This window comes from Mytilus trossulus, chromosome 13, assembly GCF_036588685.1.
Source record: "Mytilus trossulus isolate FHL-02 chromosome 13, PNRI_Mtr1.1.1.hap1, whole genome shotgun sequence".
Lineage (NCBI taxonomy): Eukaryota > Metazoa > Mollusca > Bivalvia > Mytilida > Mytilidae > Mytilus > Mytilus trossulus.
The window spans coordinates 28,689,327-28,833,505 of record NC_086385.1 but is presented as its reverse complement, the minus strand read 5'-3'; the positions used below and the strand labels follow the sequence as shown (position 1 = coordinate 28,833,505).

The window sequence follows — 144,179 nt, the reverse complement described above, 5'->3', positions numbered from 1 at the left end:
AACTTACTAGATATCTGTAATTATGTAAATTGCATAAGCTACTTAAATCTCTGATATCAAAACCATGAAAATGTTTCAGTAAACTATTCCGTAATCGTAAAACCGAAAACAGATACTAGTAAAAATTGTGGATAAAACACGAAACAAGAAATACCATCAAATATAGCACAGGGCAAAACACCAATTTGACATCATGCATGCTAAAGATTGCCTTATTTAGGATAGGACATAATATATGCTGGATTTAGTCAGTATAATCACTGTGTCACTGTCAACAAAAAAATCAATAAAAGTGGACTATGATATTAAACTATAAAAGGAAAGAAATTCGATTCCGGAATGGAATAATTACAAAAATATATATATGGCTCATAAACGGAAAATTTATTAATATGTGTATGAAAGGTATATGCTGGTGGTTTGTTCCACAGGATTGTGCATGCGTCTTGTATGGTAAGAGCCATAGGTTCTATATCAGCGCTAGCTGGTCTGTTTTGGCAGGTGGAGAGAAAGCCAAGTGTGTAAGTGTTTTTGCCAGCAACGTGAATATATATGTAATTGTAAATGAATATAATAACTGGTTCATACGCAAACAGTGTCTATACGTATTTTGTTTCATATTTGACGAAATCGTCGCCCTGGAATGTATCAATCTCCGTTAATAATTTTGTGAAAAAAGTGCTTTCTTTCACGTCCGCATTTCTATCAAGTATGGCATGCCAAGTTAACAATTTAGGCAATCATCTATACTATTAAACGAGAAGACCTCATTTTGTGTGTCGCTTCTCTTCTTCCACAATAAATTAATCATCCTGCCTCTGCATCCTACAGTTACAGTTTCAGGGCATAGTCACATTTGTCTTTTAAAGATTATTCAGATTGAGCTTTTTTGGGAGAAAAGGAAGAAAAAAGGCATCCGGATTTTGTTCCGTCATTGGACGAAGTTTAAAGTCAGACTATAATTCCGGTTTGCATTATTCCTGTGTTATTAAAACTAACAGAAAACCTCCCCAAAAAAATGGGAACATTGGCAAAAAAATAGGAGCCGGGCTAGAAAAACAATTGTCCTGTCCCAATATACACGTTCGCGCTCAATTTTCATTGGTTTTGTGTTTAATAACTTTGTAATCAAGTTTTGTCAAGTGTATTCCTATATGTATATTCTGGGACTATTATACTAATATATTAGTCCATGGTATAGTTGTTTTCATTGTCTCTAAATAGTGAGACAACGGTTGTTTTTTTGCTGAAAAAATCTTAATCATGTTTTGGATAGTGTATTGTTAAAATAAATAATCAGTGTTTCTAAATAAAGTGAGATTCTGACGTTTTAATCAGTCATGTTTTGCCTTTTGGATTGTGAATCGCTATAATTTTTTGTTTCATTGTTTCAGATTAAATTGGCCAATGCAAGTTGTTAAAACAATTATCTTTTGTGTTTTAAAACTGAATACATGCAGTATTTACACCAATTGAATGATTTTCCTAATTATTCAACTGGAATTTGAATTAAAATTGGATGCGAACGTGTAGGGTGCGGTTATACCTTGGATGTGAACAGTCGAGTGCGAACGCGTAGGGTGCGAAAGTATATTGTGCTCGAAAGGACCTGATACCAAATTCTCCAGTCATTAAATCTTTTAAAAAAAATCAATAATACTAGTTGCATACATTGTAATTCGTATGACATAAGAAAAGAGGGACCAAAGATACCAAAGGGACAGCCAAACTCGTAAATCTAAAACAAACTGACAACGCCATGGCTAAAAATGAAAAAGACAAACAGAAAAACAATAGTACACATGACACAACATAGAAAACTAAAGAATAAACAACACTAACCCCACCAAAAACTAGGGGTGATCTCAGGTGCTCCGGAAGGGTAAGCAGATCCTGCTCCACATGCGGCACCCGTCGTGTTGCTTATGTGCATAAAGAAGATACTATGTGACAATTTAAATGATTAAATTGAGTAATTGTAACAATAATGCAGATCAAACAAAACTATCCTACATTTTTATGATCTAAACTCATTTAAACTATGCATCTGGAGTAATTTTTTGGTCATGTTGTTGAGTTTTGTAATTAGACTTATGATTTGTGGACTCTCAGAAAACAACATTCATTCAATAATATCTCCTCTAAAAAACAGTACTATAATGACTTTAAACATATTTAAAAGATTCGTTTATTCTTTTAATCTGATATTCACACGTCAAAGAAAATAAAATGAATATTGAATATTAAAGGGGAAAACGCATCATAGTCAAAGGTATCTTACTTGTTAGTTTGTACACTAAACGTGTGTTTCGTACAGCAAGCTATCAAGGACACAAACAATGACTAATGTAGCAAATTCAAACAGGAACACCAACGGTCCTATCTATATATAAATGAACAGCTGCGCCATGAGCGCATGATACAACCGTCGTCTCGTGTGTGAATTTCTCGTGGTACCTTTGATAACTATTTACACCACTGGGTCGAGGCCACTTCTGGTGGACGTTTCTCGTGAACAGGCACTATAATAAAGATCAACCATTGCTATAAATTGTGTGGACTTCGAAAAAGCATTCGATAGCGTCCATAGAGAGTCACTTTGGTACGTTATGGGTATGTATGGAATTCCTAAGAATAATAATGATCATCATTATGGAAATGTATGATTGTTTCAAATGTGCAGTCAGACATGAAGGGAAACTATCAGACTGGTTTTAATAACATCTGGAGTAAGACACGGATGGATAATATCTCCTTTTCTCTTTATATTGGTGGTTGACTGGGTAGTGAAGAAGACAACAACTGAAAATCATGGTTTACAGTGGGTACTTACAACATTTTCTCATATATGGACTTTGCTGATGATATCAGCCTCTTTTCTAATACATATGAACACATGCAGAAAAAGACAGTTTGATCAAAGGCAGCGAAAGTAGGACTGAAGATAAATGCAAAGAAAATTAAAGGGATGAGGATAGCTACAAAGAACAAAACCGCAATAACAGTGAACAGGCAACTATCTTGCAATTGGTAGTAGAGTAATTGCGGAAGAAAATATTGAAAAGGAAGTCAACATCCGTATTGGCAAAGCAGCTGCTGCATTCAAAAAGTTTCAACCTAAATAACATATGGAAAAACAACAAAATTTTAAAGAGACAAAGATTAGTTTGTATGTGAGCAATGTTAAATCAGTTCTGCTGTACGGTTCAGAAACATGAAACACAACTTAAAAAGTAGAAAGTCGAATTAGAGGATTCAAAGGACGCTGTTTTAGACGAATTATTAACATCAGATGGCCAAATGTAATCTCAAACAGTGAATTATCAGAAAGAACAGGCGTGATGAGTCTAGTGAATTAGATTATGAGAATGCGGTGGAAATATATTGGACATATATTGCGAATGAATAAGAATCGGCATGTGACAAATGTGTTCACATTGACACCACAAAGGACAAGAAAGCCTGGAAGACATGAAGGCACATGGAGAAGAGATATAGCAGCAAATATAAAAAGACGTGGTCACACCTGGAATCAGATAGACAAGGTCGCGAAAGATAGAACGAGCTGGAAGTCCCTTTTTGATGTCTTATGTGTTCAAGAACATGTAGAGGATGAAGTAAGTAATGAATATGATATATATATATATATATATATTCCAAAAAAGTTTCTTTTCAAGCGGGGTACATAATTATATATTAAAGATTAAATACACAAAAACAGTTTTTCACCTACACCTACTCCAAAAACAACACAGGTTATACAATAGATTAAATTTTCTGATTTTTTAAATTTACACCTACACCTACTCCAAACACAACTTTCTTAAAATCGGATATTCAACAATTCTCACGACGACTCCGCCTACGGGAATATTTCGGAAACGGCAAATTCGACGATGGATCACTTGTAAGGAACAAATCTACTTTCACTCCTAACACAGGAAGAGACGAGTATCTAGATTTCTTCATAGACACTATCTCGAAACTTCCGATCAGTTATCATAATACAAAACAGAATCTCAGACGGGAGAACAAAGCACTAGAAGAATTAAAGAATAATCCGTCAATTATTTTAAAAGAAGCCGATAAAGGAGGAGGAATAGTTATAATGGACACAACTTTTTATAGGGAGAAAGTTTTAGAACAGCTAAATGACAACGAATATTACACCAAGCTTCGTAAAAACAATGATAAAAGTACAATCAGAAAAATTAAAAGATTGGTGAAAGAATACTCAGAATCATTCACGGCTAATGAAATTGCTTATTTGTGTGACTTTACTCCGAAAGAAGCTAACTTCTATGTGTTACAAAAAAAACATAAAAGTAATACAATCCAAACAGCTGTAGAACATCAGAATAAAAAGTACATTGAAACTTCCAACCCTAACGATCTTAAACTGAGACCAATAGTTGCTGGCCCTGAATCAACAACTCAAAGAATGAGTCACTTTTTGGATCTAATATTAAAAAAGTTATGTCCGCTAATACCAAGTTACGTCAGAGATGATATAGACTTTTTGAGGTATATACCTGAAACAGTTCCGTAAAATACACTCCTTACAACATTTAATGTTACCAGCTTGTATACAAATATACCGCACGATCTAGGAACAACGGCAAAAAAATATTGGGTTGAAATAAACCGAGAAATTGTCGACGGCAGATTCGATACAGAATTCATTGTAAAAGCTTTGAAAATCATCCTTGAGGGAATGTCTACAAATCAACTAAGGACACCGAAGGAACAGACAACCGATGATGATATCCTCCCGTTTGTGACTACTCATGATCCGTCATTACCAAATGCCTTCAAGTTTATAAAATCGAATTTTCCGATTTTACATCAAAGTGAAGCAATGAAAAATTTGTTACAGAAGAATCGAATATTTATAGTAGAAGACAACCGAAAAATTTGAAACGCCGACTTACAAAAGAGCGATTTGATATAGTTAAATAGATATCATCCGTACAAATTTGTGGCAATTCACGCTGTGGAGTATGTACCAGAGACAATTATATTTACTTAGAAATCGGCAGTGCGAAATATTTGGTGTCACGATATCACAGTAGCATGGGTTCGAATCCCGACGAGGGTAGAACCAAAAATTTGCAAAAGCAAATTTACAGATCTAACATTGTTGGGTTGATGTTTAGACGAGTTGTATATACATTATGTACACAGCTATGTATCACCATCACTGATGGCGATCCGATGGATAAATCTGTTGTAGAGTTGTCACTGACTCAGACATTCTTATGAATATAATTATTTTCTGTGACTGTATCTTACATGAATTTGTAGGATCCTTTACTATAGATAATTGAGCTGATCTGTAACAATAACATCTCTGTGCCTTATATATCAAGTACTGTAGTACGCCGCTAGATTAAAACTGACGTGGAAAGGTAACACATGCCCACTTAAAGCTTTACTTTTGTGAAGCCCAGGTTGTCGTGTGGTCTAGCGGGACGGCTGCAGTGCATGCGATTTGGTGTCACGATATCACAGTAGTATGGGTTCGAATCCCTGCGAGGGAAGAACCAAAAATTTGCGAAAGCAAATTTACAGATCTAACATGGTTGGGTTGATGTTTAGACGAGTTGTTTATACATAATGTACACAGCCATGTATCACCATCATTGATGGCGATCCGATGGATAAATCTGTTGTAGAGTTGTCACTGACTCAGACGTACTTATGTATATATATATATACGAGTCTAAATTGAATACTACTTTCAAATCTATGATTGCATTTGACTAACAGGTCGAACAACTGATGTTCTTTAACCCTGCTGACTGCCATTGGCGATTGCCAAATAAAATTGATCACAAATGTAACAAAATGGATCTTAATATAAATATAATACGTCACAGAAAAAAAAAAGTGTTACCTTGTGGCCACGAAGTTGTGTCACAAACTTTCAGTGTCAATATTTCTTAAGTACACCAGATCTAGATTTCGACAATATATGTCTCTTCAGTGATGTTAGGGATCGAAACGGTACTTGGAAGACCATATAATTTACTCTCATTTTAAGATTGACTCTTGAATTTAAGAGTCAATATAGGATAAACGGATCATATAAACCGGAGGGAAAATATGAAACATGCCCAAACAAAAAAAATGAACGAGTCTAAATTGAAAACTACGTTCAAACCTATGATTGCGTTGGATTTCAATGCACTTACATTTTACTGAGTCATAAACATGTATGTTGGGTGTCTGAAAGCATCATTCCTTTTTGATTTGATGGTCTTATAAAATATATTTTGGAAAGTTAAGGTTACATAGTTACCAAAGCAGGTAACCAGTAAATAACAGTGTAAAAACTAGGTTGTTTACTTCCGGTGATGGTTATTTTCTTATATGCAATGAAGTGGGACATTTTCACTGTAGCACTGGAAAGGATTTAACTTTATATTTGCGAAGTATTTCTTTGGTTGAAATAAAGGTAAATACTGTACATTTTTTTTAAAAGTGCCAATTTAAAAAAGACTAATGGGGGAAAATTAATGGTGGCATTACACATATAAAGAAAAAAACCCACCACCGATGAAATATTTATAAACACAATAGACCACACTTATAAACTTATAACCCTAAAACAAATCATGAAACAATAACATAACAAACTTTTAATCGACTAAATCAGTACATAGATATCGTTTATAGTGTTCTGAAAAAAGGTTAAGACATGATATGTACATGTATGTTAATGTCACAAAAATACTGACATAAAAAGAGTTGAAAATAAAAATGGAAACAAATTCCTCGAAGTGCAAACAGTTTTTTTGTGAATGTTAAACTTCAAAATCATCATTGTTTTCAAATATTCAGCTTTATTTCAATACTGTTTTCAAATAGAATGGAGATCGACTTATTAATTGAAACAGCAAATTTGAAATGATTTAAATCATAAATGTAATTAAAAGTCTTATATAAGATTATTCAATATATAGTTTGTATATTTCTATTATTTTAATAAGTTGAATAAATCATTCATATACTAGTAATCTGATTTCATTGGAAACGCTGTTATTCTCACTTGTTTGAAAATCTGTAATTGTTAAATACAAAGTAACATGTGTTGGTAATATTTATTCGATGATGAAGTTCAAATATTTTTAATAGTCATTGCATTTTGTTGGATAAGGTTACTTTACCTCATTATCCATTTCATCTGGTTTAAATCCATTTTCGAGTAGAATTGTAATGATGTGTTGAGTTGAACTATTTTCATAACAAGCTGCTACGTGTAAAGCTGTTCTTCTCTGAAATGGCAATGAAAAGACAAATTGCCATGTGTGACATGTAGTTCTTTTTAACCATTTAAAGAAATAAACTGTTGGAGATAATAAAATATAATCATAAATTACGACAAATAACACATGTGTTTAAGTGTACATTGAGCCCGACAATTAACATATTGATAGATATTATTTAGGGAATTCAATTGACTTTCGATCAAATTTAAAACTCATATGTGTGCATGTAGGTAAACGCTAAAAAGTAGTATTTGAATAATTAAAAAACATAATTTAAGAAGGAGTGTGCTAAAGTGAAAACGTGATATCAATTCAATGATGTGATTGCCGAAGATATGTTTTCACTTGTTTTTTAAACAATGATGTTCAATTCTAATCTATAAAATATATATAGAAAAGTATTAATTTTGGCACCTTATGTTTGTGGTATACCATCTTGTCGCGAGTTTATTGTTTTCTGTTTGGTATTACATTTTTAAATATAAACATCCATTTAGTTACATCTTGTGATCAATTTTTTTGGCAATCGTCAATGGCAGTCAGCAGGGTATGCGAACATCAGTTTTTCGACCTGTTAGTCAAATGCGTTTTGTTAAATTATATTTTTTCAGTCTTTGGTCCTTTGTAAAATGTTGTTTGTGCTGTTTTTATACCCTTCTTCAACGAAATTTGTTACATGAACATGACTAAAAATTGAGGTTTTTATCCAACGCAATCATATGTTTGAACGTTGTTTTCAATTTGGACTTGTTTATTTACATACATGTCGTCTATCCCTTCAAAAAGGTACATATTCAAGTAAATTTAAAAAAAAAGCCTTTATAGAGGATATTATGGACTCTAAGTGTGCTTGACAATCATACCACATCTGTTTAAGCATTGACACAGAGTATACATTGAATCTGGGACATAGTTAGAAAAATAGTCCAAAATTGAATGTGTTTGAGTAGGAGTGATTATTTATTACGGTTTATCACTTTACTAAAGGGTGTCAAAATCATGTTCACTGAATTCATTCAAATTGTCATGTCTGATTTATAACATACTAAAACTGATATGAAGTTGCAACCAGTCTGAAATAAATAGTTACCAAAGCATGTTTCCGATAAAATATACCAGAATTTCGTGTGTATTTATTCTAGACGCCATCTAATTAACTATCGGGATGACCTCTTAATAATGAAAATAACGAGAATATCAAACAATATATTTCCAATTGCTCTACTCTGAGGCTAAAATACGTGTTATAACTTGCTTTAGTAATTTCAGCCTTACTGTACACAATAAGTAATCGGTATGAGATCACCATTTATGTATTTTTAAATTTTTTAAACATGTTTAATGTCATAATTGAATTTAGAAAGAAATATCTAATCACCTGTTCATGAGACTGTGCCGTATCACTAACCTCGTGGTTGAGTTAGTTTTGTCTTTTTATTTTATCATTTAGAAAAAGGTTTGTTAATATAGTTCATTATAAAACTATGGCCATGCCGTATGAATGACAATGAGAGTTATTCATCAAAGTTAAAATTATGTTTGTGTTAGCCATTATGGACAACTATTTGGCCTTCAACATATTGTTTGCTATGAAAAGCTCCAGACGACGTAAACAAACATTTAAAATGATTTTATTGAGAAACAAAAGGACTTATTTACAACAAAAAAAAACATGGACCAATCATAAAAATGGTGAAAGGTATTAAGACCTATTCTTAATATAAGAAAATAAATAGCTAAATCACTTTTTATGTTTTGCATATTCATGATATTTGTGTCGCTTGGTAGATGACTCAATAATGTTTATTTACAGCTTAGAGATTCATGCAGTTTTTTGTGTAGTTGTTTGACTTCTATAAACGGTTTAAATAGGTTGTTAAAAAGAAATTCGTTACGCAATATTGATACTATTTGATCTAGAAAACATAATTTTGTCATTAACATTTCCAAGTTATTTAAAACAAGCATAATATGGTATGTGCCCGAAAAAATATGCTTTTCATTGCCAGATTTAAGAATTGGCATTGAGGTACAATGAAAGGAGATAATAACAAATAATCTTTTAAATGCAAGCAAAACATATCAGTTATAAGCAATACGAACAGAAGCACTACAATCAACGTGTTAGTAAACAATTAATATATTCATTGCAAATCCCCAGCATAAATGAACAATAGGGAATTTAAGCGTTTAAAAAGTCCGAGGTTGTGGATGCATTATCGTTTCTTTATGATAAGTATGTTGCTGATGTCGCAGATAAAACTCTTATGAAATTATTCCTTTATGCTAAACCCATTTCTCTGACCCCAGTCTATTGTTCTAGCTGTGGATTATTTTTCAAGAATCCACTGACCACCAGGTTTACTTAAGATAACTTATATCATAACTTTAAACTTTTAACTTAGGATATGTTATCCTCTCAAAAACGAGTGACTGTTGCAAAGCTCGACCTCGCGCGTATTTTCGTCAGTAACGTCTGTAGTCTATGGGTGATACCACAAGACTACGAGTACTGATAAATATTATTATCTAAACATCACTCGTATAGCGTATATATGTCAATATATGCCAATAAACTGTACTGTAAACCGGGAAATTTGAGCGGTAGTTTTATTTTCGCTATTTTAGCGGTAGTAGTTGGTACGCGAAAATAAAACTACTGCGAATGTTTAACTGGAAAAGATGTGTTCCCTACCAATATCGAAGTATAGTCGTGAACAAAATCTACTCAAAGCACATGATCAGGAAAAAGTATATGTCGACGACAAATGTATACCAACAACTTTTTAAAGGACACTACTTTACCTTTGATTCTAAAATGTATATACAAAGACATTTGGTAATAAAATATCTATTTATAATAATGACAAATGGATTTAAAATTGTCTCAAGTCTAATTCTGACACTGATACAATTGTTATAAAATCAACACACATTCCAGATATGTAAAGTACCGATAAACATTTGTAACTGTCACATAGATTAAACGATTTATTGATCAACTTTTATACCTGCGGCTTCGAAAGCGCTATAAATAAAGGCATTCTCTGTTTCTAATTGTTTTTGTGTTTTCACTAGCCAGCGGGCGTGCAGTGGTTTAATAACGCTTAATCTCATGTCAATTTCAAATTTATATTTTTTTTTCATTTTTTTGAGAAATTTTGCCACTTCGTCTGCATACCAATCTTGGAAATTTGCCCTTAAAATATCTTTTTACACTTTTTGACAGGTAAATCAAGGGGCTGTAACTGGTCTGTACATCCAGCTGGAACATACACTACTTTAAAGTTGGCTCTGTGTAGAGCATCTAAAACGGATGCATGTCTATGAGCACTAAACACATCAAATATCGCTAAAGTAGGCAGTTTTAAAGGTAAATCAAGTTCATCACGTTTATCCGTTATATACGACACAAGCAAATGTTCTATGTAACGCAGTAGTGTCAGTATTGCTCCAATGATTTTCCAATGGTAAATATTCCATGACTTAGGAAATCCATATTTTGGATGACATTGTTCAGTTGTCCCGACATAAATAATCTGTGGAGGAAGAAGAACACCAGACTTAGATATTGTTAACAACGCAGTGAATTGACGTTTATCGTTTTGCCAACAATATTAACCTGCTTACATTTTTTGTACTTCCTTTAGCATCCATTGTCCAGTCACCACCGGGAATGAGTTTTATACCAGTTTGGTCCCAATTGAAAATTATATCATCTGGAATATTATTTTCCTCAAAACATTTTTCAATTCTATCAATGTAATCCTGTTTTTTTTTATTTTGAAGTTTTCTGGTGTAGACCTTGCTGCCTTAGTTCCCTTACCTTATGTATATCTCAAACGATGTTACACAGATTCAGCCCAAGTCTTCGTTAAATCTAAGGTTTCCAAAAGATCAGAATCATGATATTTGAGTATTCCTTTAGCAGACGAAATAACTATTTGATTATTAAATTCTAGTATTCCACCAAATTCTCGTATGCTTTTTATGTAATCCAACAATTCTGCATCGTACTTCCCAAGAAGAAGGGGTCTACCACGCTCTTTTTAAGGAAAATCGGCTGCATTTCGAAATTGTATATGTAATCCACGTCTCATATATGAAGACTTTATGCTCCGAATAGTTGATTAATTCACAGGACTTCCAAGATCAGTTGTAAATTTTCCTTGCAGTATTTTGAACACCATTTTCATTAGCATATTTTGCCATTTTAGCCCGAACCTATGGTGAATGATTATTGTAATTTCCCCGTTTACGTTTTGTACCATCTTTACCAACAGGTGAATTGTCTACCAAGATATTTTCAACTTCTGTATTTGCACTTTGAAATGCCGGATTGTCCGTTTTCGGAAGTAAGGGCTCGATGATGAAGTTTTAATCAGAAATGTATACAATTTTCCACTACGATAGCTTAAGAAACATCTAATGAATTTAGATTTTATTTTTATTTACAAATGAAAACTATTCACTCGTCCAAACAATTTATTGATTGATATCAGATTAAGTTACTACCGACATACAAGTATAATATAGTTCACTAATTACCGGTACATAATCAAATGTGCAGTTTTAAACTTTAAAGATATTTTTTCGGGTCATCGGAAAAACGCGAATTTAAAACGACGCGAATCTAGATTGACTTGGCAAATCGTGAAATAAAGACGGCGCAAAAATTTCCCAGTTTACAGTATTTCTTCCTCATTGTTATTGAATAAAATATATAAACAGTATATAATCAAAGAATTGTAACTATTACTTATTAGTACAATTCCATGTACTTCAAAAAAAAATCCATGTACACATTACACTTATCACTTTTAACATACAACGCCTTTCCCTTTTCATCCTAACAAATGCTTACTTTTGGTTTCAGTATTCTAAGAACATCATATCATGATCACTTAGTTTTTCTTTGTTTGATTATAAATAATCCAAAATACACATCAACATTTACCTGACTCTAATGTGAATAGAGTGTGATATGCTACGACTGTAAAACTACTTCTTTGACGGTCAAACCAGAAACCAAATCGTCAAATTTATATGAAAAATGAAATATAGATACCTCGAGGATTAAAATAATTTTCATCAAATTCCGTTGATTTATTAGAACTGGGTTAAGCTAGAGAATTGACAAGAAGTAGTGGATTCGAAAACGATAATCAACTCGCGACTAAAGTCAGTGGATTCGAAAACGATAAACAACTCGCGACTAAAGTCGCTCATTGATTATCGTTTGCGAATCCATTACTTCTTATCAATTCTCTACTACAGAACCATCAATTGAAATTTCTAACAAGTGAACTTTAACCTTCTTGTTTTATTTCAGGCATTCTACATAATTACTGAAGAACATCTCATGTGTATCCAGTGTCTTGAATTAACTTGTTTGATCCCATTTATGCTTCTCTTAATTTTGTAGATATTATATGATTAGATAATTCACGGAAACTTCATATAGTCTATGCTTCTATCGATATTTAAAATAAGACTATTTTGCCTCAAAAACAAAATTACGAGAAATAACTGGTTTGAATATTGCCCATTCACTGGGGTAAAGCTGATGACCGTAACTGCATTCACGGTCATCCCAAGATGTCGGATGAAAAATTAGGTCAGTTTTTTTATTGTCTGTTAAGGTGTTTCTACATCATTTTCTTTACAAAGCATACTTTGAAACGATGTAAATTTATAAAAGATTCACACGGAAGTTACAAATCTCTACCGAAGAACGTGTATAAAACGGGAATTTGGATTTGAACAATTCGCTAGGATGACCGTAAATCGTAATCGAGATGACCGTAACAGGATTAGCGAATCATAACAAGGCTGACCGTAATTGGTTAAAAGATGACCATAAATTGTTAAGGATGACCGTAACTTTTAAAGGATGACCGTCAATTCTAAGAAATATTCATATTTGTATTCATAACTGTTTGTCGAGTTTGTCTCAATAGAGGTTTGTTTAGCGGTTATAAATATGTTTTATCAATTTCTTTTCAACTATTTGCTGTATGTAGAGTTTATGACAATAGTAGTAAATTTCATATTTCTCGTAAATAATTAAATATTTAAGGAAGAAATAACATAAAAAATTTGGTGCACACTGTATAACGCGCGTAGCGGGTTATTTAACAGTGTGCATCACATTTTTTTAATGTTATTTCGAATAGACAGAAAAAATATTACAGTCATTTCTTTTAATTCAATTCTAAATTCCATTTTAGACCATAGAAAACCATGAAAAAACGTTGATGACGTCACGGTCACATGACTAAATTATGTCTATGGGCTCATAACAAAATAACGTCAGCCAATCAGAAGACGCGTTACATCCAAAATTAAATTATTTATTGATAATAACGTTAAAATTTGAATACAAATCAAATATTTTATTTTTCTTATCAGGGTCCCAAAGCGGGCATTTATACAATAAACCACTAATGAAAGTATATGCAACAAACATTGAAAATTATATAACGTGACAGATATTATAAAAGACAAATGACAATAAATTTGTTCATCTGTATAGGAGACACCAATTCAATGGACGGTGCTGTAGGGTATACTGTTGATTGCGATAGGCAATAACAGCAATCCTCCTCGTGTCAGAAGCAGATGAACAAAAATAAATAGAGAAACTGAATCAGGCCTGTCACTTAAAAAATATCTTTTTTAAATAACAACAATAACTTATTTTGCGAAACATGGAATATAAATCTGCTATTTGCAGTGTTTAACCAAGAATATACACAACTCTTTTCATACAGTTGAGTTCTCACAGGACAGCAGCCGTAGCAATTTCTCTTGGGAATTTAAGTTAATGAATTTGGAACATGATTCAGATGTGATATAAATAGTGTCTGTCTTCGTTATATTTTGTGCAATAAAAAAGAAAATGAACTTCATTTTCAATATTACCAGAATTACATTGCTGACATACGGTCTAAGGTTTGGAGGAGTACCCTGGTATTGTTCTATTTTAATCTGCAAATGGTGAGATGACACCCTCAATTTTGTTAATGATCTCCTACGCTAAAATTTTGTTATGATATTTATATAGATACTTTTCGAAACCATAATTATCCTTAACTGTCACATAAGTGCGGAGCCCTCCTTATGATTTCTTGGTCAGCTGATCCTTCCAAAATTTTATGCACGTCTCTTTCAATATTTTCCTGATGGTATTATTTGAAATATTTTCCCCATCATTTAGATTTGCAAAACCAGGAAGAGTTTTAAAATGTGTTGGAGAAAGCTATACCATGACGATTTATACTGAGAATATAGAGATTATAGCTGGTATGCATCTTGTAATAAAGAAAATTATTCTTATTTTTTAGTCTAAGCCAATAATTCAAAACAGACCTCACTAATTAAAAGTACAGTGGAAACCGACCAAGTTAAAATAAGGCTGCACAATTTGTGTTTTTTTTTGTGCCGACCAGAATGAATTTACAAAATTTACTGTGTAGCTTTTCACAAGTTAAATTTGAATACATTTTATCCATGCAAATTAGTTGGTTTCCATATCTAAATTTTGCTATCAAGGGATTGAATGAGCTCCAAATTTCACTTCCATATAGAGGAATAAGCTTAATAGCATACTCAAAAACATGCATACAGTACTAGTTTTTAAGGATTTAGAGATAATATGCCTATTGATATATACATGGTCTAGATATTTTTCCAAATAGTTGGAAAGGTCATTGATGAAAATCTTAAACAGGTTAGGACTTATGTTATCTCCTTGTATAACTCCAAACTGTGTAGGGAAGAATATAATACAAATCGACAGCGATGCGACGAAAAGTTGAAGAAAAAAAACATTGATTAAGCATAAGATTATCCAGCGGAATCAGATTAAAATCTTAACATCTGCCTTGAAATATACAAACAGTCTATTGACAACACCGGATCCGATGGAACTGCAAAATTTATTCGGCATTCAGTTGGTTTGACTGAGATTAAACCTTCCGTAACAAATGAAAAGCAATATGTTCAGTAAATATTCCATTAGATAAGGATTTCAATACGGAAATGAAGTCTTCGTATCGCCCTATCTCTTTTAGTTTTGCTTCAATATTTGGCAATAGTTCATAAATATAAAAAGATGTGGTATAATTGCTAATTAGACAACTCTCCAAAAGACAATTCTCCACTGGAGACCAAAATGACACAAAACTCAACAACTATAGGTCAGCGGACGGTCTTCAACAATGAGCAAAGTACATACCGCATAGTCAGTATAAAAGGCCCCCTAAATAACAATGTAAAAGAAATTCAAACGAGAAAACTAACGACCTAATAAAGTTCATTTTTAATTCCGTTGGACACCCTTCTTGGACATAATCACCACTGACTTTAAAATTGAAGGAACATCTTTTGAATGCTATAGTTAGTTCTTCTAAATTTATAATTTGGTTTTCACTTGTATAATTTAGATTTTTTACAGGTGCCCTCCAATAATATATATGCAACACTATCGTGCAAAGCAGGTGCAAAATATATACACCTGTTTCCTTGGGTTATAAGTTACAGGCAGGTTAAAATGTTTACATAGTAAGCACATTGTCTACAAGATAGCTCATGTTCAAAGCTAGCAAGATTCCTCTTTCATTCAGATACAATTTAATACAGTTGGTGAACTATGTATTTGAAGCAAGTCTTATTTTCTTCTACCTATAGGATAATGCAGTCTTATAAATACGTTTTATACCAACACAATTAATTTTGATACAAAAAAGGTAATACAAATACGGATATCTGTTAGAATCGATGGTCATCCTTTATAAATTACGGTCATCCTTTACAAATTACGGTCATCTTTTTACCAATCACGGTCATCCTTGTTTTATGTTACGGTCATCTTGAAAATATTTTACTTACGATTTACGGTCATCTTAGCGAATTTTTCAAATCCAATTTCCTGTTTCATACACATTTCTCGGTAGTAAAATGTGATTTCCGTGTGATTCTTTTATACATTTACATTGTACCAATGTATGCTTTGTAAAGAAAATGCTTTAGAAACACTTAAACAGACAATACAAATACTGACCTAATTTTTCATCCGATATTTTGGGATGACCGTGAATGCAGTTACGGTCATCAGCTTTACCCCAGTGCCATTGCTTACTATACGCAGTTTTTGTTGTTGTATTTGCTAACAAATAACATTGATTCATCATTTCATTTCTTAATGCAATGGTTTTGTGATACAGTTAGTATAAATTATATTTAAGTTATGAGAGCTGACAATTGCAAAAGTTTCAAAAACAAGATGCGTTAAAAGGGTTTGGTAAGTGACCTAAGCTCTGACCCCTTTTTGCAGTGATTAGTAAACTTTCAATACGTGGGCAAAGATTTTATATTTTTTTTAACATAAGTCATATTTGTCACTTACCAAGCTGTCCTTGTAAGTAACATCAGCGCCCAAATGAAGATAACACTTTACTGCCTGTTCATCATTGCGTTCACAAGCAAGCATTAATTTCTGTAAGTATGATATACATTGTGTGTTTGAGGAATGAAAACTTTCTGATATCAGTGATGTCGTTGGTGTATACTGCCTTTTATTATGGCATTGCACACGACATGTCTTCTTTCCAATTTCATGGTATAAAACACTAAATCCCTCCCTGGGATTTCTTTTAATAAATATAAGTCTCTGATGCATGGTTAATAAATAATTGTTTTTGGCTTTCAACTAGCTTTAAGTAACTTCGAGTACTCTCAAATCGTACTTTCGTGTTAATTGTACAACCGTTAATAAATATTTAGTTTTATCATTAAATTTCACTTCTGTACTCTTACTATGAACAACAAATTTATTTTGTAAAAAATGTTTCGGTACTCTTACTATGAACAACAAATTTATTTTGAAAAAAATGTTTCTGTACTCTTAACCACACAAGTTATTATATATATATTTACCTCTGTACGCTACTTTAAAATCATTTTGTCCTAGGTTAAAGTTGTCTATTTGACATTGAAACATTTTTTTATGTAAATCATGACATAGATCAAACTTATTCGTTCAGTGTATTTTTACTTGTTGTTGAGAATATGTCTTTTATTATATCTAATTAAACAAACTATTTCAACTGATATTTTATTGTGTGTCTTTTTATGTTGTAATGTAACATCACTGTTTAAGCTTAGAATGAAAGCTTGCGCTGTTTAACACATTTTTACCCGCTGAAGTTTTATGCACCTGTCTTAAGTCAAAAGCCTGTTGTTTAGTGGTTGTAATTTGTTTCTGTGGTTCAAGAGTGTTTCTCGTTTTAAGAAAGAAGTTTGAATTGTTCTACATTAGTCATTTCGGGGAGCTTGCTGGTTGGTGAATGCCAAGGCGCCGTGTTGAAGATCGTACTTTGACTTATAACTGTTTACTTTTTTATACATTGTTACTTGAATGGATAGTTGTCTCATAGGCACTAATAACACATCTTTTTTGTTTATATCTTGATGAAACTGATATTCTCTAAATAACAAGCAAGATAAAGGATGTGAATAATGAGCTAATATAAAACTGTATACTTACTTTAAATAGGATTCCAAATGAACCGGAAGTTTGATTTAAACCCAATCAATCAATTAAAACCCATCAATCAATCATATAAAAATGCTACAGAGAACAACTAACGCCAAACCTTTTTATTTTGTCCTGCATTTAGACACACACATACAAGATACAGCGAGTTAAAAAGGATTTTTGACCACTGAAAAATCTCAATATAGTCGGTAAGTTGTTTACTATGTACAAACGTTGTGAAAAAAGTACTTATTTACACCTGAACTTCACATATCAACATAAAGGCAAACGATAAACATGAAACAAAGTATAGTAAGATATATATATTTCAGAACGCTTGTTCTTTTCATATGCTGACATGTCTCATCAAAGTTTGTCGTTATTTTTTGCCAACGAAAAAGTACTAGCCATAGTAAAAACGACGGTGATATAAGCAATAATTGGACGCCGTATGAACTTCTTCTTTTTTCTTCTTGCAAGGAAGTCCGTGCATTTATAATATGTTTGAGAATGTATAAATACCCTGCCATGTCCGTTCTGTGCTTTTATTGGATATTCTTCCGCTTGAATTTACTTGATGATCATAAGTTACTAATTTATCCTTTTCAATAGATTGCCAGTTTGTAATTATGTTACGAACCCAACCAAATACCAGGAGTGATCTAAGCACCCGGAAGGGTTAGCAGATCATGCTCCGTACGTGATTTACGATAATTGGAACACATCCTTTGTCATCTTTGAAACAAATATTACAAATAGGTCAATCAACTCTTGATGAAGTCGGTAAAATCTTTGGAGGGATGAATGCAACTTCACCAAGTTTTAAACTCTTGGTTTAATATCTTCCTTATTATCATTATTCCCCAATCAAGAAAATCATGATATGAAATTAAAGCTCTGATATATCTTGTATCTATTTTGGAATATATAATCAAAATGCAGGTCCAACTGTCATGAACACAATTTGTTCTCTTTTCCCTAAATGTGACCTACTGAATTAGAATTATCACCGGATGTGTATGAACTCAATATTTGAGGCAGTTTCCGCTTACATTTCGTGAGCACTTGAAATCAAACCCCGGTTGTTGGTGATTTTCGTTTAAAGAATACTTATATTATATTTGCTTTTCTTTTGTCGTTTTTTTTGCCATTGCGTTGGCAGTTTATTGTCAATCATCAATTTGAAGGTTACTTTGTTTCTTCGTCTATCTTTAATGTTTAATTAGTCCTGTTTCAACAATTTCAATTTTTAAATCATCATACTATAACATGTTTAACGTAAATACATTATATTATAATAGTATAAAATGATGGACAGCATTTGATTTGAATCGAGTGCTCAGAGTTGATATGTTATAAGAACAAATATGTCTACGTAAGAAAAATATATATTCAAAAGCCTTATCATGTAAATGTAGGTGAATCTAAACAGATGACTGCGTTATCATTTCACATCGTTCTATAATACAACAAAGCAAAAAGATAATTTAAAGAAATATTGGAACTATATCAAATACATGGACGCTTTAAATACAAAGTGACTCCCCTTTTCTCAGATAAAATAATAAGGCAAAAAATATAACCAATAACATTTACAAGATGCATTACTAAGTTGCTATTTAAACTACTTTTCTATGTTGGTTGACAGTTGTATAATCGCGTCTCGTTGATTCGTGGATCGAGTCTATATGCAGACCTGCTAAATAAAGGCAAACTAGTAGTTATGGTTAATTTGAAGTTCGTCATTTTTAAGAAATACTAGTAGAGAAATTTTAAGTTACTTTGCTATAAAGGAGAATATTTTTAATTCAACGTTGAACGATAATGCATTACCTTGTTTATACCTGCCATCAATTCAATGTTCTAAAGAAGAAAAAAACAGGCAAATGTATTGAGTACGTTTAAAATAATTATATATTATTGTATAACTTATTTATTTAGGGGGGCTTTCCACATATTATTCTAGTTATAATTCTGAATGTTTCTAGAGTGATCGGTTTTAACTTTTGTTTTAAGAAATATCAGATATAAAATTACAGTATTTATGTTGTTTTATTGATAAAAATCTATAGTACCTAAAGACAAATATACAACTCACATTAGTATTGACAAGGAATTATATTCGAGGACAGCGGGAGTTTAAGACAACTTAACACGATTTTGATTCAGTCGCAGAGTCTTTCCATTACAACAAAAAACACATTTTTATTCTAAAACCAGTTTTTAAACTGAGCTTTACTGTACATTTGCTGTGTATTTATTTAATCTCTAATGGCCAGAGATAAGGAGCTATGATTGAGATATATCAAAACATAGTTATCTCTCCTGTATTGTTGCGCCTGTCCAAATTCAGAATAGTCTTGTTTTTTTAATTTTAATTCTTTTTATCTATATATTTCGGAGTTAAGTGTGACTTCCATTTTCCATCAAACAGTACAAAGTTTTTACAGAGGTGCCAGCTGATGCTCGCCTCTGTGTACGGAATTATCTCGCTGTGTTGAAATCCCAAATGAGAGCTTGGGCTGTTGTCTACTCTTTGGTCGGGTTTGACTAATTTCTAGTTTCTATTCTCAATTGGTCTTTAAATGATGTGCTTCACATACATTAAGTTATTGTAGTTTTAAAATAATGAATATTTTTTTACCTGTTCCATCTTTTCATCTGCCTTACAACCATTTTGAAGAAAAATGTTAATTATGTTTGTGTTTAAATGACTTTGTCCAACAGCTATGTGAAATGCTGATCTTCCCTAGAATAATATAACACATATGTGATTCTAACTAAAATGTAAGCATTTCATTTTATCTATTTTGAATTAATTTACTCTGACTTGTTACTGTATCGGATAAATCTCTAGCAAATTACTACGCATGCTTTTACCTGTAGAGCACAATCAGCAGTTCACATATATTATGTAAACCTGGTATATATTGCATTCAATAAAAACGTACACACATTGGTTGACTTCAATTAAGATAAATTGGCCTACTCGGGAACACAATCATGACAATGTTCTACTGAACTTGGTATGCGCGCTCGAAAGAAAGTTAAATCGTAAAATTTACATTTCGAAATAGAGAACTACATTCATGATTTACATTTGACAATAGTAGAAAATCTTTTTTCCCTTTCAATATTTTTTTAAGAAAAATGACCAAAAGTCGTTTTCATGAACCCGATCGCTAATATAATTAGAGTCCATGTATTAACTTCATATTTGGCAGTAATGTTTTTTAACTCAAAAGAAATGAACTATTTTCAAAACTTGACTAGTTTACAGAGTTAACGTTTGCCATTTGATTGTCAATGTGTTAAATAGTCGAATATAGCATGGTATATTTTGGTTTTTTCAGTTTTTGTACAGAATTTAATTTGAGTAATCGGCATTTGATAAACATAAGTGTCTTTTCCATCGAACTACTTATTAAAAATGAATCTTCCGTTTTTATTCTACTCTTTTAAAGTACAAGTTTCATTCTGTATCTCAAAAGATATAAGAAGATGTGGTATGAGACAACTCTCACTTCAAGTCACAATTTGTAAAAGTAAACCCTTATAGGTCAAATCACGGTCTTCAAAACGGGGTAATGGCTCACACCGAACAGCAAGCTATAAAGGGACCTAATATTGATTAGTGTAAAACCATTCAAACGGGAAAACCAACGTTATAATCTATATAAAAAACGAGAAATACTTATGACCTACTTCAACAAACGCTGACTACTGAACATCAAATTACTTACTAAGGACACGTGAAAACAAATGCAGCGGGTTTAAACGTTTAAAAAGTAAAAACTGCATTTTAAATTTTAGTTTCTTGTGTACATTTATAATTCGGAGTTTAGTATGACGTCCATTACCACTGAACTAATATACATATTTGTTTAGGGATAGTTGAAGAAGGCCTCCGGGTTCGGGAGTTTCTCGCTGCATTGAAGACCCATTGGTGGCCTTGGGCTGTTGTCTGCTCTATGGTTGACACACACTTTCAATATACACGGTTACCTGTTACCATAAACCTTCGACATCAGGAACGAATATTAAGTAAACACTGATATAATTGCATTATAGCAATACAGAAAAAAAGTAAAATAGCAAGAAAACCAAGCTCCAAGGACCATTCAAATCTGAAAATTAATATCAAATGTCAAAATCAAAATATCAAACAAATCAAACGAACGGAAAACAACAGTCATATTTCTTACTTGGTACACGCATTTGCCGTGTAGAAAAGTGACCGTTTAATAATTTACTTGTCATACATTACTGACTATATAAAGTGTATGAAGAGAGGCGAAAGATAACAGAGGGAAAACAAAACTCATAGATAAATGAACTGACCACGTCTAGGCTAAAAATGAAAAAGACAAATAATAATACACCAGACACAACATGGAAAACTTAATACTAAGCAACACGAACCCCATCAGAAACTGGAATGATCTTATTTTGTAGGTCACATTCATGAAAAAACGTTCTAGGAAGACGAAAGCAGCTTTTGTTTTACCTTTGCATCCTTTTCCATTGGATTACAGCCATGTTCGAGTAAAATTGTGATAATGTTTGAATCGTCATGATCATGATCAACTGCTATGAGTAATACTGTTCTTCCCTGTAATGACATATCAGAACGATTTTATATAAATAAAAGCTTATGTTTATACATTTTATAGCAAACTACTGTAGGAGGAAACCAAGATAAATCATATCGTTCTAAAATTACAACATGCATTAAACCGTTCAGAAAAGTACCATACCAAGACTGCAATAAGAAGGTCAGAAATCTTATTTATATTTCATTGCTGATATTTGCCTTTTACTTTTTCAGAGGATCCATTTTAAAATTTTCAATAGATGTTCGATCTTGCATGTTGGTTTTGCATGCAGAGCCCTTCCATGTAAGTTTATATAATATGTCACTTTGTCTTTTATGGATTTGACTGAATCATTTAAAAGGGTTTGGATCTTACACAATGATATTCCTATTGCAAATATGACTGTTGAATATAACAAAGTAGCTAAACGTTTAACTTTATAACTTTAATTAATTATTGAACAGTCTGAACATAGTCTTAACAATTCCTTATTGAAAGAAAGTAAATTATCAAACCAGCACTGATCTTACTACAATGAATGCAGATACAAATTGAATGACAAGATGCAATTGAATTATCATTAACTGTTAAGTCTTATACGAGCTGTTCAGATCAAAAGTACTATTTCAGACAAAAATTAGTTTATAAGTGTTTTGTGTACATAGCTCCGAACGTATTTTCGTTTAATAGGTCTTCGGCTATCAAATGATTGATTTTGGACTTTCCTCGTCAAATGATAAATAAAAAATTATTGTAGATGTACTTTTTGCGTGTACTTATTTTTGCGCAATCGGTATAACCGATGAACGAATTCGCGTGTACTTAATTTCGCAGATGTGCCATAAATATCAAAACATCAATAACGGATTTTCTTTATTCAGCCAATATAGTGAACAAGAGTTTCGATTTAACAAGGTAAACAGCCTTGAGGCATTAAAGTTAAAAGTGACTAGATTGTATTTAATACCTTCGGTAATAGTTCGTTTATAATTTGTCCATCAAAGTGTGAAAACGTTGGATAACTCAGACAATGGATCAGCCTCCTGTACAGACCTTTTTAAAGGGTCAGCAAATTGCTGCTACACCAGAAAAAGCGGAAACGAGTGTTTCAGCTAATGAAAGCGTTGACAAGGAAATTACTGCTTCCTCATCCCGAAAATGTAAACGTGGAGAATATAATCAATATGACACTGATTCGAAAGTAGAGATGACAAAGTACGCTTGTGAACATGGTGTAACTAAAGCTGCTAAACAGTTTAGTGCAATTCAAGGAAAGCACATTTCGGTAAATGAAAGTGTTGACAAGGAATCAATGAATCCACCCTTAGAACGATGAGAAAAAGGATTGTTTGCTACAACAGAAGTGTCAGTCATCTGATTCCGATTCTGAGCCGTTGCTTAAATGTGGGAAAAAAGGAAAGCCTACTCTCGGAAACTACGATGCCGAAGTCCAAGACTATAAGGAACTAACGACTTGCTGGTGGATAATGAACCGTCCTGTTATGTTTGCTGCTGCAAGAGGGATAATAATAGTTAAGGATCGTCAGTTATTAAGTGAAGTTGGAGGCTACATTAAACTTTCTAGTTCTTGGGCTTGGGTCATTATTTGTCACCGGTTAATTGATTCATTTTCTGTATGGGTCACTGGTGTTGTTTTAAACATTTTCACAATGTAAATGAGGTCATGTTAAGGGAAATCAGGTGAGCATTGTAAATTCCCGAGAAGATTATAGGATTGAAAGGTGTTTCATTTATTTAAGCTGTATTTGTATTCGCGTGTTTTTATTTTCGCGGAAATACACCTACCGCAAAAAAATAGGGAACATAGGTACACCACGAAAAAAAGTACATTATATAGTATATGTTTACGTAAATGAATCCGTTACTTTTCAAAAATAAATATCATTCTCATTTGTTAATAACCTAAATTATTATATTATTATTTCGAATTGTAAATGATAATGAATATGTGCTGTGTTCTGCTAGTGATAAGTTTATTGAGGAGAACGTTCTTGAAAGATGAAAGCAGCTTTTTTTTTACCTTTGCATCTTTCTCCATTGGATTACAGCCATTTTCGAGTAAAATTCTAATAATGTTTGAATCTCCATGATCATGATCAACAGCTACGTGTAATGCTGTTCTACCCTGTAATGACAGATCAGAAAGATTATATATAAATGAAGGCTTATGTTTATACATCGTATAGAAAACTACTGTCGGAGGAAATCCAGATAAATCATACCGTTCTAAAATTACAACATGCATTTACCTATTTAGCAAAATACCATACCACATCTTTTCATATTTCATTGCTTATTTCTGCCTTTTCCATTTTCAAAGGATTATATTTAAAGTTTCCAAAAGGTGATCGATCCTGCATGTTGGTTTGACATGAAGAACCCTTCCATGTTATATAATGTATGTCACTTTGTCTTTTATTGATTTGACTGAATCATTTAAAAGGGTTTGGATCTTACACAATGATATTCCTATTCCAAATATGACTGTTGAATATAACAAAGTAGCTAAACGTTTGCTGACCTATAACTTTAATTAATTATTGAACAGTCTGAACATAGTCTTAACAATTCCTTATTGAAAGAAAGTAAATTATCAAACCAGCACTGATCTTACTACAATGAATACGGATACTAAATGACAAAATAAAAAAAGACTTTATCAAAAACTGTTTAGGCTTATAAGAGCTGTTCAGATTAAATTTACCATTTCAGAAAAAAAAAAAATGATTTATTAGTGTTTTGTTTACATAGCTCCGAACGTATCTATGCTTTAAGGGGTCCTTAAGTTTTCTAAGGTTTCAAAGGATCGTGTATGAACGTTCTTGATGGACCTTTATCAATCGAAGTCCTTTGGTAGGAGGTAGTCGATAAAGTACTATTGTCATTTTTAATCAGTTATGCTAATGATCTCGTTCCTATTCGAAAAACAAATATATCATTCTATTTCTATCAATATCGAAACTTGACCTTTTTAATTAAGGAATGGCTGTAATATTTTGTTGTCTGTATATATAGAAATAACTTTTTTTTCAAATAGAAAGAAAAAAATATCACAGTCATTCCTAACGATTTAATAATAAATTCCATTCTAAACCGGCGTAAATCATGAAAAAACGTTGATAAAGTCACTGTCACATATCAAAAGTATGTCTATGAGCTGATTAACAAAACATTGTAAGCCAATCAGAAGTCACGTTACATCCAAAAATAAATTATTTAGAAATTCAAGTGATGCAAAAGTAAATGGAGGGCTTTGTTGCTTAATGTTCTTGAAGAAGAACAACAGCTTTTGTTTGAATTTTATATACTTTTTAGATCCATTTTATAAGAACATGTAAGCGTGAAATTTATTACAGGTATGAACATACTTGTACTGTAGAAAATAATTGTTGTACTATGTTTGACACTTAATATATTTGTTTCAATTATCAAGTTATATTATTTAAATATTTGGAGCGTCATGGAAGCCCCATATTTCACAACCATAACATAAAATACTTTTATAAGTATCAACGAAATTCAAATATGTGAATGGTCCGGACCATATGAGTATTTGGACCATGTGCCTATGGTCGGACTGTATGAGTATGAGACATGTACTCGTTTGGTTATTAACGGGCTGGGCCATATGAGTATTTGGACCATATAGGTATTTTTTTTCCTAAATAAGATGCATTAGAAAACTTTATAAAAAACAATGATTTCTACATGCAATTGTACTATTTACAATTCAAATAGCATTAAATAACTATGCCAAAGCTACTTTTCATCGCTAATCATAGTCTTGCTTGTATGCGTAGGGTGACATTTACTTCCATACGGTACCATAGCTTTTCTTGGGTCCTGGGTCAATCCGATGTGTCTACGATGTTTTTAAAAAGCTCTAGATATCCAATATCGTAACAAGACTAAAGTGCATATATCACCAGACAACTACGAAAATTAAACTAGAGTCCTTGCCAGTTACTTCATTCATTTTTTAACAAAAACACGTATTAGTATAAAAATTCTGAATATTGTACTGCTAAATAAATGCTAATTATATAAAGTTTCAAAAGTAAGCAAATTATTAGACTCTTTATCCTGTCGACTTTTACTTCAGTTTATAGTAAAACAATTGACTTCTTGTCTTACAGTTCATTAAGATATTTTTGGAAGTTATCTTCCCAGGTCGACCTTTTGCCATTCACTCGTGATAACATATCGAAAAATGGGAAAAAAAATGTGTTTACTGTTGTTTTGACTAGTGATGAAATTTACTGTGTGAAACTGTTTATTCTATTTTGTTGATCTTGTCATTATTATTTTTTTTTTTATAGATCTATAATAAAATTACCTTTGGTTGTGTCTTTTTAATGACTTGACAACTAGAAGTAAACCTGTTAATTACCCCGACCATACGCGTTTAATAGGACCATATGAGTATATTCGCATATGGTACTCATAAGGTCCGGAACATAAACACATTTAAATACAATGAAGAAACATTCGACTTTACACCAAAAACAGATGTTTTACCTTGCCCAGCTATATGTTTTTTTAGCTTAAGCAAATTTACCGTTAATCAGTACAGCAAGGTTACAAAATTCATCCACTATATCTATAGAATTGCCATCATAATACCAGATATCTTCGTTTTGACCAAATTTCTGTTTTTAGAATTCCATTTTTGTTTTGTTTTGGAAGTATTTACAGTAAAACAACATTTACAAGTCCATATGATAAAAGTGTGGTTAACATATCTTGCCAGCCAATAACTGAATGTACATCAGCGTTCATAAGATACAATCATGGTAAGTCTGGTTCTTCCTATGATCTATTATACGATAACGTAGGAATTCCATTTCAAAGTCATTAACATACATTGAAAAAAGTAAAGCAGAAAGATCCTCCCCTTACATAAGACCACTTGAACTTCTTAACTGCTGAGAATAAAAAAAACACTCAATTTTCACAATGCCACACACGTGTGCCACATGTGGAGTAGGATCTGCCTAATTACCCTTTCGGAGCACCTGAGACCACCCCCAGTTTTTGGTTAGGTTCGTGTTGCTTATTCTTTAGTTTTCTATGTTGTGTCATGTGTACTTTTGTTTGTCTGTTTGTCTTTTTTTTATTTTTAGCAATGGCGTTGTCAGTTTATTTCCGATTTATGAGTTTGACTGTCCTTCTGGTATCTTTCACACATACTTTTACTGTAAAAAACATTGATTTTAAAACTGTCAGCAATTAGCCTGTTATAACAATTTTTGGCAGATTCAACCATAACTTAAGTCTTAATACGGAGTCAAATGCCTATTGGTAGTCGAAAAGAAGGACTATAAACGTGTTTTTTTTCTTCTAGAAAAGTGCCTTCTCACCAAATGTCTACAAACAATGAATTACATTAACAGAGCTGCTACCAGGCTGAAATCCAAATTTTGCATCGGTGATTATATTACTATTCTCAGACTATTTCAATAGATGTAAACACATTCGCTTAATTACTGACTAAACTGATTCAATGATAGTTCGCTAGATCGGACGAGTTCTCCTGTTTAAAAACAGGAATTAACACAGTTACTGTGAGTGCCCAATATTTCGAACAATGTCTTGATTCAAATATCCTATTTGACATTTAACGTAGGTACGGTGCCAGAATATCATTGAATTCAACGAAAAACTCGTTAAGTGAACAATAATTTTGATTCTTGATTGTTCAATTACTATGATCTTCATAAAAACCTTTATTTGCTCGATTTTGCTTAAAAAACAATATAAAAATTGGAAAGATGCTACCAAAATATTTTGGTGTTAAGCAAAGACCTTTAAACTGCTTAGTAACTTGCAATATGTTTTGTATTGATATAGAAAAGAAATACTGCTACATGTATTATATTTTAAAAGTATCGCAGTCATATTAGAATTTATAGAAATTCTTTATTGATATACTTAGTACCAAAAATTTTACACGGACATTAACTGTTGCTTCTAGCTTACTATTAAATGTATTTTTGGACTAATTAATGTATGTATTTGAAGAATATGTTTAAAGGATGGTATTTTCTTACATTTTCGTTGACGAAAACTAGTCCCCCCATGTACATGTAATGTCTGTATAATTGAGATTATAAAAATTTTATATTTTAAATTATCTGGTTTAATTCAATCAAATATTCGTGTGGGTGCGTGGGTGTTGCAGCCTGTAGTTCAATGCCATATTTGGCATGGCCATAGCGGCGCTCGCAGCATGAATCAGAATTTTGGAATTCCTAAATAAGCTAATAAATTAGTCTTGTATTATTTTTATATTAGTTTCTTGTGTACAATTTGGAAATTAGTATGGCGTTCATTATCACTGAACTAGTATATATTTTTTTAGGGGCCAGCTGAAGGACGCCTCCGGGTGCGGGAATTTCTCGCTACATTGAAGACCTGTTGGTGACCTTCTGCTGTTGTTTTTTATTTGGTCGGGTTGTTGTCTCTTTGACACATTCCCCATTTCCATTCTCAATTTTATTGAATAGAATTTTGGGAATCCCGTATCTGCCACTGTCGACAAGAAAGCAGGTGTTACGAAAATAAGTTAAACTCTCCAAATATCCAAAAAGAAGATGCCTAACAAGAGAAATGCCGTAGGATCACCACCAAGGGCCATGGGGAAGAAAAAAAGAACGAGCAGCAGGACAGGAGAAAAGAAGGTGCAGCGTGAAGAAATTGCCCAAAAGAAAGACGGAGCTGGACGGAGAAGTCCTGCCAAGAAAACAAAAGAGGTCGGACATGTAGTGGCAGAAGTACTGAGGAAACTACTGATATCTCATCAGGTAATGAGTCGGAGGAGGATGCACGGGCATTCACCTCGTTAAGGCACGAAATTTCAAATAATTCCATTGATTTCACTCCGTCCCAAGAATCTAGCGTTCATGACACAGTGGGGGAACACTTGTCTTTTAAAATTAAAGAAAAGATTTGAGAGGGAAAGTTCATAGAGCTTCATTTTCTTTTGAGAACGCAAAAAGAAATGGATGAAGTTGACGAGGGCGATTTGGAATTAAAAAGGGGGAAAATTTGCATTTAAAAGGAACGTCGGGGGTTTATTTGTCAATAAATGAATGGACTTCAGCATTCATGATTTTTATGAGTGTTTACATTGAAAAATACAGCACACGCGCACAGGAATTGTTAAAATACATGCGCGATATAAGATTAGCGGCAATAAGGTAAGAAAACTGGGCCACCTATGACAAGCAATTTAGGCTAAAAATAGAAAACAATCCAAATTTATCTTGGGGAAATATAAACGGTGAATATAGGCTATTACACATCACATCTCCCACAGTACATAACAGTGTGTCAGTGCAATCACAGGGTTAAAGAACAAATACACAAAATCGTGGTAATTATAACTCAAATACAGCTACACTTTCAAACAGTAGAACACACCAACAATCACAGGTAACGAGCGGGAGTGAAAATATGTCATGTAAATACTATAATAATGGTTAAGACTGTCCCTACTTCTTTCGTTGTAGGTTTAAATACAAATGTGAAATATGCAGTGGGAAACACAGCAAGGCCCAATGTAAAAACCGGGCCCAAGGAAGAAGTAACAAAAGTATTAATTTTTATTCATTAGGAAATACTCCTATAAAATTATCAGTCTTGGAAAATTATTTAGAATTCTACTCACTTAACAATGTAGCACAGGAAATTATATATGGTTTCAAATACGGTTTTTCATTAAAATATTTCGGCTCTAGGGAACCAAGGGAGAGTTCCAATTGAAAAAGTGCATTACAGCTACCCAAAATTTTTAAAGAAAAATTAATGAAGGAAGTTAAACTTGGTCGCATTGCTGATCCTTTCAGATACCCACCTTTTCCTTCACTTCAGGTATCACCTATGGGTCTAGTGCCTAAAAGGATGGGGATTTCAGACTTATTCAGCATTTATCCTATCCGGAGAATAATTCAATAAACGATTTTATTGATAAAGATCATTGTTCAGTGCAGTACAGTTCAGGGGACGAAGCAGCATGTTTGATTAATAGACACAAAACATTTGCCCAATTAAGTCAGTGTGACGTAAAAGCGGCTTTTCGTTTGTTGCCAATTGCTCCGCACGATTTTGACTTGTTGGGGATAAAATTTCAGGGTGAATATTAACTTAATAAAATGCTCCCTATAGGGGCCTCAATAAGTGGTGCCCTGTGGGAGAAATTTGAAAAAGCTTTGCATTGGATAATACAGCTAAAAAGCGGAAATGATGATATCCTCTATTATTTAGATGATTTTCTTTTTGTCGAGTCGAGCCAAACATCCAAAGTTGACATTACTTTGAAGTTATTCCAGGAGGTATGCAACAAAATAGGTATTCCTCCTGCTAGTGACAAGACCATTTGCCGACTACATAACTTATGTTTTTGGGTATAGAATTTGATACACAGAATTTAATCATGCGACTTCCAAATGAAAAACTTGTCAAACTCTCACAAAAGATCAGAGATACCTTCGGCAGTTCTAAAATAACTCTTAAAGATATGCAATCCCTTCTTGGGCTCCTGAACTGTGCTTGTAAGGTAGTTGCTACAGGCAACACCTTCTGTCGCAGACTCATAAATTCAATAATCGGGGTAAGAAAATCGTATTACAAAATTCGAGTAAACAAGCAGATGAAAGCAGATTTAGAAGTTTGGTTAGACTTTTTAAAACATTACAATAGTGTCACTGTAATAACAGACAATGTATGGGTTTCAAATGAAAAATTAGAGTTGTTCCCTGATAGTGCAGGGGGGTCCGAAGGCGGGTATGAGATCTATTTTGCAGGTCAGTGGGCCCAAGGCATATGGCCAAAACATTGGGTTGAGACTGGAATCACCAGAGATATGACATTATTAGAGTTGTTTCCAGTTGTAGCTGCTCTTATGTCGTGGGAATCCTATTTTGTTAACAAAAAAGTTATTTTTCATGTTGATAATCAGGCTGTAGTTCAAATCATTAATATGAAAACTAGTAAATAAAGTAGAGTTATGACTTTAGTAAGACAGATGGTTTTAATGAACTTAAAAAATAATACATTAGTTAAGGCAATTTATATCCCTTCAAAACAAAACCAAATTGCGGATTGTCTTTCTCGTTCTCAGTGGGGGAAATAAAGAAATGATTTGTTAAATTTTATAGCTTTTTTGTGAGTCAGGGTCTTTCCGGGGGAACCATATCATCATAAATATCAGGAGTTTCATACCATCATAAAATTCAAGGGATACAGGATACTACACAATTCTTTATAATTGGAAAGGCATAAGAAGGAATGAAAAGAACTCAAGGGGGAAAACTTAATGAAATTAGAGCACCAATTACAGTGCAATTGTTATCAGATATGATAATTTGTTAAGATAAAGTATGTAAGAATAAATATGAAGCTGCTTTATTTTCAGCAGTTTTTTTCTGTTGCCTTCTTTGGTTTGCTAAGAGTAGGGGAAATCACTACTTCAAAATTCAAGTCTGTTATAAATGGCTCCAACTTAACAATTTCGAATATTTTAGTTCGAGGAAAAGTCCTGGAGCTAAGAGAAAGGTGGTAAAAAACTGACCAAAAGGGAAAGTCTGTTACTTTGTTAATACCTGAGAACGGGAAAAACTACTGTCCGATACGACTTTTTAGCGAATATTTAAAGGAACGACCTACCTGTAACAATACAGATTTGGTTATCCATTATACTGGTATGCCTTTAACTAGATACCAATTCAGTAGTATACTGGAAAAAACTTTACATTTTCTTCATATTAGTAAAGGTCATTTTAGGTAACATAGTTTTAGAATTGGGGGAGCCACGGAACTAGCCAGACAGGGGGTCTCAGAGAAGGTATTATGAGATTAGGCAGATGGAAATCGCATGCTTATTCTCGCTATATTAGGTTACAATTTTTCTAGTCAAAAGGCTAACGAGCTACAGGTTTTCACAGGTCCAAAGATTTTATGGATTGTTGGAAGTTCGTTTGTTCATTGGGCCAACGTAGAGGCGAAGAAATATGGTAGGAACAACCTGGGACTAGGGTCAAAAGGCACAACATACTGGATTGGGCAACCTGGTTTACAGATTAAAGATTTGGACTCCCTACTGGACGCAAAAAGAAATGTTTTACCTTCTCCTCATTTTATTATTATTTACTGTGGCGCTAATGATTTGACAGACTTAGAATTGACAGGGAAGGGTTTAATGGAAAATGGGAAATGTTCTATCCTACGTTAAAAGGCTTTATTTAAAAATGTTATTATAATATGGTCTTCAATGCTACAGCGCAGATACTAGCATTTTGCCCCCTTGAATGCGGGTGCAATAATCGAACAGAAGAGAAAAAGAGTGAATTCAGCGGTCCAAAACTTTGTAATAGAAAACGGGGGGAAAGGTATACTACATGAGAACATTAGGGCAAGTGAAGTGTCTTTATACAGAACAGATGGAACTCATTTGTCACAAACTGGAAATCAGGTTTCATTAAATAATATACAAGGGGAGGGGGGGGGGTTGAGTCTTTCCTACAAATTCAACTTTTCCAATGATTCAATAGTGAAAATTTTGTGGAGGTGAGAACCCCAGTCAGATTTGGTAGCTGACTGGGGCTCTCATGTGGCGGTCTAGGGAGACTGGTAGTGATTGGGGGAATATTTCACTCGGCCCTTGCTCTGGGCCTGACAAGTTCTACAATTTGCAGGTTTGGAAAATGTGGTTAGTGGTAACGGTGGGGTCTACAGATGGGTAACTCTGGGACCTCCTCCACCTCATCTTATAGAGGGGAGGCCTTCACCTGGGACAACATCCCTAATGCGCCTCGAAATGAGGAACTCAAAAGTCACGTGTAAAGAAAAAATCTCTGTGTAGTGATATCACTAGTAACCCGAATTTAACTTGATCGGACAAAAACGTGTTAACGCTATTTAAATGAGATTGATCGTTATTTGATAAAGATTGACAAAAATTAAAAATTATATTTAATTCATTTCAATTCATATCAATTCATTTTAACGCCAGTCAAATAGATTTCTATGCAGTCGATCAATTGAAATCAAGTTAGTGGTTAGTTGCGTCAAACTAATAGGCCACGCCCCTGTTAAGCTATTTCAAACATGCATTAATTCGTTTTAAACATGGATGAGACCCGGGCTTTTTACAGGTAAATCAATCAAGCAAAACGACCTCGATGTATCTATCGTTTGGGCAGAATCAATTTGCGCCAATTGCAGTTTTTTGTTTCAAACTTTAAATGCGTACAGTCTTAGTAAAGTCACATGTTTCACAATTTAAACCAGCGAATGAATAATAGGGCGCCCGAATAATACACGTGACATGTTCATATATAAGGAATTAAAATAAAAATATTAAAATATATATGCACACGCGGTTTAAAAATGCAAAACTATAAATAAAATAGTTAGATATATAACATGATTTTAATTTGCTCAAATGCACTAGATCTTTATCGCATATATTCATGCGTTTCAAAAATTGCCAAGTTCTATGAAAACTCGTGGCATGTAAGTTATGTGTGGTCCTTTGCAACTATTTACAAAACTTTATGTATTCCTGTATATTTACCGTTTCTCTTTTTTCTGTTTTACTATAATAATTCTTTATTCCGTAAGAAAATATACAGCTCATAGGATCAAATACATACACAAATTATACAGTTTACTATATTGTACTCGTATGTAAATGTAGACACGGAAAACTACATAGAAATTATTTATTGTGTACATGATTTAAATCGATGTATTTCATATTTTCGGTATTGACTGTAAAAAGTGCTTAAGTGCAGTATGAGTAAAATACAGAATTAACTCTACCTTTTTTATATTTCTTTATTTTAGAGGTAAGCTGCTGGCCAAGTTTCACTTATTCTGTCGCAAATCATTTACTTCAATAACCAATCAATTGTATTCTAAAAGAAGTTGACTTGTTCTCTATTCGAATACATGAAATATTTCTCACTGAACGTTATGTTTGCAATCGATGATCAAATACCAATCTACAGTATTTATATGAAAGAGACTTAATAATATATTTTTTTTATTATTATTCTACATATATTTGAAGGATCGAAATAATCATTTTACTCATGGATGTTATTTAAAGACTTGAAATTTTACAATTATCAAGTGCATCCATGAAATTTTTATCGACGCACCAAACTTTTCCCTTTCATTCTTCTTACTTGTTCATTGCATTCTAAAATTAAAATCCTACACAAATTGCAAAATCTTTTATTCTCCGGCTAGACTGCGTAAAAGATAAATATTGCTTTGTTTGTGTATACACAATGTTTTGAAGGCCGATATCCAGTTTGGCTAAAAAAGAATTAATTTGCGCCACAAGTTGATTACGCGATTTTTTTTTTGTATCACTTTATCATAAAAACTGCAACATTCATTTGCGCCAATAAAACAATCATTTAATTGTGCAAATATTATAGACTTGTTTTCAAATGTTACTTCTTAGAGCACCGAGGAGGTCCTTTTCGGTATTTACATGTAGGTTCAGAATTCGCAAACTGAAAGGGCCTCCTTGGTGCACTAAGACTGACAAAAAAATTGCACAATGGACCTGATGGAAAGATAGACATGGCATACGGAAGGAGAAGTACATAATTTCGAATTTTAGTAATTATAAAGTTATTTAACAGTTGAAGTAAATATTCTAATGTTACATGTACGTGTAAATATGTTAATAGTTTGGGCAATAGTTTCGAGGTAAATATGACAAAATTAATAAAATTGAGAATGGAAATGGGGAATGGGGAATGTGTCAAGTTCCAATTATTGGCGCAATTAATATTATAAAACAGAAGAGATGAGCGCTATTCAAACGTTTACAATATGACAAATTACACCTAACCGTTTTCACAAATCAGTAATTTTTTCGCCCGGGGATAAACACCTTCCAGTTATCTACCTTCAGTAACTTTACAATACCCAGCCGTGTCATTTCCGATGTAGATATCACGTGTTATACATGTATGTACACCAGAAATACCGATTCACGTGATTTTTTAATTTCAGAAGAACTCCATATCGGGTACATAAACATAAAATTACAATAATAGGAAAAAAATAAATGTTGTTTTAGTAAATGTACCTAGGTATGTATTTGTAAACTTATGTTAATTCGTTATTTCATGTATCTTTTTTTTTGCTTCAATTACTTTTTTGTATCTTATTGACTTATTCGTAAATCGAAAAAAACGCACAAATCTGAAATGAATCGTATGCATGGCATTGAACATGTTGAATGATTTCTCTAACTCAAAACTAGTTATACATGTACATGTAGATGCCTCTGAAATTATATTTTTCTCGTTGGGTTGCTTGTCCATTAATTGACGTTTACGCTATATTCTTATGTTCGGTATTTGTGAAAACCGCTCATCTATCAATTTTACAAGAAATATAATACTTGTAAGTCATGAACATTGAAGTTTAACTTGCTATCATTTTTTCGTATACGCATAAACATAAAATAAAATGAAACACCTTAAAGCGGTTTAAATTATGCAGTGCATTTTGAAAATATAGTTTTGAAAAACCGGTTATTTTTGTTTCATACTTTTTCTATCCCTTTTCTTAAAAATTAGGACACGTGTCACTGGTTAATATTGAATAAAATTAACGGTACCAATTGTCCTGCACCAGATGCGCATTTCGAAAATACATGTCTCTTCAGTGATTAGAATTTGAGCTGTTTTATAAGTATATATGATGGCGCCTCGTTTTTAAGGGATTGGAATTCTTTAAAATAAATTTATCTATTCATCCATAATTTTTTTTTTGTTATTTTTAAAATACACTATAATTTCACTTTTTTTAAATGACAACTTGTAATTACCGGAAGATTTGCAGATATTGACACCTGTGCGTTTGGATTAGCATTAAAATGTTCCTGTATTTTTATAAGAAATACTGTATAACACAATCATGGACTTGTACAAGTATATATATATATGCATCTATAAGTCCAAGCACGTGCATACAATAAAGCATGTATGTATATACGCATGAGTTTCTCGCAACATTGAAGACCCGTAATATAGGCCGTCCTATTTTGTCTGCTCTATAGTCGGGTTTTTGTCTCTTTTTGTAATTTTTGTAATATACGACGGTATATTGGGGAGCGTCTAAACACCACCTAGGCCGCCTTGGTGCACTAAGCTCAAGAAACTTCACTAAGCCCATGATGGGATGGTGCTATGAATGTAAAAAAGATACCATCGGACGCTGTTTTTCATGAAGATAATGTATCTGATTTTTTTAGTCATTAGAAATTGAAGTTAAGTCGTAATTTGATTTTTTCTGTCATCAGAGGTTTTGTCCGACGACACGTGCCAGTAATTTTATAAAACCAGGTAATAAAATCACTGATCCATGCAGAAATAAAGAAACATAACAATTACACGGCTTCCACCTTTTTGTTTGCCGTGTTATATAATTGTTTTTTTTTGTAGGATTTAAAACAAAACTTTGTATTTCTTTCTTTTTTGTGTGTATTTTTTTATAGGTTAATTATTATTAGTCAAATGATTGTTTTAGGTGGTGTTTGTTTCGTTGTATTTGTATAATTGTATGAAAGATTGGTTTGTCCTATAATAGAATATGGAGCAGGTATATGGGGTCAAAAAAACATATTCCTGTATTAACTCTATACATAATAGGGCGTGTAGATTTTTTTCTCGGAGTACGAAAATATGCACCAAATGCAGTTACTAGAGACTTAGGAATACCACCTATTTTTGATAAACAGTGGAAAAGCATTATTCGTTTGTGGTGTAGATTAAATAACATGAGCTCAAATCGGCTAAATGCAAAAGTTCACAAGTGGGCTGATAGTGTGAGTATAAAGCATAAGTGTGTTAAAAACTGGATTTTCTTAGAAAAAAAACCTTCTAGCTAAATTCAAGTCATTTATCGTGTCCTAAAAATATGGACACGTCACACTAACTTTGTTGTAATTTTTTTTTATGTCAAAATTGTTCCTGTAACAAATACCATGTACATGTACATGTACATATATGAGGCTATGCAAGTAAATAAATGGAGTTTACAGAAATAAAGATGATAATGGGATAAGCACTTTTAATTACAGAATAAAGAGATGAAAATGTAAAGAATAGATTAAATGATTCATGGTTGCTTAACGACCAGTTACAAACATTACACTCTACCCCTCCATGTTTTTGTCCATCTGAAGAGTTAAGCCTATTTAGACTGATTCTCATAGTTCGATTTTATGTTGTACATGTACTTTTATACCACTGACCGAGACTAGGGGGAGGATAGGGAGCCCGCTAACAATTTTAACCCCGCCACATTATTTATGTATGTGCCTGTCCCAAGTCATGAGCCTGCAATTCAGTAGTTGTCGTTTGTTTATGTGTTACATATTTATTTTTCGTTCACTTTTTTTTTGTTGTTTAAATAAGGCGGTTAGTTTTCTTGTTTGAATTGTTTTACATTGTCATATCGGGGCCTTTTATAGCTGACCATGCGGATTTGGCATTGTTCATTGTTGAAGGCCGTACGGTGACCTATATTTGTTAATGTCTCTGTCATTTTGGTCTCTTGTGGACTGTTGTCTAATTGGAAATCATACCACATCTTCTTTTTTTATATTCCTGTGCTTTTAAAATGCCCATTATAGACATATCATGATACATTAAGCTTAACATTTTAATTTATAAATATCAAATAGCGAACAATTTATATATTTATTCAATAACGACAATGTTGCTGCAATAGGTGCCAAAAACATCAACAATATTTTATTGAAAAGAAACGGCATTTTATTTCACTTGTTCTTAAAGAAAAAGATGTTTAATTTCATTTAGTATACGGATACTGTAAATTTTGAATGTAAATGAGTAAAAAATTGTTTATATTTATATATTGTGTCTTATACGGATCTCATTTATCTTTTTAAATAATTGTTTAGTTCTGTGATTCTTATTTTATGGTTGTATGTGGTGAGACTTTGAAATAATAATATTGATAAAATATTGAATCTAAAAAATATTCAGAAACTACAAACTTTCCTTAAATTTATACTTGAGTCAGAAAATTAAAACCAGCAGTGTCAAAAATATTTTTTTAAGCTGACAAATATTTTACACTCAGCGGCATTCAATATCATTGACATACTATAAAGCACTACTCGCAATATACATGTACATATATTTTGGACATCTTATCAGTAATCTCTCTATTGAAGATGTTGAAATCTATGAATTATAATTATTCGCTTAGTAGGCAAATTCATATTCTACAAAGATATTTTCAATCATTTTAGTTTTGATAAATACCATTACAAATAACATATTTGTCTCAGTCTCCTGTGTGAAGATATTCGATTGATAAAAAAACAATAAACGATTTAAGGTCGTCAGGTAAATGTGGATTACGGATTAAGATGTTAGATGTCAAACTTTAATTAACAAACTGAGGTGAATTTAATCCGAATATGTAGTTTCTCTTTAACAGTGTTTTAATTCCAAGTTCCTTATTATCATTTAAACTAAGTTAATTATATAGAATGATAGAAAGATTCGGAACTAAAGATAGTCACAATTAAAAATATGTATTTTGAAAAAAAGACAAAAACCGCCAGATCATATCTGATTTAAATCCAGTGTCCGTATATGCATCTTCTGACATCAGACTCAGACATCTCTTGAACTGAATCTTAATGTGCGTTTTGTTATGCATTTACTTTTCTACATTGGCTAGAGGTATAGGGGGGAGGGGGGTTGAGATCTCATAAATATGTTTAACCCCGCCGCATTTTTGCGCCAGTCTCAAGTCAGGAGCCTCTGGCCTTTGTTAGTCTTGTATTATTTTAATTTTGGTTTCTTGTGTACAATTTGGAAATTAGTATGGCGTTTATTATCACATGACTATATATATATATATAGTATATCTTTGTTTAGGGGCCAGCTGAAGGACGCCTCCGGGTGCGGGAATTTCTCGCTACTTTGAAGACCTGTTGGTGACCTTCTGCAAATTAAGATTTTATCCGAAAAGACGGATTTTTCTACATGTACTACAAAATTTTGTACAACTATTGAATATTGTAAATGTTTAATGCATAAATGTCCAGATCTAGATCGAACTTGCTTTGCTTCGTCGAAAGTACGAATAAAGAAAAATCACAGATTTATATTACAACTAAAAGGTCCTAGAACAGTTGCAGAAATCATCAGAATTTGTTTTATTGTTAGTTATTTGTACATGTATAACTATAATGTGAACCCGAAGTTGTGAAATAGCAACTAAGCGTGAATTCTTTGGAAAAGCGACAGTTCTATGAAAACCTATTGTCAATTTCAAGTTCTGTTTCGACATCATTGTTATATTTGTCACTGGACGTTAAAATTTTATCCTTTATTTCGTCTTTGTCTTCGTCAAATAGTGCTGTTGGTTTCTACCGAAAAAATCTTTCAATAAGTTGTAACCTTTGGAACTTTTTCAGATAATTTGACCACATGACAAGAAATTATACAATAAACATTGGTCACGCACGATAGATTCTGATGCAAGACACGTACCGTTACATTAACCAGTTTACACGCATCAGCGCACACAGGTTTGTCGAATAGGCCAGTTGATTGGAGGAAAGTTACCAAAAACCACGCCTACCTTTAACTATTATCCAATCAAACGCCTTTGACATAAACATAAATAATACATGGGTTATATTACAGAGATTTTGAAAAAAGTTAAGACTCTAAATTCTAACTTAAAAGTATAGATTAATGCTCGTAATGCATTTTCACAATTTACATTAAATTTTATACATACTTTCACCAATCTAGTGAGGAAAAAATACAAATTTAAAACAATTGCAAATTACAACTATTTTGAATTATAATGCACAGCTGAGACTACTATAACACATGTGTTATAGAAGTCTCAGTGCACAGCAAGGACGTATATTAGTTATATGTCCTTGTGCACAGTTTGTGATAAATGGGTGTCAAAATATATTAAACAAAAAACCAAAGTCCAGTTCAAGAAGAATTCTTTGTTTTTTATTGCAGAATCGCATAAAACATAATGTTGTCGTATTTTCAAAAAGAATTATAAATTTGAAAACTACTTTTCCTTTTTACCTTTCTAAATTCATATATTACGCAGATATAGATGTGGTAGTTGCCGATTGAGTCGAGAAGGTGTGTCAGGATTTACACAGAGAAGACAGAATATGCCGTCTCTGTGACACAAACAACATTGATGACGAGTACCATTACATAATGAATTGTAAAACATTTTAACTTTAGAAAAAGTAGGAAATGTTTAAGGAACTACTGTTAGTCAAACCCTTATGTCTTTAAAGCTGTTCAACAGTTAAACTCGTCAAATATTGTAATATTAGAAAAACTATGTAAAAGTTATAAATGTGAAAGTCAGTCCTCCAAGTTAATTTAATTGTATCGTTTACACATGCATGTAATAATTTTACCTTATAGTTATGTTTATGTATGTTCTTGATAACTAGCAATTGAAGTTTTATGAGAAATAAAGTATTCGTATTCCTTTAAACCATAAATAACAGTATACACGAAGACAGCCTACGGGTAAAGTACAAGTGAATATATCACAAAGATCATCCGTACGCGTCCTTGTAAATGCAAAACTCTGGATTTTCTTTGATAATTACCCGAGAGGTTATAAAAAATCTAGAAAATACTTCCAAAGGTGTTTGCCAAAAATGAATTGAAATAAAAGATTATTGTGTAGAAGTCTCAGTGCACAGCAAGGACGTATATTAGTTATATGTCCTTGTGCACAGTTTGTGATAAATGGGTGTCAAAATATATTAAACAAAAAACCAAAGACCAGTTCAAGAAGAATTCTTTGTTTTTTATTGCAGAATCGCATAAAACATAATGTTGTCGTATTTTCAAAAAGAATTATAAATTTGAAAACTACTTTTCCTTTTTACCTTTCTAAATTCATATATTACGCAGATATAGATGTGGTAGTTGCCGATTGAGTCGAGAAGGTGTGTCAGGATTTACACAGAGAAGACAGAATATGCCGTCTCTGTGACACAAACAACATTGATGACGAGTACCATTACATAATGAATTGTAAAACATTTTAACTTTAGAAAAAGTAGGAAATGTTTAAGGAACTACTGTTAGTCAAACCCTTATGTCTTTAAAGCTGTTCAACAGTTAAACTCGTCAAATATTGTAATATTAGAAAAACTATGTAAAAGTTATAAATGTGAAAGTCAGTCCTCCAAGTTAATTTAATTGTATCGTTTACACATGCATGTAATAATTTTACCTTATAGTTATGTTTATGTATGTTCTTGATAACTAGCAATTGAAGTTTTATGAGAAATAAAGTATTCGTATTCCTTTAAACCATAAATAACAGTATACACGAAGACAGCCTACGGGTAAAGTACAAGTGAATATATCACAAAGATCATCCGTACGCGTCCTTGTAAATGCAAAACTCTGGATTTTCTTTGATAATTACCCGAGAGGTTATAAAAAATCTAGAAAATACTTCCAAAGGTGTTTGCCAAAAATGAATTGAAATAAAAGATTATTGTGTAGACGAGTTACAACATGCATAAGCATGATAAGAAATTTGAACAAAAAATGTAAGTGCACATCTTTCTAGTGGTGAAAAACACGCATATCGAGTTACGTAGACGAAAAAGAATAAGTACATTCATAATGATTATGATGTAAATTCACGAAATTATATGGTTATAATTAGAAAACAATCTAAAACACGATTTCATTCCCCATGTATATAGATTGAAACAGAATTATAATTTTATTTCTTAAATTAAATTCTGAAATACAAAAGACATGTTTCTGATACTTGACAGTTCAGCGAACACTATTACATGAAATGCACGATGATATTGACCGAAAACAAAGGTGAAAGATTCAAATTGTAAAATCAGCCGCTGAACGGTAGAATTTCTATCAATCATTCAACGATATAAAAAGACTTTTGAGTGTAAAAGTATGATAGAAATACTTTTAATTTATTGAAATGCCTGTAAAATTATTCCAGTCATTGGTTACTAGTGATTGTCAGTCCATTTCGATATTTCATAGCACTTTTACAAATTCTGAAAAAAATAAAAGAAAAAACTAATATTCCCATGGGAAAAATATATCTTCCCATGAGAAGAAATTTGTCCCGCACAGTGTTCAACTCCCCGGCAAAAAGGGAGTCTAACCAACAAAGAAATGCTATATCATCTGTAGATTGATTTTTATATATGAAACGATGTGTATTGATTTTACTTGGTTCAATGTTCAGTGGCAAGTATTTTATATATGCGCAGGTCCTGAGACAGAAAATCAAATTATTCATTCACTTATGGTCTTCAAAAATAACGATTGAGGGATGACGGACAGGAAGACTTTAAACGTAACAGTGCGAACTAGCTGTCAGAAACTTAAGTACTCTCAGATCCTTTCTTGCTAGTGTGGTTTTGTTCTTCTGGTAAACAATTAAGTGATTCTTTCATTGTTGAAGACTCTCTAGCGGCTATAAAGATGAACAGGAATAAAACGCTGACCTAAATGTGTTTTTAACCAATCTAACATGCTATTATTTCCTTCCATGTCTATAGATAGTCTTCATCGGGGAGGCAAGATTTATTTTGTCTATTGGTTGCTTGGCTAACGTAAGCTAATCGATTTACCTCACATTTTGAAGTTGAATGGAGATTGTTTTTAAATAAATCCCGTACCTTTCTACTTTGGTTTCCTGTCGGATTTTTCTCAATTTTAAATTAGGAAGTTTTATCATTTGTTTTGCATAATTATTATTTTTGACTTGCAAATGAACGATTAATAAATCTAGTCCCATTTGTGCTAGCGAAATGTCTTTAGTGTAATCTCGGAGTATAATTTTTATTTGAACTTTTACGTTTGCATCAGGACGACCTAACTACGAAAAACTTTCTTTTTTTAAGAATGACTTTCGTTACTTCAAACAAAATTCGCTTTAATCTTCTCTTTTTTTGCAGAAAAAGACCGGTTTCTTTAAAAAAAAAAAAGCTTTCATACAATCGACTGAATGAAGTATAAGCTTCGGGAAGGTCAAGGATTATAACATATTTTTCGTAATTCTGAAAAATTCAATGGTCGAATTGAAGCTTAATACCTACAAAAAAATCTCAATGAGCGAAAAGACTTTCATTTTAGTAATCTCTGGTGTATTTATGATGGCTTGGTTTGAAGCGAGAACAGACGAACTATGCTTACTAGTGCTGCATAAAAAACATGAGGATATGGTTTGTCCTTTATTACAAATTTGACTCCAATAAGGATAATTTTTGTCTCATAGAAAAATCGGTATTTTTTACGGATAATTTATTTTTCGATTTTTATCGGATATAATAGTTATTTTGAAAAATACAAACCGGATAATTATTTATTAAAGTTTCGTATGTATCATAAATCAAGCTCCGGTAATTTTTGACTTGTTCTAATATAAATAGTAATGATTTTCATCGGAGAAAAAGATAGATATTTTTGTCGTGATTGGAAGAATCGTAAAAGTGTTATTTTTCTAAATTCTGTTTGTTTAATCGGACATCGTAGAGTTTTAATTAGATTTCTGTTTGCCGAACTGGACTTCATATTGTGTATTGATTTGAAGCATGAACGCGGACCTCGATGAGAACATCTGTATTGAAAGTTTGCAAACGTTCCGACCAATGACATTCATTTTAATATGTAACGAGAGAACTTCAACGAGAGCACCTAGATGAAATATTTTATCTATACTACAATCAGTTTTAACTTAGAAATTTCCGCTCAAATATATAGGAAATAAAATTATATGAAAGCAACAATGCAGAATGTTACTTTTCCATTTTTTGTTTTTTTTAACAATGTTTATGTTCATTTCAATTTGGTAAGTAGACTTATATTAAATGCCCAAAACGTAAATGTATGTTTCTTTGAAAACATTAAAAAAACGTAAGAGTATGCCGACAAATAGCCTGTCAAGGTCGTTAAACTTAAATCAACTTACCCATCGTTATCGCAGACTAAAACTTATCTCATATATACAGAATACATGTTCATTTATTACAAGTACGTCAGGGTGCATGACAGCACAATAATCTTTTTACAGAATCGTAAGAACAATATTTTTGTTTGATATTTGTTTCTCTTCCACAATTAACGCCCGATTTGGCCAGTGACCGGTATTACAATTTAACACAGTTTTAAAAGATCAGTGGGCTGCTACTTCATTTAGAATTTTGAGCATGCCTTTCTGTTTATCATATTCTACGTCAACATTATCTTCGTCAATTTTATTATTCAACAATATCCTGTTTTTAATTACAAGCTTTTCCAAATATCAATATACAGCAAGAGAATGAATATATGTTGCTTCCCGTATATATAAGACACATCGATTTAAATTATGTACACAATAAATAATTTCTGTGTAGTTTTCCGTGTCTACATTTGATTTACGAGTACAATATAGTAAACAGAAAAAAAGAGAAACGGTAAATATACAGGAATACATAAAGTTTCGTAGATAGTTGCAAAGGACCACACGTCACTTACGATAGATACATCGAGGTCGTTTTGCTTGAGTGATTTACCTGTAAAAAGCCCGGGTCTCATCCATGTTTAAAACGAATTAATGCATGTTTGAAATAGCTTAACAGGGGCGTGGCCTATTAGTTTGACGCAACTAACCACTAACTTGATTTCAATTGATCGACTGCAGAGAAATCTATTTGGCGTTAAAATGAATTGATATGAATTGAAATGAATTAAAAATAATTTTTAATTTTTGTCAATCTTTATCAAATAACGATCAATCTCATTTAAATAGCGTTAACACGTTTTTGTCCGATCAAGTTAAATTCGGGTTACTAGTGGATATTGGACATGTTTCTATTTTTAACAAATGACTGAACTTAATTATTTGTGGTGATTAGGAAAGTAGAGGAACATAGAATAAATGTGTAAAAACTATGGAGCTATTGAATGTGTTCAAAGTATTAAATTTTCAAAGAACTTATTGGATAAAGGGGATATTTTACCACAAGGAGCCGCATCACAAACGGATGTTCGGGGTTTGCTAATTTACGGAAAATGTAATCTCACTTCGTACCCCGAAAATTTAACCACATATGTGAAAATCAATGAAAATGTCACAGCTTCGAAACGAGCTATCATACATATCCAAGTTTACGACATGGACTGAGATACAGGAAAAAACATTACCATTACGGCCTATGTAAAAACAATTAAAGATATTGAGCCACCTGCCAACAGGTGGGGCACTAATAACTGGAGCATTGGTAAAACGAGTGTTTTCCCCGGTCACTCCCCATGGTAGGTGGTGGTGTAACCGTGTTTAACTACCAGGGGTTTTATGACACTATGTCAACATAGGTCAACTGATAGCCATTGTGTTAGGTAATCGGTAGTCACCCTGGCGCCTCAACAAAATATTATAGACTTCTCTGTAGCCAAAGTAATGCAACAAAGTAAAAGTGTATTTCTTTTCATTCATGAAAAATGTAAATACAAGTTGGTGTAATAAAATGTTTATTTAATTCAATGAATTGTTTTGTGAATAACTGTAAAACAACAGATAAAGAGAGACAACTCTAGATTAATTTTTAATCATTTTGTGATTAAAGGAAGGACTTCAACATAGTTTAAAAATACGTCATCAACTCTTTTTCGTTGTTCTTCATCTCATTGTTATTCGTTCAGTATTGATATAGGGTCTTCTTCTATAACTATTGCAATTAATTGAGATTGTAAAAAAAATATATTTTCACTAATCTGGTTTAATTCAATCAAATATTCGTGTGGGTGCGTGAGAGTTGCAGCCTGTAGTTCAATGCCATATTTGGCATGGCCATAGCGGCGTTCGCAGCATGAATCAGAATTTTGGAATTCCCAAATCAGCTTGAATAGTATTTTGGAAATCCCGTATCGGCCACTTGTTAATTTGCTGTCGACAAGAAAGCAGGTGTTACGAAAATAAGTTAAACTCTCCAAACCCGCCCACCCTCCCTATGAGAATAGTTGCTGCTGTTTTGGTTTTATATTTTCAGGAACTGGTTTGCTGTATTTGATTGCAATATTATGGTTACCAGGATTCATGCCGGACCTTCATAGTATTGGACCTAGCCAGGATTATTAGGAATGAACTTGCGTTTCTATCATTAGGACATTTCCGTTATTAAGCACGTTATTAACATATGGACTATTGTGATTTAAGCATCCAGAATTAATTCTAGTTTTAAGTTATTTACAATTTTAACAATGGGAAAGAAAACAAGACATTTTAAAGAAATTAATTATCTTCTACTATCCTTAGGCGCAGAGTCAATTTTGAATGGGGGGAGGTCCAGGGAGACTGGTAGTGATTGGGGGAATATTTCACTCGGCCCTTGCTCTGGGCTTGACAAGTTCTACAATTTGCAGGTTTGGAAAATGTGGTTAGTGGTAACAGTGGGGTCTACAGATGGGTAACTCTGGGACCTCCTCCACCTCATCTTATAGAGGGGAGGCCTTCACCTGGGACAACATCCCTAATGCGCCTCGAAATGAGGAACTCAAAAGTCACGTGTAAAGAAAAAATCTCTGTGTAGTGATATCACTAGTAACCCGAATTTAACTTGATCGGACAAAAACGTGTTAACGCTATTTAAATGAGATTGATCGTTATTTGATAAAGATTGACAAAAATTAAAAATTATATTTAATTCATTTCAATTCATATCAATTCATTTTAACGCCAGTCAAATAGATTTCTATGCAGTCGATCAATTGAAATCAAGTTAGTGGTTAGTTGCGTCAAACTAATAGGCCACGCCCCTGTTAAGCTATTTCAAACATGCATTAATTCGTTTTAAACATGGATGAGACCCGGGCTTTTTACAGGTAAATCAATCAAGCAAAACGACCTCGATGTATCTATCGTTTGGGCAGAATCAATTTGCGCCAATTGCAGTTTTTTGTTTCAAACTTTAAATGCGTACAGTCTTAGTAAAGTCACATGTTTCACAATTTAAACCAGCGAATGAATAATAGGGCGCCCGAATAATACACGTGACATGTTCATATATAAGGAATTAAAATAAATATTAAAATATATATGCACACGCGGTTTAAAAATGCAAAACTATAAATAAAATAGTTAGATATATAACATGATTTTAATTTGCTCAAATGCACTAGATCTTTATCGCATATATTCATGCGTTTCAAAAATTGCCAAGTTCTATGAAAACTCGTGGCATGTAAGTTATGTGTGGTCCTTTGCAACTATTTACAAAACTTTATGTATTCCTGTATATTTACCGTTTCTCTTTTTTCTGTTTTACTATAATAATTCTTTATTCCGTAAGAAAATATACAGCTCATAGGATCAAATACATACACAAATTATACAGTTTACTATATTGTACTCGTATGTAAATGTAGACACGGAAAACTACATAGAAATTATTTATTGTGTACATGATTTAAATCGATGTATTTCATATTTTCGGTATTGACTGTAAAAAGTGCTTAAGTGCAGTATGAGTAAAATACAGAATTAACTCTACCTTTTTTATATTTCTTTATTTTAGAGGTAAGCTGCTGGCCAAGTTTCACTCATTCTGTCGCAAATCATTTACTTCAATAACCAATCAATTGTATTCTAAAAGAAGTTGACTTGTTCTCTATTCGAATACATGAAATATTTCTCACTGAACGTTATGTTTGCAATCGATGATCAAATACCAATCTACAGTATTTATATGAAAGAGACTTAATAATATATTTTTTTTATTATTATTCTACATATATTTGAAGGATCGAAATAATCATTTTACTCATGGATGTTATTTAAAGACTTGAAATTTTACAATTATCAAGTGCATCCATGAAATTTTTATCGACGCACCAAACTTTTCCCTTTCATTCTTCTTACTTGTTCATTGCATTCTAAAATTAAAATCCTACACAAATTGCAAAATCTTTTATTCTCCGGCTAGACTGCGTAAAAGATAAATATTGCTTTGTTTGTGTATACACAATGTTTTGAAGGCCGATATCCAGTTTGGCTAAAAAAGAATTAATTTGCGCCACAAGTTGATTACGCGATTTTTTTTTTTGTATCACTTTATCATAAAAACTGCAACATTCATTTGCGCCAATAAAACAATCATTTAATTGTGCAAATATTATAGACTTGTTTTCAAATGTTACTTCTTAGAGCACCGAGGAGGTCCTTTTCGGTATTTACATGTAGGTTCAGAATTCGCAAACTGAAAGGGCCTCCTTGGTGCACTAAGACTGACAAAAAAATTGCACAATGGACCTGATGGAAAGATAGACATGGCATACGGAAGGAGAAGTACATAATTTCGAATTTTAGTAATTATAAAGTTATTTAACAGTTGAAGTAAATATTCTAATGTTACATGTACGTGTAAATATGTTAATAGTTTGGGCAATAGTTTCGAGGTAAATATGACAAAATTAATAAAATTGAGAATGGAAATGGGGAATGGGGAATGTGTCAAGTTCCAATTATTGGCGCAATTAATATTATAAAACAGAAGAGATGAGCGCTATTCAAACGTTTACAATATGACAAATTACACCTAACCGTTTTCACAAATCAGTAATTTTTTCGCCCGGGGATAAACACCTTCCAGTTATCTACCTTCAGTAACTTTACAATACCCAGCCGTGTCATTTCCGATGTAGATATCACGTGTTATACATGTATGTACACCAGAAATACCGATTCACGTGATTTTTTAATTTCAGAAGAACTCCATATCGGGTACATAAACATAAAATTACAATAATAGGAAAAAAATAAATGTTGTTTTAGTAAATGTACCTAGGTATGTATTTGTAAACTTATGTTAATTCGTTATTTCATGTATCTTTTTTTTTGCTTCAATTACTTTTTTGTATCTTATTGACTTATTCGTAAATCGAAAAAACGCACAAATCTGAAATGAATCGTATGCATGGCATTGAACATGTTGAATGATTTCTCTAACTCAAAACTAGTTATACATGTACATGTAGATGCCTCTGAAATTATATTTTTCTCGTTGGGTTGCTTGTCCATTAATTGACGTTTACGCTATATTCTTATGTTCGGTATTTGTGAAAACCGCTCATCTATCAATTTTACAAGAAATATAATACTTGTAAGTCATGAACATTGAAGTTTAACTTGCTATCATTTTTTCGTATACGCATAAACATAAAATAAAATGAAACACCTTAAAGCGGTTTAAATTATGCAGTGCATTTTGAAAATATAGTTTTGAAAAACCGGTTATTTTTGTTTCATACTTTTTCTATCCCTTTTCTTAAAAATTAGGACACGTGTCACTGGTTAATATTGAATAAAATTAACGGTACCAATTGTCCTGCACCAGATGCGCATTTCGAAAATACATGTCTCTTCAGTGATTAGAATTTGAGCTGTTTTATAAGTATATATGATGGCGCCTCGTTTTTAAGGGATTGGAATTCTTTAAAATAAATTTATCTATTCATCCATAATTTTTTTTTTGTTATTTTTAAAATACACTATAATTTCACTTTTTTTAAATGACAACTTGTAATTACCGGAAGATTTGCAGATATTGACACCTGTGCGTTTGGATTAGCATTAAAATGTTCCTGTATTTTTATAAGAAATACTGTATAACACAATCATGGACTTGTACAAGTATATATATATATGCATCTATAAGTCCAAGCACGTGCATACAATAAAGCATGTATGTATATACGCATGAGTTTCTCGCAACATTGAAGACCCGTAATATAGGCCGTCCTATTTTGTCTGCTCTATAGTCGGGTTTTTGTCTCTTTTTGTAATTTTTGTAATATACGACGGTATATTGGGGAGCGTCTAAACACCACCTAGGCCGCCTTGGTGCACTAAGCTCAAGAAACTTCACTAAGCCCATGATGGGATGGTGCTATGAATGTAAAAAAGATACCATCGGACGCTGTTTTTCATGAAGATAATGTATCTGATTTTTTTAGTCATTAGAAATTGAAGTTAAGTCGTAATTTGATTTTTTCTGTCATCAGAGGTTTTGTCCGACGACACGTGCCAGTAATTTTATAAAACCAGGTAATAAAATCACTGATCCATGCAGAAATAAAGAAACATAACAATTACACGGCTTCCACCTTTTTGTTTGCCGTGTTATATAATTGTTTTTTTTTGTAGGATTTAAAACAAAACTTTGTATTTCTTTATTTTTTGTGTGTAATTTTTTATTGGTTAATTATTATTAGTCAAATGATTGTTTTAGGTGGTGTTTGTTTCGTTGTATTTGTATAATTGTATGAAAGATTGGTTTGTCCTATAATAGAATATGGAGCAGGTATATGGGGTCAAAAAAACATATTCCTGTATTAACTCTATACATAATAGGGCGTGTAGATTTTTTTCTCGGAGTACGAAAATATGCACCAAATGCAGTTACCAGAGACTTAGGAATACCACCTATTTTTGATAAACAGTGGAAAAGCATTATTCGTTTGTGGTGTAGATTAAATAACATGAGCTCAAATCGGCTAAATGCAAAAGTTCACAAGTGGGCTGATAGTGTGAGTATAAAGCATAAGTGTGTTAAAAACTGGATTTTCTTAGAAAAAAAACCTTCTAGCTAAATTCAAGTCATTTATCGTGTCCTAAAAATATGGACACGTCACACTAACTTTGTTGTAATTTTTTTTATGTCAAAATTGTTCCTGTAACAAATACCATGTACATGTACATGTACATATATGAGGCTATGCAAGTAAATAAATGGAGTTTACAGAAATAAAGATGATAATGGGATAAGCACTTTTAATTACAGAATAAAGAGATGAAAATGTAAAGAATAGATTAAATGATTCATGGTTGCTTAACGACCAGTTACAAACATTACACTCTACCCCTCCATGTTTTTGTCCATCTGAAGAGTTAAGCCTATTTAGACTGATTCTCATAGTTCGATTTTATGTTGTACATGTACTTTTATACCACTGACCGAGACTAGGGGGAGGATAGGGAGCCCGCTAACAATTTTAACCCCGCCACATTATTTATGTATGTGCCTGTCCCAAGTCATGAGCCTGCAATTCAGTAGTTGTCGTTTGTTTATGTGTTACATATTTATTTTTCGTTCACTTTTTTTTTGTTTGTTTAAATAAGGCGGTTAGTTTTCTTGTTTGAATTGTTTTACATTGTCATATCGGGGCCTTTTATAGCTGACCATGCGGATTTGGCATTGTTCATTGTTGAAGGCCGTACGGTGACCTATATTTGTTAATGTCTCTGTCATTTTGGTCTCTTGTGGACTGTTGTCTAATTGGAAATCATACCACATCTTCTTTTTTTATATTCCTGTGCTTTTAAAATGCCCATTATAGACATATCATGATACATTAAGCTTAACATTTTAATTTATAAATATCAAATAGCGAACAATTTATATATTTATTCAATAACGACAATGTTGCTGCAATAGGTGCCAAAAACATCAACAATATTTTATTGAAAAGAAACGGCATTTTATTTCACTTGTTCTTAAAGAAAAAGATGTTTAATTTCATTTAGTATACGGATACTGTAAATTTTGAATGTAAATGAGTAAAAAATTGTTTATATTTATATATTGTGTCTTATACGGATCTCATTTATCTTTTTAAATAATTGTTTAGTTCTGTGATTCTTATTTTATGTTTGTATGTGGTGAGACTTTGAAATAATAATATTGATAAAATATTGAATCTAAAAAATATTCAGAAACTACAAACTTTCCTTAAATTTATACTTGAGTCAGAAAATTAAAACCAGCAGTGTCAAAAATATTTTTTTAAGCTGACAAATATTTTACACTCAGCGGCATTCAATATCATTGACATACTATAAAGCACTACTCGCAATATACATGTACATATATTTTGGACATCTTATCAGTAATCTCTCTATTGAAGATGTTGAAATCTATGAATTATAATTATTCGCTTAGTAGGCAAATTCATATTCTACAAAGATATTTTCAATCATTTTAGTTTTGATAAATACCATTACAAATAACATATTTGTCTCAGTCTCCTGTGTGAAGATATTCGATTGATAAAAAAACAATAAACGATTTAAGGTCGTCAGGTAAATGTGGATTACGGATTAAGATGTTAGATGTCAAACTTTAATTAACAAACTGAGGTGAATTTAATCCGAATATGTAGTTTCTCTTTAACAGTGTTTTAATTCCAAGTTCCTTATTATCATTTAAACTAAGTTAATTATATAGAATGATAGAAAGATTCGGAACTAAAGATAGTCACAATTAAAAATATGTATTTTGAAAAAAAGACAAAAACCGCCAGATCATATCTGATTTAAATCCAGTGTCCGTATATGCATCTTCTGACATCAGACTCAGACATCTCTTGAACTGAATCTTAATGTGCGTTTTGTTATGCATTTACTTTTCTACATTGGCTAGAGGTATAGGGGGGAGGGGGGTTGAGATCTCATAAATATGTTTAACCCCGCCGCATTTTTGCGCCAGTCTCAAGTCAGGAGCCTCTGGCCTTTGTTAGTCTTGTATTATTTTAATTTTGGTTTCTTGTGTACAATTTGGAAATTAGTATGGCGTTTATTATCACATGACTATATATATATATATAGTATATCTTTGTTTAGGGGCCAGCTGAAGGACGCCTCCGGGTGCGGGAATTTCTCGCTACTTTGAAGACCTGTTGGTGACCTTCTGCAAATTAAGATTTTATCCGAAAAGACGGATTTTTCTACATGTACTACAAAATTTTGTACAACTATTGAATATTGTAAATGTTTAATGCATAAATGTCCAGATCTAGATCGAACTTGCTTTGCTTCGTCGAAAGTACGAATAAAGAAAAATCACAGATTTATATTACAACTAAAAGGTCCTAGAACAGTTGCAGAAATCATCAGAATTTGTTTTATTGTTAGTTATTTGTACATGTATAACTATAATGTGAACCCGAAGTTGTGAAATAGCAACTAAGCGTGAATTCTTTGGAAAAGCGACAGTTCTATGAAAACCTATTGTCAATTTCAAGTTCTGTTTCGACATCATTGTTATATTTGTCACTGGACGTTAAAATTTTATCCTTTATTTCGTCTTTGTCTTCGTCAAATAGTGCTGTTGGTTTCTACCGAAAAAATCTTTCAATAAGTTGTAACCTTTGGAACTTTTTCAGATAATTTGACCACATGACAAGAAATTATACAATAAACATTGGTCACGCACGATAGATTCTGATGCAAGACACGTACCGTTACATTAACCAGTTTACACGCATCAGCGCACACAGGTTTGTCGAATAGGCCAGTTGATTGGAGGAAAGTTACCAAAAACCACGCCTACCTTTAACTATTATCCAATCAAACGCCTTTGACATAAACATAAATAATACATGGGTTATATTACAGAGATTTTGAAAAAAGTTAAGACTCTAAATTCTAACTTAAAAGTATAGATTAATGCTCGTAATGCATTTTCACAATTTACATTAAATTTTATACATACTTTCACCAATCTAGTGAGGAAAAAATACAAATTTAAAACAATTGCAAATTACAACTATTTTGAATTATAATGCACAGCTGAGACTACTATAACACATGTGTTATAGAAGTCTCAGTGCACAGCAAGGACGTATATTAGTTATATGTCCTTGTGCACAGTTTGTGATAAATGGGTGTCAAAATATATTAAACAAAAAACCAAAGTCCAGTTCAAGAAGAATTCTTTGTTTTTTATTGCAGAATCGCATAAAACATAATGTTGTCGTATTTTCAAAAAGAATTATAAATTTGAAAACTACTTTTCCTTTTTACCTTTCTAAATTCATATATTACGCAGATATAGATGTGGTAGTTGCCGATTGAGTCGAGAAGGTGTGTCAGGATTTACACAGAGAAGACAGAATATGCCGTCTCTGTGACACAAACAACATTGATGACGAGTACCATTACATAATGAATTGTAAAACATTTTAACTTTAGAAAAAGTAGGAAATGTTTAAGGAACTACTGTTAGTCAAACCCTTATGTCTTTAAAGCTGTTCAACAGTTAAACTCGTCAAATATTGTAATATTAGAAAAACTATGTAAAAGTTATAAATGTGAAAGTCAGTCCTCCAAGTTAATTTAATTGTATCGTTTACACATGCATGTAATAATTTTACCTTATAGTTATGTTTATGTATGTTCTTGATAACTAGCAATTGAAGTTTTATGAGAAATAAAGTATTCGTATTCCTTTAAACCATAAATAACAGTATACACGAAGACAGCCTACGGGTAAAGTACAAGTGAATATATCACAAAGATCATCCGTACGCGTCCTTGTAAATGCAAAACTCTGGATTTTCTTTGATAATTACCCGAGAGGTTATAAAAAATCTAGAAAATACTTCCAAAGGTGTTTGCCAAAAATGAATTGAAATAAAAGATTATTGTGTAGAAGTCTCAGTGCACAGCAAGGACGTATATTAGTTATATGTCCTTGTGCACAGTTTGTGATAAATGGGTGTCAAAATATATTAAACAAAAAACCAAAGACCAGTTCAAGAAGAATTCTTTGTTTTTTATTGCAGAATCGCATAAAACATAATGTTGTCGTATTTTCAAAAAGAATTATAAATTTGAAAACTACTTTTCCTTTTTACCTTTCTAAATTCATATATTACGCAGATATAGATGTGGTAGTTGCCGATTGAGTCGAGAAGGTGTGTCAGGATTTACACAGAGAAGACAGAATATGCCGTCTCTGTGACACAAACAACATTGATGACGAGTACCATTACATAATGAATTGTAAAACATTTTAACTTTAGAAAAAGTAGGAAATGTTTAAGGAACTACTGTTAGTCAAACCCTTATGTCTTTAAAGCTGTTCAACAGTTAAACTCGTCAAATATTGTAATATTAGAAAAACTATGTAAAAGTTATAAATGTGAAAGTCAGTCCTCCAAGTTAATTTAATTGTATCGTTTACACATGCATGTAATAATTTTACCTTATAGTTATGTTTATGTATGTTCTTGATAACTAGCAATTGAAGTTTTATGAGAAATAAAGTATTCGTATTCCTTTAAACCATAAATAACAGTATACACGAAGACAGCCTACGGGTAAAGTACAAGTGAATATATCACAAAGATCATCCGTACGCGTCCTTGTAAATGCAAAACTCTGGATTTTCTTTGATAATTACCCGAGAGGTTATAAAAAATCTAGAAAATACTTCCAAAGGTGTTTGCCAAAAATGAATTGAAATAAAAGATTATTGTGTAGACGAGTTACAACATGCATAAGCATGATAAGAAATTTGAACAAAAAATGTAAGTGCACATCTTTCTAGTGGTGAAAAACACGCATATCGAGTTACGTAGACGAAAAAGAATAAGTACATTCATAATGATTATGATGTAAATTCACGAAATTATATGGTTATAATTAGAAAACAATCTAAAACACGATTTCATTCCCCATGTATATAGATTGAAACAGAATTATAATTTTATTTCTTAAATTAAATTCTGAAATACAAAAGACATGTTTCTGATACTTGACAGTTCAGCGAACACTATTACATGAAATGCACGATGATATTGACCGAAAACAAAGGTGAAAGATTCAAATTGTAAAATCAGCCGCTGAACGGTAGAATTTCTATCAATCATTCAACGATATAAAAAGACTTTTGAGTGTAAAAGTATGATAGAAATACTTTTAATTTATTGAAATGCCTGTAAAATTATTCCAGTCATTGGTTACTAGTGATTGTCAGTCCATTTCGATATTTCATAGCACTTTTACAAATTCTGAAAAAAATAAAAGAAAAAACTAATATTCCCATGGGAAAAATATATCTTCCCATGAGAAGAAATTTGTCTCGCACAGTGTTCAACTCCCCGGCAAAAAGGGAGTCTAACCAACAAAGAAATGCTATATCATCTGTAGATTGATTTTTATATATGAAACGATGTGTATTGATTTTACTTGGTTCAATGTTCAGTGGCAAGTATTTTATATATGCGCAGGTCCTGAGACAGAAAATCAAATTATTCATTCACTTATGGTCTTCAAAAATAACGATTGAGGGATGACGGACAGGAAGACTTTAAACGTAACAGTGCGAACTAGCTGTCAGAAACTTAAGTACTCTCAGATCCTTTCTTGCTAGTGTGGTTTTGTTCTTCTGGTAAACAATTAAGTGATTCTTTCATTGTTGAAGACTCTCTAGCGGCTATAAAGATGAACAGGAATAAAACGCTGACCTAAATGTGTTTTTAACCAATCTAACATGCTATTATTTCCTTCCATGTCTATAGATAGTCTTCATCGGGGAGGCAAGATTTATTTTGTCTATTGGTTGCTTGGCTAACGTAAGCTAATCGATTTACCTCACATTTTGAAGTTGAATGGAGATTGTTTTTAAATAAATCCCGTACCTTTCTACTTTGGTTTCCTGTCGGATTTTTCTCAATTTTAAATTAGGAAGTTTTATCATTTGTTTTGCATAATTATTATTTTTGACTTGCAAATGAACGATTAATAAATCTAGTCCCATTTGTGCTAGCGAAATGTCTTTAGTGTAATCTCGGAGTATAATTTTTATTTGAACTTTTACGTTTGCATCAGGACGACCTAACTACGAAAAACTTTCTTTTTTTAAGAATGACTTTCGTTACTTCAAACAAAATTCGCTTTAATCTTCTCTTTTTTTGCAGAAAAAGACCGGTTTCTTTAAAAAAAAAAAAAGCTTTCATACAATCGACTGAATGAAGTATAAGCTTCGGGAAGGTCAAGGATTATAACATATTTTTCGTAATTCTGAAAAATTCAATGGTCGAATTGAAGCTTAATACCTACAAAAAAATCTCAATGAGCGAAAAAACTTTCATTTTAGTAATCTCTGGTGTATTTATGATGGCTTGGTTTGAAGCGAGAACAGACGAACTATGCTTACTAGTGCTGCATAAAAAACATGAGGATATGGTTTGTCCTTTATTACAAATTTGACTCCAATAAGGATAATTTTTGTCTCATAGAAAAATCGGTATTTTTTACGGATAATTTATTTTTCGATTTTTATCGGATATAATAGTTATTTTGAAAAATACAAACCGGATAATTATTTATTAAAGTTTCGTATGTATCATAAATCAAGCTCCGGTAATTTTTGACTTGTTCTAATATAAATAGTAATGATTTTCATCGGAGAAAAAGATAGATATTTTTGTCGTGATTGGAAGAATCGTAAAAGTGTTATTTTTCTAAATTCTGTTTGTTTAATCGGACATCGTAGAGTTTTAATTAGATTTCTGTTTGCCGAACTGGACTTCATATTGTGTATTGATTTGAAGCATGAACGCGGACCTCGATGAGAACATCTGTATTGAAAGTTTGCAAACGTTCCGACCAATGACATTCATTTTAATATGTAACGAGAGAACTTCAACGAGAGCACCTAGATGAAATATTTTATCTATACTACAATCAGTTTTAACTTAGAAATTTCCGCTCAAATATATAGGAAATAAAATTATATGAAAGCAACAATGCAGAATGTTACTTTTCCATTTTTTGTTTTTTTTAACAATGTTTATGTTCATTTCAATTTGGTAAGTAGACTTATATTAAATGCCCAAAACGTAAATGTATGTTTCTTTGAAAACATTAAAAAAACGTAAGAGTATGCCGACAAATAGCCTGTCAAGGTCGTTAAACTTAAATCAACTTACCCATCGTTATCGCAGACTAAAACTTATCTCATATATACAGAATACATGTTCATTTATTACAAGTACGTCAGGGTGCATGACAGCACAATAATCTTTTTACAGAATCGTAAGAACAATATTTTTGTTTGATATTTGTTTCTCTTCCACAATTAACGCCCGATTTGGCCAGTGACCGGTATTACAATTTAACACAGTTTTAAAAGATCAGTGGGCTGCTACTTCATTTAGAATTTTGAGCATGCCTTTCTGTTTATCATATTCTACGTCAACATTATCTTCGTCAATTTTATTATTCAACAATATCCTGTTTTTAATTACAAGCTTTTCCAAATATCAATATACAGCAAGAGAATGAATATATGTTGCTTCCCGTATATATAAGACACATCGATTTAAATTATGTACACAATAAATAATTTCTGTGTAGTTTTCCGTGTCTACATTTGATTTACGAGTACAATATAGTAAACAGAAAAAAAGAGAAACGGTAAATATACAGGAATACATAAAGTTTCGTAGATAGTTGCAAAGGACCACACGTCACTTACGATAGATACATCGAGGTCGTTTTGCTTGAGTGATTTACCTGTAAAAAGCCCGGGTCTCATCCATGTTTAAAACGAATTAATGCATGTTTGAAATAGCTTAACAGGGGCGTGGCCTATTAGTTTGACGCAACTAACCACTAACTTGATTTCAATTGATCGACTGCAGAGAAATCTATTTGGCGTTAAAATGAATTGATATGAATTGAAATGAATTAAAAATAATTTTTAATTTTTGTCAATCTTTATCAAATAACGATCAATCTCATTTAAATAGCGTTAACACGTTTTTGTCCGATCAAGTTAAATTCGGGTTACTAGTGGATATTGGACATGTTTCTATTTTTAACAAATGACTGAACTTAATTATTTGTGGTGATTAGGAAAGTAGAGGAACATAGAATAAATATGTAAAAACTATGGAGCTATTGAATGTGTTCAAAGTATTAAATTTTCAAAGAACTTATTGGATAAAGGGGATATTTTACCACAAGGAGCCGCATCACAAACGGATGTTCGGGGTTTGCTAATTTACGGAAAATGTAATCTCACTTCGTACCCCGAAAATTTAACCACATATGTGAAAATCAATGAAAATGTCACAGCTTCGAAACGAGCTATCATACATATCCAAGTTTACGACATGGACTGAGATACAGGAAAAAACATTACCATTACGGCCTATGTAAAAACAATTAAAGATATTGAGCCACCTGCCAACAGGTGGGGCACTAATAACTGGAGCATTGGTAAAACGAGTGTTTTCCCCGGTCACTCCCCATGGTAGGTGGTGGTGTAACCGTGTTTAACTACCAGGGGTTTTATGACACTATGTCAACATAGGTCAACTGATAGCCATTGTGTTAGGTAATCGGTAGTCACCCTGGCGCCTCAACAAAATATTATAGACTTCTCTGTAGCCAAAGTAATGCAACAAAGTAAAAGTGTATTTCTTTTCATTCATGAAAAATGTAAATACAAGTTGGTGTAATAAAATGTTTATTTAATTCAATGAATTGTTTTGTGAATAACTGTAAAACAACAGATAAAGAGAGACAACTCTAGATTAATTTTTAATCATTTTGTGATTAAAGGAAGGACTTCAACATAGTTTAAAAATACGTCATCAACTCTTTTTCGTTGTTCTTCATCTCATTGTTATTCGTTCAGTATTGATATAGGGTCTTCTTCTATAACTATTGCAATTAATTGAGATTGTAAAAAAAATATATTTTCACTAATCTGGTTTAATTCAATCAAATATTCGTGTGGGTGCGTGAGAGTTGCAGCCTGTAGTTCAATGCCATATTTGGCATGGCCATAGCGGCGTTCGCAGCATGAATCAGAATTTTGGAATTCCCAAATCAGCTTGAATAGTATTTTGGAAATCCCGTATCGGCCACTTGTTAATTTGCTGTCGACAAGAAAGCAGGTGTTACGAAAATAAGTTAAACTCTCCAAACCCGCCCACCCTCCCTATGAGAATAGTTGCTGCTGTTTTGGTTTTATATTTTCAGGAACTGGTTTGCTGTATTTGATTGCAATATTATGGTTACCAGGATTCATGCCGGACCTTCATAGTATTGGACCTAGCCAGGATTATTAGGAATAAACTTGCGTTTCTATCATTAGGACATTTCCGTTATTAAGCACGTTATTAACATATGGACTATTGTGATTTAAGCATCCAGAATTAATTCTAGTTTTAAGTTATTTACAATTTTAACAATGGGAAAGAAAACAAGACATTTTAAAGAAATTAATTATCTTCTACTATCCTTAGGCGCAGAGTCAATTTTGAATGGGGGGAGGTCCAGGGAGACTGGTAGTGATTGGGGGAATATTTCACTTGGCCCTTGCTCTGGGCTTGACAAGTTCTACAATTTGCAGGTTTGGAAAATGTGGTTAGTGGTAACGGTGGGGTCTACAGATGGGTAACTCTGGGACCTCCTCCACCTCATCTTATAGAGGGGAGGCCTTCACCTGCCAACAGGTGGGGCACTAATAACTTGAGCATTGGTAATACGAGTGTTTTCCCCGGTCACTCCACATGGTAGGTGGTGTTGTAACCGTGTTAAACGACCAGGGGTTTTATGACACTATGTCAACATAGGTCCGCTGATAGCCATTGTGTTAGGTAATCGGTAGTCATCCTGGCGCCTCAACAAAATATTATAGAATTCTCTGTAGCCAAATAATGCCACAAAGTGAAAGTGTATTTCTAGTCATGAAAAATGTAAATACAAGTTAGTGTAATAAACTGTATATTTAATTCATTGGATTGTTTTTGTATTAGTTGTAAAAGTTATAAATGAATAAAACAGAGGATGGAACCTCTACCCAAATGAGTATAATATACAAAAAGTCTGTATCATGTAATTTTGGTATATGTGAATTACTGTAAAACAACAGATAAAGAGAGACAACTCTAGATTAATTTTAAATCATTTTGTGATTAAAGGAAGGACTTCAACATAGTTTAAAAATACGTCATCAACTCTTAATCGTTGTTCTTTATCTCATTGTTATTCGTTCAGTATTGATATAGGGTCTTCTTCTATGAGTATTGCAATTAAGCAGGATTTTGCATTTTTTGAAGTAAACATCAAACAGGACTACCATTCGTCAATGTTTTATCTCTCTTTGCATTTGAATTTTTGTGTAATTGATATGAACAAATAAATGTTACACAATACATAGAGAATAATACATGGCAAAATCCGTATCATATGTCGTATCATCCCGAGACATCAATATCAGCCCGAGGGCCTTTAGGCCCGAGGGATGATATTGGTCGAGGGTGATACGGCATGTGATACGGATTTTGCCATGTATTATACGCTTTATCATATATTTCAACAGAAGAGTTTTATATTATATGAACTGTTTTCTGATCCATAGCAATGGGTTACCTTCAGTTCTGCTTTTGTCTTGTTTCAAAGCTTTAAAATAACTGCTCAATTATTTAAACGAAGCACCTAGGTTACCTTACAATCTGTTGTTTTGAAAATATTTTGTTTATTTTTGTATATATTTGAGTGTTTTGTATTTTTTATAGTTGCATTTAGTGTTGTAAAAACTTGATGTTCGTGACGTCACATACAATATGAAAACTTGGTGTTCGTGAAGTTACATACCAAACAATGACGTCATTCAAAAATTTGACCTATATTTAGAAAAACAATTCTTAAGCAAAAAAACCCCCAAAAAAAACTGACTTTAGTTTAAAAAAAAAAAAGGGTATGCGATACGGATTTTACCATGCGATACGGGGTATGCGATACGGGGTATGCGATACGGGTTTAGCCATGCGATACGGGGTATGCGATACAGGGTAGGTGATACAGACTGGAAAAAAGAACCTTTATTAGATATACAAAATAGCTGTATTTTGTACTAAATATATGATAAATATATATATAGAAAGAAATATTTTTTACTTTAACGGAACATACTATCATCAGAAAAAAGGAACAGCTATGGGTACTAAAATGGCGCCTTCATATGCCACTTTGGAACTTGGATATTTGGAACAATTATTATACGAAAAAATGAGTCACAAGTACGGAAATGGATTTGCCATTTACACACGTCAAAACTTGAAACGATTTCTTGACGATTGTTTTATAATTTGGAATTCGGATATATCTGTCTCAGATTTTTATTCTGATTTAAATTCTTTAAATCCATATATTCGTTTCACTATTAACAGAAATGTCAGGGAAATGCCGTTTTTGAATATTTTGGTTATTATAACGGAAGACAATGAAATTGTCACAGATATCTTCTCAAAAGACACTGATACACATGTGTATTTAATTTTTTTCTCAAATCATCCAAAACATGTAAAATTAAATATACCTTTTAATCTAGCGTCAAGAATAATCACTATTACAAGTACAGACATATTACGCAATAAAAGACTGGAAGAATTAAAGGCGTATTTAAAGAAGCAACACTATCCAGAACAAGTAATAAATTACGGAATTCAAAAGGCACTGGCAAAAGAACCAATTGCTACAGAATCACGGCGATCCGAAACTACCGAGGAATCATCCAACAATTTAAACAAAATTATTCCGTTTGTCACAACTTATAATCCGCGAGATTATGACATATTTAGTTTCATGCGACAAATTGAAACAAATTTACACAAAAGTGAAAGAATGGACAAAGTCAAAAAGCCTGAAACGATATTTAACATCTTCGAAATTTGACTTTAATGAAACTGTGCCAATTGTAAAAAAATGTACCGATAAACGATGTATGACTTGTCCAAATTTAATAGAAGAAAGTTCAATTTATTTCAAAAATGGAAAGCATTTTACTGTTAAGCAAAATATGTCTTGTAAAAGTTCAAACGTCATCTATTCTCTCATATGTTCAAATTGTGAGGAATTCTATGTTGGAGAGACAAAAAATGAACTGCGGACTAGAATGACTTTACATAGACAGCAAACCAACCATGAAGATTTAACACTCATCAGGGCAAACGACCATTTCCATCGTTGTTATAATGGACGATTTAAAATATTTCCATTGTATATGGTCAATCGTCAAAATGATTTTCTCTGGAGGAAGAAGGAAGAATTATTCATAAACATTCTCAACCCGGGATTAAATGATAAATGATATTCTAATTTTAACATAACATTTTAAAATCTTAAAATGACATTATGACATTAGTAGTCTCCCTTGTATTTGTTAACGTCATACTATTGTTAACGTCAATCAATTGTTTTATTTATATACAAGTCACATTACCTGAAGATCTGCGGAAGCAGTGAAAGTACTAGTAAAAAAGTGATGCATTGAAACCGTTATTATCTTTTAATAATTTTCTTATATATAATATATATATATATAAAATATCATTATCTCATTCATGAACTTATCATTTATAGTATTGCTGTCATAGCAGTATAAAGTAAAATGAAAAAGTAAGAAGATGTGTAATGATTGCATTTGAAACAACTTTCCTCCAGAGACCACATGACAATGGTATTTACAACTTTCGGTCAGCTTTTAAGTTTACCTGCCCATCCTTCTCTTTTGGAAAACACCCGTATTCTAGTAAAACTGTAATAATGTTAGGATTTGCACCAGTTAAACCAGCAGCTAGATGTAATGCTGTTCTGCCCTGGAACGATATAATGTGAGCATGTGTTATTCATATGAAAACGTCTACTGTAAGAATTAGTTTTAATATACTACGAAAATAGTTATCAAAGATACCAGGCCAATAATTTAATACGTCAGGCGCGCGTTTATTCGACATAAGACTCATCAGTGACGATCGAAAAAAAAAAGGTTATAAAGCCAAATATACAACGTTGAAGAGGTAATATATATGCCTGGGATAAGATCATTCTTAGTGATTTGAAAAGTTCATAACAAGAAATTTATAAATAGACCATATAAACATTCTTTGAAATGTATGTTGATCAAATTCTACATTATGCATATTGACAAAAGTATGTCACAAAACATTCTAATTTGTCAAATAACACTGGCATATTATTTTTTCTCAAGATTTTATATCTTACTTTGTAGTTAATTGAACGGTAAACTTGAATGATTCTAATACATTAGTTATTTTAAAATATACGTGCTATTTGGATAGAATTCGATTTAAAATAAAAGGGTTTTCGATCAACGGTTTTCATTAGTTCATATTAGGTCTTAATGAATATACTAAATAATAAAGGAGTTCACATTTTTTATCCCGTCTTACCGAACACCATAATTCGACTACAAAATGAAGTTCAGACAGTTACTTTTTTAAATTGTACTGCTATTAATTGTCCTTGCAATTTCTTTTCGATTCTTTTGGAAAATTAACAATTCGTGGTTGATGTTGCCTGCTGATTCCAAATACATAACCTTAACGTTGATACTTTTGCGAAGCAAAAACCGGTTTGAATTTTGTTGACCCGATAAATTCCGTATTAGTTGTTGTTGATGTTTAGACGAGTTGTATATATCTAGATCTGGTGTACTAAAGAAATATTGACACCAAAATTTTGTGGCGCAACATCGTGGCCACAAGTTAACAAATTTTTTTTTCTGTGACGTATTAAAATTATATTAAGATCCAGTTTGTTACAACTTGTGATCAATTTTATTTGGCAGTCGTTAATGGCAGTCAGCAGGGTTAAAGAACATCAGTTGTTCGACCTGTTAGTCAAATGCGTTTTGTTTAAATATACTTTTTCACTTTGTTGGTCTTTTGGAAAATGTTGTTTGTGCTGTTTTTAGACCCTTCTACAACGAAATTTGTTTGACATGCACACGTATAAAAATTGCGGTTTTTATCCAACGCAATCATAGGTTTGAACGTAGTTTTCAATTTAGACTCGTTTATATATATATATATACATATCTATATCTAAAAATTAGGGTACTTTTCTAAAACTGAGAGTACTTTTTATATGGCCTTCCAAATACCGTTTCGATCCCTAACATCACTGTAGAGACATTTATTGTCAAAATCCGGATCTGGTGTACTAAATTTTTATGTATATATATTAAAAATTAAATACACAAAAAGAGTTTTAAAAGCAGCATTGTCTAGGGCTTTCATCCATCTTGGGACTTTTCAAGACTATGAACGTCGTTATGAACATCGATATGGGGAACACATTAGTATTATGACGTAACGTCATTGTTCGTAAAATATTAGTAGTATGACGCAACGTTATTGTTCATGTAACTACTAAGCATTAGGCTTGGCGTCAGACACTTTTATATATTTTCTATCAAGTTCTTTACGGTATTCTTCTGTTGATTCCGTACATTTGAAGAACGGGAAAAATTTGAATTTTCCTCCCGCACAAATGTCTAAATGTTCGCTCAACGGAATTTGTCTGTATTCGGGTTGCCGTATTTGCTGTTTATGGATCCTGACCCGTTCACACACACACTATTTCCTGTTTGACCTATGTAGTTTTCTTTACAGTTGACACAGGTTATACAATAGATTAAATTTTCTGATTTTTTAAATTTACACCTACACCTACTCAAAACACAACTTTCTTAAAATCGGATATTCAACAATTCTAAAGACGACTCCGCTTACGGCAATATTTCGGAAACGGCAAATTCGACGATGGATCACTTGTAAGGAACAAATCTACTTTCACTCCTAACACAGGAAGAGACGAGTATTTAGATTCCTTCATAGACACTATCTCGAAACTTCCGATCAATTATCATAATACAAAACAGAATCTCTCAAGACGGGAGAAAAAAGCACTAGAAGAATTAAAGAATAATCCGTCAATTATTTTAAAAGAAACCGATAAAGGAGGAGGAATAGTTATAATGGACACAACTTTTTATAGGGAGAAAGTTTTAGAACAGCTAAATACCAACGAATAGTAAACCAAGCTTCGTAAAAACAATGATAAAAGTACAATCAGAAAAATTAAAAGATTGGTGAAAGAATACTCAGAATCACTCACGGATAATGAAATTGCTTATTTGTGTGACTTTACTCCGAAAGAAGCTAACTTTTATGGGTTACCAAAAATACACAAAAGTAATAAAATCCAAACAGCTGTAAAACACCAGAATAAAAAGTACATTGAATCTCCCAACACTAACGATCTTAAACTGAGACCAATAGTTGCTGGCCCTGAATCAACAACTCAAAGAATGAGTAACGTTTTGGATCTAATATTAAAAATGTTATGTCCGCTAATACCAAGTTACGTCAGAGATGATCTAGACTTTTTGAGGTATAAACCTGAAACAGTTCCGAAAAATACACTCCTTACAACATTTGATGTTATCAGCTTGTATACAAATATACCGCACTATCTAGGTACAACGGCAATAAAATATTGGGTTTAAATAAACCGAGATATTGTCGACGGCAGATTCGATACGGAATTCATTGTAAAAGCTTTGAAAATCATCCTTGAGGGAAATATTTTTTATTTCGATGGTGAATACTACAAACAAATTAAAGGAACTGCAATGGGAACAAAAGTTGCGCCTACCTATGCCAATTTAGTTATGGCTTACTTAGAAAAAATACTATACGAAAAAGTTGGCCAGATTTTTGGACAGGAATTCAAATTTTATGTTTATGAACAGTGGAAAAGATTTCTAGACGATTGTTTTATATTATGGAGTAAATCAACAAACGACTTAGAAAAATTCCATGAAATACTTAACTCATTGCATCCGTCAATAAAATTCACTATTGAAAGTAGAAACTTGGAACTCCCATTTCTAGACATTTTGATTAAACTCTCAAACAATAAAATCATTACGGATATTTATTACAAGAAGACAGATACACACCAGTATTTAAATTTTTAATCATGCCACCCATCACATACAAAAAGAAACACTCCATTTTGTATGGCAAGACGAGTATGTTCAATTGTATTAGAAAAAAACTCTTCGCAAAAAAAGGTTAGAAGAACTAAAGATGTACCTCTTACAGCAGAAATATCCATTAAAACTTATAGATGACAGTATCGAGAGGACAAATAAAATGTCTACAAATCAACTCAGGACACCGAAGGAACCGATAACCGATGATGATATCCTCCCGTTTGTGACTACTCGTGATCCGTCATTACCAAATGCCTTCAAGTTTATAAAATCGAATTTTCCGATTTTACATCAAATTGAAACAATGAAAAATTTGGTAACAGAAGAATCGATCATTTCTAGTAGATGACAACCGAAAAATTTGAAACGCCAACTTACAAAAGCGCGATTTGATATAGTTAAAAAAATATCATCACTACAAATTGTGGCGACTCACGCTGTGGAGTATGTTCCAGAGACAATTATATTTACTTAGAAATCGGCAGTACGAAATATTTCAAAAACGGTAAGAAATTTACAGTAAACGCAAATATGACTTGCAAATCAGAAAATCTAATCTATTGTATAACATGTGTCAACTGTAAAGAAAACTACATAGGTCAAACAGGAAATAGTGTGTGTGAACGGGTCAGAATCAATACACAGCAAATACGGCAGCCCGAATACAGACAAATTCCGTTGAGCGAACATTAAGACATTTGTGCGGGAGGAAAATTCAAATTTTTCCCGTTCTTCAAATGTACGGAACCAACAGAAGAATACCGTAAAGAACTAGAAGGAAAATTTGTAAAAGTGTTTGACGCCAAGCTTAATGCTTAGTAGGTACATGAACAATAACATTGCGTCATACTTCTAATATTTTACGAACAATGACGTTACGTCATAATACTAATGTGTCCCCCATAACGACGTTCATAACGACGTTCATAGTCTTGAAAGTCCCAAGATGGATGAAAGCGCTAGACAATGCTGTATTTAATTTTCAATATATAATTCTGTACACCGCTTGAAAAGAAACTTTTTTGTATATATATATATATATACGTATTTATTTTTCTCTTGTTCTACGGTCAGTTTATAGTTTGCATGAATAGTGCATTTACATAATATGTTAGAAATTGTAACCATCTTTAAATAAAGTCATTACTTACTTACTTACTTATAGAATAATTTTAAATGTAAGTAATAAACCATGTGTAACTGGTGTTTACTTTTATCTATCTGATAATTTGAAGAGTTATTTTCTAAACTGTATTGTTTTAACTGGTAATAATATTGATTTTATTATCAGTAAATCATAATCAAATTAAATAATGTTTTTACAAACATATGCACACGCATGTCCCAAGTCATGAGCCTCTGGCCTTTGTTAGTCTTGTATCTTTCTAATTTTAGCTTTTTGTGTATAAAGCTGAGTTTAGTATGACGTCCATTATCACTTGACTAGTATACATATTTGTTATGGGGCCAGCTGAACGAACCTTCCGGGTGAACGAGTTTCTCGCTGCTTGAAATTACTTTCAATTGGTGGTCTTCGGCTGTTGTCTCCTCTATGGTCGGGTTAATGTCTCTTTCACATTCCCCATTTCCATTCTCAATTTTACATTCATAGCTTCGCATTGTACATTGTACAAGGTCATATTTTATCTTTATAATAAACTCATTAGAGGTTGGAAGTGTCATGATTAATATTTAAGTCTTAGATGTATGACTTTCTATGAGTTGTTATTGGCTTTGATCTAGCATCAGTAACTGAAAGCACTTTCAAATATTAACTTAATGTCTTGTTCCTGTGGAGATATATGTAAGTACCCTATCACGTTCACCCTGGGTTTTTGTTATATTTTTTCCCGCTTTGTTTCTATCTAATGAACGTTTTTTTACTGATCTAGATAATTTGTTCTTATCTTGTACTGTTACACCACTGTCCCTAATAAAGGGAGGGTTTTCGCCTTCAAATTAGTTAAAATCCGCTAGGTCAGGAGCCTATAATTAAGTGGTTGTCGTTTGTTGCTATATGGCAGTTAGCAGGGTTAAAGAACATCAGTTGTTCGACCTGTTAGTCAAATGCGTTTTGTTTAAATATACTTTTTCACTTTTTCACTTTTTTTGGTCTTTTGGAAAATGTTGTTTGTGCTGTTTTTGGACCCTTCTACAACGAAATTTGTTTTATATGCACAGGTATAAAAATTGCAGTTTTTATCCAACGCAATCATAGGTTTGAACGTAGTTTTCAATTTAGACTCGTATATATATATATAGACAATAAATGTCTCTACAGTGATGTTAGGGATCGAAACGGTATTTGGAAGGCCATATAAAAAGTACTCTCATTTTTAGAAAAGTACCCTAATTTTTAGATATAGATATGTATATATATATATATATAAACGAGTCTAAATTGAAAACTACGTTCAAACCTATGACTGCGTTGGATAAAAACCGCAATTTTTATACGTGTGCATGTCAAACAAATTTCGTTGTAGAAGGGTCTAAAAACAGCACAAACAACATTTCCCAAAAGACCAAAAGAGTGAAAAAGTATATTGAAACAAAACGCATTTGACTAACAGGTCGAACAACTGATGTTCTTTAACCCTGCTGACTGCCATTGACGATTGCCAAATAAAATTGATCACAAGATGTAACAAAATGGATCCTAATATACATTTAATACGTCACAGAAATAAAAAAAAATTGTTAACTTGTGGACAGGATGTTGTGCCACAAACATTCGGTGTCAATATTTCTTTAGTACACCATATCCGGATTTCGACAATAAATGTCTCTTCAGTGATGTTAGGGATCGAATATATATATTCGTTTATTATTTCTTACAAACATCAGGGCATTCTTTTTGTCGTCTGAATTTTTTTTTAACTTTTGTTATTTAGGCGTTTAATAGCTGACTATGCGGTATGAATTGTACCCACTATTGAAGATAGTACGGTTACCTTTTAGCTGGTATTTACTTTGTCATTCGGTTTCTTGCGTAGTTTTGTATTATTAGCAATCATAGATCTTCTTTTCATTTTATTCAACATGTACTTTGTAAAAGAATCCCTGTTGGTCATCAAGTTTATGGAATTTCGAATTTTCTCTATTTTACTAATGTTCGGGTTTGAGTGTTTCTTAAAAGATAATATTATTATTTATTAGGACTGGGCCAATACCACTTCGGTGATAATTAAAGAATTGAGAATCTATGTTTACCTTTTTATCCTGTTTGTTTGGTTTGAAGCCATTTTCGAGTAAAAATCTGATCATATTTTCATTTTCATGATATTGACTTACAGCTACATGTAATACTGTTCTACCCTGGAATGACACAGCAGTCGAAAGGTTATATGTACACAAAATAGTGCGTTAATATTTTTTTATAGAAATGTACTGAATAAACTTATAAGTTATATTACTAAACATTAATGTCCTATTGCAAGACTATTCAATAAAAATCATTGACAAATTATTTTAAACATATTTTAGTTTTTTTATTTATAGTTTTTAAACTTCTTGACGTGTTAATACCACCCAATACTAACATTTGTACCATAATTCCTATACATAAGTTTGGATTAGTATTCGTATATATATTCATTCGATTTCAAAGAGATAGATAAACATTAAAAAAATGTGTTCTCATGTAGTTCGGCTCACCTTCCATATACATTCTCATTTTAATCTAGTTAACTTTTTTCGATCCTTTTACAAAAGGCAACTTAATAAGACTTTACATGAAAAGCAGACTGGTGTGACTCTTCTTGGTTGTTTTTGTTCAATCCATTTCAATGAAATTCGTATTTAAAGCTTTAATGTACAAAGTTGCTGGTTGGTGATATTTGCATTATATTAACCAGTGTGTTGGCAGATGTGAAGGATGTAAGCTACCATTCTAAATGAGTCATTCTCTTGAATTCCTGACCTTATTGTGAGTTATTGTTGTGCATACAAGGAACACGCCTTTTTACCTCTAATAGTACAGCTGGAATGTTCCGATACTATTCATGTATATTTGAAAGTCTTGAATAACCTACTTTATTTGTTTATGTGTATATCAATCTAATGAGTAAAGCCATTCGATACTTATTGTGTTTACAGGTTTTTTTATGTTGTGCTGTTACTGCATAATCCCAGAACCGGAGGAGTGTTCAGAAAGATGTTTAATCCTACTACATAATATGTGTGCTTGTTCAAAATGATGAGCCTTTAGTTCAGTTGTTGTCGTTGGGTCAAATTTCTGTCACATTACTTTTTGATGTACCTCTTTATCCTGTTCATCTTTTTTACAGCCATTTCTTATTAGGGTGGTAATAATTGTTTGACAATATTCAGCATGACTGAGGGCTAGGTGTAAAGCTGTTCTCCCCTGATATGACACAATATATAAAGATTACATACAGTCCTCGAATTAACATCCATTTACATGTACAGCAAATCAGCGTTTTACACATTAATAAGCAAATGTCACACACCATTATCATCTGTCAAATATCATTGACTTATCATATACTGAACTAGTTTACTTGTGTATCTTTAGCATGTTTAGTAAAGTTGGTATTTTGACATTTATTGTCATCCCTTTTCAACCATTGAAATGATCAATATTTTACTTTGAAATTCTTATTTTGTAGTGATTCCATATAAAATGAAATGAAAGGACGGTTGTGAATATGTTTTTTCTATTATCTCAACTCATTTTGCATAAAGCATTTAAGACAAATGTTACAGTTTCTAAATCATGTACATTTATGCAGTATAAATACAGCATGATGTTAACTATGTTAATTGTTATTCATGCCCTATCCGTTTTGGTGGGGTAGATTTTTTAAAAATTAATTTTCATTTCTTTATGGAATCAGCTGAGTTAAACACAGGTATACATACAAGCTTATTAATTAACATTACATTACGTTGTACATTTGTTGAGGAAGCATTAAACATGAGTCATATTACACCGGTATGTTCAATGATGCTTGTTTATTATAATTGCTTATTATTTACCCTTTGAAAAACACGTATGAATGATGTACGAAATAGCTTAATATGTGTATTTGTCCTGAATAATTTTGACCTTGTTATGATAAATTTTGGTGCATATTATATTTTAACGTTATTCATGGTTATTGGTAGATAAAAGATAACTAAGTTAAAGAAAACTGTCATAAATATATATTATTATGTATACACAAGTCTATATTTGGAACAATATTATACAAATATAGCCTTTGTATGAGGTCGATACAAGGATATATTGACCTGAAAGAAGTATATTGACTGAGGACGAAGTCCGAGGTCGATATACTTCTTTGGGTCGATATATCCTGTATTGACCTCATACAAAGGCTATATTTGTTATATTATTAATTTCCGACCATATTTGTATCAAAATCGTCATTTAGGTTTGTTGGAATTTTATAGATATTACATTGTCTCCTTGACAATAACAACATATTATATGTTATTTCATTTACTTTTTTTTTGGACATCTTATGTATTTGAAGATTTTTTTCCTCAAATAATCGATCACAGATATTATGTGTTTCAAAACGTTAAACAATATCCTGAAATTCATTACATGACGTCACAAAGTATTCTAAAAATAACCGTGCGATATGCTTTTTGCCGGTCAATATTTCTCTCTACCTTCGAAAATATAGTTTAACATGTGACTATCCCTAAACGAATCAAATTTGTTAAAATATACGAATTAATAATATTATCATATATGCATACATTCACTGAACTTGTACAAGCAATGTTTAATTTGCAGTTGAATTGACAAATCATAAATCAACATATTGTGTTTCAATAATATTTCTAATAAGATGAGGACACGTTATTGAATCTAGAAACTACGTGATGGTGCTTGCATGTTAAATCTGTTTTCAATAAAAAAAAATTAAGTGAGATTACTTTCAATATCATATGCATAGTTATGTGTTATTTTCTTCTATACTCATCAAATAACAACTTTTGTACAAATTGAATATATGCTCCTGATATATCTAAGAATTGCATTATTATGATTATCTATAGAAGAAAACAGAGTATATTATACCTTTTTATCTTTTTCATCTGGATTTAAGCAATTTTTCATTAACGTTGTAATAATTTGTGTATATCTCTGATACTGCAAAGATGCGTGTTTTGCTATTCTTCCCTGTAATTAAGTAACGGAAACAGATGTTGCTTAAATATATGCTGGCCGTTAACAATTTTTAGACAACTATAGAAAATGATTGAAATAATTCACATAGTACTAAAACTAGCACATACTTCAATAGCGATAAATTAGTATTGTATATACGGTCAAATGAATGTAATGCTCCACCATCATTTGTCAAATATCATTGACTTACTATTTACTCAACTAGTTCACTTCTGAATTTCACTTTTATAGAAAAGTGGGCATTTACAAGTAAATGTCACACACTACTTATTATCTTTAAAAGGATATTCATATTTATTTTCATGACTATTTTACTCAGTAGTTTCATTGATAAAATTGAGAAAGGAAATGGGGAAGATGTCAAAGCGACAACAAACCGACCATATAGCAGACAAAAGCCGAAGGCCACCAATGTGTCCTCAATGTAGCGAGAAACTCGGCTGTCCCCTTAAAAATATATACTAGTACAGTGATAACGGACTTCATACTTAACTCCGAATTATACACAAGAAACTAAAATAAAAAAAAATACAAGACTAACAAAGGCCAGAGGCTCCTGACCTGACGATTTGACGACCGAATGGGATCGGTTGTGTCAATAGCAGTCTAAGCTTTGTATTATTGCTGTCGTGTTTAATTTTCTAATAAAAGAAGTAGTAATATTACCCTCAATACCGTTCGTATATCAATTTATTATTTTTGTCAGTAGGACAAATCTCTTATTTTACGACAAAAGAGATGATTTCAGCTTCCAATTGTGAACTTTCAATTTCTAAGTAGCAACAATCCAGCAGCACCTGCATACGGGGTATATATCTCCCAATTGATACGATATTCCCGTGCTTGCATTTCCTTTCATGATTTTCTTGATAGAGGGTTACTGCTCACAAGGAAGCTATTAAACCAAGAGTTCCAAATGGTGAAGTTGAAATCATCCCTTCGTAAATTTTACGGACGCCATCACGAGTTAGTTGACCGTTATGGAATAACCGTTTCACAAATGATATCGGAAATGTTCCTTACGTCGTAACTACAATCCCCTTCCCTTTCATGAATGTGACCTACCGAATAGACTATTTACCGGATTTGTAATCACCTAAGCAACACGACGGGTAGCAGGATCTGCTTACCCTTCCGGAGCACTTGAGATCACCCCTAGTTTTTGGTGGGGTTCGTGTTGTTTTTTCCTTAGTTTTCTATGTTGTGTCGTGTGTACTATTTATTTCTGTTTTTCTTTTTCATTTTTAGCCTTGGCGTTGTCAGTTTGTTTTAGATTTATGAGTTTGACTGTCCCTTTGGTATCTTTCGCCCCTCTTTTATTTCCTATCTCCATCAAATAGCAACTACGGTAATATTACTAAGATAATGTGCTTAAGATATGTTAAAAAATAGAAGTATCTTAAGAAAAAAAAACCATTTATACTTTACCTTATCAAATTTTTCAACTGTGTTTAAACTATTTTGAATTGAAGTTTCAAAATCGTGATCTATCCAATTAAGAGCTTCATGTAATGCTGTTTCCCCCTGGAATAACGTAAGAGAAAAACAGCTGTTGTTTAAATATTTGCTTGCTTATATTCATATCAGAAAATTAAACCATATGAGATGACCAACATAATGCACATAGTTCTAAAAAGAAAATACTTATTTATCTATAGATCTCAATCAGTATTTACATATGGGCAACATAATCAAATACAACACTTTTATTTGCCAATATCATTGACTTACATTTATTAAATTAGTTGATGTTTGAATTCCTCATTTAAAGACAAGTTGACTTTTAAATGTTATAATTATCACATTATCACACACTACTTATAAATACTTGAATACATCATTTTTAGTATTTTTATAGTATTGAGGTACAATTTCATATACATAAGCATTGAATATGTTTTTTTTTCTCTTATTTGTCTGTGCAAAAGATAATGGAATATCACTTGAAGTTTTTCAAATGAGCATCCTCATTTACAACATAGATGCTCCTTGTTAATTGTGTTCCATTCATTTATATTGTTGCTTATATTTGCATCACACTACACTTTTAATAGAAACATAAAATGCCCCAGGCTTACTTTATTTTTTGTATTTTTTTTGTATGTTACATTTTTATACCTCATCCTAGTGTGTTTGTGTAACAGAATTGATTTCATACTCATTATTAACATTAATTGAACAAGCCTTATCAAATACACCTATTTTGAACTGTTTTGGGAAAAAGAAATATCCTGGTAAAAACAAAGAACTGTATTTCTACTTTATAGTTTTGTGTATAATAAGTGATACATATGGAGAAAAACCTGTCAAACTGTTACTTGAACAATAAGACATCAACATTTGTTCAAGTCCTGCCAATAACTTGTGTCGAAAAAAACCGCGTCATAGAATGTTATGTAACATTTGTATGTCAAAGTACTGACTGCTGATGTTATTGACACATGTTAATACATTACTTATTTAAAATATAAACGACTTTAGATTAGTCGGTGCAAGGAAATTGGACAACCACAGTATGACAATACCATTTTGAAACATTTATTCAATTTGAAACATTTGTTCCGTTCGAGACTTTAATTTACAACTATTGTAATCATTTAAAATATGTGTTTAATTTTAATTTTACAGAAATTGCTTTATTATCCGTATGCCATTCATAGTTCAATACTAGTTCGATCAATTAGCATTTTTAAAAAGGTGAGCAAGAAAAGTAAATATCAATGTTTGCATTTAAGTGTTAGTCTGATTTCCAAATTAAGCCTATAGTTTATTTGTTTCCAAATACAGACAAAACATGACTCCATGATTTTTTTTGGAATAATTCATAACATTCTATGAACCAGTATTATCTTCACACGTTCATTTCAGAACTTGTTGAACTAATTTTGAGGTCTGATTTGCCAAATTATAGTTGGACAGGTCTTCTTCTATACTTATTTCTGATTATACACAAAAATATGAAGTGAAAAAAACCCAGTTTTTTCCTATTACAAAGTGTTTATCCTTTAGATGAAATTTAATCATATTTTGTAAAAAATAAATATACTTGTTTCATACTGTTTTGCTTAGTAGATGTGGTAAATGATAATTTAAAGATCAACTATATAACTGCCACAATTAAGTAAACTCTGTGTGAATTCCTATTAAGTACATGATAAGATGTTGATAAAAACAAAAAGAGGCAAATCTTATTCTTTAGCGATTCCATGTACATACGATATATTTTCAAACCAATAGTTATCTAGACACTTTCATTTTTATTTTCACATTATTAAATAAAGCTAATATATTGAAACCCTCTCAGAAGATTTATTATTTAAAATGAATTTTGATTCATTTTGATAACATTCCTTACATTAACGTCGGTGCATTATAAGCCTTTCAATATAAAAGAGAAGATGTGGTATGATTGTCAATGAGACAACTATCCACAAAAGACAAAAATGACACAAACATTAACAAGGCTTGTTTGTAAAATATAGACATAAAAAGATGTGGTACACAGGCAAAATTGCAACGCATGTAAACGCATGTTTACCAGGAATTTACCGTACGTTTCAAAACATGTCAGAAACGCATGTTCGGAGCACCGTACGTTAAACGCATGTTTATGGAAAACATGCGTTTGAAAACACATGGTAAACGGATGTTTATGTGAAACATTCGTTTGAAAACACATGGTTAACGGATGTTTATGTAAAACATGGGTTTGAAAACACATGATAAACGCATGTTCATGGTTACCATATGTTTGAGAACATATGGTTAACAGATGATCATAAACCATATGGTAAACATATGTTTGGATGATGGTTGCTTTACTTCCAGTTGCAGGTCATATGCATATTCAGGCTATGAGATCAAAATAATCAGAAATGAGCTCCAACCCTAATTTGTATAAGACTGACACCCTAACTCACAGAGTAACAGTTTGCAGGAAGATATGTCTCCCTATCTGGACACAAAGTTCTGACTATGTGTTGATTCAGTCTGCTCTTACTTCTTAATGCTTTTTGCTTAGCAAAGCAGCTTATACCAGTTTTCAAGTCTTTGCATTGACTCGGTCCCTGTTTTAACCTTTAATAACCTCTTGCACACAAGGCAAACCAATTTCAGAATAACTGAGGGGTTCTAATAACATGTAGAATATATGAACAAAACATGTCCTCATGTGAATTATTCATTTGAAATAAAACTTTCATGGTATCAATTCTATTGCATCATATGAGCATTTCGTCTGAATGCAGATGTTTTAATCAATAAAGAATCTACAGCTTTACAGTTTGCACTTTGACATGGTTTTTTTAAGGATTTTTAAGAACACTTACAAATTGTATCATTTAGATGAGAACTCCTTAACCATCCCATCAGCTAAAAATTAAACCAATTTCTATACATGCATGTTTTCTTAAAATGGCATGATTGATAATAAATTCTCATCTTTGGTAACAGAATATATTTTAAAAAATTGTTTATAATATAATAAAATGTACATATATGTAACACAAGTTAAAGTCTATTTCTTCATCTTTTTTTTTCTTCTTTTAACAGTTTTTTTCCATGGCAGATTCTGAAATAAACGCAAGATGCAAATTTTATAATAACAGCAACTAACTATTAATATATCTTTATTTTAAAACAAGCAAAATAATCAAATAAAGGTTAATATTATAATTACTTACAGTGATACATGAACATCTGTATATTTACAAGCATTCTGTCAGTATTGGATTACAATTTATCGGACCACAGCTGAATTATCATGTTGTGATTGGTTAAACGCCGTCACGTGGTGACCCCCTATGAGACCGTTTGGGGTAAGTAAGTTTCATAAGAGGTTCATGACACGTTAATGGTGACATCATCTATTAATGTTGTTGTGTTTCATTGTTAATTTTTTCAACAGAACGCAGCAGAAAAAGTCTGGTGCCCGATAAATTCGTGATACAGTTAACTTCTGACCCCTACAGATCCATAGGCATAGAGGGTGAATAAAATTCATAGGGATTTGACCTCCGGCCTCATTTTACTAACCCTCTATGGATCTGTAGCGGTCAGTAGCCAACCATATAACTTATAATATATAGTCCCCTACCAGTTAAATTTCATTGTATTGGAACAAATTTCTAACTTTATTTACTGTGGATTCATTATTATTCGTTGGATACCAATTTTCGTGGATTTCGTGTGAACAGTTGAACCACGAAATCAAAAGTTCAAGGAATGACAATTTTTCCTATGGCTTGTATGCAGAGTTCAGCAAAACCACAAAATTAAATATCCACGAACCTGTAAGTTTTCCTCAATCCACAAAAATTGGTAACCACGAAAATAAACGAAACCACAGTATAACTTGTCATGGTGTAACATGTGTAAACTATATAACAAATATCAAATCAAAGTGTTGAAAACTAATTATTTAAGTGAATAAGACCAAGGACCATTATTATGCTCAAAATCATTAGACCAGAAATTTTTTTTAAACTGGATCTGTTACTTGTCATGATAAAACAATATCATATCAATATCTTCAAGCATGAAGAAACAAGAATGTGTCCATAGACTAGGTCATGGATGCCCCACTTGCACTATCATTTTCTTTGTTCAGTGACCATGAAATTGGGAACAAAACTCTAATTTGGCATTAAATTTAGACAGACTATATCATTGGACTTCAACTTCATCAAAAACTACTTTGACCAAAAATTTTAACCTAAAGAAGGGCAGACAGAGAAACCAATGCACAAACCGAGAAACAAAATGCCCATACATATAAAAGGGGCATAAAAAAGTATGGAAAACTGGATGGACAGATCACAGAAATCTTAAGGGAACTAAAAGGTTAAAACCATTGAAAATCACATATATATCAGAATACCTTTTCAAACAGAGATTTTTTTTTTCTTCTCAAATAACTCATTATAACTAATAAAGGAAACAATTTCTGTTTGCATCCTCAACAGTCACCTTTCTCTAGTTTTAATTGATTGATATACTTTACATGTCATTTTTAAAGCATAAAGGTACATGTCAATGTGTTTTGTCTAACTAATACAAACTTCCTAATAATCCAAATTGCAAAATAATTATGTTTTAAATTTTACTACTTTTTTGTTGTTGAGGGCAAAGAAATTCAAAAGTAACATTGTAATCCCACATGTAGGATTCTGCACCACGAATGTCATGCTGATGTGCAATGGGTTAACGCAGTATCGCAAATTTTGATTAAGTCGAAGTGCGATGATGGCATTGTGACGCTTTTTTATATATGGCTTTGCTGAATTGCTAAGGTGGTAATTTGAATTTGTTTATCATATTTTCTATGTCATTTTTTAATGTTTACATGTGAATTTGGTCAAGGAAATTCCTGTTTACCACCCACTTCATTCAGTGGTGATATAATTTGATTGGTTGAGGTCACAAGTTAATAAAACATTCATAAATATATATATATTCTATATAACATAATACCTTGTCTTAACTTGCTCATGCTGGTGTCCATGTACTGTGTCTGTAATATTTTCCCCTTTTCTTTACTTTTCTTCACTTATATATGTTCCATTTCTCCCAAAAGTCCAAAAAACTCAACTTTATCAGGCCCATTGACATATATTAGCTTGTTTTTGTGGAAAATGACCTCTGAAATTTAAACAATTAAAATATTGATTTTATTACAATTTACTGATTTAAGGATTATATACCGATCTTATGTACCTATGTTTAGTAAACCAGATGCTCCGCAGTGCACAGCTTTATAAGATTGCAGAGGTCAAACCCTGAACACGTGGAGCAATTATGACACAACATTTAAGCTTGATACAGCTCTGAATTTGGATTGTGATTAAATAGTTGACACAACATAGGTTTCTGACTCAGAATAAATGTGGTCTAAGAACTTAAACTTAAAATTTTTAAATTGGACCTTTATCTATTATCGTCCAATATCCAAAATCTAAAGACATGGTTATATTCTGACAGCATATCTTAGAACCCCAAGAATTCAATTTTTGATGAAATCAAATGAAATCAAATGATGTTCAATTTTAGACCCTTTAGACCTCAATGTGAACCAATTTGATAACCGTGGCCTAAATATTAAATATCTAAATACATGGTTAGATTCAGCATATTGAGGAACCCCATATATTCAATCTTTGTTAAAATCAAACAAAGTTTAATTTTGGACCCCGATCTGAAACTTGAAAACTTGGCCCATAATCAGAAATCTAAGTACATGTTTAGATTCAAAATATCAAAGAACCCAAAGAAATCATTTTTTGATAAAATCAAACTAAGTTTAATTTTGAACCTTTTGGACCTTGATGTAGACCAATTTGAAAACAGGACAAAAAATTCAGAATCTAAATAAACGGTTAGATTTGGCATATCAAAGAACCCCAATAATTCATTTTTTGATGAAATCAAACAAAGTTTCATTTTGGAGCCTTTCGGATCCTTATTCCTAAACTGTTGGGACCAAAACTCCCAAAATCAATCCCAACCTTTCTTTTGTGGTCATACATCTTGTGTTAAAATTTTATAGATTTCAACTTACTAATGCTAAAGTTATTGTGCAAAAACCAAGAAAAATGCTTATTTGGGACCTTTTTTTGCCACAGCTTATTCCAAAACTGTTTGGACCAGAACTCCCAAAATCAATCCTAACCTTCCTTTTGTTGTCCTAAACCTTATGTTCATAGAAATTTCATATATTTCTGTTGACTTATACTAAAGTTATTGTGCGAAAAATAAGAAAAATGCTTATTTGGGCCCTTTTTGGCCCCTAATTCTTAAACTGTTGGGACCAAAACTTCAAAAACCAATCCCAACCTTCCTTTTATGGTCATTAACCTTGTGTTTAAATTTCATAGATTTCTATACTTGATTGTAAAGAAAGCTTCCACTTAAAATAAATAGTATGTTACTGCTAATATAGTTAATTTTCAAACTAACCCAAGAATAAAAAATGTCACCTCTATGTCCTCAGCACTGTACATGTAAGGGACGACATCAAAAGATCGATGTAGGATAAACAATTTAAATCAAATAGTTTGGGGGTGGGGAGGGGGTTAAAATTCTGCAAGTTTTGTATATCTAAAATCGATATTTACATATATCCCTATTGGTAAATCAAATTAAGTTAAGAGGGGGGATGTGGGGGTCAGTGAAAAAACTATGTGAGGTAATTTTTTTTTATCCTACATTGAACTTTTGATGTCGTCCCTAAGTCTGAAAACAAAAAAATATTTAAACAACTTAAACATAACTTTCATGACATACCTCTGATCACACATTTGCAATGTTTCATTGGCTGCTGCTCCTTATTTGCACACGAATCAAAACAACACTTTTCAAATCCACTACTAGTCTTGATACATGTATAAATATAAAAAAGCATCGCCTCTAATGACTTCTGTTTTGTTGATTATTTTCCACTACTTCTTTTAGTGCATGTACTTTCATTAAAAATGCTAAAAGAAAAATGTTTAAATGCATAAACATGATAAAAGGAAGTTTTGATACATGTAACTGGCAAAATTGCCTCACTTTGACATTTCAAAATAAGACTAACAGATTTGCCCTAAAAAATATGACTTTACAAAAAGCATTTCATCAATTATTTTAACGTTCTTCTGCATCATTTCATATCAATATGATCAATATGACATTTTAATGAATGAACTGGTTATATTGCATCTCTGATTTTGTCAATTAATGTCAATCTTTGGGCAATAAACATAATACATGTACATGTATTAGCATGATTAAGGAATTTGAAATTTTAAGTTATATGAAGATGTGGTATGAGTGCCAATGAGACAACTCTCCATCAAAATAACAATTTATAAATGTAAATTATAGGTCAAGGTACGGCCTTTAACACAGAGCCTTGGCTCACACCGAACAGCAAGTATATACATGTATGTATCACGATTTTGTGCTGTATTCGTGTCAGTTCTGACTTTAATACACCTATAGATAATAAAATTGAGAATGGAAATGGGAAATATCTATACATTAAATGATTTACATGTCTATCAAACCATCTAATGCCCAATTTTTTAAATTTCTATAGAACTACAGCCACATGATTAATTATCTGCCTTTTCACAATGAAAATGACACGAAAAAAAAGTATAATAACAGCATCCCCCTTTTATAAAGTGACTTGTATATTTATTTTGTACACCGTTAAACAATCTTTTGTGTCTGGCTTCATGCATTTAGTGATATTTCTTTTGGTACTGGATATTGATTGCTATGTCTCATATAAAATGATGAGTGAGTTTTAATTCATGTTTCAAACAAGCAGATAGGATACGGATATTAAAATTAGAAAACATTTCAGAAAAGAATACCCACTTTAGAGTGGTCCATAAGACACATGCATGTAGGATGGAAATCTTATTTTTTTATTTAAATTACCTTTAAAGGAATTATTGAAGCATCATCACGCATGACTGGAGAAGGCCCCAGTTTAGCAGTCAGTGCAACACCCCACTTTTATTAACATTTCTGGATCTGCCACTGTTGACCAATTCAACCAGCTGTGAAAATAAGATAAAGGTTATGTGAAACTTGGCATTCACTACACACAAAACAGTTGACCTATAATCACCTACATGTATTACTTTGTCTTATTTACTTGGAATGATCAAGTTTTTACATAAACTAAAATCATATAAAATCAAACAGTGACTGTGTATTCCAAACTCTGTGCATGTATGATTGACAAAAGGTGGTCAATGGTTTTCAGGGTGTTTGGTGGTGTTTTGGGTGACGAAAAGACCAACCCCACTGGATTTCATGTTTTTATGCCCCAGATTTTGCAATCAGGACCCCTCCAACCCCCCTAGAACAGTAGAAGACAAATACATTGTTTACAAAAAACCCTGTTCTCACAAGAAGGTCATAAATAAGGGACCAGTACCCTATTATAACCAGCAGGGCATGAAACAGCGACCCTGATTTTTGGCATATCTATAATAGGAAGTAACTCCCCCCCCCTTTTTCCCAGATACAAACATACCATTCATATGTCGGATAGTGTTGTATTATTATATTGTATGATATAAACTCAACATGCTCAATGGAACTGAAAGTTGAAGTACATGAAGTATGGAAGATGTCTTAAATTATTAACAGAGTATGGACTATGGACGATGTGCATGGTGTGGCGGTATATGGTCGACACAGAGAGAATTTAATGCTTACTGTACATCTTTCTGCTTATCCATTTTTTAAAATGTGAATGATAAATTTATTTTTACCTTTCTTTGTGCTTTCCAAGTGGCAAGTCACCAATCAAAACAAAAACACTTTCGTTGCGTTGACTTTCATTTCAATCGTTCCCTGGTTTCTTCCAGTGAAACTACAAGTTATCTATTTCCATTTATTTGTTTATCGGTTTGACCATCCGTTTGAACAATCAGAGTTGTTTATACCATATATCTCTGACTCTGTCCATTCTTGCAGTTAGTTTTAAAAAAATGAAACCTCCATCCGCAGCTCGTGAGCGTCCATGGTATTGCGTCATAATATACAAAATGGTAACGGTGAGAATTCCGGGTTTGAATACTCTCGTACATTTGTTAAAGTGAGGGTCTGGAAACCGTTTCGGGAGGAAAGAATAAAGAATGATGGACGAATTGAAGTGAAGAATAATGAGAAAATAATAAAGAAAGGAAAGAGGAGAATAAAAATGCAAAAAATAGAATAAAGAACATTTGAGAATCATGGGGTTCAACTTCTAAATTATAATTAGACTGAATATTGAGAATTATTGAAAGTTAATGACACATTATAAATGAAGAAACAGAGAAAATGTTGATGGTCTGAAAATTAAAGATATAAAGGACCCTCATCCAGAACCTTGTATTTATTTTTATTCAATTAGTTTGTTACATTTCTTTTTTCTTTTAAGTGGTATAGTAGTTTGATAAAATTAGTTGTCATAATTTTTTTTTATAGTGACAGTGTTTGAGTTGGTCGCGTTGTATAGAAAAGAGAAATTGAGAAGGACGTTTATTTCCAAGAGTTACAACTTTTCTAGTAGCATGCTTTGGCAGATTAGAGGAACATAATTTAGTGACTATTGTTCGTCATGATTTTAACATGATAAAATGCTTCTTTCCACTAATTATAAAGAGCCTAATTGAACAAGACAGAAACTACCTCAGACAATCTGACACTTACTAAGGGAAGACCATTTAACTTAAAAAAAGGGGTGTGTGTTTTAAAAATAAATCTGACCCCCAATTTGATGAAAAAAAAAATATTCTGGTCAAGCAGATGACAAAAATATTATTCTGAATTTTCCCACATACCTTATAGGGTTTAATTTTGACAAAATAATTTGATTGATAGCGTCGAAAAACTAATTAAATTTGTTCACACTGTGTGCCAAAAAAAACTTCTGAGTCAGAAAACAAATAATCATACCCCCTCTTTTTGAAGTTTAATGCTTTCCCCCTTAATTTAAGTAATATAAAATATGAAAGCATATGTTTTTAAACATGAATATTTTTATAGGGTATTACTCAAAACATACGTTAACAACCTGTTTTTAAACATATGTTTACCAGGTGTTACTTAAAACATGCGTTTACAAGGTGTTTTTCCAAACATATGTAAACCACATATTTTCAAACACATGTTTACAAGGTGTTTCTTAAAACATATAGTAAACATATGGCCAAACGTATGTTTCTCATGTGTTTTGTAAACATGTGTTTCACATGCGTTCATCAACGCGTTTACCACATGTTTTTCAAACGTATGGGAAACGCATGGTTTCAAACACATGTTTACCACCTGTTACTCAAAACACATGGTAAACATATGGTGAAACGCATGTTTACAATACGTTTTCAAAAACACCTGGTAAACATGCGTTGCAATTTTGCCTGTGTAAGAATGCCAATTAGACAACTCTCCAATGAACTCTTCATTTATTAAAGTAAACAAGTAAAGTACCGTTTTCAACACGGAGCCTTGGCTTACACCGAACATCAAACTATAATATACATCTCAATTGATTATTCTCATCCCTAAAATATATTTGTTGAATATACCAATTCAAATTGCTTAATGTTTTGAGGGATGTAAAAGAACCAAGCCACGTTCAACTAGTTTACCTTAGTAAAAAAATATTATTATATGTTAATGGCATTTTGTTTGCGATGTTTAAATAAGCTGCCTCTGTTGTAACTACTCTACGGTTGTTAAATTTGAAGTATTTACGAATTTATATCGTTCAGTGCTGTTTATTCGGAGTTTTTATTGTCGCAATCGTTCGTAAACAAATAACTGTCGTCACCATTAAAATTTTAGAATTGTGCAAGTTCATATCACGCACTATTATTGTTATTTGAAGCATATATTTGTAGTCTCTGTTGTAATTAGCCATATAACCTATGTCATGTTTAACAAGTTTTTAGAATGGTTCAAGCGTCTTAACTGATGTTCGGTTTGACTTTTGTATTCTATAAATTTCAAGATTGTTTTAGTTAGGATGATATGATTTATTTACCATCACAATCGAGGATATTTTTTTACAAATACTTACATTCACAGTTTCCCTTTTTTGTTATTGGTGTTGTTTTGTACACTTTGTAGGCGTTTATATAATTTATTTATTGTGTACATATATCGTTACTCGTAACGATTCAGCGCCTTCGTGAGAAATATCGTTGACTATTATTCAGACGTTTTATATATATAATATATATATATATACGAGTCTAAATTGAAAACTACGTTCTAACCTATGATTGCGTTGGATAAAACCCGCAGTATTTATACGTGTGCATGTAAAATTTCGTTGTAGAAAAGGTCTAAAAACAGCACAAACAACATTTTCCAAAAGACAAAAAAAGTGAAAAAGTATATTTAAACCAAACGCATTTGACTAACAGGTCGAACAACTGATGTTCTTTAACCCTGTTGACTGCCATTGGCGATTGCCAAATAAAATTAATATATATATGTACAAACATGTGATGTATTGTATTTAACGTACCTGTACTAAGTTGTGCTTTATAAAGAATAAAGCATAACAATATCCATATATCATGCGAAATCTTTACTATAGATTACGTGAACATATAAACGATCTTCCAGAAATATTGAATATAAAAACAGACCACAATAAAAAAAAACATACTTATCCAAATGAAACACAAGATACAAGCAGACACACAGAACAATACAAGTCAAATCGCCTAACTCAGTACAGCCAACACATTTTGAGAATTTGTACGTGTGATATGCTTTTTTTAATATAAACAAATACAAATTTTTTTATGGTTATTTTTTTTTAATCGATATCTATAAGTCTTTCTGAGAAGTAAAAATATGCAGTTAATGTAAAAAAAAAAAGAATACGAATTCGACCTTTGACCTTGACCTTATGTTTGTGGTCTCAGAACGTCAAGTCATTAGACGCTTGGTCTCTATCATCAATGATTTGACGAATTACTCGATTATTTCACTTATGTACCTCAAGAGTTAACTCGCATAAGGAATCTCAAGATATCTTCACTCAAAGTTATTCATGTCATAGGAATGTAACAAGCAACATGGGAAACTAATTTGTCGTATTCTTTTTTGATTGCAAAGACATAGTGTGCTTAAGGAAAACAATGCTTTTTGAAGATATCTCTTATAATGAAAAGTGTTCGGTTGTTTTAAAAGCAAATTAACCGTTTGATATCATACGGCAAATATCTTATCGACATTGTTCGAAACAACAAGAAAAATCATCAAAATAATATCAAAGGTCTTTCCACACATTATAAAGACCTAATAATAAAGAGAAAATAATCAAAAGAGTTTTCCATTGAGAAATCGAAAGTACTAATCTGAAAAATCTAAAAGTGGAAAGTCCTTACAATATAACTCTAATCAACATCAAAAGTCTTGATGGGTGTAATACTGCTTGTCCTTCGATTGACACAATATAAATCATATACTGTTTAAATTAGGTTTGCTTTTATCCCTTAAAAGGAAGATACAGGTTATTCACTAATAATTCGATTTTATGTTAATAGACTTTCGATCATACCGGTCATTCAAAACTGAACAACTCTTAAATGCCTGAATTTACCGCAAGGAAAAATATCAAGATCTTTATCATTCACCAGTAAACGTTCAATACACTAACTATTGCAATCAATTTTGTACCAGTCAGACTCAAATTGGTTAAATTACTTAAATAAACGAGTATTCAATAATGTCAATACTTTACAAAAAAGGAATCGTGAAATAACAGTAAAACATAGAGATACATTCGTATATTGCCGGATTAGAATAAAAGATACCAAATTGAATTATAATGTATACCTGTATGTAAATTATATAATCATCACACCTTTTTTTTATTATTTATTGTAAATTTTAATGTTTTTCAACAAACTGTCAAGGTCACCGCTATACTATAATTCTACTACGCGTGCCGTGTGAAGAATGTCGTCCCTCCTCTGGTCGGTGGATTTATTTATAATTCGAGTCAAGCAGCATAATACTTTTAATTTTCTAAAGAGCATTGATGAGTTTGAAACAAAATCCTTTAACGGTTTCATCGTACAAGTATTTCGTCCTTTAATGACGCTGTTAATATTTGAACAAAATTTTTAATTTTTTTTTGGGAGAAAAAAGTACATTCTCAGATACTATACTGTATATGTGATTACAACATATTATGTAGTAAAAATATCAAAAAATAGATATTAAATCAAAAGTGTAAACACACAAAGCACATATTATTCGGTCTGCACTTGTCTGTATTTAAAAAGAAAAAATAGAATATATGCCGCAATTTTCATTTTTAAAGGCCGTTAACATAATTGCTTATATATTTGTCATTGGAACTCTGTGGTCGTGTCAATTAAAGTTACTTAGATATGTTCTAAGACATGACCGCATTTAGAAATATCTAAGGACGTGCCTGAGACATGTCTTATCGTGTACAAACATATCTTGAGTGACCTTTATGGAATAACCGTTTCACAGATGATATCGGATATGTTCATTATGTCGTAACTACAATCCACACCTTTTTTCACAAATATGACCTACTGTATGAGATTATTTACCGGATTCGTAATAACATTAGCAACACGACAGATGCCACATGTGGAGCAGGATCTGCTTACCCTTCCAGAGCACCTGAGTTAACCCCACTTTTTTTAATGGGATTCGTGTTGCTTAGTCTTTAGTTTTCTATGTTGTGTTGTGTACTTTTATTTGTATGTTTGTCTTTTTTCTTTGTTAGCCATTGCGTTGTCAGTTTATTTTTTTAGTTTGACTGTCCCTTTGATATCTTTTGCCTCTGTATTTAAACAGTCCTAACTACTGTTGTCCTATGACCATCATAACAAAAAGACGGGGAGAATTGAATGACATGTTTTTTTTTAATTATATTTCAGTAAATAAGTAAACGGAGGGATGTTGCAATTTAAAAAAAAAAGGAAATGCAAAATATTTTTTTCAAGTCAAATTGATAGATACGTTACCATAGAATATAAAGAATTATAAATGCATTTCAGACAAAACATACCTAAATAACCACAACACTTTGTCAGGGCGATATTTTTGTAGCATTTTTTTTCTATATGATTGAGAGTTTTATCATTTAGTGTACCAAATTTAAGTACAGGATTTGAATCAGCCAAAGTTAAAAAAAAGGAAGACTTTTCTCTGCAAACTGAAATTAAAATGTTTTCCACATCAAATTATCGTTGCACAATTTGGAGAGGTGCAAACAATGTTGTTAATGATGATTGCATTTTCAGAATGTTCAAATTATTTTAAAAGAGCGTTATAATATGACATATCGGCAGACATACTTTTGAGAGAGCTACGATTGATGCCAATTTCCTATGAGATAAAGAAACACTATTTTAGTTCTTTAAGCACTTCAACAAATGAATCCGGAATATCTCAATGTATTGATATATGTGCATGATCTTAGTATTAGAACACACAGACAAATTTCTTGTCAATGTGGTATGCTTTTTATTCCAAAAACTCAAATTACATATTAGAGACGTTGATGTTGATATCTGGAGTATTTGATTGATCATAACTCAATTGAATCTTGTTATCATTTGTTGAAGAATATTTTTTTTAATTAGTTTAATTAAAAAAATTTAAAAGAAAAAACTCAAATCGGAACGCAAAATTGAGAATGGAAATGGGGAATGCTTCAAAAAGACAACAGCTCGACCAAAGAGCAAACAACAGCCGAAAGCCACCAATGGGTCTTCAAAACAGCGAGAAACTCCAGCACCCGGATTCGTACTTCAGCTGGTCCTTTATCAAAAGGCAAACTCAAAAGCACTAACGAAAACGAATGGACAACAACTTTTATATAAAGTATAAGTAAAAACTGTTATACTTAACCTCTTTATCTTTTTTATCTGGTTTAAATCCATATTCGATTAAAGTTGTGATGATGTTTGAATTATGGCTATGAACAGCCTTGTGTAATGCTGTTCGCCCCTAAAATGATATAACAGATACCAGATGTTGTTTACAAATAAGCTTGGTTTTATTCTTTTTAGAGAAATACATTGAAGAATCCATTCAAAACTAATCCCACTGTGATCTAAGGTTACGGTTGCATATAATTATAGTGCTTTATCAGTATTCACGCGTCGTTGTAATACAGCACAATCTTTGTAATGTTAAATATCATCGATTGATTATTTCCATCTCGATTTCAACATTTACTTTAAATATATGCCATAGCGTCACTTAAACAACTGTAGGTTGCACTTACAGCCGTTTCTCAAACCATGCTTCTTTTGGGGACATATATAATACGCATAGGTATGTTAATTTTTAAATTTACTGGTTTGGTACCAAAATATGATCTCTGTGTTTCATCGCTAAGAAACATCACTTGAAGTCAGGGCATACACATGTTGAAAATATGCCACAAAGCCATGTATTTTGAACTTTTAAATAAAATAGAAGTGCATATAGACTTCCCGTTTTGGATAGAATTTTTTATACTTCATAGTAAAAGTGTCACATTTTTAGCCAAAAAAGGAGTTCTTATTAGGAATTTAATTGTCTATATTAACAGAATTGCAAGCAATAAAATCTTGAATTTGAAAAAAACCTGTGTTGTTTTATGCCTCTGTTTATTTGATCATTCTGATTCACATACCATTCTGATTCTCCGATCTTATTGATTCTCTTATAACTCGACATAAACAATATACTTTTGACCAACCTGTAGTTAAAACAAGCGGAAAGCAAATTCCATGCCAGGGTTACAAAAGGTCATTTTTGTCGATTATTCATGTCGATTAAAACACCCAGATATCGATTCAGACAAGGAATCCACAAAAAAATCTAAACATTCTATAATCGAACAGTGATTTCGTTTCCTCAGCCTAAAACTTGTCTTCTTTATATCATAATTCATTTTCTAGATGTCAGTAGTCAATAAAATATGAAGCAATAATTTTTTTCAAACAGAAAACTATAGAAAAACTGCTGTTTTCAAAATGAACTCTTTATTATCAAGGTAACTGCGTATTTGTCGACCTACCAGTGCAGTAAGTATAAGCGATATTTATAAATAACGGAAAGCAGAAAGCAGAAAGCCAGTATTTATTGTACCTCGTTGTCTTCTTCATCTGGGTTACAGCCATGTTGAAGTAAAGTTTTAATGAGGTCTGGATTCCACAACTTTACACTGCAAGCCAAGTGTAATGCTGTGTTCCCCTGAAGAGTTACAAGAGACATTTTCATTCAAATACTTGCCTTCTCTGTAAACTTTAAGGACTATCCCGTTGTCGGATATTGTTACGAATTACACAGTTCAGGACAAATGCATGCCTGTAGATTTGCAGCAAATCATCATTAACATACCGACCAGTAGATGCATCATTTGTCTTTTTTGTGTATTATTTTCGTGAATGTTACACAATGACAATGTTTATAACATATCACTCAATTTGATTTTCATCACTTTATCAAATTATTAAAACAGTGTTTTTAATTATGAGATCAACTTGATTCAATGCGAAATGAATTTAAGTTTCAATCAAACATTACAGTTTTGAAAATAAATGTATATAGACGAATATCTTTTGACTTATATATGTTCTAATAGGTCAGTGAGTTAAACAAGTCTTGATATTAAGTTATGTAAAAATAGCGGTAAGAAATTCGATAAATACTCTGCAGATAAAGTAATGAAAAATAAAATCACAAAAATACTACACTCTGAGGAACATTCAAAACGGAAAGTCCCTAATCAAATGCATTATCAATGATAAAACACATCAAAGGAATAAACAACAACTGTCATATTCCTGACTTGGTACAGGACTGCTTGTGTTATACATTTTATACACATGATTCGTTTGTATAAATGTTTCATTTGAAACTAAATAGCACGTTTATCGATTATTTTCAGAAAATGTCTATATTTCAACTGGTTGCACGGTTGAACAATATTGTTTTGTAATGCATGTGTATAAAGTGATTACAGGATTTCACTAATATTGACAAACATTGGAACCATTTGTAAGTCTCCGCTTTTAATATCTTAATCGATGTTAGGTCTTCAATCTGACCGCAAAAATATCTATAGTGCTTAGCAGACTATATTTTCTTGGTTTAATTTAACTGCATTTTACATATTGACGAGTGAATATGACACAACAATATCATTTGCGAAATATCAATGACTCCTCACATTCTGCAATAGGTTACCTCTTAATTCATCTTTTATACTTGTAATAGTGTAGTGGGCATTGCATAATTTCGTTAGCACCTGAGTTCTTACCGTTTTCGTAGTATTTGTGATGCTCATTGTTTGGTGTTCTAAGTTGTGTCTTGTGTTGGCTACTTCCATTTGAAATGAAATTCGGAAAAAAGGTGCAGCAAATTATGCTAGATTTATAAATAACATTCCTCGAAGTAGAAAACAAGTATTTGATTTACCCGATTGTCTTTTTCATCTGGATTACAGCCATGTTTCAGTAAAGTTTTAATGATGTCTGCATTCCGCACATGTTCGCTGCAAGCCAAGTGTAATACTGTGTTCCCCTGAAGTGATACATGAGAGAAAATTTCATTCAAATCTATGCATGCTCTGACAGTTTTGAGAAACTTCTCGTAGTCGTTTATTGTTATAAATCATACAGTTCAATAAAAATACATGCATAAACATGAAGTGGAAATCATTATTAACGTATTGACCATTATATGAATTATTTTTGATACCAGTATTTAACATATTGACAAGTTGATGTTAATCATCACAATCATTTGACAAATATGATCGATTAATCATTTACATCACAAGTTCAACTTCTACTTCAAATATATGCCATTTTGTAAGTAAAATAACAATATATCATTTTATTTAAAAAAAAACATATTTTGTTGTTTTATGCCTCTGTTTATCTTATCATTCTGATTATCGTATTTTTTTATTCTATTATCATTCGGCGTAAACAACATACTCTTGATCAACCCGTAGATACATGGGCTTGTATACCAAACAAAAACATCATTAACAAAGTTGTCGATAACAAAGTTTTAAAATTGATTCAGGACAGGAGCCAAAAAAAAAAAGATACAATCAAAAACAAGCGGAAAACACAAATTCCATGACGTGCTTACAAAAGGTCATTTTTTGTCGATTATTCATGACGACTTAAACACCCAGATATCGATATGGGAGACACAAAAAAAGCAAATAAATGTATTCTGTATTTGAACATCGATTTCGTGTCTTCAGCATTAATCTTGTCTTTCTAAAGATGATTATTTACTTTCTAGATTTGAGAAGTCAATAAAATATAAAGCAATAATTTTTATCAAACAGAAACTAAGAGAGAATTACTGTTTTCAACACCAACTTGATACACTGGTAGTCCAATTTAAGTCTGAAACGGTCATTTTGGTTTGATCAAGTTTTGATCGACTTAATTGACCGCTAGGTAAAAAACGTTAAGACTTTTCAGACTTTAAGACGCTGTTCAGATATGTAGTGTATAGCCCCTTCAGTCAAATCAAGGTAATCAAGATTGAAGGCTCTAGCGTTAATTTCAAGTCTGTTAAGACTGTTTTTGGACAAATTTATATCAATTGTTAAAAGTAACGTTCAAAACTTTAAGATCGGGTTAAGATCCGTTTAGTGTGTCAGAATGATATTAGGAGTTACGCAATTCATGTGGAAGATACATTCTAATTACAAAAAATGTACAATATAATTGCTAAAATGAAAAACGTACAAAATGTATATATTATTTTGAATATTATTAAGTAAACTGAATCATTGGTTGACCTTTTTTTTTATCTGTATTGGTCTTTTTTGAAGAGATTAGAGAATACATATATATCATTTTGTTAGTTTGTTTTGTTGAGTAAATAAATAATTCGTCAATAAATGTTTCTGATTTTATTTTATTTTTATTTATTGTGGTGTTAATTAATGTATTTATCTACTTATTCTTTGAAAATAGTAATTGCAAATTTTAAACGTTACATTAACAAAAGGGTGAGAACAACATCTTATAAATTTCATGCGTCCAAATCACGTTTCTTGATTTAACTTCATCAGGAAAGATCAGCGCAAAATACAACTATTATAATTTCGTTATCCAATTAAGGCCGCATCAGGGAACCATGTCTCCGTGTGTTCTAATCTTCTGAAATTGCTCTTACGCCGCGAAGAGAGAGTGTTAAAACTATAAATAACATACCATCGGAAAGAGAAAGATGTCGATGGGGTTTAACAAAATAGAGAATAATAGACTATAAATATGAAGAATAGAGAAAATGGAACAAAAAATAAAGAATAAAGAATAATAAGGTGTTTGAATATAAAGAAATTGATAATATTAGACAAAAAGTATAAAGAATAGAAATTTTAAGTTCAGCATCGAGTATATATCTTCTTACATCTGTTTGTAAATGCGCTAATCATTTCTTTCATTTGAATAAAAAAAAAATTAATATAACATATACATTTATTTGTTTATTTAGGTTGCACTTTTTTAAATAATTCTTCTTCGTCTTCTTCTTCTTCTAAATTGCAAAAGCGTTAATATTTTCTGTCTATAAAGATTAAGTTCGATGGCATGTGCCAATAATCTAATGGTAATAAAATCAACGATCCATAAAATAGCGTGGCAATTACAATGGTTTCACCTGACATTGTATCATACATGTACCTCCGTATGTGTTGTTTACACAACAAACTGCTCAGAGTCTGAATTGACCAGTTTTTGTGCTCGACCAGTAAAATCGAGCACACATTTTACTCGACTAGTCTCGACTGTACTTAACTGTACTTAAGTGTACTCGACTAGGTCTCGACTTTACTTAATTAGTCTGATTCAGTACTTGATGATCTTTTTGTTGACTGAAATGGTCTTGACCAAAGCGCGATCTGTCTCGACCTGACTTTTTGTAATGTGACTTTTTGTCCTTTGACTTTCTGTCCGTTTACATACCTAATTAAATTTTTTTTTAAGATTTCATAACTTTTCCAAATCAGCTTAGATCGCAATGAAACGTTTTAGCTATCTTTATTATATATTTCTCACAGAATAACCAAGGTTGTGTTGTATGTTGGTGTTTTGCTGTCAAATTTAATACCTTGTTAATAAGTAAAGACCGTAATATAATTTTCAGTTTTGACAAAATTCAGATAGATACCTATAATTTAAACATTTCAATTTGACAGCAATAAAATAAATTACCAAATAACCCTTTTTTTGTAAGAATAATATATAATAAAGATAGCTGTAGAATTGCATGAAAATTCAAGTTGCTTTGAAATAATCTAAAGTGTTATGTCTGAATTTTGTCTGAACTCCAAATTCTAGCTTTTTTTTACCTACATCAATTTAATTCTTAAATTTGTCAGCAATACTACAAATTACATAACGAATTGTGATTAAGTAAGTTCAATATAAAACTAAGATAGCTGTATAGTTAAAAGAACAACTAAGTTGATTTGAAAATGTTATGAAAAAATTTAAAGTGTAATATCTAAATTTTGGCCGAACTGCAAAACCTAGCTTTTTTTACCTAAATTAATTTAATTCTTAAATTTGACAGCAAAACACCAAACTACATAATGACCTATGATTCAGTAAGATCAATATATAACTAAGATAGCTGTATAATTTGATGAAAATCTAAGTTGATTTGAAAAAGTTATAAAAAAAGTGTACTATCTCTATTTTGTCCAAACTGCAAATCTTAGCTTATTTTTACCTAGATTAATTTAATTCTTAAATTTGACAGCAATACACCAAACTTCATTACAACCTTAGATTCAGTAAGATTAATACATCGCCAAGGTAGCTGTATAGTTTGATGAAAATCCAAGTTGATTTGAAAAAGAAATTAAAACAATTAAAGTGTACTATCATTACTTTGTTCGAACTGCAAATTCTAGCTTTTTTGACCTAGATTAATTTGATTCTTAAATTTGACAGCAATACAACAAAAACAAAATGACCTGGGATTCAGTAAGCTTAATAAATATCTAAGATAGCTGCATAGTTTGATGAAAATCCAAGTTGATTTAAAAAGAATTAAAAAAAAATAAAGTGTACTAGCTTTTTTTTTGTCCAAAGAGCAAACAACAGCCGAAAGCCACCAATGGGTCTTCAAAACAGCGAGAAACTCTAGCAACCGGATGCGTACTTCAGCTGGTACTTTATCAAATTGCAAACTCAAAAGCACTAACGAAAATTAATTGATAACAACTATTATATAAAGTATAAGTAAATACTGTTATACTTAACCTCTTTATCTTTTTTATCTGGTTTAAATCCATATTCGATTAAAGTTGTGATGATGTTTGAATTATAGCTATGAACAGCCATGTGTAATGCTGTTCGCCCCTAAAATGATATAACAGATACCAGATGTTGTTAAAATAATAAGCTTGGTTTTATTCTTTTTAGAGAAATACATTGCAGAATATAATCAAAACTAATCCCACTGTTCTCTAAGGTTACGGTTGCATTTAATTATAGTGCTTTATCAGTATTCACGAGTCGTTGTAATACAGCAAAATCATTGTAATGTTAAATATCATCGATTGATTATATACATCACGATTTAAACATTTACTTCAAATATATGCCATAGCGTCACTTAAACAGCTGTAGGTTGCACTTACAGCCGTTTCTCAAACCATGCTTCTTTTGGGGAGATATATAATACGCATAGGTATGTTAATTTTTAAATTTACTGGTTTGGTACCAAAATATGCTCTCTGTGTTTCATCTCAAAGAGACATCACTTGAAGTCAGGGCATACACATGTTGAAAATATGCCACAAAGCCATATATTTTGAACTTTTAAATAAAATAGAAGTGCATATAGACTTCCCGTTTTGGGATAGAATTTTTTATACTGCATAGTCAAAGTGTCACATTTATAGCCACAAAAGGAGTTCCTATCCGGAATTTAATTGTCTATATTTACAGAATTGCAAGCAATAAAATCTTGAATTCGAAAAAAAACCTCAGTGTTGTTTTATGCATCTGTTTATTTTATAAATCTGATTCACATAGCATTCTGATTCTCCGATCTTATTGATTCTCTTATAACTCGATATACACAATATACTTTTGACCAACCTGTAGTTACATGGGTTGTTTACCGCGAAACTTCCACAAAAAACCCCATCATTAACTAACCAGTTAATAACAAAGTTTCAAAGTTGATTGAAGAGAAGGGATAGAAAAAAGATAAAAAGTGGAAAACAAATTCCATGACGTGGTTACGAAAGGTCATTTTTGTCGATTATTCATGTCGATTAAAACACCCAGATATCGATTCAGACATCGAATCCACAAACAAATCTCAACATTCTATAATCGAACAGCTAGTGATTTCGTTTCCTCAGCATAAAACTTGTATTTTTTATATCACAATTTTTTTTCTAGATGTCAGAAGTCAATAAAATATAAAGCAATAATTTTTTTCAAACAGAAACCAATAGAAAACTGCTGTTTTCAACATCAACTCTGTACTATCAAGGTAACTGCGTATTTATCGACCTACCAGTGCAGTAAGTATAAGCGATATTTATAAATAACATTTCCTAAGCAGAAAGCCAGTGTTTATTGTACCTCGTTGTCTTCTTTATCTGGGCTACAGCCATGTTGAAGTAAAGTTTTAATGAGGTCTGGATTCCACAACTTTACACTGCAAGCCAAGTGTAATGCTGTGTTACCCTGAAGAGTTACAAGAGACATTTTCATTCAAATACTTGCCTTCTCTGTTAACTTTAAGGACTATCCCGTTGTCGGATATTGTTATGAATTACACAGTTCAAGACAAATGCATGCCTGTAGATTTGCAGCAAATCATCATTAACATACCGACCAGTAGATGCATCATTTGTCTTTTTTGTGTATTATTTTCGTGAATGTTACACAATGACAGTGTTTATAAAATATCACTCAATTTGATTTTCATCACTATATCAAATTATCAAAACAGTGTTTTTAATTAAGAGATCAACTTAATTCAATGCGAAAATAATTTAAGTTTCAATCAAACATTACAGTTTTGAAAATAAATGTAATCATACGTTTTTTGATTGAGTTAAGTCTGCCAATTGATATTTTATCGTGTGTTTTTCTATGTTGTGATGTTATGCTATTGTTTCAGAAAAAGGGAGAAGGTTTGGATCCATTAAAACGTTTAATCCCGCTGCAAATGTTTGCACCTGTCCTAAGTCAGGAATCTGAAGTACAGTAGTTGTCGTTTGTTTATGTAATATATACGTGTTTCTCGTTTCTCGTTTTGTTTATATAGATTAGACTGTTGGTTTTCCCGTTTGAATGGTTTTACACTAGTAATTTTGGGGCCCTTTATAGCTTGTTGTTCGGTGTGAGCCAAGGCTCCGTGTTGAAGACCGTACTTTAACCTATAATGGTTTACTTTTTAAATTGTTATTTGGATGGAGAGTTGTCTCATTGGCACTCACACCACATCTTTCTATATCTGTATAAAGACGAATATCTTTTGACTTATATATGTGGTAATAGGTCATTTAAGCAGTTAAACAAGTCCTGATATTAAGGTATGTAAAAATAGCGGTAAGGAATTCGATAAATGCTCTGCAGATAAAGTAATGAAAAATAAAATCACAAAAATACTACACTCTGAGGAACATTCAAAACGGAAAGTCCCTAATCAAATGCATTATCAATGATAAAACACATCAAACGAATAAACAACAACTGTCATATTCCTGACTTGGTACAGGACTGCTTGTGTCATACATTTTATACACATGATTTGTTTGTATAAATGTTTCATTTGAAACTAAATAGCACGTTTATCGATTATTTTCAGAAAATGTCTATATTTCAACAGGTTGGACGGTTGAACAATTTTGTTTTGTAATGCATGTGTATAAAGTGATTACAGGATTTCACTAATATTGACAAACATTCGAACCATTTGTAAGTCTCCACTTTTAATATCTTAATCGATGTTCGGTCTTCAATCTGACCGCAAAAATATCTATGGTGCTTAGCAGACTATATTTTCCTGGTTTAATTTAACTGCATTTTACATATTGACGAGTGAATATGACACAACATTATCATTTGCGAAATATCAATGACTCCTCATATTCTGCAATAGGTTACCTCTTAATTCAACTTTTATACTTGTAATAGTGTAGTGGGCATTGCATAATTTTGTTAGCACCTGAGTTCTTACCGTTTTCGTAGTATTTGTGATGCTCATTGTTTGGTGTTCTAAGTTGTGTCTTGTGTTGGCTACTTCCATTTGAAATGAAATTCGGAAAAAAGGTGCAGTAAATTATGCTAGATTTATAAATAACATTCCTCGAAGTAGAAAACAAGTATTTGATTTACCCGATTGTCTTTTTCATCTGGATTACAGCCATGTTTCAGTAAAGTTTTAATGATGTCTGCATTCCGCAAATGTTCTCTGCAAGCTAAGTGTAATACTGTGTTCCCCTGATACATGAGAGAAAATTTCATTCAAATCTATGCATGCTCTGACAGTTTTTACCGGTTTTCGTGGTATTTGTGATGCTCATTGTTTGGTGTTCTAAGTTTAATGTTTGTGTTTTTGGACAATACAGTGAAGTTACAAGCTACTTTCTACATTAAAGTACCTATGCAGCAGCAGTAAGAAGAAGATATGTTTCAGAAAACACTGACAGTTCCATGTCCGAACAAAGGAGCAGGAAAGTCATTTTTCTTCTAATTGGCGCAATCGTATGTTTTATTTTTTTGCGCAAATCATACCTTGTAATTTTAAAACAGGTGGCGCAAACGTAGCATTGGGGAAAAAAATTGTGGCGCAAAAGAACGCATTTTTGGCGCAAACGGATGTCTCCCCATATTTTAAGTTGCCAGCTGAAGGACGCCTCCGGGCGCGGGAGTTTCTCGCTACATTGAAGACCCATTGGTGGCCTTCGGCTGTTAACTGCTATATGGTCGGGTTGTTGTCGCTTTGACACTGTCCCCGTTATTGTCTCTGTCCTCGTTAAATCAGAGCTATACCGTTAAATAATAATTGTTTTTAATGTTAATATTCTATTTTTATGCTATCTCAATTTGCAAATAGTTATTTAGTATAAAATAGTGTCTTGTAAGTCATTTTTGAGAAGGATAAAAAAACATGCATATATATGCAAACCTATAATGGTTTAATTTTTAAATTGTTATTTGGATGGAGAGTTGTCTCATTGGCACTCACACCACATCTTCCTATATCTATATATAGAGTTACGTAGGTGACTTTTCCTCGACTGAATGCGTAAGCAATATACATAATGGATTCAATTTTACTTTAATGAATTGCATTTGATCTTGGTATGAGTTAGTTTTCTGTTGAATCAGTTGAACATCTAATGGTAATCGATGTGTAATATTTGACACCGGACATTATTTTTGGAGTAGTAAAATACAAATAAAGTATGCTATCAAACAAAATTAAAAACTTTTGAATGTAACAGTATGGTACAAATCCGTTTGATTTACTGAATTTGCATTTTTTTTAATCGATATGCAAATGGTATAACCTGCTGCCGGTTATAATTAATAAAAAGATGTGGTATGTGTACCAATGAAACAACTCTCCATCAAGTCACATAGTATAAAACATTCCATTATTAGTCAAAAGTTCGGCCTCAACACGGAGCTTTGGCCCAAACCGAACAGCAAGCTATACCAGTCCCTAAAATGACTAGTGTACAACAATTCAAATGGAAAAACAAAAGTCTAACCTATAAATACGGTAATTTCGCTAATTTATTTTATAGCTTTTTGGTCAGTTCCGAAATAGCAAGTAAGCGTCTCACTGTTTTTTAAAATGAGAAGTAGCACTAGTGCTTTAAAAAAAAATTTCTATGATGGATTGACTCCTGTATAAGTAAGTGCTAAAACAATGATGATAACAAAAATTTCAAGAGAGTTATGATATCGGTCTTTATATGTATATAATGTTTAATATAAACTGTCAACTAAATTTTTTAAATAGGCTTGTATTGTTGTTTTATTTATTTATTTTTTATTTGTAAATGTAATAATTTAAGCAGGTTTAATGCTCTTCAACTTTGTACTTGTTTGGTTTTATAAATATTTTGATTTGAGCGTCACTGATGAGTCTTATGTAGACGTAACGCGCGTCTGGCGTACTAAATTATAATCCTGGTACCTTTGATAACTATTTAACCTTATATAAAAGATAAAACATTGAACTTTATTCATTTTACGTTCACGGATGGGTAATTAATTAGTTAAGTTATGATAATCCGTATCGGTTGACTGCTTATATAATCCGTTTATTAGAATGTTAACAACTTTCACCAAGCATCTGTCATCTGTATCATGTGAATAGAATTTTGAAATATACAGTAAATATGTACTTAAAATATACATTTCTTGACCACATATAGATAAGAACTAATAGTTTACATTAGAAACCAAAAAAAAATGTTTCAGCACATCTTTGAGATATAATACTGATCATTATATCTTAGAGGCGGAATGAATACATACAGGACTACTTTATGTCAGAAAGCACGACTTCAAAGTTTTTATGATACATCTTCCGGTTACAACACTTAATAGTTTCTTTCATAAACAATTTAATTTTAAAGATTCTATCTGGAAATACATATTTTTAAAGTTTGCATACTTTATTGAATGAAATACGTAGATATACAGTCACATTAAAAGACCACAAAAGATATCATCAAACCTGTAGAAATTTTATTCATAAAGGGAGAGTAACCCCTAATAAAAAAAACAGATAAAGTGTGTCCCGTTTTATTAAAAATATTTATAATCTTACCACGACTGAACACGATCTTACAGCTACTAAACAGATTATTTACCTTTGGTCTCATTTGATCTGAACGTGATCTAATCAAGTATTATTTGAATGATAGAAGAATCTGTCTTGTTTATCTTGACACGACTGATTTGACTTACACAGGCAAAAATTGCTCACATGAATTTCACATGAATCTCACATGAAATTCACATGAACAATTTCACGTGAGATTCGCTTATATATGAAGCTCAAGTGAACATTTTCATGTGAATTTCACGTGAATTGAGATTCACATGAATCTGATGTAAAAATGTTGACTTGAATTTCACGTGAAATTTACAACAAAATATTTTGATGCTTTTCGTGATTTGAATTAAATTTGAAAATTTAGATTTTATTTGATATACTCTATTTAAAAAATTCATGTGCATTTCACATGAAAAAAAATTCGGTGCTTTTCATGTGAAATTCACACGAGTTTCACATGAGATTCACATGAAACGCACAAAAAACTGATTTCACGTGAGTTACACGTATAACCTCGTTTGAGGTGAAATTCATGTGAATTTCACATGAGATTCAGTTGAATTCAAATTCATGTGAAATTGATGTGAGTGAAATTTGCCTGTGTAACACGGTATATTTGAACAGAGTCTGAGTGTCTAAATAGGTCTTAACGTTTTTCCTTAGAGGTAAATTAAGTCGATCGAGACTTGATCAGACCAAAATGACCGTTTCAGACTTAAATCTGGCTACTAGTGGTACCATCTAGGTAACTGCATTTTCATATCGAACTGCAATTGCAGTAAATATAAGCGATATTCATAAATTGTTTTGCTAAAGCAGGATGCCACTATTTTTTTTATACCTTGTTGTCTTTTTCATCTAGGTTACAGCCATGTTTAAGTAAAGTTGTAAAGATGTCTGGATTACGCGAATGTACACTGAAAGCCAAGTGTAATGCTGTCTTCCCCTGAAGAGTAACAAGGGACAAATTCATCCAAATATATGCCTTCTCTGTAAACTTTAAGGACCATCCCGTAGTCCGTTATTGTTATGAATTAAACAGTTCAACACAAATGCATGCATGTAGATTTGCAGCAAATCATCATTAACATACCGACCAGTAGATGAATCATTTGTCTTTTTTTGTGTATCAGTGACTTTTATTATCGTGAATGTTACACAATGATAGTGTTTATAAAATATCACTCAATTTGATTTTCATCACTATACCGAATTATTAAAACAGTGTTTTTAATTAAGAGATCAACTTAGTTCAATGTAAAATGAATTTAAATTTCAATTAATCATTTCAATTTTAAAAATAAATGTATATGGATGAGTATTTGTTGACTTATATATTTGTTAATAGGTCATAAAACCAGTAAAAGAAGTCCTGATATTGACTTATGTAAAAGTGGCGGTAGGAAATTCGATAAATGCTTTGCAGATAAAGTGATGACTGCTTGTGTTATACATTTTATACACATTTAAAGTTTGTATATATGTTTCATTTGATTTTTCCATTATTTTCAGAAAGTGTCCATATTTTAACAAGTCTTACGGATGAATAAATATGTTTTGTAATGCATGTGTAGATATTGATTACAGGATTTTACTATTTTTTACTAACACTTGAACCATTTCTAGTTCCTTTATTTTAATATCCCTCTCGATGTCAGGTCTTCTATAATCTGACCGCAAATGCATTTATTGTGCTTATGGGAACAGATTTTTCCTGGTTCAATTTCACTGCATTTTACATATTGACGAGTAAATATCACACACCATTATCATTTGCGAAATATCAATGATTCAACATATTCTGCAATAGGTTACATGTACCTCTTAATTTATCTTTTATACATGTCATAGTACACTGGGAATTACATAATTTCGTTAGTACCTGAGATACCATGGTTTTAGTGGTATTCCTGTTACTCCATGTTTGATGTTCTGAGTTGTGTTTTGTGTACTGTTGTTTTTCTGTTTTTTGTTTAGCCATGGTATTTTCAGGTTTTTTTGACAAGTGAGTTTGAATGTTTCTTTAGTGTCCTTTGCCTCTTTTTCAATACATTTGTTTTTGATTTCTTTTCCAATTCTCTTATAACATTTGGATCAGTCGACGTAATACTATATATATATATATATACTTTCAATGAAGTCATGAATAGACGTGTTTCAATGAAGTTAATCTCATTTAGCAATACACATTCTGATTTGTAAAGGAGTAAACAGTTAACATCCTGTAATACGAGGTTGAAAAACATATGCAAAAAAAATAAATGGAAATACGTAAACAAGATTATAATAATTTGTATAAGATATCTTTGGTTCCTTCCATTTGAAATAAAATTCGGACAAAAGGTGCAGTAAAGTATGCCAGCTTAATAAATAACACTCAAAGTAGAAAGCCAGTATTTACAGTACCTGATTGTCTTTTACGTCTGGATTACAGCCATGTTTAAGTAAAGCTTTAATGATGTCTACATCCTGCAAATGTTCGCTGCAAGCCAAGTGTAATGCTGTCTTCCCCTGAAGAGTAACAAGAGACAAATTCATTCAAATATATGCCTTCTCTGTTAACTTTAAGGACCATCCCGTAGTCCGTTATTGTTATGAATTAAACAGTCCAACACAAATGCATGCATGTACATTTGTAGCAAATCAACATTAACATACCGACCAGTAGATGAATCATTTATCTTTTTTGTGTATCAGTGACTTTTATTTTCGTGAATGTTACACAATGATAGTGTTTATAAAATATCACTCAATTTGATTTTCATCACTATACCGAATTATTAAAACAGTGTTTTTAATTAAGAGATCAACTTAGTTCAATGTAAAATGAATTTAAATTTAAATTTATCATTTCATTTTTAAAAATAAATGTATATGGATGAGTATTTGTTGACTTATATATTTGTTAATAGGTCATAAAACCAGTTAAAGAGGTCCTGATATTGACTTATGTAAAAGTGGCGGTAGGAAATTCGATAAATGCTTTGCAGATAAAGTGATGACTGCTTGTGTTATACATTTTATACACAGGTAAAGTTTGTATATATGTTTCATTTGATTTTTCCATTATTTTCAGAAAGTGTCCATATTTTAACAAGTCTTACGGATGAATAAATATGTTTTGTAATGCATGTGTAGACATTGATTACAGGATTTTACTAATTTTTACTAACACTTGAACCATTTCTAGTTCCTTTATTTTAATATCCCTCTCGATGTCAGGTCTTCTATAATCTGACCGCAAATGCATTTATTGTGCTTATGGGAACAGATTTTCCTGGTTCAATTTCACTGCATTTTACATATTGACGAGTAAATATCACACACCATTATCATTTGCGAAATATCAATGATTCCACATTTTCTGCAATAGGTTACATGTACCTCTTAATTTATCTTTTATACATGTCATAGTACACTGGGTATTACATAATTTCGTTAGTACCTGAGATACCATGGTTTTTAGTGGTATTCCTGTTACTCCGTGTTTGATGTTCTGAGTTGTGTTTTGTGTACTGTTGTTTTTCTGTTTTTTGTTTAGCCATGGTATTTTCAGGTCTTTTTGACAAGTGAGATTGAATGTTTCTTTGGTGTCCTTTGCCTCTTTTTCAATACATTTGTTTTTGATTTTTTTTCCAATTCTCTTATAACATTTGGATCAGTCGACGTAATACTATATATATATATACTTTCAATGAAGTCATGAATAGACGTGTTTCAATAAAGTTAATCTCATTTAGCAATACACATTCTGATTTGTAAAGGAGTAAACAGTTAACATCCTGTAATACGAGGTTGAAAAATATGTGCAAAAAAAAAATGGAAATACGTAAACAAGATTATAATAATTTGTATAAAAGATCTTTGGTTCCTTCCATTTGAAATAAAATTCGGACAAAAGGTGCAGCTAAGTATGCCAGCTTAATAAATAACACTCAAAGTAGAAAGCCAGTATTTGCAGTACCTGATTGTCTTTTTCATCTGGATTACAGGCATGTTTAAGTAAAGCTTTAATGATGTCTACGTCCTGCAAATGTTCGCCGCAAGCCAAGTGTAATACTGTGTTCCCCTGAAGTGATACATGAGAGAAAATTTTATTAAAATCCATGCCTTCTCTGTCAATTTTGAGAAACTTCTCGTAATCGTTTATTGTTATAAATCACACAACTCAAGAAAATAACATGCATATACATGTAAAGCAAATCATTAACGTCTTGACCAGTAAATGAATAATGCTTGATACCAGTAATTTACATATTGACAAGTTGATGTTATACAGCACAATCATTTGTCAAATATCATCGATTAATTATTTACATCACGATTTCAACATTTACTTCAAATATATGCCATTTTTTAATTAAAATAACTATATATTACAACAAAAAACACTTTTTTGTATGCTTCTGTTTATCTTATCATTCTGATTCACATATAATTCTGATTCTCTTTTTCTTTTTATTCTCTTATCATTCGGCGTAAACAATTTTCTTTTGATCAACCCGTAGGTAAATGGGCTTGTTCAGAGCGAAACAAAAAAGTACCATAATTAAAAAAGCAGTAGTTAACCAAGTTTCAGACTTGATTGAGGACAGAGAAAAGAAAAAAAAAGAAAGAAACAAAACCCCAAAAAAACAAGCGGAAAACAAATTCCATGACGTCTTTACAGAATGTCGTTTTGTTGATTACTGATGTCGATTAAAACACCCAGACATCGATTCAGACATAAAAGCCACAAATAAATCTAAATATTCAATATTCGAACAGTTATTTCATTTCTTCAGCATAAAAGATGTTTTTTTCTATATCATAATTTATTTTCTAGATTTCAGAAGTCAATAAAATATAAAGCAATAAAATAAATTTCAAACAGAAACTACGAGAAAATTGCTGTTTTCAACATCAACTTGGTGCCATCTAAGTAACTGCATTTCTATCGAACTGCAAGTACAGTTATTATAAGCGATATTTATAAAAAAAAACATTGCCAGAACAGAAAGCTATTATTTATTGTACCTCTTTGTTTTTTTCGTCTGGGCTACAGCCATGTTTGAGTAAAGTTGTAAAGATTTCTTTATTCCAAAAATGTTCGCTGCAAGCCAAGTGGAAAGCTGTGTTCCCCTGAAGTGATACATGAGAGACACAATCATTCAAATCTATGAATTCTCTGTCAATTTTGAAAAATATCCCGTAGTCGTACACGCATATACATGTAATGCAAATCATTAACGTCTTGACCAGTAAATGAATAATGCTTGATACCAGTAATTTACATATTGACAAGTTGATGTTATACAGCACAATCATCTGTCAAATATCATCCATTAATTATTTACACCACTTTCTGTTGTTTCATGCCTCTGTTTATAGTATCATTCTGATTCACATATCATTCGAATTCTCTTTTTCTTTTCATTCTCTTATCATTCGGCGTAAACAACTTTCTTTTGATCAACCCGTAGATACATGGGCTTGTATACAGCGAAATTTAAACAAAAAAGTACCATAATTATCAAAACAACAGTAAACAAAGTTTCAAACTTGATCGAGGACAGGGGAAAGAAGGAAAAAAAAAACGACAAGCGGAAAAATAATTCCATGACGTGGTTACAAAAAATCTTTTTTGTTGATTATTCATGTCGATTAAAACAACCAGATATCGATTTAAACATTCTATAATCGAACAGCTAGTGATTTCCTTTCTTCAGCAGAAAGGTTGTCTTTTTCTATATCATAATTTATTTTCTAGATTTCAGAAGTCAACAAAATATAAAGACTTAAAGTAATAAGTTTATCAAACAGAAACCAAGAGAAAATTTCTGCTTTTATCACCTCCTTGATACACTCTAGGTAACTGCATTTTTATCTATCCCGTATTCGTATATTGTTATCAATTACACAGTTGAAGAAAAGTAGATGCCTGACAATGTAGAGCAAATCATCATTAGATATTGAACAGTAGATGATTCATTTGTCTTTTTCGCGTATCAGTGACTTTTTATTTTCTAAACTGTTTTAGTTCTGAATTTTTGGAAAATTGCTAAAAAAAATGTTACACAATGATTGTTTTGTAAAATATCAATCGACTTGATTGTCATTACTTTATCAGCTCTAAAAGTAACCTTTATATACGCAGAAAAAATTATTAAAACATTTTTTTTTAATCAAAAGATAAGATTAATTGAATTCGAAAATATTTTTTTGTTTCAAATAAACATTACAGTTTTTAAAAATAAATGAATATCGATATTAATTGATGTAAAAATAGCAATATGGAATTCGATAAATGATCTGCAGATAAAGTAATGAAAAATAACAATACAAAAACATTGAGCTCCGAGGAGAAATCCAGAACTGAAAGTCCCTAATCAAATGCAAAATCAATGATACAACACATCAAACGAATGTTTCATCCATTTGAAATGAAATTCGACAAAAGGTGCAGTTAAGTTTGCGAGATTTACAAATAACATTCCTCAAAGTAGAAAGCCAGTAATGATGTACCTCTTTGTTTTTTTCATCTGGATTACAGCCATGTTTTAGTAAAGTTTTAATGATGTCTGCATTCCGCAAATGTTTGCTGCAAGCCAAGTGTAATACTGTGTTCCCCTGAAGTGATACATGAGAGAAAATTTCATTCAAATCTATGCATGCTCTGATAGTTTTGAGAAACATCCCGTAGTCGTGTATTGTTATAAATCATACAATTCAAGAAAATAAATGCATATACATGGAATGCAAATCATCATTAACGTCTTAACCAGTTAAGGAATAATTCTTGATACCAGTATTTTTCATATCGAAAAGTTGATGTAACACAGCACAATTATTTGTCATATACCATTGATTAATTATTTACATCACGATTTCAACTTTACTTCAAATATTTTTTATTTATTTATATCATTTTATTTAAAAACAAAACACTTTGTGTTGTTTTATGCCTCTGTTTATCTTATCATTCTGATTCATACATGTATATCATTCTGATTCTCTTTTATTATTCTCTTATCATTCGGCCTAAACAACATACTTTGGATCAACCCGTAGATAAATGGGCTTGTATAAAAATAATACCATCTTTAACAAGAAGTTGATAACAAAGTTTCAAAAATAATTGAGGACAGAGGATAGAAAATAGATAAAATAAAAAACAAACGGAAAACAAATTCCATGACGTGCTTACACAAGGTCATTTTTGTCGATTATTCATGTCGATTAAAACACCCAGATATCAATTAAGACATGGAAGACACAAACAATGAAAATAAATGTATTCGATAATTAAAAAGCGATTTGCTTTCTTCAGCATAAATCTAGTCTTTTTTTCGATATCATTATTTATTGTCTAGATTCAGAAGTCAATAAAATATAAAGCAGTATTTTTTATCAAACAGAAACGAAAAGAGAATTGCTGTTTTCAACACCAACTTGGTACCATCTTAGTAACTGTGTTTTTATCGAACTGCAATTGCAGTAAATAAATATGTTTTCCAAAGCAGAAAATCAAGTATTTATCATACCGTGTTGTCTTTTTCATTTAGGTTACAGCCATGTTTAAGTAAAGTTGTAAAGATATCTGGATTACACAAATGAACACTGAAAGCCAAGTGTAATGCTGTCTTTCCCTGAAGAGTAAAAAGAAAAAAAAATCATTCAAATATATGCCTTCTCTGTAAACTTTTAGGACCATCCCATAGTCCATTATTGTTATAAATTAGACAGTTCAAGATAAATACATGCATGTTATTTTGGAGCACATCATCAATAACATATTGACCAGTAAATTTCTCATTTACCTTTTCTGTGTATCAGTGACTTTTATTTTCTTAACTGAATTTGGGCACATTACTTAGTTAATGTTACACAATGTTAGTGTTTGTAAAATATCACTCAATTTGATATTCATCACTATATTAAATTATCAAAAGTTAAACAGGTTTTTTTTAATTAAGAGATCAACTTCACTCAATTCGAAATGAATTTAACTTCTAAATTCAATTAAACATTACAGTTTTAAAAATAAATGTATATAGATGAGTATTTATTGACTTATATATTTGTTGATAGGTCATAAAACCAGTTAAACAAGTCCTGATATTAGTTATGTAAAAATAGCGGTTGGAAACTCGATAAATGCTTTGCAGATCAAGTTATGACTACTCGTGTTATACATTTTATACACATGATTCGTTGGCATATATGTTTTACTTGAAATGTACACGTTTATCATTAGCACAGTAGTCAACACTTCGATGTTGACATGAATATCAATTATAATTATGATCATTTTTATAAATTTCCTGTTTCAAAAATTTAAATTTTTCGAAAAACTAAGGATATTCTTATCCCAGGAGTAGATTACCGTAGCCGTATTTGGCACAACTTTTTGGAATTTTTGGTCCTCAATGCTCTGCAACTTTATACTTGTTTGGCATTTTAACTGTTTTGATATGAGCGTCACTGAGTTTTATGTAGACGAAACGCGCGTCTGGCGTATTAAATTATAATCCTGGTACCTTTTATAACTATAATAACAGGTTTTACGGTTGAACAAATATGTTTTGTAAGGCATTTGTAGAAATTGTTTTCAAGATTTTACTAAAATTGACTAACGCTTAAACCATTTCTAGTTCTTTGATTTTAATATCCTTCTCGATCTCATGTCTTCAATCATCTGACCGCAAATGTATTATAGTGCTTAGGAGACTATAATTTCCTGGTTCAATTTAACTGCATTTTACATATTGACGAGTCAATATCACACAGTAGTTGTCGCTTGTTTATGTAATATATACGTGTTTCTCGTTTCTCGTTTTGTTTATATAGATTAGACTGTTGGTTTCCCCGTTTGAATGATTTTACACTAGTAATTTTGGGGCCCTTTATAGATTGTTGTTCGGTATGAGCCAAGTCCCCGTGTTGAAGGCCGTACTTTAACCTATAATGGTTTACTTTTTAATTTGTTATTTGGATGGAGAGTTGTCTCATTGGCACTCACACCACATCTTCCTATATCTATATACACGGAATGCAAATCATCATTAACGTCTTAACCAGTTAATGAATAATTCTTGATACCAGTATTTTGCATATCGAAAAGTTGATGTAATACAGCACAATTATTTGTCATATTACATTGATTTATTATTTACATCACAATTTCAACTTTACTTCAAATATTTTTTATTTATATCATTTTATTTAAAAACAAAACACTTTGTGTTGTTTTATGTGTTTGTTTATCTTATCATTCTGATTCATATATCATTCTGATTCTCTTTTTTTATTCTCTTATCATTCGGCCCAAACAACATATTGACGAGTCAATATCACACAATATTATCCTTTGCGAAATATCAATGACTCCTCATATTCTGCAAAAGGTTAATTACATGTACCTATTAATTTTTTTTATTCATACATTTTATAGAAAACTGGACATTACATTATTTCGTTGGCACCCCTGGTTTTTCGTGGTATACGTGGTACTCCGTGTTTGATGTTCTAAGTGCTTTGTGTACTGTTGGTTTTCTTTTTTTTAAGCCATGGTATTTTCAGGTCTTTTTGACGAGTGAGTTTAAATGTTTCTTTGGTATCCTTTGCCTTTTTTTCAATACATTGTTTTTTTGGATTTTTTCCCCATTCTCTTTTAACATTTGGATCAGTCGATATTATATATACATACTTTGAATAAAGTCATGAATAGACGTGTTTACATGAAGTTAATCTAATTAAGCAATTAACATTCTGATTTGTAAAGGAGTAAACAGTTATCATCCTGTAATACAATTCGAGGTTGACAAATATGTGGGAAGAAATAAATGGAAATACGTATAAAAGATTACAATAACTTGTATAAGAGATCTTTGGTTCCTTCCATTTGAAATGAAACTCGGACAAAAGGTGCATTTAAGTTTGCGAGATTTATAAATAACACTCCTCAAAGTACATGTAGAAAGCCAGTATTTGTTGTACTTTTTAATGTTTTCATCTGGGTTATTACCATGATTAAGTAAAGTTTTAATGGTGTCTACATTCCACAAATGTTCGCTGCAAGCCAATTGTTCCCCGCAAGTGATACATCAGAGACAAATTCATTCAAATCTATGTATTCTCTGTCAATTTTGAGAAATATCCCGTAGTTGTTTATTGTTATAAATCACACAGCTCAACATAATTATATGCATATACATGTAAAGCAAATCATTAACGTCTTGACCAGAAAATGAATAAGGCTTGATACCAGTAATTTACATATTGACAAGTTGATGTTATACAGGACAATCATTTGTCAAATATCATCGATTAATTATTTACATCACGATTTCAACTTTACTTCAACAATGTTCAAAGATATGCCATTTTGTAAGTAAAATAACTATAAATCATTGAATTAAAAAAAAACTTTTTTGTGCCTCAGTTTATCTTAACATTCGGATTTTCTTTTTTTCATTTTTTATCATTTGACGTAAACAACTTTCTTTTGATCAACCCATAGATACATGGTATACAGCAAAACAAAAAAGTACCATAGTTAACAAGGCAGAAGTTAACAAAGTTTCAAATTTGATTGAGGACAGGGGAAAAAAAAGAACAACAAGCGGAAAACACATTCCATGCCATGGTAACAAAAGGTCATTTTTGTCAATAATTCATGTCGATTAAAACACCCAGATATCGATTAAGAACCGAAGCCACAAAAAACAAAATCTAAATATTCTATAATCGAACAGCGATTTCCTTTCCTTAGCAAACAGATTGTCTTTTTCTATATCATATTCTATTTTCTAGATTTTAAAAGTCAATAAAATATAAAGCAATAAATTTTACTAAACAGTAACCAAGAGAAAATTGCTGTTTTTATCATCAACTTAACACAATCAAGGTAATTGCATTTTTATCGAACTGCAATTGCAGTTAATATAAGCGATAGAAATAAATAACATTGCCACAGCAGAAAGCTTTTATTTATTGTACCTTGTAGTTTTTTTCGTCTGGGTTACAGCCATGTTTAAGTAAAGTTGTAAGGATGTATTGATTCCACACAGGTACGCTGCTAGCCAAGTGTAATGCTGTGTTACCCTAAAGAGTTACAGGAGACAAATTTATTCATGACCTCTCTATAAACCATTAGAACAATCTCGCAGTCGGATATTGTTATAAATTACACAGTTGAAGAAAAGTAGATGCAGGACGATGAAGAGCAAATTATCATTAAGATATTGACCAGTAGAAGAATCATTTGTCATTTTTCGTGTATTAGTGACTTTTTATTTTCTAGTTCTGAATTTTTGGAAAACTGATAAGTAAATGTTACACAATGATTGTTTTGTAAAATATCAACCGATTTGATTTTCATTACTTTATCAGCTCTAAAATTATCCTTTATATACGCTGAAAAAAATTTTCAAACCTTTTTTTAATTAAAAGATAAATGTAATTCAATTCGAAATCAATTTTTGTTTCAAATAAACATTACAGTTTTAAAAATAAATGAATATCGACGAATATTTGTTGACTAAATTGTTTAATATTGTCATATCGGGGCCTGGTATAGCTGACTATGCGGGATGGGCTTAGCTCATTGTATAAGGCCGTACGGTGACCTATAGTTGTTAATGTCTGTGTCATTTTGGTCTCTTGTGGAAAGTTGTCTCATTGGTAATCATACCACATCTTCTTTTTTATAAGTATATATTCGTTTATGTGATAAAATCAGTCAAACAAGTCCCGATATTAAGTTATGTAAAACTAGCGGTATGGAATTCGATAATTGCTCTGCAGATAAAGGAATGAAAAAAAAAATCACAAGCGTACTGAACTCCGACGAACATTTAAAACGGAAAGTCCATAATCAAATGCAAAATCAATGATAAAAAACACCAAACGAATGCACAACAACTGTCATATTCCTGACTTGGTGCAGGAATGCGTGTGTTATACCTTTTATACACAAGATTTGTTTGTACATGTATATATGTTTCATTTGAAATGTAATAGCAAGTTTATCAATTATTTTCAGAAAATGTCAATATTTCAACAGGTTTTACGGTTGAACACTTTTGTTTTGTAATGCATGTGTAGAAATTGATTACAGGATTTCATTAATATTTACAAACACTGGAACAATTTCTGGATCATTGATTTTAATATTCTTATCGCGGGCATGTTTTCAATTATACTGCAGGAGTATTGAAAGTGCTGGGGAAATATATTTTCCTGGTTTTATTTCACTGCATTTTACATATTGACGAGTCAATATTATAGACGTGTTAAAAAATCGACACTACTGCTGGTGCTCGTGTTGGATGGAAGATGAATACACAACATTAATAACTAAATGTGAATATAAAAACAATTATTACCATACATAAAGAATGCAATATATAATAAAACCGTGCGGATATTGCTTTTTGTGGGAAAGGGGGAGAATATTTTTATTTTAGTTTCAAAATCAACAAATTCTTGCCAAATAAGAAGGGAACAAGAGTTTTGTTCCGCCTTATATAAAAAAAACATCGTTTTACTATCATTCCGGAACGTATTAAAGATTAAAATAAGAATTCAACAATTTTGGAAACTAGTCACAAGTTTCACAATTCTCGATGATTTATTCTAAAATGCAAGTTTGGGATTTTGTGGTCACGTGCCTATAAACATAAGCATTCATTTGCATTGTGTGACAAGTCCGTCACACAATTCACCTATTTTTTTCAGTTCGTCCCTTTTACGTCTCCAAAAAGATTCAGACGACCCTGTTTATCTTTAAACGTTTCATTTGCGTGTTAAACATACACACAACACTATAATATTAAAGATGTTACATTTCTTTTTTCGTTCGGCGATTTTCGCCTTAATTACTCAAATTACTCAAATTCTTTATTACCTTGAACTTTACAGTTCATCGGTGTAAATACAAATTTTCATAGTAAACAAGTAAACAGACAGAGAATGTTCATGTTATATTGTCTCTGATTTTCAATGCATTAAAAATGTACTTTCCTAAATTGGTTAACTGTTTGATATTCTTTTAACTTAAAAGTTCAATAAATTTAAACATACTTGGTCTAGACCAGTAGTATTTCTTTATACATTTTACTCTAAGTTCCTTATATTTCGGACACACTAAGATGAAATGGAATTCGTCTTCAATACACTGACGGCAAATTGAACAAATACGACGTGACAGCTCAATGTTTTGGTAGCGTCCAGTTTACACTGCTAAAGAATGAGAAGAAAGTCTTATTTTTGAAAGAGCTCTTCGGTACACAATAGGAATATATTTTGTCAAATAAAACTGTAAATCAAAACTGTTTATAATGTATTTATAGATACGGCACTTGCTACTGTTATCAAGTAACGAATACATTTCCTGTTTTTTAATATCTAAAAGTCGTTTTAATAAGAGGGAAGTCAATCTCAAATACGAGGTCTGATTGTTTAATCCACTTATCTCCAAGTTCAATGTTGTTAAGCTCATCTCTGATTAACTTTGCCCAATTTTCAAACTTTGATCGTTTTCTGTCAATATCGATGCACATTTCTTTGTATACGGAGCTTAAAATACAGTTATTTGTTGACATAATTTTGAACCAATATTTAAAAATTTGTATTTTCCTTTTAACGATCATTGGAAATCTTCCTAGTTCCATGTATATCATTACTGAATTTGTAGACTGTTTAACACCAAGTTGTCTTTTGCAAAAATGCAAATGGACTTTTTCGACATCATCACCTTTATAAAATCCCCATACTTCGCATGCATAAGAAATTACACTACCTACGTACACAAATGGAGACAGGACAGTTTGAGTATTTAGATGATAATTTCTTAACGTAGATAGCATGGCAAACATTGATTTTCGACCTTGTTCTGCCAACTTCTTCTGTGTAAATAGAAATTTTCCTTTGAATTTTAAATTAAATCCTAAGTAACAAAAGTCATTGACCGTCTCTAAACTCTCATTATTGTAGAACCACCTCTCAGCATCCTTAATAACACCTCCGTTTCAAAACACAACTACCTTAGTTTTGTCAACGTTAACTGTTAAATCGTTTTTCACGGTATATAGTTTTAAAGAATTCAGCATTGACTGCAGACCTTGAACGGTTTCCGAAAATAGCACCATATCATCGGCATACATTAGAAGAAAGAGACTTAAATCTCGCATCTCAAGCGGAATACATCCATAGATTAAAAAGGACATTTCACAGTCATTCACATATATAGAGAAGAATATAGCCGACAAAACCTCGCCCTGTGGTAAACCGATTTGACATTCGAAGAATTCAGAGTACGAACCGTTAAAACGAACACAAGACTTTGTTACTTCGTACATAGAGCGCACAACTGTCAATAACTTCCCTCGGATTCCTACACGTGAAAGCTTCATCCAGAGTTTTGTACGATTAATACTATCAAACGCTCTCTTGTAGTCCACAAAACAGCAGTACAGTAGTTTCTTGTCAGATAATATCCTATTTATAATAGAATGCAATACAAAAATTGCATCTGCCGTGCCATGACTTTGTCTAAATCCAAATTGTACGTCGCTGATTATGTCGTTTTCACATGCCCACTTTAGTAGTCTTTGGTTTAAAACAGCTGTAAACAATTTGGCTAATTTGCTCAAGAGGCTTATTCCTCTGCAATTATTTGTAAAGTCTATGTTCCCTTTATTTTTATAAACCGGTATAATTGACGTCTCTTATATGGTGTAACAATTTGATGTCAATTGACTTTAGACGGCTGAACTTAAAAATGAATCAGTTTCTAGATATATTTAAGGGTAAAGTATATTCTAAGTTAGGTCGAACAGTAACCTTGACCTTTGACCTATTTTTTTTTTTATAAGATTCTAGATATTCACGAGGTCAAAACCCTGAAACGATTGAATATGAAGTGTTAACAATATTATTACGGACTAGAGTTGACAAACGGACGGACAGACGGATACGTTACAAGATCTCCAAGATTACAATTTTGTTAGCGAGAGGAAAAAACCCATTTGAATCGAAAATTCAGACACATTTTATTTTGAATGATGGGAGTGGGAATGGGGTGAGGGAAAGGGGCACGAATGGTTTATGAATTTACATAAATGATACCTGTTGTAGATTATACGATTGTAGTTGCGGGAAACAATGTCAACTAAATCTAAAGTTATTTGACTTCTTTTTCAGAATGTCTTGATAACTTTTAATTTCTTAAGTCGACATAAAGTAATTATACCAGTTACTGTACGCTAGCGCAAAGTATATAACAACTTCATCCAAATGTTTCAATTATTTACAATAAGAATATCTTTGCACATTTCTTTGCTGTTATTCGTTCAAAGCCTTTTCTCTAATGAAAAAAGAAAATATATCAGAAAACATTTACTGTAAATAAAGGCAACAGTAGTATATAATAATATGATATAATTGAAGCTTTATATTATCACCTGGACAAAATAGATGTATGTTTTTTGGCGATAAAATGTATTCCTTTGGGCACCGATTGTGTCCCTTCCATAGCAGATTTATTCCTGTGATGCTTTGAATCTCAGAATATGACCAGACTCATTATAGACATGTCCTTTTAACACTTGGTTGACACATCAACAATACCTACTGATATCTTAATGGTAATTGTTTTGTTAAATAGTCCATAGTTCTCTAAATATACTACCAAAATTTACACAAAGGTCTTACTTTAAATAGATCTAACATACACAACAGCAGTTGCCATTTCTAGATTTAGACATTTCAGTTTCTAAAAGGAAACCCCAAACTATAAATCCGACAAATAGAGACGAGTTTTCATTCACTATTGTTCACTTTCCTTCTTTAAGACGGCGATGTTCCTTCAACTTCATCATACAGTGTTTATTTATCCTATTTCGTTCATCTTGTCCGTGTTTGTATTGATATTATAGATTTTAAAGATCGTAATCAATGCATAACAAGTAAATTATTAAGACAGGGATTTTGTTACCATAATCAACTTAAAACTTTTTCAAATTCTTTCATAGATACAAAGATTTGATTTGTAAATGTTACCTGAAACTGTAAAACACTTTTATTAAAACGGTATTTCACATCCTAAATTTTACGGCACTATTGTACTAAAAGCGTGGAAATCACTATGTTATCCGTGCAAAGTTATCGAACCTGAAAAAAACTTATAAGTTAAATAATGTAATTAGATATTTGAATTATGTATACATTTGCACGATTATCGATTTTGTCATCAACAAATAAAAGCATAACTTAATTTGAATTCTTTTCAAATTGTTTTTAGATGTAAAAATACACATCCTTCTTCATTTTCTATATAGATATTACTATAAGTTGTCAGGTGTTAAGCTTATTTCCTGAAATCTGACGAAGATTATTCAGCCTATTGCCGAACATAATTTTTGTCAATAAGTTGACTCTGGAATTTATGTATACTCGGTGATTTCTTCTTAATATAAAGTAGTTCCTAAATTATATTCCTAATATCAATACTTGTTCATTTGACATTTCTTTATTTAGTATTTTTCATATTCAAAATAAAAAAGAGTTATCTTATACTTTTGTGTGGTACATGTGTAGTACAAACATTAAAAATTTAAAAAAAATTTTGATTGAATCAAATAAAAAAGGTCGGGTGAGATTTTATAACATAATAGTTATATTTATTTGAAAATTTTTACACTTGACTAGTATAGCTTGTTTTAATTGGTAAAACGCTGACAAAATTAAGATATGATTTTTCCAATTTTTGTATTGGATAAGTAAATTTTTAATATTAATATTTTTTGTTAAATACCCCCAGGCCATCTTGTATTTTTAAGTTCTTCATCTAGATTATTAGCATTAAGTGACTACATTTCAATTGAGGAAAAAAATCAAAAAAGAAAGCACAAAAGATTAGTCCAATTTAAATAGGTATGACATGTTTACCATTTTAGGTTTTGAGAGGAACGAGAATGACGAGGGACATTTTAAAATTAATGTCTTTATTAAGGAACTTTTATTTTTTGGGAAACCGCATGATTAAACACCTTTAGTAATTGAATGTCAATATTTCCCGTGAAGTTATCGAACTATTTCTCACTATGTGAAAATTGTTATATGAAAAAAAAACATGAAGGGAAAGGAAAAGAAGTGAAGCCCATTTTATCTAAAGACTTGAACAAGTCAATTTGGTGGATTTCACCCAAACCCAAATGGAAACTTTAACATTCTTACGGTGTTCCTAGATCACTTCACAAAACTGTGTGACACTAAAACTCTTTAATATACGTCATAATGTGCCTCAAAGGTAGAATTTTATCTAATTAATATTTTCACAATTTTTGATGCACCTCATATACTGGAAAGTGACAATGGACGGGAATTCATAGCTTTGGTCATACCGCACAGCAGGTTATTATTGCTTATTTTCGCGGATAGAACAAAATCGTCAAAATACATTCCGCTGATTTAAAAGTGTACGTGCATAGGTATATATTTGTACCTTGAACGATGGTTATTTAGCCAAATATTGAATGTGTCCATTGTTTCTCCCACATACTGAATGCCAAAGGTGTCACATGTTAATATATACAGTCCGCCAAAAGTTAAGCACCACCGAAATATAAACGGCAATATTTTTTAAACTATTGCGAAAAAAATATTAATGTTTGATGTTATGAATTATCTTTAACATACACTAATAAAATCCATTACGACCAAAAAATTGAACTCCAATAAAGCGGTCAAGCAACCTCTTATCAAAGGTCATTTGTGCGTTTATAAATACACTGTTTCTCCAGGTGGTCATGTTAGTGCTCGTACATTGGTCTGACGACTTCATAGAGGCAACCGAAAAGTAAGTTGTATATAGAGACCTGTTCTTACAGGCAGCCACTCTACCGTCAGGTTTCAATGGGATAATGACTATCTATGGTTGAACATAAGAAGCTGACAAAACACTCATTGGTCAGATGGGAGCGAGTTTATTTTACTGCCAGTAGACGCACTAAACGAATTTCGCGGGGAAACTTAACGGCCTATGACCAAAAACAATGTTTGCACAAAGACTTCATTCAGTGCTGATGGTGTTCCAGTACGTGGTTGCTTCTTACACCGTTTAGGCTGGGTATGCATATTCTGCTGGGTAACATAAACGGACAGACATACAGCGATTTGGTGCCTTAAAACATTGTAGTCTCTTATTTAAAAAAAATCTCCCACTAGCGTCAACATTGCTAAGACCCTTGTACATGGACGACAACGCGAGATTACACAGGGCAAAGATTTTAAAAGATTCCAAAAAGCAACAAGCCATTTACACTTTTTTTTGGTCTAACATGTCTCCATACATAAACCCTATCAAACATGTCTGAGATGCCATTGGCGGAAATTTCAATCGCAGAGATCTCCTTCGCAATATTTTGTCAATTTTAAAATGGCATTTGTTGTTTAATGCAACAGATTTTCTCAACTAAAGTTTTGAAGGCTTGTACAGAGAAAGATACATCGTGTTATGAAACTGTATCAGAAGAGAGGTTGTCTATCACACATGCTATTGACTCAAATATTGACATTGAATTTGTCGAACATACCAAAGATTATGTGTAGAAAATTACAATGATACTGGGTGATCAATTGTTGTAAAAAAATTAAATCACAGTGAAACCTAAATTCCGTTTCTGAATAGTGTAATTTACACTATTTCTATGAACGAAAAACCTACATTCATAGAACCTTCATAAGTGACCAAAATTATTTTTGTGGTTTGTTTATGATATAAATTAGCAAAATTACTATATGATTGTTTTCTTTTTTTCGAGGAACAATTGATTTTTTAAATTTGAAAAAAAAATCATTGCAACAAACATAGGTGGTGCTTAACTTTTGGCGCACTGTATATAAATTGAGTTCTCCGTTTTACAGTTGGAATTTGAGTAGATAATTTTGTTAAGTAACGGAGCTGATGACAGAACTACAATGTACTTGTATTGGCAGCTTTACAACAAAAGCAATTCCCTCGACGACATTGTTTGTAGCAACTGGGAGGTTGAGTAAGCTGCTTTGCTCATACAGATGTCACTTATTTGTCACGAATGTTTTTAGGTCTTTTGAAGGCCATGCCTGATGGTGAGGAAAATCCTTTCTTTCGATTTGAGTCATTTTCTATAATTTTCCAATGCTTCTTAACAATGGATGACACATTTTTAAAATCCGGATGGTAAGTGAGTACAAGAGGTGTTCTGTTGACTGCTTTATTCTTATCCTCGTATTCTAGAAGTTCTTGGCGACTAGTTCTGTTTGCTCTTTCGGAAGCTGTTTCAAAGATGTTGCTATTGTGTCCACGAACAACTAGATGTTTACGTAGTTGTCCAAGTCTAGCATTTTATTATCTGTAGAGCATATTATCTTGATTCGCAATACCTGGACGAATTGGATACCACGGGAGCAGTGTTTATGATGGCAACTTTTAGGAGAAAGGAATTGATGTTTGTCCGTTTTATTGGTATGAAGGTCCGTTATAATGGTTCCGTTCTGGATGTAGCTCGTAGTATCAAGGACGTTTATTTTCTGCATAGACGATTCATACGTAAATTTTTATTGAATGGTGGAAAGAGTTACAGTGTTCGAGAAATTCTTAAAGATGGTCTTGTGAATCTGTCAATTTAAAATCAAAATCGTCAATGAATCGGAACCATGATAAGGGCTGGTATAGAGCACTAGCCAAAAGGCGTTTTTCAAGTTGGCCAATACATATGTTGGCATATGGCAGGGCCATTTTTGTGCCCATACTTGTGCCGTCCATCTGGAGATAGTGTTTGTCATTAAAAGAGAAGTTGTTGTTCTCATGCACTAGTTTCAGAAGTGTAAAAAGGCACTCAGTTGCAGGATTTTTTTTAACTACGAGTGTTCCATGCCTCTTCACACGCTGCTATTACTTCGTCTTGTTGAATGTTGGTATATAAAGAAGACACGTCCATAGATGCAAGTATAGTATTGTTTGACAGAGGATTGATGCTTTCCATTTTCTTTAGATAATTTTCGTATCCTGAATGTAAGAGGGTAGTTCTTTCACATGATGTCCAAGATGATGGTTTACTAATTCTGATATCTTTTTAGTTTGGTGATTACATTGTATTCGCTGAAACAATTGGTCGACCCGGATTGCCCGTTTTGTGTATTTTAGGCAACATATAGAATCTGCCAGCCTTTGCTTCGTTCTCAAGAGGCAAAAAATAATCAAAGGTGGCATTGTCTATATGCTTTTGACCGAACATCTGTTAAAGGATGGTGTTGATCCTTCGAATAGTATTTAGTGTTGGATCTGTGGTTAATTGTTTATTAAAAATGGAATTGGATAATTCCCCCTCTGCCATGTAATCTGTTTTATTCATTACAACCACAGCGCCCCTTTGTCGACAGGTTTTATTTCAATATCCTTTTGTTCTTTTAACGCTTTCACAGAGATACTTTCTGACTTGGAAAAAATATAATTTCTTTTATTTGTTGTACAGGACTTTATATAAGACCTCACGCAGTTAAAAACGACTCCAAGTTATCGTTTTTACTCTTTGGTGGTTTTAGTCTCTGAAGCATGATTTGTTTTATTAACAGTAGTTGGTTTTTATATCTAGATTTCAGTACCTGCGTGTTAATTTGACCTGTTGACACAATTTTGTATGCATTTTTGTAATGCAATAATTACTTATTGTGTGCTATATCCCGTCTCATTACTATTAATGTGCCAAGTATTTAATATGACGATACATTTTCACTGATGTGCTCGTACTATGAACAACGAGTTTATTTACTTTTTAAAAAATTTCTCCATACTTCTAACTACAAAAACAATAAATATAGATTTACCTGTGTACGTTATTTTATTTAACGCCATCGTGTTTAAGGTTATAGTCTTCTTTATGACATTGTTTTACATGCGCCCTTTTATATTCAATATTGTATCTATATTGGGTCATATATCAAGTTCATTCGTTTATGGTATGTTTACTTGTAGTTTTAATGTCATTTGATTGAGTAAAGCCATTTGAATTGATATTTTGTAGTGTATCTATTTAAGTTGTAATATTTTACTACTATTGCAGGTAAGGGTAAGAATTGGCGTCTGTTTAAACGTTTAAACCCAGTGCATTAATTTGCACCTGTTTTAAGTCAGAAACTTGTGGTTATTCGTTTGTTCTTAAGTGTTTCTCGTTTCTTGTTTTATATGAAATGATTTGCCTGTTGAAATTGTTTCTTTAACTTATCATTTAGGGCATTTTATAGCTATCTCTTTGTTGTGAGCCGTGGCTTCATGTTATACAACGTGCTTTGACCTATGCTTGTCTACTTTTTCCACATCGCGAATTTGATGGAGAGTTGTCTCATTAGCACTCATGTACCACATCTTCTTATTTCAAATAAACATGTATAAACACTTGTGAATGTTGTAAGAAAATATTGTATGAACATACTGAATTAAATTAATTATTATTGATTGTATTTAGTACATAATCAATTTCGTACAAATAGCAGTTTTTATTTTGAATATTGGATTGATGTATATAATACAATATAACTGATGCGAAATCTCAAAAGCGGGACTAGCTAGAATTATCAAGTTTCTCAACATGATTTAGTTTTGACAAAAACTAAACATTTCATTCACTGGATGGTTTATGAAGTTATCACCTTCAAATATATAGTGGACACGCTTCTTTAACTATGTAAATTTAGCTTACCAATCAGTACTTGATTTTAACATAAAGGCAGGGAGTTTCATGGTTTGCGTATGGTGTTTTGTTTGAGTTATTAATAGTCTTATAAAATAAACTTTAATGAAAAGTAGATTCTGATGCTAGCAACTTTTGTCACCTATTTCCATCGTTACTATAATTACAATATATGTGTATGCCTTTGTTAAACCAAAACACAGTATACAAAGAGTATTAATTACAATGTATGATGAAAATAAATCCATAAAAGCTCATCGGACGTATTTAATTCATAAGTCAATGTTTCGGTACTAAATTGATTTAAATACAAAATATCTTTATACAAAATATCTTTATACCTTTATAAATTTATATAATATTAAAAAAAAAATTCATATCATTCAGGCAAACTTACAATCAATTATTTGTAGGTCCTATGTGGTTATTTTTTTATAAACTGTTTTCTAGGTTTACATATTTGGCATTCACATATTCGGCTCAAATCCAACAATCGATGCTCAAGCGTATCAATAGACACACAACTAGTAGACATGAAAGAAAATACATGTTTCGGTCGTCTTACGCAATATAGACAACACATTTGAAGATGAGATTAATCCTTATTACATATTAAGATATGTTTTTTAACGTCATAAAATAGCTTGATTTAAAAAGTATAAAACAAACGGAGGGGCAGACCCAAACAAAGTAAAAAATTCATTTCTTGTATCCTGAGGCTTGGCCATTTATAATTAAAGATGTTATATCAAATTTTTCTATATATTCAAACATTATTCCTTTTTAAAAAGACACCAGTTATAAGACAAATATTATTCAACATATATACATTCACGAAATTGTAACAACCAATAATAAACGTGTTGTCGTTTGGATGACAACCCACAATATTTTAATAATGTATCAAATACGTCCGATATAGAATTATTAAGTTAAAACCCTCACCATTTGTTTATCAATTTACAAGAAACATTCCATCAAAAGACCTTAATACGAAAGAAAATGTGGATAATGAACATTGAGTGAAATCTTATCAATTAATGTTTTACGCTTTGGATCAGTCGATTGCAGTGTCAACTGTGTGCTTTCTTATTCTTTGTATTTAAAAGAAAATATTTTGCCTAAAGCCTTATGTCTATTGAAGAGTTATTGAAAAATACCTCATGCATATTATATATATATATATTTATAAACAGCAGATAAAGGACCAGTCAATTCGAAATTCTCCTTGTTCTGAAAACTTTGACCGATGTGGAACGGGAAAATTTAAAATATATCCCTTTTTTAATATTTGGACCGAAGATAAAATTCCGCGTGAAGCCAAGGAACAATATTTTATTGAACTTTATTAGCCGACATTAAATAGGAAGTGAAATTCAGTCCGTTAATAAAATTCCGTAAGATATATACAATTACCGCATGACGTTACTATAAAGTAACGTCACAAGTCGTTACTATAACGTAACGTCACAAGTCGTTACTATAACGTAACGTCACAAGTCGTTACTATTAACGATAACAATTCTGTCTGATGAACTGCTGGAGATGCGGTGAAAGCGCTAACAGAAAAAATGTTCGATTTATGATGTGATTTTTTGTGTTTTTTACTTTTAAACTATATATTTAAAATTTATTTGTGTAATTGAATTAATCTCTGTACTGATTAATCCACACTCCCATAGATTTGTATGTCATGTGCTGCTTCTTATAGGCACTCATATATATATATAAAAGAAAAAGTTAAGTAAAGTCCGTATGCTGGTAAAATATAAGAAAATTATTAAAAGATAACAACGGTTTCAATACATCACTTTTACTAGTACTTTCACTGCTTTTAAAAATCTTTAGGTAATGTGACTTGCATATATATGAAACAATAGATTGACGTTAACAATAGTATGACGTTAACACATACAAGGGAGACTACTAATGTCATTTTAAGTCTTTCCGTTAAAATAAGAATATCATTTATCATTTTAATCCCGGGTTGAGAATATATATATATATACAACTCGTCTAAACATCAACCCAACAATGTTAGATCTGTAAATTTGCTTTTGCAAATTGTTTGTTATTCCCTCGCCGGGATTCGAACTCATGCTACTGAGATATCGTGACACCAAATCGCCTGCACTGCAGCCGTCGCTAGACCACTCGACCACATTGGCTTCACAATATAATAAGGCTTCCGGTGGCTGAGTGTTACCTTTCCTCGTCAGTTTTAATCTAGCGTCGTAATACAGTACATGATATAAGCCATGAAGATGATAGTTTTACAGATCAGCTGAATTATCTATAGTAAACATGGTAAAGGATCCTACAAATGAATGCAAGATACAGTCACATAAATAATTATATTTATATGTACGTCTGAACCAATGACAACTCTTCAACAAGTTTATCCATCGGATCACCAGCAGTGATGGTGATACATGGCTGTGTACATTCTCTTATATAGAACTCGTCTAAACATCAACCCAACAATGTTAGATCTGTAATTTTGCTTTTGCTAATTTTTTGTTCTTCCCTCGCCGGGATTCAAACGCATGCTACAGAGATATCGTGACACCAAATCGCCTGCACTGTATCCGGCGCGCTAGACATACCAATCTCCATCAAGTTACAAGTGCTTTAAATTTCAAACAGTTATGAAAAAAACAACAATATTCGATATCCAAGTTCAAATCGGAAATATCCTTATCAAATGGCAAAATCAGAAGTTCTCACACATCAAACGAATTAAAAATAACTGCCATTTAACTGACATGGCACTTTCAATTCCTTATGTAGAAAAATATATGATGTTGTTCTGCAATTGCATTTCTAAAGAAATAAGAACTGTTCTACTTTACCTCTTCATCTTTTTCATCTGGTTTACATCCATATTCGATTAAAGTTGTGATGATGTTTGAATTATAGTTATGAACAGCCATGTGTAATGCTGTTCGTCCCTAAAATGATACAACAGATACCATATGGTGTTTACATAAAATCTTGGTTGTATTCTTTTTAGAGAAATACATTGCAGAATATATTCAAAACTAATCCCACTGTGCTTTAAGGTTACGGTTGCATATAATTATATTGCTATATCAGTATTTACTAGTCGTTGGTTTACTGCACAATCATGTTATAATCAATTATCTAACGGTCTATAGATTTATAGGGATATGATTGGTTAAAGTACTACAAGTGGTGATTATGTATATTTGGCATAGGTGTTCTGAAAAGTACATGGTTAGTTACCATAAAGGTTTAGTTACCATATGGGGTAGGTAAGAATAAACTTCCCTTTTCAAAAAAAATTAAAAAAATGGCGCGACCCTTTATAAACACGGTGTTGAGGAAAATGTAAAAGGTTTGAACAGACGAAGAAAATGGTGATAAATGATTGAAATAAACTCATTAAACATGTTAAACATAATCAGCTATCAATTTGTTGTTTTTGGCATTAAAGAGGTACTTCCTTAAAAAAAAATCTGAAAAGACAACAAAATTTATACATGTGATGAAAGATTGAAATGAATTCATAAAACAAATTTAAAATTAACTAATTGTTATCGTTGGCTTACTTTTGTTTATTGTATAGACACATGGAAGTAGCTTCTTAATACTAAATCCTAATGTTGAAGACTTATTCACTGTGATAGGTCGCTAGTTTAAATACAACAAGTGAAGATAGTCGGTAAGATCAATTTGTTAAATCGTGTGCTAGTAACCTAATTCGCTTTCATCCCATATGGAATATACTGGCCCCATATATATCGTACTAGGTCACTAATACACAATGAAACTAATAATATCATTGATTAAATATTGACATCCCGATTTTATTTTTTACCTGAAATATATGCCAAAAAACTATAAAACACTGAATTTAAAAACACTTTGTGTTCTCTTATGCTTCTAATTCAAACATCTTCTGTTTCCCGGATCTTTTCGATTCTCTAGAACCAACATTAACACAGCAGTTATTTACAAAGTTTCAAAATTTATAAGGGAGAGGGTATACAAAACGTAAAATAAAAACAAACAGATAACGAATTCTATGACGTTGTTACCAAAATATCACATTTATCAATTATATCTGTCGATTAAAAAAACACACAGATGTTGATAACAGTATTTGAAGCAAAACGAAAATTCGAATATTCTATAATTGAACAGTCAAATCGTTTATTCAGCATACTTGTTATTTTCTTCATCATACTTTTTTTCTAGCTTTCTGAAGGCAACATATGATTAAGAAATGTGATTTTCAAACAGAGACCAAGAGCAAATTGCAGTATTAAACACCAACAAGGTAGCATTTAGTAAAGTACTTTTCATAGACCTAAAGGCGCAGCAAATATAAGCGAGATTTATAAATAACAGTCCTCAAAGCAGGAAAAAAGTAATTGTTAAACCTTTACGTCATCCTTTTCATCTGGATTGCAGCCGTGTTTAAGTAATGTTTCAATGACGTCTGTATTTTTCCAATGTACACTGCACGCCAAGTGTAATGCTGTTCTCCCCTGAAGTGATACAAGAGACAAAAATTCAATCAATTAATTACCATCTTCATCTTTTTGTTTTTAGAAATAAACTGTAGTCAGTTATTGAAATACATCATACAGCCAAAAACAACCATGCATGTAAATGTAGCATGTGTAAAGAAAATCATCATTAAATATTGTCCAGCAGATGTAGCATTTGTCAAATACCAGTGACTTATTATTTAATGAACTATTTCAGCTCTGAATGTTGGCAAATTGCTGAGCAAATACCCGGATGTTGCAAAACAATTGTCCTACTTCCATCACAAATGTGTTTTTTGTCCCCGCAGATAAGCCTTAACAACATCGTTTTTGTGTGTACATCAAATAAAAAAACCCGGATTGTTAAATATATAAAAGAGGAAATAAGCATAGGTCTGTTATATGTTCTTTTGTAATTTCAACCAAAGATTGAGAACTATATCGTTCATCACTGTATTAGATAGCCAAATAACATTAGTGTTCTTAAGATAAAAACAAATTGAAAAAGTTGGTCCTACAATTTTGCATCAAAAAGAAAGTCCAACGTAAATACATGTACCTTGTCTTAGGATGGATAAATCTTACTTTGTAAAAATAACTCTGATTCCAAAATAAAATCTCTGTAACTGGCATTATCATACATCTTCATTTTATACTATTTTCTATGATGGGGCCGGGGGACGTGTTTTTCAAAAATAAATCGGCTTTCAAATGAGAACCAACTGTGCTTTTCTTACCGATTTGTTTCATTATTCAAATGTGGCTGATTTCATACAGGAATTTCTTTGGAAGAAATGAAAAGAAATTAATAGTATCCTTTAACTTTACTTCCCGCTTATACATAATGACATATAAGATGATTATCTAACATTAATTAATTCGAAATGTATTGACTGTGTTATGTGCATCTCTCCAATCGAACTTTACAAATGCTTTATATGACTAAGGATACAACAGATACAGTAGAGTCTGCCTCATAGCTTATGACAAAAATTTGACAATGAGGGTCGGTTGAAAATAGAACTTTGTAATAAGAGGGATGATTGAAGCCTTCCAATTATGAATTTTCCATTTCTATATAGTTATATCCTAGCAGCGCTCGCATACGGAGTGTATCTTCCCCGGTTAATTCTCCACAAGAATTATAATTATAAAAGTAAACCATATAGGTCAAAGTGCGACACTCAACACAGAGCTTTGACTAACACTGAACAGCAATCTATTAAGGGCCCCAAAAGCGACTAGTGTAAAACCATTCACAAAATTTGTTTGCACCTGTCTTAAGTTATTAAGTCTGATTTTCAGTGTTGTGTGTTGATGTGGTTCATAATTTATCTTTTTTCTCTTTTTTATATACTTTACCGTTAGCTTTCCTATTTGAATTGTTTAACACTAGTCATTGTAAGGCATTTTATAGGTTGAAGTTGAAATCATCCTCACGTGTGTTTTATGGACTAGTTGGTTAATTGGTATGGGTTATCCGTTTTTCAGATGATAGCGGACATATTCCTTATTTCGTTAAACCCCGTACCCTTTTCCAGAATATAACCTTTGTACTAACAGGAGCAAGACGACGGTGAAACATTTGCAACAAGATCTGTTAACATATTCGAAACATCTGAGATCATCCCCATTTTTGGTGGGTTCGTGTTCCGTATTTTTTAGTATGTTGTGTTTTGTGTACCATTGTTTGTCTTTTTCTTTTTTTAAACATGGCATTGTCAGTTTGTTTTTTACTAATTAGTTTGAATGTCCCTTTGGTATCTTTGGCCTCTCTTTTGCATGTTAAAGTATAACTGGTGTTGTTTGCATGGTTTTTTTTGTTTTTTTTTGTTAGAAGTTAACAACACGTTTATCGGTTATTTCAACAGGTTTTGCAGTTGCACAAAAGACAAGGTTCACTGATGGCATACACTGGCCTAAAATATCAACTTTATCATAAAACACAAAAAGGTCACAATTTGGTTCGTTAATAGTTCTATTTCAAAACCCTCAATGCTAAATAAATCAGTTCTTTTCATAAAAGTACAAACTATTCTCCAAAGTAGGCTCATATTGGACATTTTGGACATTTTGTCAAAATATGATGATTTTGTGCAATTTTCTGACCAAAAAGCTTTTGAAAAATCTTGGCCGCCACCTACGATCTAAAATGTTTTGTCACCAAAAGATTCCAATTTTATTACAGAATTTATAAATATAATAAGTTTTTGGGTCGTTTTTGGATCGTGGATGGAGGCCAAGGTTAATTATGCCGACAATAGTTAAAATTGTGGTGAAAAAAATACTAAAATTGACCAAAAATACGAATAATATTTCTTTAAGGGGTCATAGCTTCATAAATTTAAAAGGAAGGTGGCAAGAAAATGTATTTTGATCGTTATAGTATTATCACAAGTATTTCTATGCGAATTTGTAGTTTTTTTAGCCCTATTTTAAAAAGCATAAAAAAATTAGGGCCAATTTTAATGCTCTTCAACTTCGTACTTGTTTGGCTTTATAAATATTTTTGACATGAGGATTACTGATGGGTCTTATGTGGACGGGGCGCGCGTCTGGTGTTCTAAATAATAGTCCTTGTGCCTTTAATAGCTATATTAACCCTTCGTGAACATTCTCCTTTGTTTTTAATGCATTTACTGGATGCACTTTGTATATACAGCTGTTTCAAAAAGTACGCCTCTTTTTATGAAATATATAATATTCATTGATATATTTTGTTTTGTTTACGTACTAGTTCCCAGTAAGATCTCTATATTTCATCTCATAGAGACGTAACTTATTACCAGTATATACACCATGTTACCATGTATACAGTCACATGGTTGCAGCGAATTTTTAATTCTGAGGAAGGCCTAAAGTGAAGAGAATTGTGGTACAGAATTTAAACTCTTAGACGTTCTGGGCATATACATGTTGAAAAAATGTCACACAGCCTTATGTTTTAACTTTTTCAAGCAGTAGTGCATATCAACTTTCCATTCTACGATATATTTTTTCACGACACTTCAAAAAAGTGGCTTAGTTTTAGCCGTAAAGGGTGTTGCCATGATATTAACCGAAATACAACCTATATTTGGAAAAAGAGAACTTGTATATTTTCACAGAATCTGGTTTCTGTCATAGATTTAAATGACACTAACTCAGATATGAAGTTTTATAAATATTTCATAAAGATTAAAAAATCCTAGGCCTTTAATAACTATGATGACTCAGCATAAATTCACAGTTTACAGTATGCACAGTTTACCTAAAAGCCCTGCATGCAAAGTAAATTCATTACATATGCATTGTAATTTAAATTGTTCAGAAGTGCTCATTTTTATTCTTCGCATTCATTGGAACTTATAGATCCTTCCTTGTTAAACATAGTTGTTGTGATGGTTTTGTCCCGTTATAACCCAATAATTAGACGCAACACCTGAAGGTGCTTTTTTGTGTTCGCATCATAAAAAAAATACAAACTAGAAATACAAAAATACCTCAACAAAACTAACAATAGTGTGTTTTATCCTAAGTATGTATTAAATTTTCCATATTTACAGAAACCGCAGAATTTTTTAGCAAATTTGAAGCCTCAATTGCAAAACAAAATGCCTACTCCTGGGACAAAAACAGACACTTTAACCAATAAATGCTTTGATTGTATTACTATTATGGTCTTTTGTACAGAAAACCATTACTGTGCGTGAAAGTTATGCAAAACAAATTTGTTAGCAGTCCGTTTGATTAAACTTTTAGTGAATTCATACATCAAAATGGTTAATTAACATATACAACTTATGCAAATATGGCTTTATGTACACACTTCTAGTTAATATATTTGCTAAATTATGTTAGATATATGGTGAGAGATGTTTTTTTGTGACACGATATCTAAACTTACCATTAGATGCAAACGTTGTAGACTTTTATTTAAGAAAAACTTGATGCTTTATTTTAATGACTATAATAGCCCGAGCGATAGTGAAAGTGCATTAATTATTTCGATTTTGATAAGGACAAATAAGGTATTTTTTATGTCCGATTTATATTCGTGTAGAGGGTTTGTGTAGGCTCTTCCACGAAACTCCCTTTTTTGTTTGTAAACAAGCAAATGACTGGCATTGTGATTTTTCAGAGGGAGGAGTTTGAACAGCCAGCATGAACGGATGTCGTATTTAGGTCAAATATGTCAATGTCCAATTGCAACACATGACATTCATAATAAATGAATTAGTAACGTTACAACATGTGCAACATTTAAAAGTTTGGAAGTGTTTTAAGTTAATATATCAAATGTATACCAAATTGCTAAAATTCATTATTCTGCAGTAGTCAATATACACAAATTTTGTTGGATTTAGAGCATAGGTTTATTCACAAAGCGAAAGAACCACGTCATATTAGAGTGATAAATAAAATGAAATAGACATAGAGTAAAATGTGGACTGGAGATAGATGCAGGATACTTCATATAACGTTAAATGTTTGAATGATTAACTACTAAACTTTTCATTCTTAGTAGTCAGAAATGCTTTCAATCTATTATCGAAACAGTTTAAAACTGGTCCTATACATTACATGTAAGACAACATGCATAAAGGTTAATTAAGAATGATTAAATAAAATTAGGAATGGAAATGGGGAATGCGTCAAAGAGACAGCAACCCAACCATAGAGCAGACATCAGTCGAAGGTCACCAATGGGTCTTCATTGCAGCGAGAAACTCCCTCACCCGGAGGCGTCCTTCAGCTGGCCTCTAAACAAATATGTGTACTAGTGCAGTGATAATGGAAGTTATACTAAACTCTGAATCATACAGAAAAAAGTAAAATTAAAAATGATACCAGACTAACAAAGGCCAGATGGGACAGGCGCAAAAATGAGGCGGGGTTAAACATGTTTTTTTTTTAAATCTCAACCCTCCCCCTCTAGTCAATGTAGAGAAAACAAACGCACAACAGTATGCACAGTAATTACCGGGTTTGTAATCAGATAAGCAACACGACGGGTGCCACATGTGGAGCAGGATCTGCTTTCCCTTCCGGAGCACCTGAGATCACCCCTAGTTTTTGGAGGGGTTCGTGTTGTTTATTCTTTAGTGTTCTATGTTGTGTCATGTGTACTATTGTTTTTCTGTTTGTCTTTTTCATTTTTAGCCATGGCGTTGTCAGTTTGTTTTAGATTTATGAGTTTGACTATCCCTTTGGTATCTTCCGTCCCTCTTTTAAAACTCAGTTTAACAGAAGTCCGAGTCCGATGTCAGAATAGGAAACAAAAAACAAAAGCAAAAAAACAAAAAAACAAAATGACAATAATACATAAATAACAACAGACTACTAGCAGTTACTGACATGCCAGCTGCAGATCTCAATTAAACTGATTGAACGATTATGTCTTCATCATATGAATATCAGGCACAATCCCTCTGTTCGGGTTTAGTATTATACCATCATAAAATATATGAGAAGAACATAACCCGTGTCTTGCCAACAACTTGTTTTAGAATAATTGTGTTTAATTCCGATGCAAAAACCATATAAGTGAATCAATATATATTAAAGCCAAAATATGCAAGCTCTAATGGTCTGACAACCGAATCGTACATGTAACTATATCACTCCTTAATAAGTATGTTTAAAGGTTTAGTTAGCTTTAGGGGTAAAATACGGACATGTTTGTGCTTTGTAAAGAATATTACCATACAAGATTGAATGCGAAATACCCGAACGTATAAGTTGTCTGCATGTTGAGTTACATTAACGAATGATGTCCTTATAACGATGATAAAATAAAGTAAATGTTTTGACTAGTTTATGATATCGAAAACCCCGGTGCAATATTTTTTCAGTAATACATAAATTTCTATTGCTAAAATCTAATACGTTGTTACACACACTAGCGAATCGTACAAGGTGAGATATATAAACACATTAAGAGGAAAAACACTAGTGTTTTGTTTTCAAATTGTTCTATTCGCATAAATCTTAGTAGTGATTTATTTTTGTAAATACAGCTGTTCACAAACCACACCTCATTTGTGGAGATATATAGTATTCATAGATAATTTGTTTTGTTAACGTCCTGCTTACCAGATAAGATTTCTTTGTTTCATCTAATAGAGACATACGTTAGGAATGTTACCAGAATATAAACACATGATTGCAGCGAATTGTGAACTCTGTTGACGGTCAAAAGTGAAGATCATATAAAAAATGAAAATATGCCGCACATGCCTATGTCTTGATCATTGAATATAATAGTAGTACATATCACTGGATCCCAGTTATGATCTCTATTTTGTATCTCACAGAGACATACCTTGGGAATGTTACCAGTAAATATACATGTGTATATTGTTTATATTGAAATATGTGGTAGTAAGAAATTTAGTGTTAGTTTAAACTCTTGGAAGTACGCGGCATATAAACGTTGAAAATATGCGCACAGCCCTATATTTTGACCTTTGAAAAAAGAAAGTAGTGCATATGAACTTTCAATTCTAGGACATTATATTTGTCCATACGTCAAAGTAAAAGTGGTACAGTTTTAGCAGTAAAGGGGATTTCTATTGGAAAATGCATTGACAATATTTACAGAAATGCAACCTATACCCCAAAGAGCTTACTTTAAATAAATCAAATTTAAACGGTAATAACTGTCCTTTCCTAGATTTAGATATTTCGGTTGTAAACGGCAAACTCCACACGAAAATTTTTGACAAAAGGGACCGTATTCGTTCACTATTGTTAATTTTCCATTTTAAGATGGTGATGTTCCTTTGGCACCATCTTACGGTGTTCATATTTCACAACTCGTTCCCTATGCCCGTGTCATTACTGAACTTATGTAATTTTACCTTTACAAAATAAGTGATCGGGTGGTTATTTAAATCAACCACCTTTTGAACTGATTTTGAACTCCTTTCTCTATAAATTGTGAACTTTTATAACGTGAACAATAGTATCATAAACCAAAACATATAAATAGTCGTATTGTATCCTTACCCAAGGGTTTTTGCAGTTTACATTAGCGCCTAAATGAAGGTATTTTAGTATTGGTTCTGCTTGGTCGTCTTTACACGCTAACAGTAGTTTCTGTAAGTAAAACATAACACTTTGCGTTAAATTATGTATCACCAACCCAGTACTCAGCACTTCATTGTTGTCATGAATTTGAAGTATATGGTCATTTTTATAAATTAACTGTTTGCAAAAGTATGTATTATTCGAATTACTAAGGATGTTTTCAACCCAAGCATAGATTATCTTTACCGTATTTAGCACAACTAAATTATTAGCCTGGTACCCTTGATAACTATCAGCATTAAATTATGTTTCTGCGGCATAGATCCGACATAAACATATGCTGATGCCAGTGGTGATGATAAAGCGTAAACATATTTTGAGGAGACAACAATCCACGAATAAAATCTATCATATGAACATTCAACATCACTACATCATACTACAATTGCCAATTCTGATATCATTACTAAGTTGTAAAGGGCTCGGAATGAAAAAAAAGAAATATAAACTAAGCAAAAAAATCATCGCCTTGATTGAAATTCAATCAATCAGGGGAAATGATGACAATGAGCAACTTATGAAAACCACGATTTTATAAGTTCGTGTAGCTTGACAGGCATTAAAAAAAGTGGAGGGTTAATACAAAAAAAGATGTTATAAAATTGCAAATTATACAAAGCTTCTAAATAGTTAAAAGGACGACTATATGTCACTGTATGGTCTTTAACAATGAGCAAAATCCACACCACATAGTCAGCCCTGATATAACAAATGTAAAACAATCAAAACGAGAAATTTAACGGCCTGGTTTATTTAAAAAAAAACAATGAACGAAAAACAAATTTGATAAACAGCAACACACGACAACAACTGAATTGCAGGCTCCTGACTTGGAAGAGACTCAAACAGAATATGTCGGGGTAAAACATTTTTCCGGGCGCCCATTTCTCTCTAAACTTCGTTTACTGGTGGTAACACAAAAAAAAAATGAAAAGGGTTTTACTCTTCTGATTGATACATTGATACATTGCAGAAAAATATAAAAACATTGATCAGATTTATGAATAATCAGATTAATTAAAGCTAGCTCAATACTAATAAAACAAATCATGTATTTCAGACTAAAATATCAATATGTTCAAATCCAATATCCACGAAATTCATTTTATGGACGCCATTTACAAAAAGAGAAAATTATAACCTTGTGCAATACCAAATAACAGGTACAAAACAGGTATTGACAGATTGTAGAACCGTGAATGTGAACATGTATACAAAAATAATGAGTTTAAATTTGCATTTGATTTATTGATAACAAAATCAATATTTGTGACAATAAAAGCAATATCCAAAAATCTAGTTACAGTGTTAAATTGAAAACCTTTTAGAATGAGTTTATGAAAAGATTTTTTTCATGATCATATCTTAATTTTATGATTTCGGCAAACAACGTCTCCGAAAAAACTAGGATTTGTTTCCCTTTTGATATTACTGTTCTGCTAAACTGTGAACTGATAAGTTCCTTCATAATATAAGTTTCAAAACGAAAAAATATTCTGAAATATTATTTCCACAGGAATACATATTACAGTATATGTTCTTAACGGAATAAATGATATATAATGTTTTTTCCAACAAGAAAAGATATATGTAAATGTTTATAACAAAGTTTCCAGAGGAACTTCTGTAAGGCGGAACAAATATACGTTGACACCAGAACATCATTCGTAAATATAAATCAACATGCAGACATCTTATATTTTCAGGTATTTCACATCCAATCTTTCATAGTAACATTGTTTTGACAGCACACAAATGTCGCCACCACATCAAAAGCAAACCAAACCTTAAAACACGTTAATTCAGAAGGAATATAGTTACTATACTGCTGTCAGGTCATTACAAATGGCATATTTTGGTATTAATATTGGTTCACCCATTGTGTCTTTGACATATTACCCATTTACATTCTCAATTTTTTTAAAACGTAATTAAGACGATAAACAACGTTAGTTCTCAAAATATATTCCTCAAGACTCTAATGAATTATTTGTGAACATAATACTGTAATACTGAATATTTATTTCAGTAATTTCTCACTACATTGAAGACCTGTTGGTGACCTTCTGCTGTTGTTTTTTTTTTGTTGTTGTCTCTTTGACACATTCCCCATTTCCATTCTCAATTTTGTTATTAACAAATTCTTGGTATCTTCCGATGATTTATTTTAGAAAAAGGATGAGACGTTCTTTGACATAACACTAGTTCGTCCACTCTCTGCTAAGACACTAATGACGTTTTACAAAGTATGAATAGGAGCTGCAAGCTTTTGAATACCGAATAAGTTGACAAATGTATATCCCATATGCAAGTGAAGTTGGTTATATGATACTTGTCAATAGAAAATACCTTTTAAACAGTCATTTATCCCAATACAAAAATGTGCAAGGGAACCTATATACTGCAATTGATCTATCATTTTACCAGTGCAGGGAACGTTGAAAATTGTGCGACAAAAAAGTTTGAATCTCAACAAAAGGTAACGATATCAATACTCCTTGTACTCTTCACGGGCAAAACAACTTATATTATTTCTCAATTGTATATATGACTATGTTACATCATTATCCGAATAAAAAAAAAAAATCCAGATTTAGAGGCCTAATAACCGCTACTGGTTTTGTGTAACAAAATTGTGCCAGTAGAGGGTGTCTCCTCTTATATATCTTTTCGTGTTCTCTTTTAACGAATGCCAAAAAATATGGGTGTTCATTTTGGATTTTTTTAATGTGAATCATCGTACAGATTAATAGAGAATACTTTTTCGACAAGATCCTTTTTATTAAATTACAAAAGTGAATGTCGAACACTCGGAAAACATATTGTTTCATCAGTTTATTCTCTATAATTTAGTTATGAATATTTCATGACCAGGTCTTTGGTATCCTGTTTAGTGAAATTCAAAACCCTAGCTTCTGTTAAATCCGGAAAAGACCCATTTCAAATATATGCCTTTAAAACTTCAAGTAAGATACAGATGGTGCATGCACGGCTAAAAAATACCAAAATAATGTCATGAACCGGTATGTAAAAAAAAAAGGATCTGTAAAGGGTCTATATATTGAATTTGAATAAGCTGATGCTAATATAGATGAATAGTCCCTGAGCAATACAGTCTCCTAGAAATCATATTGGATATAGAAATACAGAACCCGTTACTTCTCTTGAAAGGATAACATTCTTTAATTTTCATTTTTTCCCTCTCAATTAAATGATTAAAACTTATGTGTTATACTTGTACACGAATATGAATAAGCCAAATATATTATTATGAATTAGGCCATTCATTTTCTTGATTAAATTTTTTCACGTTTTTCATCTCGGGGCCTTCTGTAGGTGACTAGTTGTACTGTTTTTTCTCATTGTTGAAGGCCATACGATTGCCTGCAATATTGCTAACATCCACTCTATTTCACCTTTGTTTGATTGTTGTCTTATAATGATCATTGGCAGTTAAACTAATCCCCTTATTTTTATATTATAAGAATGAAATGTTTGTCGCTGAACTAAATGACACGCAATATTAATTAATCGTAAATTCAGTTTTTAAAATAGCTTTAGTAAAAATTTAAATCAAATATTTCGTTTATCAATTATATGAAAGTATCCGTTAATAATGCACCATATATTTATATATAATGTTTAATAGTGACACGATTTCAGTCCTAAAATTAATGTTTGTAAAATATTTCTCCTACGGGATTCACACAAATAAAAGTCTTAAGTTTACGAAACGTATGTTTGTAAAAATGGAAGTAACCTTTTTCTCCTTCATAGCAGGAATCCAGCTAGAACACTTTAAAACATCAAAAGGAGAATATACCATATTAAGGTATATAGGGAAATATTTTTTGAGACAAGTGCCTGTGTTAAATTATAATGTTTATCAAATTTAAGTCAAGTATTTGTCGATTATCAATCAAACACCATTTGGATAAAAGGAACTCAACTTAGATAAGAAAATGTTGACATTGGCCGTGTGTGTTTTATCGATCATCTGAGGGGAATTCTGTTTAGTTCCATGCTCAAAACTAGTGTTTTTCTAAATTTTCATAACTCCAAATCTCAGCATTCTTTTCAGTATAATTACCGAGTTTTCTTGGGCTATTATTCTGTCATGGGTGGACCGATTTCCTGTTTCGAATTGTCTGTGAGGATACACACATAAACATTTATGTTCGAACATACGTACTGATGTGCGAAACTTTATAAGACATTTTCAACACCGTCTGACGAATATGTCGGAAATGTGGTCAATAAAGTTTTTTTTTTTTATTATGTTAGTCTGATAAATAACGATGAAAAATAAAGGTGGCCGGGTCTTATTCAATTATCTCAAGTTTCCAGCTCTTGTGTCAATCTTTAAATTTCAGTACCAGTGTCATGTGCTTGCAAAGATCTGCAAATATTTAAACCAACGTTGTCGTTTGTCGCTGGATAACGTATTTTTTCTGATAACAAACATTCAATTTACTTTTGCCATAATTATAACGTCATTGCTTCAAAATACACTTAGATGACCGATGGTCAACAATGTTATAAAACTTTAATTATTTACTGTAGTAAAGGTTGCAAAATTTTTGATTCATATTATACTTTTGTTGAAACGACATATATGTCGCCTTTGCATCAAACCACCAAACGACATATATGTCGCTTTGGCATCAACACTAAAACGACATATGTGTCGCTTTGGCATTAAGAGGGTTAATGATAAGTTATAATTCAACAAAGTCTAAAATATGAACAACTGGTCATAAACTCGAGCTGTACACGCATTTCAACGATGGAGAATACCACTATGTAAATAATCGTATCAAATATTACCTGATTTATATCCTCCATCTTTCTCCGGATTTCCTAAAAAATAAAAGCAGATGACTTGTTTTTGTATTATTTACAGTAGGTATTAAATCATACATACTGTAAATCAAAATAATTTCGCGAGCTAATTTGTTTTTTTGCGACGCGTGAGTAGAAAAATAACGCGAATATGAATCCTCTTACTGCGGGAAGGACATATGTGTCCTCCCCTGGCTTACTGCGGGAAGGACATATATGTCCTTTGTGTGAAAAAAATATTTATTTTTTTCCATTTCGTAATATTTCTGAATAAACCACCATTCCTTCAATTATTGAATACATTTTATATATTTTATTGGTTGTTATTTTGTTGTTTTCTTTGTATCCATCTTTTTCATGAAACGTCATCGTTACGTCATATATTATTTGACGTCATTTGACGTCGTAATTGCGTTGAAGGCTAGATAGCGCTATAAAATTTTAGAATGGGAGTTTATTGGTTCTTATTGATAAGATCATGAAGATAACATAGAATCATAGTATGAAACAGAAAAAAACCCACCATATTATGAACAAATAGTCATTGAGCAATACTGACAAACAAAAATATTTGCTAATTGGTTTTAGTTCTTGTACCCAACAATAAATAAATATTTTAAACAAATGTTAGAAGGAACACCGATATATACTAAGTGTTGAACTTGATTTTCTTACTTGTTTGAAAACAAATGAATTAAACAACGACTTTAATAAATTAATAAGTCTACAATTAATTTACTGACACGACTTGTAAATTAGGCATAAAATAGCATTCAGCTTTTTGAATATTTTTTTATGTATTATTTAGCTATCATAAACTTTAGTGATCTTTAGTTTATGTGCAAAAATTGATAGATACTATTGACTATGGAGTTATTCAAAAACCGTTAGTAGCAGGAATCAGACAAACAATGAAACAAGAGGCTCTCAAGAGCCGGAATCGCTCACCTTAATTCTTTTGGTTAAATCTCTCATCAATGATTATTTTGGCTTTACAATTTATTTAAATGTTTTTTGGATCGTCCTATTTTCTTCAAAAGCCAAAAAAAATAATCATTTTCTACTATGTTCTATTTTAGCCATAGTAGCTATGTTTCTTGACATACAAGGAAATAAAATATAAAATTTATACTAAATACTCTGAAACTCATTTAGCCTAAGTTTGGCTGAAATTGATACAGCAGTTTCAAAGGAGAAGATTTTTTAAAGTAAGTCAACATGATGAACAAATTGCGAAAAAAGTCCTTAAAGGGCAATAACTCCTTAAGGGGTCAATTGACAATTTTGGTCAAATTGACTTAATTGAAGATCTTACTTTGCTGAACATCATTGCTGTTTACAGTTTATTTCTATCTATAATTATATTCAAGATAATAAACAAAAACAGCAACATTTCCTTAAAATTGTCAATTCAGGGACAGCAACCCAACAACAGGTTGTCTGATTCATCTGAAAATTTCAGGGCACCTACATTGTAGATCTTGACCTGATAAATAATATAACCCCAGGTCAGATTTGCTCTAAATGCTGTGGTTTTTGAGTTATAAGCCAAAAACTGCATTTGACCCCTATGTTCTATTTTTAGCAATGGCGAACATGTTTGTTGATAGATCATATCTTAGGATACAATTTACAAACTAGATACCCTAAGGAACATTCAGTTAAAGTTTGGAAGTATTTGGCCCAGTAGTTTCAGAGGAGAAGAATTTTGTAAAAGATTTTTAAGATTTACGAAAAATGGTTAAAAATTGACTATAAAGGGCAATTACTCCTAAAGGGGTCAAGTGACCATTTCCGTCATTTGACTTATTTGTAAATCTTACTTTGCTGAACATTATTGCTGTTTACAGTTTGTCTCTATCTATAATAATATTCAAGATAATAACCAAAAACAGCAAAATTTCCTTAAAATTATCAATTCAGGGGCAGCAACCCAACAACAGGTTGTCTGATTCATCTGAAAATGTCAGGGCAGATAGATCTTGACCTGATAAACAATATAGTTCCCGGTCAGATTTGCTCTAAATGCTTTGGTTTTTGAGTTATAAGCCAAAAACTGCATTTGACCCCTATGTTCTATTTTTAGCAATGGCGACCATGTTTGTTGATAGATCATAACTTCGGATACAATTTACAAACTAGATACCCTAAGGAACATTCAGTTAAAGTTTGAAAGTATTTTGCCCAGTAGTTTCAAAGGAGAAGATTTTTGTAAAAGATTACTAAGATTTACGAAAAATGGTTAAAAATTGACTATAAAGGGCAATAACTCCTAAAGCGGTCAACTGACCATTTCCGTCATGTTGACTTATTTGTAAATCTTACTTTGCTGAACATTATTCCTGTTTACAGTTTATCTCTATCTATAATAATATTCAAGATAAAAACCAAAAACAGCAAAATTTCCTTAAAATTACCAATTCAGGGGCAGCAACCCAACAACAGGTTGTCTGATTCATCTGAAAATTTCAGGGCAGATAGATCTTGACCTGATAAACAATATTACCCCTGTCAGATTTGCTCTAAATGCTTTGGTTTTTGAGTTATAAGCCAAAAACTGTATTTGACCCCTATGTTCTATTTTTAACAATGGCGACCATGTTTGTTGATAGATCAAAACTTCGGATACAATTTATAAATTAGATACCCTAAGGAACATTCAGTTAAAGTTTGAAAGTATTCGGCCCAGTAGTTTCTGAGGAGAAGATTCTTGAAATAGTTTACGACGACAGACGACGACAGACGACGGACGACGGACGACAGACGACAGACGACAAACGACGGACGACGACGGACGCCAAGTGATGGCATAAGCTCACTTGTCCCTTCGGGACAGGTGAGCTAAAAAGCCCTTACCGTATAGCCAGCTTAAGAAGTCCCCAACATGACAAAATGTAAAACGGACATGAAAACTAACGGCATAATTTATAACAATTTAATTTATGGAAAAAAAATGTGTCAGACATGAACCAACGACAGACACTGAATTACAGGCTCCTGACTTGGGACGTGAATAAAAGAGTGTGCTATCTTTATTTTATTAAAGTGTGATTTTCAGTAGTTTGTAAGCCTTTTAACTCAGAATAACCGTATGAGCTACGTAAAATCCATTGATATTACCGAAAGAGATGATCCATCAAAGCATAGATTGCGCATTCGGTACGGCGCCTTAGCATGAGCTAAATCGTATAATATATGAGATACGGATCGATAACGGTCTTTGAAATTTTGATATTTTCTAAAAAATTGTCGTTTTCTGTGGAAAAAGATTTGGTTTCAAAGACAACTTTAGGATGTACATTACATTACATGTATATCGTCATATCACAATATTTCTGACTTTGTACAGTTTCAGAGGAGTTGCGGCTAAATCAGACCATACAGTATCTTCTCTTAGTAGTATAGATGTAAACAGTACATGAACATGTATATTTGTACATGTTGGGTAGTTATTTATTTGTCTTATGTCCAGTGGCAGATGTTTCACGACTATATTCAGTTCAAATTCATACTGACAGTACATTTCATCAATTTTTATAGAAGTTTCAACCTTAAGAAAGTCTTCTTTTGTAAAGAAAAATTATCACCGTTTGAACAATTTTATCATCGATAAAAAAAAAAATTGTTTGTTTCACCCTCAGCTGCCACTATATGTAATGCTAAAATTGAAAGAAAAAAATTGTTTTCGACTTGTCGCGAAAAAAATTAATTGTCCAGAAAAAAAAACCCATAGCAACCGTATGGACATGAACAATAAGAAATCCCAATTTAAAGTTAAAAACAATCCTTAGTGTCAGCAAGTCTACCATAAATAATGGAAGTATTATACAAAAAATAGACTTGTAGCTATAGATACAGCATATAATTAATTTTCTCTTATTATACATTATGTTTTTTGTACATTATTTGTCATGTTGTAGATATGACATGTATGTTGTAATACACTTGGATTACGAAATGTCATATTTTTTATATGTTTTTTTTATCCAATGCAATAATTGATTTGATCTAAGATCACCATCCGAAAATAAGTAAAACTGACTTGAAATTTGGAAAGTATAGTGCTGTTTTCGGCAAAAACTAAACGTTTCTTCTTTTCTTCAAAACACTGCAAAGTGCTTGACGTTAGCTAATTAAAAAGCGCGAAACTTACTTAGGACGTGACGTGATCATTATCATGACGTTACATTATGTCATATAAATAACGTTATTTTTTGAAAAAAATACACATCTTGGTTAAAATAAATTAGCATTAAAACTAACAAGAATTTAAATTTTTCTGAAAAACAAAACTTTTTATTATTTTAAGTGCTCTAAAGCCCTTTTTCATTGCAGAGGCTATACTCAAAGGTGTTTCGATATTTT

At 31.9% G+C, this 144,179-nt stretch overlaps 1 protein-coding gene and 1 long non-coding RNA gene across 2 annotated transcripts; both read right to left on the bottom strand.

Annotated features, from left to right (window-relative positions):
- Positions 1 to 81,601: 81,601 nt before the first annotated feature.
- Positions 81,602 to 83,847, bottom strand: LOC134694758 (uncharacterized). The gene is made up of 3 exons (XR_010102598.1): positions 83,587 to 83,847; positions 82,742 to 82,863; positions 81,602 to 81,786 (listed from the first exon to the last, which is right to left on the bottom strand). It is a non-coding gene; the product is annotated as an uncharacterized LOC134694758 (long non-coding RNA).
- Positions 83,848 to 90,940: 7,093 nt separating this feature from the next.
- Positions 90,941 to 139,817, bottom strand: LOC134694220 (putative ankyrin repeat protein RF_0381). Its single transcript, XM_063555218.1, has 11 exons — positions 139,800 to 139,817; positions 126,237 to 126,335; positions 109,195 to 109,299; positions 108,176 to 108,280; positions 105,636 to 105,740; positions 104,078 to 104,182; positions 102,513 to 102,617; positions 99,211 to 99,315; positions 97,447 to 97,551; positions 92,282 to 92,386; positions 90,941 to 91,054 (listed from the first exon to the last, which is right to left on the bottom strand). The coding sequence occupies exons 1-11, from the start codon at positions 139,815 to 139,817 to the stop codon at positions 90,941 to 90,943; spliced, it is 1,071 nt and encodes a 356-aa protein (XP_063411288.1).
- Positions 139,818 to 144,179: the final 4,362 nt, after the last annotated feature.

Coding starts and splice junctions, on each gene's coding strand:
- LOC134694220 (XM_063555218.1), bottom strand. Junction 108,281..109,194: donor TAAATGAAAAAGACAACACG/GTATGATAAATA, acceptor GTATCACTTCAG/GGGAACACAGTATTACACTT. Junction 92,387..97,446: donor CAGATAAAGAAGACAACGAG/GTACAATAAACA, acceptor GTATCACTTCAG/GGGAACACAGTATTACACTT.